The sequence below is a fragment of the Trichosurus vulpecula genome, chromosome 4 (assembly GCF_011100635.1).
Source record: "Trichosurus vulpecula isolate mTriVul1 chromosome 4, mTriVul1.pri, whole genome shotgun sequence".
NCBI lineage: Eukaryota > Metazoa > Chordata > Mammalia > Diprotodontia > Phalangeridae > Trichosurus > Trichosurus vulpecula.
In genome coordinates this window covers 295,827,845-295,972,023 of record NC_050576.1, presented here as the reverse complement: position 1 = coordinate 295,972,023, position 144,179 = coordinate 295,827,845, and the positions used below count along the sequence as shown (strand labels likewise).

Here is a 144,179-nt window from a genome sequence, read left to right as displayed (position 1 = left end):
ATATCAAATATAAGCTGGCCTTCAAGGCAATGCCTGAACTACTGTATTCTTCCATCCCATTTCCCTCCTCAGAAGCTTTGACTCCAGCCCCGCTAATCTGTTTACACACAACTTGCTCATTTCTACGGCCAAGCCTTTGAACATGCCATTCCCTCCGCCTGGAATGTTCTCCCCCTCTTCTTTTCAATCCACATCCTCACCTCCTTCAAACCCCAAATCAAATCAAGATTCCAAGAGGTCTTCCATGCCCTGAGAACAAAATAATGGCTGCTCAAAGCAGACGCTTTGATCTCCGTTCAAGAATGTGCTTCGTACCACAGTGTGGGAAAGGTGGAAAACACAAGGCAGATCCAAATCTCAAGTGCCTCTTTGGTCAAGAAAACAGGAATTGCAGTAGGATTTTCTTATTCTGAAACAAGAGCTAAAGGCATTATCTTAGAAGAAAAGTCCCTAATGGAATATTTGGTCAGAATTAGATCTAAGAAATAGATCACTGGAACTAAAATGATTTTTTGCTGGTCTTAAAAAGAAGGAGGGAAAAGGTCACTGTCCCACTTGGCTTCCCCAAATATGCTAAAATTTGTTCTAGTCGATAAGCTCCTTTTTGAATTTTCTTTAGTTAATACATATAACTAATAATAAGTCATTTTATATCACACTGTGAGGTTTGCAAAGCACGTTCCTCACAATAAATCTCTGAGGAAGTTCGGAGAAGCTAGGCAACTTCTTCATGGTCACACAGCTTGTAGCCATCTTAGGTAGGATTTGAAACCAGGTCTCTTGAATCTGAGAACTTCTTCCTTGACACCACACTGTCTCTCAGTCTGATTATAAATTCCTTAAGAACAGGAATCATGTCTTCTATATCAGTGGTATCCTGACTATAAGGCCTCTACAAATCCTCTGAACTTGGTGAGTTCAGGTAACAAAAGTCGTTGACTGACTTTCAAAGTTGGCCATTCAGGGAATTTTTGCCTAGGAATCCCAACAGTTTCTATGAAATTGTTTCCATTCCCCAACATCAGTTTGAATACTGATTAAATAGGGGTTCTGAAAATAATGATACCTACACATTAGAAAGGGAAATCAAGAAACACCTCTGTTCCTTCTCAGACTGCTCCTTTTCCTATCAAGTTGTCATTTGGGATGGGCAAAGGAAAGGAAAAAAAATTGTCTCAGAGCCACAAATGAGAAGCACGGCAGCTTAGGAGGGTTCATTACACCTGGAAATGAGATAGACAATCGGAAAGCAGGAATCACTATCTGTCTTCAGAGCAGAGGAGGGCTCACCCGGAATAACAATTCCAGGCTAAATCTCAAAGGCAGCTAAGCAGACAGTCAGTGAACTGAAGATAGCCACAGAACACACGCAAAATAAAGTCAATCGATCAACAAGCATTTATAAAGCACTGACTATGTGCCAGGCACTGTGCTAAGCACTAAGGGGATAAAAAGAAAGACCGAACAACAGCCTCTGCCCTCAAGGAGCTTATTTTAGAATAGGGCAGACCAAGGGAAGATTACTTGGCTATAAATAAGATGTATTCGGAGTAGATGAAAAGTAATCTCATAGGGGAAGGCACTAAGCAAGAAAAATGCAACTAGTTTTGAATGCAGGTTGCATTTTCATACTGATGCACAAAACTCTGAGAACAAGACAAATAAAATAAAAAGAACAGGTCTAATAGAAAAAACGTAAGAGGTAGAGCTGGTAGCTGAGCCCCTCTCTGCCTCTAACTATGTGACTTCTCCAGACCTGGAATTTCCTCATCTGTAAAATATAATTTTATTTTAAATTATAGTTCCAATTGTTCAGTCATTTTCAGTCGTGTCCAGCTCTTCCATGACCCCATTTGGGGTTTTCTTGGCAAAGATACTGGAGTGGTTTGCCATTTCCTTCTCCAACTCATTTTATAGATGAGGAAATTGAGACAAACAGGGTTAAGTGACTTGCTCAGGGTCACACAGCTAGTAAGTATCTGAGGATGGATTTGAATTCAGGAATACGAGTCTTCCTGACTCCAGACCCAATGTTCTATCTACTGAACTGCCTATTTGCCCTAAATATGGTTCCAGTAACTTACATCCAAATTGAAAAGGGTCTCCTAATAAACCCTCCATATTCCTTTTCTGCTAAGATACACAGATGACATTTTGGGAAGGTGTGGCTTACATACACACTTAAAAAATAAGAAAAAGGAAAGCCTGTGGTGTTTAATAAAATGAAGACTCATTATAAGCTTTAGGCAGACAACAGTGCCTTCTGAGTTTTACCTCCCTTCCTGTACCGTCATTTAGTCACATGGCATTTTCCCAATGTGAGAAGTGGTTGGTTTTTTGTTTTTTGTGTTTTCCCATCAGTTCAAGTGAAGCTTCTCTTGGGGCCTCCAGTTTGCAACAACTTTCATTTGGTGAAAGACCTGCATCTTGAAAAGTTACAAGATACAAGGCAAAGAAAAGACAAAAGAGCTATTAGGTAGACTTCTTGAGGAACCAATTAAAAAAAACCCTCAGAAAAATGGCTGGAAGCAGCTTCATCCTGAAAATCTGGGACTGTGAGCCTTTGAGTTGTCAAGATAATTGAGGAAAAGCAATTTCCTAAATGATAATGAGCTAAAGTGGAAGAAATGGATTTCTTTAGCACTGGAAACAGGTTGTACCGAAATATCAAATTTAGGGAGATCCCAGTGAGACAGCTTGACATGTGTAGCTCTGGGACTTTAAAAAATGGCATCCCACACAGCAAATTCTGTTACAGCAATCAGAATGAAACTGGTCTAAAAAAAGCCCTGCGTATTTATTGAGTTCCAGAAGAAGGTGTGGCCAGGAGTAATGAGGTCAGTTCAACCCCATGAAAGGATAAGGCCTTTGTTCTGACTTGAACCAAATTTCCTTGATAGACAAGGTAGCCTGGCTGGCCCATACATCTAAACCTTGAACCTTTGAAACCCTTGAACTAGGACTTTAAAAGGGAGCAGATTAGACTTGAGTCCCTGGGAGTCCATCTTCAATAAGGTTTCAAAAGATTAGCAGGTATCCAGAGCAAGGCTATTTGTCTCCATCAAGGAGACTGATCAAAGTCCCAAATGTGGTACCAATGAGAAGCCTGGCGCCCATCTAGGAGGCACAGCCCAAGTCAGAACAAAGGCCTTATCTTTAACTCGGTGAAGCCAATCAGGTTACTCCTAGTCATACCTTATGTATCCCTTTAATACTAGAAGTTCTCCCAGTGCCTGACATATTGTTGTTTGTGACCCTAGTGAACCATACTGTCTGTGGGGTTTTCTTGGCAAAGATACTGGAGTAGTTTGCCATTTTCCTTCTCCAGTGGATTAGGGCAGAGGTTAAGTGACTTGCTTGGGGTCACACAACTAGTAAGTGTCTGAGGCTATATCTGAACTCAAGTCTTCCTAACCCCAGGCCCAGCATGCTAACCACTGAGCCACCTAGCTGCCTCCTAGGCAAACAGAGGTTAAGAGACTTGCCCAAGGTTGTTATTGTTCAGTTGTTTCAGTCCTGTCCAACTCTTCATTACCCTATTTGAGATTTTCTTGGCAAGGATACTTGGAGTGGTTTGCCATTTTCTTCTGCAGCTCATTTTAAAGATGAGGAAACTGAGGCAAACAGGATTAAGCAACTTGCCCAGGGTCACACAGCTAATAAGTGTCTGAGGCCAGATTTGAGCTCAGCTCTTTCTGACTCCAGGCCCAGAGCTCTATCCACTGAGCTGCCCCACCTGACACATAGTAGCTGCCTATTAAATACTTGTTCTTTGATTCAGCCAGCTGGAACTGCCTGCTATAAACAGCTCATCATTCCTTCCAGGAGAGCTCGGAGGCAGTCCATAGGCAGGGAAGGAGACAATTCAGTTACAAAACAGGGAAACCATTTGATTAAGATTATCCCCTAGAGGATATAATGTCAAACCTGTTGGTTTTTTAATCAGTCAATGAACAAGTGTTTATTAATTGAACCAAGCACTGTGCTAGGTGGTGGAGATTCAAAGACAAAAATAAAATGATCCTTGACTTCAAGGGGCTAACATTCTAACAGGGAAGACAAAAATATACATAAATACTGCTCCTCTGGAGGGGAGCTACGATCAATGAAAGGGCTTTATCCATCCACCCAGGGAAGGCCAAGTGGATAATGAAGATCTACGGTCCATATTTAAACATGCATCTGAATGGATACCCAAAGGCAACATCATCAACAAAGGGACCATGAGCTGACCCCAGAGTTGAAAAGAAGGAAGAGAGAGTGGGCTGGTTTGCTTTGGGGAATTTGAAAAGCACTTTTACTGAGGCCAGACCTTCCACAAGAATAAAGACCCATCTTTTCTGAATTCCTCCTTCCATCAAGAAATTACTTGACAAAAAGAAAAGATGGGCTGGTTGTGGGGTGAGAGTGAAGGGTGACAGCTGGATGGCCTGATTGTTCCACTGGAATCTCAGAACTCTGCGGTGAACTTCCAGAAGGACATGGAGGAAAGTCATCTGGGATAGTTTTTAGGAAAGGGGGAAAGAAGATACTAGCATCTGGGGGGAATCAGGATGGGCTTCTTGTAAAAGGTAACCCAAGCAGAGTTCGGAAGGAAAAAAGGGGATTCTTAGAAGTGAAAGTGAGGTGGAAATGCTTTCAAGACATGAGAGACAAAGAGATGGAGGCAGAGAACGGGTTGACAAGTATAAATAATAGCAAGAAGTCCAGTTTGGTCGATCAATCGATCAGTGAACATTTATTAGGCACCTACTGCACACCAGACACTATGCTAAGTCCCGAGGATAGAAAAAGAATGTCCCTGCCTTTAAGGAACTTGCAATTTAATGGTGGCACACACAGAGTGCAAGAAAAGTTGCATAGCAGGACTGGAAAGGTAGATTGAGGTCACGTAGTGAAGGACTTTAAAAGCCAAACAGAGGAGCTTATATTTGATCCTAAGTTTGAGAACTTTTAAATTAATGGCTTCTCTTCCAGTGCTACATCTCCTGAATCTCACAAATAAAATAGGTTAGCATTCATTCCAAGCTACAGTTCCAAAGAAAGCAAAGTCCCAATTAAAAAAAGAAAAGAAATGAAAAGAAAGAAAGAAAAACAGTTTTATTTCCCCTACTATCAGGAATATCCCCTTTTATTTTCTCTGAATTAGGTGTGGTTTATGATTGGAGCCTAGGGGAAGGAAATCTGGGCAAGCAGCCAGGGAAAATCAGGCTTTGGCTCTAACTCTGACTCTGGTTCAGCCATCAAGACAACCAATGTGACCTTAAAAAGGACCCAGCCTCAATTCCCCACTCTGTAAACAAGTACAACAATGCATGTTGCAGCTGACCGCTGTTGGGGTGGGAATAAAGGAATGCTGTTTGGGGAACATATATTCACAGCTATGGGATGTGCATGCTTTTACTTTTTCTATTAAAAAAAAAGCAGGAAAGTAATAGAGGAGAGGCAGAGTGTAGAAAATGAATCAAATTTGGAAGCCATTCTTGTGCCATATCAGAAAAATCATTCCAACCCACGCAAAACACAAATATAGAAAGGAAACAAAAGCGGAAATGAGAGGTGGAGGAGAGACTTCACTTCAGAAAGTAATAAAGACTGCTATTCTCTGACTCCACCCTCCTTTTCCAATTCCTTTCCTTATCTTCCCTTGCCTCTCAGCTCTCTGTCCTGTGGATTCTATCTATAGATGGACCCTGTACCAAATGCTACAAAATAGGCTACTTTTTACTTCTAAAAGGAATTCAATAAAAATGAAATACATTAAAAGCCATGCTTATAGATTTTTTATTAAGATCTTTTCGACTAGGCTTTAAAAAGATTCTCTGATGTTGGGAAAAGTAGAGGAACCAGCGTACGCTCATTGGAGCATTTGAGATGTGAGAAAACAAAGCGGGACTGTCTACACAAATAGTCTCCCAGCCAAAAATAAGAACTCAGTCTTTTGCAGGAGGCCTGCTCATGATCATGCTTCCTTAGCAGACTCTTGTTACTGTGAGTGAGCCTTGACCAGTTTGGAAAGTGAGGAGGCATGCGTGGCCCCAAAGGTTAGAGACCTTTCAAGAATTTTTCATGAACATAATATTTTTTGGACATAACCGATGCATTAATTTGCTTTGTTCAACTATAAATATTTTTTTTAAATAAAGTTTTATTTTTCTTCCTTCCCCCTTCCCTCCCCCCACCACTGCCAGCATTAGAATGGAAACAAGAGGGTATAATGGGAAGGCCTAACCCAGGTTTGATCCAGTAGGTCTTAGTTAACAAATGGAGATTTACTTAACCTTAACTTAGAAAAGATATTTAAGAAGTATACTGTAGCTCTTAGCTTGGGTAGACATGGTCCTCATCTTCATATGGAAATACATCAGATTAGCAGAGCAAGGCATGGTAACTCGTGAGGTCGTGGGATATCTGCCAAGTTTAATGAGTCCTGATTCTATGTGACTGGGTCTTTTTATGCCCTTAGGTGATGAAGAAGTCAAGTCACTATAACCAGAGGTTACAGAAGCCAATCTGAGCCTTAGCTCCCTAGGCCAATCCAGCCCCAGGGACAGCTTTGTCACCTCTTAGGGAAAAACTAGTCTAACTAACATGGAGAAGGGTTAAATATTGCTCCCACCAGAGACAAACACACATACACACAGAAAATACATTTTTGTTAATTAAAAAGATTAAATGTTTAAAAAACAACTTCTCATCAATATACCTTTTTTTTAACCCAATAGACAAAGGAAAGTTCGTGTGGACTGATGGACTTGGTTGTCTATAGAAAATTAGATAAACGGTGATTGGGAATAGCTAAGCTTCCAACCCAAAGCCCTCAGTCATCATCCTAGAAAGCAATCCCTGTGGAGATGCAGCCTAGCCATTTACTCCTAACGGTACTAAAGCCACAGCCACTGAAGACACAGAAAAGAAAGTCTTAGCCACCAAAGTCCTTGGCCCTGACAAAAAGCTCAACATCAGATGCTGATGTGGTTTTATCAGTGGAAACGACATTAAGGAAGAGGCACTTTGCTGATGCGCCCCAGGGACCAGGGGACCTCCTAGTCTAATTTGCAGCTGAAATGTTCCGTAGGTGGGGTCTCCTCCATTACAACATGAGCTCACTTAGAGCAGGGGATGTCTTACTTTTCTATTTGTACCCCAAGCTCATGGCCAGTGCTTTGCACATAAAAAGTGTTTAATAAATGCTTCATTCATCCACTCACTCCCTCACTCATTCATTCAGAAGTTACAGAATCCTCCTGGCACTCCAAAGGGTGTTCTTGTGAAGTTACCCAACTCTCTTTGGTTCTACTAGAGATGCTGCCACTGATGGTCAGCTCTGCCTCATCCTTGGTCTTAGTCAACGTTAGTAATGGTTAGTGCACATTATCCAATCAGAATCTAAGATCTCAAGCCCCCACCCACTGGGAAAACTACCTTTTTCCTTGACTTGGTTACATTGCAACAAACCCTAATCACTTAGCCATGGTAACATGAATTAATCGCACAAGCATGGTGTTTGACAGTATGTAACTTCTTTATTCATGACCATAGAAGCCATAAAATAAATTAGAACTACTGCCTTGCTAACTAGCCCACAGCTTCTCCTAGACCTAGGCCACCCACAGTCCCTCTTTACATGCTCCAAACCCAAGCACAGGAAAGCCTCATCCACCAAGGGCGGGCAAACACCCCAAACATTAGATTTAGCTGGAAGATCAACCCTGTAAAGCCAAGGGCATAGAAACTATTATTCTCATTTTGCAGATGAGAAAATAGACTCAAGTAAAATGATTCGTCCAAGGTCACACACAACTACTAATAGGCAGAGGGGAACTGAAATTCAGTTCATCAGACCTAAGGCCATTTAGTAGTCTTTCCACTATATAACAGGCTTCCAATCCAAGGGAAAGAAATCCAGACCGGGTACACTCTCATAAACATCTGCTTGGGTTTGCACTTGGATCTTTTACCACTCTTACTAAAGCTTATGCAAAAGCAGGTGGCTTATGGAACTTGGTTGCCTCATTTCATTAGCAGGGAAGTGAAGCTTCCCAGCTTCCCATGCAGAAAGTAGTAGGTTCAGGTCGCTAACTATGGGATGAGGAAGCTGGGTTCTGAGGATCCTTGCATTCAACTACTTAAAAATCATTTGCAGTTTCACATACAATCCTCTTTGTTCTATTTTGTATGTGCAAATGCTAGCTTTATATGGTGCTTAAGTCCTGAATAAAAATAAAATTAGAAATCAACTTAGTCCAGTCCCTTTACGGAAGGGATGAAAAAACTGAGATTAAGCTCCTACAGGTAGCATCTGGGACTGTTTGGATGGAGGTAAGCATGGAGGAAAGAGAGGGTGGATAGATAGCCAAAGCACAACACAATCAGATAGTCAGTCAATTAGCATTAATTAAAATGCCTACCAGGTGCCAGGCACAGTGCTAAGTGCTGGGGAAACAAAGACAAAAAGAAGCCCCACTCTCAAGGAGCTCCTGTGGTAATGGGAGAGAGGACAGGAAAATAACTATGCACCAAGAGGATAAATTGTGAGTAGTCTCAGAGGGAAGGCACAGAGATAAAGGAGGACTGGCAAAGGCTTCTTTCAGCAGGTGGGACATCAGCTGAGACTTGAGGGGAGCCAGGGAAGGTAGGAGTTGGAGAGGAGGAGGAAGAGCATTCTAGGACTGGGGAACAGCCAGTGAAAAATGTTAGAATCAGGAAATCAAGTTCATAAGGTAGTGCCTGTAATCTACATAATAACAACTGATATAAATTTGTATTGTGATATAAAGTTTGCAAAGTATTTTAAATCTATTAGCTCACTCGGGCCTCACAAAGGCAGGTACCATGTGTATTATTCACATTTTACAGATGAGGAGACCGAGGCCCAGAGGTTAAGTGACTTCTCCACCATCACACAAACAGGAAGTGTGGAAGACAGATCGGCTTGAATCCAGCTGAGTCTAGCACTCTAACCACTATATTTTGTTGCCTCTCCATTAAAAATAATAATAATAATCCTTTGATCTTTGGAAAAACCTCCCTTGGTGGCCCACTACAATGTTGCGTGGCCCTGGCAGTTAATTTTTCTAATCCAAATCAATAGTGCACACATTCCATCTTGCGACCCAACTGGACTATTTGTGATTGCCTGAATTCAGCACAGGCTGGCCCCCTGTCTTAAACGCCCTCCTTCCTTGTGGCACTTCTAATAGTTAGCTTCCCTCAAGGCTCAACTCAGGTGCTGCATCCTCTGGGAAGCGTTTTCCAGATTCTAGTGATCTTTCCCTTCTCAAATTATCACGCATTTACTTACCTGTGCAAATGTTGAGACCTCTCCATAGAATGAAAGCTCCTTCAAGATTGGTTTTTGTTTTCTCTTTGTATACCCAGCTGCTGGCCCGGTGCTGGCACATGGTGTGTACTTAATAAACGCTTGTTGAGTTGAATTATATTTTTAGCATTATCATATCAAAACTCCATCCCAGCCAGAGTCTTCTGACATCATGATTTCAATTAAAAAACTGCATACCCTATGCTCTGAGGCAACTCTCCCAATATGTGGGGAGTGCAAGCTCCTTCAGGGCAGGAACTGGTCTTTGTCTTTGTATTGCCAATGCCTCATGCGGTGTCTAAAAAATAATGGGAATTTAATAAATGATTGTTGGGTGGGATTTAATTGGAGTGAACGCAATAGTAATCTGCAGAATAAAAAGGATGCAGAAAAGAAAGAAAAATTCCCCTGCCTACATATTTCCTAAAGCTGAATTAAAGGGTAGGGGAAGAGGAAGGGTGTTGGGGGAAGAGCCTCTTAACAATCCCATATGGTCCTGCTGCTGCTGGTGGACCTCATTGGCACCTTTTTCGGCGCATAGACATTTTCTTAGTGGGGAACATTTCTTTGCACATATTATTTACACACAGAATACTCATGGGCTTGAGTTGAAGAGAAGGTCTTAGAATCCTGTTGTGCATTGAGCTTTGCCTATTTTTCTTCATTTGAGGCATTATTGGTCTCTATGGAGCACACATCCACATATGGCTTCATAAACCCAGCTATCCCAGTCCCAACACTTGCACTAGGATTTTAAAACCTCAGTAAAGCTTCCTCTCTTCTCTCCTGGCATTTCTCCTTTCCTCCCCTCAGGGTTCTGCCTATTTTACAATTCATTTGCACAGATACATTGCATATAGCATTGGCCATGGAACCAGGAAAGCCTAGGATCAAACAGTACCTCTGATATTTAATAAGTATGAGACCACGGGCAAGTCATTTAAGTCGATTTAGTCATCCGTAAAAAGGGAATAATAAGTCTTGTAGTATCTATCTCACAGGATTGTTCTAAGGACCAGATTAGATCATATATGTAGGGTGTGATGTTCATAATCCCTACAAAGGCTTGTGGATCACTTAAACTTGGGAGTTCTGAGCTGCAGTGGCACTAAAGCTAACTAGGTATTCTTATTCGGTCTGGCACCAATATGATGAGCCCCTGGAACAACATGGGTACTTAAGAAGGGGCAAACTGATCTGGTCAGAAAAACAGTGCAGATCAAGGCTTCCATGGCAATGGACAGTGGGACTATGCACATGAATGGTGGCTGTTACCACCAGCTTAGGCATAACTATGGAGATTACTCTAAAATATATATATATGTGTAAATCACTTTGCAAAATTTAATGTCAGTTATGATGGCAGTCATGATGATAATAATAATATCCACAATACTGCTATCTTTGGCTAAAAAGGCAGAACTCTTCTAGACATTTCTCTGATGCTGGGATTCTTACTGTCCCCTACAGTTTCTCTCATCTAGCCTCGAAAGAGTAACCTAGGTCAATTTTCTTCCTCTATTTGTCCCATTAAAAACAACAACCGAAGATGTATTCTATCAGAAAGAAAACGTGTTTTCAAAAACTATAAATAAACAAATAATGCTGAGCAAACAAATATTGCCAGAGTGAGGTTGCATTGAGGGGGCATAGGTGGGGAGATCTATTTAATGTACCCAACATCTAAGACAAAACAACACAAGTTTCCAAAGTGCTTCCAAAAGGTAACTTTTTTCTTAAAATAAATCCACTGGCTAGCATGCGTCTACAGCAGCGGTATATTGCTCCTTCCAGGTATTTCAAAAGCTGAGGAAAGCCACCTTTAACCATCTGAGGAATGATGATTTTCTAATGTCCCTGCTGCGCCATCTGGTGGCCAAAAGTGAAATTATCTCATCTACGCCACATTTTAAGGAAAATGAATACTTAAGGCCTGCCAAAAACTGTCCCAAATGCAGGTTTGACCAGAAGGGAAATTGAACCAAAGGCAATAAGCATCTCTTGTTCTAAACCTACCCAGTAGAGATAGGATTAAAAGTTATCATTTGCAATCGTTAGACAATAGGCACACCTTTCAGCAACATAGAAAGGAAGGGGGAAAAAAGGAAAAAGGACAGAAATAATCATTTATTAAGCAGCGACTGTGTGCCAGGCACTGTGCTAAGCACTGTACAAATATTCTCTCTCTCTCTCTCTCTCTCAACTCTCACAACAACCTTGAGAAGTAGTATCCCTATTTTATAGTTGAGGAAACTAAAACCAAGCAGAGGCTAAGTGACTTGACTACACTCACAAAGCTAGTCAGTGAGCGAGGCTGTATTTGAACTCAGGTCTTCCTGACTCCAGGCCAAATGCTCTATCCATCGTACCACCTATCTGCCTCAATGTAGCGTATAATCCATCCATGCTGGCCCTTCTTCTGTGACTTTTGCCCACGACCTCCAATAAATCCTCCAAATCCTCCAACATGCTGAGGGCCTTCCTCTAGTTCTCTTGACATCAATAGAACACAAAGGCTATGCCTGAGCAACAATGACTCCCTTTGTGACTGGTCCGCACCTTTTCTAGGCCATACATTTCTCAGATGACATTCTTTGCTCCTCTTCTCCTGCATAATTCTTTGTTTACAGTGTGTTTCCGCCTGCTCATTGGGCCTTTCCATTTCCCTTTGGGGGACCCTCAAATTCAATTTAAATGTGGTATTCCAAGACTCACAGCCATACAACATTATCAGGAGAATAATAGCATTTTGAAAGATGGGCCTTTGTTTCAGAGAGAAGATTGGGGTCACTAAAAAAATCTCCAATTTCCCAAAGGAAGACTGCTTCCTTCCTCCTGTTCAATTCTGGGCGCATGCACACACCCACCCCCTTACCTGGACTCTGAAGCATAGAGATAACCAATCAAGAAAGAGAAAGATAATAAACATAAAATATGGACACACTTTAGTAATATGGAAACTCTATTTAATATACCCTGGCAGAAAATATCACCAACATCTAAGACAAAACAACACAAGATTCCAAAGGCTTACTGATGCTATTGAGTTCTCTATTGTTAACAAAAAGGTGAATAAGAGAAGTTTTCTTGTGATGGTAAAATTGGAAGAGGTAAAGAAGTGGAGATTGTATAAGCAGATATCAAAAACAGCGGGGTATACATGCCTCCTGTGAGGCAGCACTTTCTAGTAGAAAGAGCGCTATTAGATTTAGAATCATAAAACAGCGGTTGTAGTCCTATCTCTGCTATTTACTAGATTTTTTATTTTAAATAGGTCCCCTTCATTTCTCAAAGTCTCAATTTCCTCATCTGTAAAAACAGGGGATTGTACTAGAGGGACTTTTAGGCACTTCCAGACCTAAATCTATGATCCCGTGCTCCTCTTCTGGGAATTGGCTTTGGAAAACTTTGGAAAAGAGATGGCGGTAGCAACAGGCAAACCTAGCTGAGGAAAAGCGGATAGACGAATGAACACCACTTGAGTACAGGAGTAGCAGCAAAGGAGGCCACAGCAAATAGACTACCTTTCTAATGGCTTCATCCAAAAATGAACTAGAGCATCTGGAGCTGACTACCTTGTGACAGAAACTGGCCCATTGGTGGAAAGGTTCACCTGTAAGTGGGCGAAATGCCCCTGCTCTAACATACTCATTTTAGAGACGTCCTAAAATACACCTTGCACCACATATCCCTTTTTTATTTTAAATCCAATTTCCCGCAGGAAATTGAAGGTGGTGAAAATGAAATCCAATCCATACTACAGAGAAAAGCAATCTAAGGAGAAATATCTATAGCTAAAAACAAGACAGACAATATTAGTTTTCTTTCCAGTGTTCAAAAGAACATGTGACATCCTACAAGTTCAGGAGACTAGTGGAGTTTTTGTTGTTGTTGTGAGAATAAATATTATGTAATTAATTATAATCTTACTGATGGGATGATGGGACCTGGATCCCTAAAAGGAAAAGACTATGTCTTTGAAAGCAACCCAGTCCCTGAATTTTCCCATATATTTCAGCAGCCCAGATCACTGGTGCCTCCACCCAAAAGCAACTGGCCCAATCCAGCCCACCTAAATTTGCTTATGGGACATTCCCTTCACTGTTGCACCTGGCCCACCCCAGACTGCTTGCTACTCCTTAATCTTATCCAGATCCTTTCACTGTCCTTTTTGTATATAAGCACATTCTTACTTCCATTAAGTTGCAAGTTCACTAGAAGCCTCACCCACTACTATTGGTGTTATAATAAACCTTGTCATTAACTGGAAGAAGGTTTGTGAATTCATTCCAGGCAGACAGCCACCCTATACCCTGACATTTCAGGGTTCCCAGTAACCCCAAACCGCATCATTACCATAAACCTAAAGAAAGGGCTGAGAGATAGGGAGTACAAGATTCAGTCATAAAGCCTTCATCCTTCTTGACCTTTCTATAGGCACCTGACTTTATTTTTATTCCTGGCTCCTTCCACCCCTTAAAAGTGCATGCTCCCCCAACGTCCTCTCATTGATCTTTCTCCAGGCTCTCTCTCTCCCTTGGGAATCTCACTGTCCCCATGGTTTTAGTTATTACCTTCAATCAAATGATTTCCAATGTTTCTACCCTGAACCCTGCCCTGAACTTCTTGAGTTCCAACTGTTTGCCAGATATCTTCATCTGAATATCCAACTAACCCCTCAAATTCGACATGTCTAAAACTGAACTGCTTTCCTTCAAGACCTGTCCCTCCCTTAACTTTCCTATTGATGATCCTGATAGAATATAAGTTTCTGGAGGACAAATAAGGAACTGAGGTAAACTTTCCCAGGGTCAAACTGCTAGTTAGTGTCTGAAGCCTTATTTGAACTCAAGAAGACTTCCCTAAGAGGGTAACTCCTTCCACCTTGGCGAGGTTGACCAGAGGACAGTAAATGAAGAGGTAAGGCTAGAAGATAAAAGGGTTAATTAGCATCAGCTGATGGACAACTGCCAAGTGACTGGCTGTTTCTCAAAACAAAAGAGAGAGACACACATATAGGATTTTACACAGGCTTAGGACAACATTACAGGCTACAAAAGGAGCCTTGGAGGTCAGACTGCTCAACCACTTCCCTTATTTGGGAGGTTGAATAATAGGGACAGGATGTCAGGTAATTTGTGGAGACAACGTCTTAATCTTGGGGTTGTGACTTGTTAGCCTTGGTGTCTCCGCAGTTACCCAAGAATCAGTTTTATTCTGGTGGTGATGCTTCTTTGTAGTTAGTCCCACCAGACCATCTTGGTAGGGGAGAAAGTCTCTAGCCGATCCCGTCAGCATATTTAGGTGGAAGAGGTGGTCTTTGAGATAGAAGACAAAATCAATGAGCTTATCCTGCCATCGACTAAAATACAGACTGAGGGTCTATTTACACAGCCATGTGGCATTCTATCATTTTATTAAAAGCACTAAGGTTACTCTTAATGGGGAGAAGGTGATTCTTCCAAACTCAGCACACAGATTTCATCTGTTTCCTCCATAGAATCATTCCCCCAATGGACAAGTGGCAAAAGGACATAAACAGTCTTCCATCACATGAATTGTTTCATTAATAATGAAACAAATGCAAATCAAAACATCTCTGAAATTTCCCCTCACATCCAGGAAACCAGCAAAGGTGACAAAATATGGAAATAATCAGTGCAAGATGGGCTGAGGGAAGATAGGGCCCTAACATACTCTTGATGGAGCTATGAAATGGCCCAATTATTCTAGAAAAGCAATTTGGAATTATCCTAAAAATGTGACTAAAATGTCTACACCCTTCCAACAGCTAGATTAGTCTCTTTGAAATCCAAATATTCATAGCAGCGTTTTGAATAGTCACAAAGAACTGGAAACAAAGCAGATTCTCATCAAATGGGGAATGGGCTGGACAAACTGTGGTCCGTGGATACAATGGAACATTACCGTGCTATAAGAAACAATGGATATGATGAATACCAGGAAGACATATAAACTGATGCCAGATGGAATAAGTCAAACCAGAAAAGCAATATGTGTGATTACAACAGCATAAATGAGAAGAGGAGTAGCAACAACAAAATGAACACTGAATGCTGCAAAATTATAATTATGATGACCGAGCTTGGCCCCAAAGAAGGCCAAGACACTTTTTTTGGGAAGACACATGAGATCATGATTGTAGAAAACAAAATATAATGTCACGCTTCTCCATAGGTTGATTAGTTCTGCTGAACTTTTTGAATTTTTTTTTTATTATAAGGACTGACTCTCTGAAAGAGGGCAAGGGAAAGGATATAATGAGAAATGCAGGTGATACGAAACCAGAAGATATCAATAATGATTTCTTAAAATTACTCTGAGGTATTCTACCAAATTCCTTGTTCAAGCCCAGATAAAGTATAGTCATAGCATTGCCCACAGCAAACCTGTCAAAAAAGGAAATAAGGTGAGTCTAACATGACCTGTTCATGATGGAACCAGCCCGCCTCTTGGGAATCACCTTTCCTTTTCTAGATGTTCATTAGTCATCTGTTCTAGAAATTTTCCCAGGAATTGAAATCAGCTCACTGACCAGGAGTTTCATGCTCTTCCCTTTTTGCAGCTAGGTGGTACAGTGAACAGAACACTGGCCCTGGAGTCAGGAGGACCTGAGTTCAAATCCAGCCTCAGACACTTGACACACTTACTAACTGTGTGACCTTGGGCAAGTCACTTAACCCCAATTGCCCTGCCTTCCCCCCTGCAAAAAAGAAAAAAAGAAAAATTGGGTAATTTGACCTTCTGAGGTGCCTCTTCAGGTCTCCATGGTCTTTCAAATACCACTAACTCAGCAATCACATTTCCCAGTTATTTCACTACCTAAGGGTACAATTTATTTGGGCCAGGTCACTTGAATTCATTAAGAACAATGAGATGTTCTTGTGTGTTCTCCTAATGTATTCTGGGGATCAATCTTTATTAGGCACTACCATGTGCCAGGCACTGTGCTAAGCCCTAGAGATACAAAGAAAGGCAAAAGATAGTCCTTGCTCTCAAGGAGCTTACAGTCTAACAGGGAGACAACACACATACAACTATGTATAAACAAGATATATACAGGATACACTAGGGCAGGGGTGGGGAACCTGCCTCATGTGGCCTTCTAGGTCTTCAAGTACAACCCTTTGACTGAATCCAAATTTCACAGAACAAATTCCCCTAATAAAAAAGATTAGCTAGGTGGCACAGTGAGTAGATCACCAGCCCTGGAGTCAGGAGGACCTGAGTTCAAATCCAGCCTCAGACACTTGACACACCAGCTGTGTGACCTTGGGCAAATCACTTAACTCCAATTGTCTTGACCTTCCCCCTCCAAAAAAACCCATAAAAATAAAAATAAAAAAGATTTGTTCTGTAAAACTCAGACTCAGTCAAAGGGCTGCACTTGAGGACCTAGAAGGCCACATGTGGCCTTGAGGCCTCAGGTTCCCCACCCCTGAACTCGGGGTAATCTCAGTGGGAATACAGTAGCTTCAAGGGGGATTAAAAACAAGATCACTTCACCCAGGGGTGGCAGGGGGCAGAGCCCAGTTCTGTAACGAAATCAGTTCACAGGAACTGAGATTGAAGTGATGCTAAATGAAAGAAAACATTGACCTGCATGAAGAATTACTAGATCTAGAAATGCTCAAAAATCTATCATAGAAGGAATGAGTCCTGCCATAATAACTTCAAGCCGAGATGAAAAGGAAAAAATGGATTTTCCACAAGGATCACATTGTGCAAGCATATTTTAAAAACCTCCTTTTTGGTTTCTTTAGCAGTATGAAGAAATAACATTTTCTTCTAACACCCTTTCCAGACTCCTGGGAAAAGGACCCTGAATAGGTGGGTGATACTCAGGACAAAAGAACAAAAAGGCTTTTCTTAGGGAAACAGTTTAAAGTGGAAACAAACCTTCCAACAAAGAATAACTCCAGTCCAATTTACCCTTGAAATGCTTTGGTTTGATCCAAGTAAGTGCAGTCTCCTGAAGTGATTGGCAAGCTACTCTTTTCCATTGAGAAAGGATTAAGATGTCCATGGAAGGGAGGTGGTCCCTTGGTTTAACTCCAGAAGTAGTCCAGGAAGAATGGGACACTGATTGGGTTAATCAATTGGTTAATTAAATAATGGTGATTAACTAACTAATCAGCTCTAGTTAACCTGACTGTATTTTATGATATCTCTTCCTTATTCAAGATTCCTATAAATGTTACCTGAAATCTGCTAGAGGCAGAATCATGTTATAGGGGATGGTGGGCATGATGCAAAGTCAATTTGAGCATCTCTCTCTCCAAATTATTAATGTCTTAAAAATAGATTAGTATAAAATTAAAAATATTTCTGACAGACTTGAGCCTAAATTGCCAAGTGCAGTATTAGCATTAATATTTTTTTCTTTGACAACATGAAAACCTAGAACAAATGAAGGAAGAATTTTTTGAAAAGCTATGGAGGAAAGATACGGAAGGAGATTAAGTAGCTAAGAAGAGGTAAACCTCACCTGAGAAACAGAGTCCCTGAAAACTAGAATAGAACAAAAAGAAACTAGTGACTCCACCAGCAAGCAATGTTAGAAAGAAAAAAGATTGGAAAAATAGAGAAAAGTAAGAGGATCTAAAACAGAATCATAGCAAAAAGATAGGAAGGGGGGAGAGAAGCAGAGAAAAACCAGATGCAGAACAGGAGAGTATACTGTCAAAGGGGGTAATGGAATAAGAATAGAGTAGTATACTGTATCATATGCCACAGACAAGTCAAGAAGGATAAGGACTTGCCAAAAAAGACAAAATAATAGCTAGCATTTATGTGGTGCTTTACATATGTTATATCATTTGATCATTATAACAGCCTTGTAAGGTGCTACAGGAATACCATAGGGATATTGTAGGTTCAGTTCCAGACCACCATAATAAAGTGAATATGGCAGTAAAGTGAGTTGTATGAATTTTTTTTTGCTTCCCAGTGGCATATAAAAGTAATGTTTATACTATACTGCAAGTGTAAAATAGGATTACATCTAAAAATTATGTTGCAAAAGTATTATGTCTAAAAAATGTACATAACTTAATTAAAAAATACTTTATTGCTAAAAAAAATAGTAACCATCATCTGAGCCTTCAGTAAGTCGTAATCTTTTTGCTGATGAAGTGTCTTGCCTCCATGTTGACAGCTGCTGACTAATCAGGTGGTTGCTGAAGGTTGGGATGGCTGTGACAATTTCTTAAAATAAGACAACAATCAAATTTCCCACATTGATTGACTCTTCCTTTCACTTGAACACACAGAGGCCATGGTAGGGTTGGTTATTCATTGGCCTGATTTCAATGTTGTTGTGTCTCAGAGAACAGAGAGGCCAGAGGAGAAGCAGAGAGACTGGGGTGTTTGGTCAGCGGAGCAGTCAGAGCACACACAACATTTTTTGATTAAGTTTGCCATCTTACACGGGCATGGTTCAAGGCATCCCAAAACAATTACAAAAGTGACACAAAAGACCACTGATCACAGATCGCTATAGCAGATATAATAACAATGAAAATGTTTGAAATGTTGCAAGAATTACCAAAATGTGACAAGGAGACACAATGTGTGCACATGCTGTTGGAAAAATGGCACCAACAGACTTGTTCAATGCAAGGTTACGACAAACCTTCAATTTGTAGAAACACAATATCTATGAAATACAATAGAGCAAAGGGCAATAAAACAAGGCATTCCTGTATATTTTCCCCATTTTATAGATGAGGGAACTGAAACTGAGAAAGGCTAAGTGACTTGCCTAGGGTCACACAGCTAGTGAGTGTCTGAGGTGAGATTTGAGCTCAGGTCTTCCTAATTCCAAATCCAGCACTCTGTCCACCCAGATACCTAACTCATATTGGGTTTGGTGATAAAAAGCCCATTAATGGTCTCATAAAGAATTGTTACAGCAGAGTGTTGAGAAGAGAAACCAGATTTCAAAGGGTGGAGGAGTGATGTGGTGGTGGGACCTAGACCCCTAAAAGAAAAATATCATGTCTTCGAAAGCAGCCCAGCCCCTGAACTTTCCCACACAGCCCAGATGAATGGCATTTCACCCAAGGCATCTGGCCTCTCCCAGCCCACCTAGATACTCAATAATCCTTTTAACTGCCCTTCCACTGTGGCTCTCTGACCACTTAACTCCATTCATTGTCTGCACCTGGCCCACCCCAGGCTACTTATCACTCCTTAATCCCCACCCCATCCAGATCTTCTCACTGACCCTTTCCCCCTTTTATGTATATAAGTATCAATCCTATTCTCATCAAATTCACAGGTTGCCCAAGAATCTTGCCTGCTTCCATTAGTGTTGCAATAAACTGATCTTTGACTGAAAGAAGGCTTGAGTGGTTGAATTCTTTCCAAGCAGACCCCCATGCCCTTACATTTTGGGGTTCCCAGCACCCTAAACCGCATCATGAGTAGATGTAGATGAAGTGGGAAGAAGGAAAAGGCAGCAGTAAAAGAGTGCTTTATACTCTTCCCAAAAAAAAGGGCCTTACATATGAAAGATATTATTTTTTAAATTCCCACTACTTAAGAATTTGGCCATAATAACCCTGGGAAGATCAAGGAGTCAGTTGTGGGAAGATGGACAAGTGACTGCTTCCCACCCCCCATCTCCTTCTTTATATGCCTAGATGAATTAAAAAATGTAGGATAGAAAGAGTGAGGGAATGCCTGGTCACACTGGCTGTCTGGCCACTGAGAGACATCAGAATGACTCTGCTATCTATAGAAAGCAGAGAAAACAGCTGTGGTTGGGGCAGATGTTTGCGTCATTCTTCCTTCTCCAAGGTACACATGCTGAGTCAGCACTGTGAACTGTCCAAGGTCCTAGGAAGTACTGGTCATAATGGATATTTGGGGGGAGGAATCAAGAGGTGGGAACTGAAGGACCAGAGAGAGAATGATGGGGTGGGGGGAGGAAGAGGGACACTGAGATAACACAAGAAAGAAGGAAGTAAATAATATATGGGAATGATATTTAAGTATGAGGATCACAGAAAAGAGAAAAATGATGAGTGAATATTAGGAAGCCATGTTCTTAAAAGTTTGAGTGAAAAGAGAATTGAAAAACAAAAGCAATTTAAAATCCTTAACTCAAAGGGAGACTATGGAGAAAGGAAGAGGACAAAAATTTAAAATTACAATAATCATTAGCAATATATTCTCAAATTTCGGTTTTAATATAGATGGGAAAGAGATGAAGCTGAAAAAGTCTAGACTTGGCACCTACTAGATCTCTGAACCTGGCCAGGATGTCTTCTCAGAACGTCAATTTCCTTATCTATAGAATAAGGACAATAGAAGCAGGTATATGATACAGTGAGTGGATAGAGTACTAGACTCATAATCAGGAAGATCTGCTTTCAAATCCAACCTTAGATAATTACTGGCTGTGTATCCTTGGGCAAATCACTTGACCTCTCTGTGCCTTAGCTTCTTCATCTGTAAAATGGTGTTACTAGTAGCTACTCCTCCCTCCCCTCCATGATAGTGTTGTGAGGATAAAATGAAATATATTTTTAAAGCACTTTGTAAACTCTGAAGTGCCATATGAACACTAGCTATTATCATAATTTCATAAGGATTAGTATAAGGAAGTGTTTGTTCTTAAAACTCAGTAGAAATGTGAGTTAATCTAATGATGCTGATGATGTATAAAAATGATAAAAATAAGAATACATAATTGGCATGTGAAAATAAGCCTCTTTAATGCACAAATTAAATCTGAAAATAGAAAATAAAACTTGATCTTCAATCCCGAAGTTCTCTTCCATTCATAATATTTTACAATCCATGATTAAAGTAACAGCCTTAATAAGGTACTATGATTATCCCCATTTTATAGAAGAGGGAACTGAATCAGAGAAAGGATAAGGGCCTCCTTTGTATGTAATGTGAGCTCCTTGAGGGCAGGGACTTCTTTGGCTTTCTTTGTAACCCCACCACCACCACTACTCTGCTAAGCCCAGTGGCCTGGCACTGGAAGGTAGATAAATGCTTGTTGATTTACAGCTGAACACCCCGGGTTTCATTAAGGAGAACAAGAAAAGCTAACCTTTGCCCTGAAGTATACTGGGGATCATTCACATATGTCCAAGGCTTACCTCCCAGTCTACCCCCAAAGAACCTTAAGCCTATTAGAGTTTCATTGACCTTGGCTGCTAAAGTAGGAATTAACAAATACAGACATAGACTTACTTACGTATATGCACATTACACAGAGATGGATAGTAGACAGAGATGCAGATAGATGTGAGCGCTGAGGTCACATCTAGATGGGAGCTCTAAGATTCTCACCAGCTCTAGATGCAGGATCTTATGTATCTAGTTTAGGCAGTTAGGCTGTCTGGCCGCCAAGTGACATCAGAAAATTGGGCCACATAGTTCATAAGGTATGGGATCTGGAGTCAGGAATACTTGAGTTCAAATCTAGCCTCAGACAGTTAAGAGTTGGGTGACCCCGGGCAAGTTACTTAATCTTAGTTGGTGTTAGTTTCCTCAAGTGTAAAACAGGGATCATAACAGTATCCACCTCCCACAGTTCTTGTAAGGGGTGCTTCACAAACAGTGATGTGCTCCCTAAGTGCTATTACTATTATGTATATTCTATATATGATAAATGTATATTCTCTATGTTATATATAACATTATGTGTTATATATGGTATTACTGTCTTATATATGTATATGTGTATACCTACATATGTGTATATATATATATGTGTATAGTGTGTATGTATATGTATATATTAGTGTGTGTGTATATGTATATATATAAAATATGTAACTGGACCTGTGATTTCATCCAGTCAGGAACTCCAGGTGAGGAATTTCTTGTTCTAATAATGTAGGTCAACACTTTCTCTGCAACTTACAGTCCCAGAGAGTTGCCTGGGGGCACTGAATACATAGAGGAGGCTGGATTTGAATCCAGGTCTTTCTAGCTAATATAGAAGGCTTAAAACTAGATGAAGCCTTGATGAGGAGGTGGGGGCAAGGAATAAAGATAAAACATAAACTGGGAGGAGAGAAAGAGAAGGATATTTAGATTTAACCTTTCAATTACTATAAGATGGTCCCCTCATTTACCTATGGAGTTATGCAAATTTTTCTTGGGTTATACTTAGAGGAAATCTTTTGATTGAAAATTGGTATTCTTTTCATACATAAAGGGGGGAACCACCTACTTAGATGCAGGGTATAAAACCGTTAAGCTAGAATACACAGCAGGATATGCCTTATTGGGCATGAATGTGCCAATGAATGCTTTGTCCTTGTCAAGTCTTTACTGTAATTACACATCTCCTTAGTGATTTCAATGGAAATGAAGCTCTGAGGGGTTCTTAAGGAAGAGATGCAGAAACCACAGAGCAAATCTCTTTGACTCAGACTGGTAAAAGCCAGGTAACTTGGGACTCCCCTCGGCTTCATTCCTGGAGAAGAAAAAGGAAAAGTAACTAAAATAAATCTCCTCTTTAGAGAGCCCTAAAAATCTTCGAAAGCACAGAGGGCTAAATTTACATCTTCCACCTCCACAAGCTACCTTTTCTTCTTGTAACAGCCCAGCTTTGAGGTTCAATAAAAACGAACCACTCTCCTGCCTGGGGAAAATGCGGCTTACAGATAGGAGCAAGAAGATAGTTAGACCTAGGTAACTTCCTCCTCCCCCAACCCCCCAAAAAAGGACTATAATGTACCATACGGTGCCATGATGTGAAAGCTGCATTGTGAGTGCCCAGAATTTACAGTACAGCTATCGAGGGAACTGGCAGAGCAATGAGAATGGAGTGCTGCGCTTGGGGTCAGGAAGACCGGAGTGTGAATACAGCCTTAGACACTTACTAGCTATGTGGCCCTCGCCATGTCACTTCCCCTGTTTGCCTCAGTTTCCTCATCTGTAAAGTGGGCATAATACCTGCAACTTACCCAGGCCTTGAGGAGTGTTTCTCTCCCTCCCCCGTTTCCACACAACGCTATGATCTATGGAAGAAAGAACGATATATTGGAAGGAGAGGAAGACCTGGCCTTGAATCACAGTTCTACAACTATCTATGTGTTACCATGGCAAATTATTTCATGCCTCAGTTTCCTAGTGCATAAAATGAAGGGCTTGATCTAGATGTGGGGTTGTTAACCTGGGTTCCATTAATTTAAAAAAAATATGTAATTTGAAAATTCCATTTCAATATAATTTTTTTATTCCTTTCCTATGTCTTTTATCTTATGCATTTAAAAACATTCTGAGACATGGTCCATTGGCTTCACCAGACCCTGTCAAAGGGGACTATGACATAAAGAGGTTAAGGACCCCTGAAAGACATGGTCACTAAGCTTCTTCCCAGCTCTGTGAGTCAGTAAAACTCTGTAGCCTTTATTCAGATAGAGGTGTTGGAATGTAAGCCCTATGTGGAAGAATCTGCTTTGCTTTTGTCCTTGCAACCCCCTTTGCTTAAGACAATGCCTGGTATACACTAGGCACTTCATAAATGCTAGTTGATTGACTGATATTTTCTTTTTCCCATAGACTTCACCTTTAGGTCTAAAAAGTTGCATAGACAATTCAACCAACTTGACTTTTTTGGCTGAAAAAAAAAAACAGGATTAGAAAATATAGCGGAAAAAGGTGAAAACACCTTATCCTCAACTAGATTAACGGCAGAGCAGCTGCCTAAGTTTACCAATGCCATCAGAAGCTTAGAGATAAAAGATGCACAATTTACCCACAATGCAATACCCAATAAAGCCCAGTCTTCTGTGTTTGTTCCTTTTATGTAATGACACAAAAATACCCCTTGGAAAATTTCTGTCAAGAAATTACAGGAAAATGGAATAGTATTATAAGAAATGTCATTATCTCTGTTTTTAGCCAAGAAGAAAAATACACATACACAAATGAAATGAGTATTCATAACTACCATCAAACATGCATTTCCCAATTGTGTTATCAAGGAATTTAGAATAAAAATGAAATAGCGTTTTAATATTCCACATTTCTGTTTCAGTTGGAAAGGCCCATTTGGCATGTTGAAGCACGGGGACTTTGACTTTATCCTCTGCGTATATTAATCATTTTGCCATTTACATTTGTGCTTCTTATTTATATGTACATTTATTTTCCTTATGAAAACCATAAAGTATATTTTCCCTCAAAAAGCAAGAATATCCTTACATGTTGGGGTCTCCCCCAAGATTCTCAGCTCCCTTTTACAAGTTAGGAAGAAATACAGTTTTCAAGAAAAGTTGATTATTAGATTTGTTTATTTGCTGAAAAAATAATCCATTTTCCAGCTTTAAAATGAATTAGAGTATGAAGAAAGTTACTTGGAAAAACCTGACTGTCAAGTCTAGGTTTAAGTAACGTATCTCTGCTACAGTTTACTTCTACAAGAGATATGATCTATGAGATGATGCTAGATTAACTGAAAATTCTCAAAGAAAATATTTTCCACCTCTGAACCAATTTTGACATAAACATTTTTAAATACAAGAGGGCCAATGAGAATACCATCAGTTTTCTGCCTCAGGATAATAAAAATAATATCAGTGGCACAGTGGACAGAGTAGGCAAACCCTGGTTTGCCCCAATTTCCTCATCTGTAAAATGGGGGAGATCTTCCTGATTCCAAGCTCAGCAATCTATCCACTGTGCTACATAGCTCCCCTTTACAATCCCCCATAAATACACTGCATGTGTTTGCATACACATACACAGGTGGGAAAAAATTTTTATTGCTACTTTGCACCCAACCCTTAGTGAATGGGCAGAAGAGACTATTCAGTAGAAGGCAAGTCTTCATTAAGAAGTAGGGGCCCATGGTGGGAAAGTGAAAGAGAAAAAAGTCAAAGTTTTTATTTTAAGCCCTTGAGTTAATGGTTAAGCACTCAAAGAAAAGAGACAGTTAAGCCAGTGGACTTTAATTCCTGGCTATTTTCCTAGGAGCTTATATGGCCCTAGTGGAACGATATACCCAGGCTGGCGAACTATAGGCACTGAGAGAAGATTGAGTTCCACAAAACCAGCAAGTCATATGAACCAGGTTGTTGAGCCAAGGAGAGAAGGGAAATTTTGAATTTGTCATTCCGTTTAGTTCCCATGATTAGTAAAGCCTCTTTGTGCTCCAGTGTTCCTTTCTGTAAGAAAAAAGGGTGGGTGGGTGGGGAGGGAAGAGGGGAGAAAATTTGGAACTCAAAGTTTTAAAAACAGATGTTCAAAATCAAACAAAAAAAAAGTTTTTGCATGCAACTAGGAAATAAGATACACAGGCAATGGGGTGTAGAAATTTATCTTGCCCTACAAGAGAAGAAGGGAAAGGGGGATGGGAGGGGAGTGGGGTGACAGAAGGGAGGGCTGACTGGGGAACGGGGCAACCAGAATATACGCCATCTTGGCATGGGCAGGAGAGTAGAAATGGGGAGAAAATTTGTAATTCAAACTCTTGTGAAAATCAAGGCTGAAAACTAAATATATTAAATAAATTTTTAAAATGTAAAAAAAAAAAGAAAAGAAAAAAAGGGTGGGTGGGTAGATAGAGGACCTAGGCAGACAGCTAAGTGACCTAGTGGATAGACACAATGAGCCAGGAGTCAGGAGGACCTGAGGTCAAATCTGGCCTTAGATACTTTCTAGCTATGTGACCCTGGGTAAATCACTTAATCTGTTTGCTTCAGTTGCCTCATCTGTAAATGAGCTGGAGGAAATGGCAAACCACTCCAGTATCTCTGCCAAGAAAACCCCAAATGGGGTCACGAAGAGTCAGACTTAGTCTTGTTTGCCTCAGTTTCCTCATTTGTAAAATGAGCTGTGGGAGGAAATGGGAAACCACTACAGTATCTTTGCCAGTTGGTGTCACAGAGAGTTAGACACAAGTGAAATAAACTGAAGAAGGGTGAGGCTGACCCCTAAGCTAGAATTTATAGATTTGCAGGAGGAATATAACCCACAATTTGGATAAATGGGGCTATATTTCATAATATGCCAGACATTAGGAGGCATGTTATGGTATGCTGGAAAAAAAAACCCTGGGCCTTCGTTTAGTCAGGAGACCTAGATTCAGTCCTGTATCTGCAAGTAATTTTGTATGCTTGGGCTAACTGATCCACTTCTCTTGGCCTCCGTTTCATCATCTGTTTAAAAAAAAAAAAAAAAGGCTGGACCCAGATGATCTCTTAGGTCCTTTCAACACCAAAATCACTTGTTTGGCAAATAGAAGGTACTCTTCGAAGTTTGGGGGCCAGGTGTGTGTTATCCAATCCAAAGACCTTAACAGACACGGAAAATAAGACCCAGCAAGATCCTACAGAGCCACCCACAACAAATCAAGTCCCCCTTTCCCAGCAAAGACTGGAAAACACTTCCAAGAAATCATCATGTCTCACCATCCCCCACTTCTACAACCATTAAAAAAAATACTTGCCTAGCCAAATTTACAGGAGGAGGCAAAGCATATCTAATTATGTGACAGCAAAAGTCAAATACAAAACAAGAAAGCCTCTTCCCTCTCTCCCCGCTCCCAGCCCACACTGAAAGTTTTGCTCTAAGGCCTCATCTCACTGTGAACATGGGTCTGGGAACTTGTGTTGGTAAGCAAAATGGGCTCCTTAGCACTTAGTTCAACAAGTGCCCTTGAAGAGTTTGGCTTTTGTTTGCTTTGAGTAATTCAGTGTATTTCATTGAGTCTTACTAGGTGCTAAGCCCCAGGCCCAAACCCTTATTAGGTGTAAAACCTATGTGAGTGTGGATTGGCAACTAAGGTGGGGCCCAAGTTGGGGCTAACTCCAGGGAGGGCCTAGTTTACATGTCTGGGACAGCAGAGGCTCTTAGACCACGTGGGTTTAAGTCGCCTCTTTGTGACGATTTTAGGTCACATGGGTGAGTCGAATGTGTGACTCACCCCTGATGCTGAAAAAGATATAAAACCAGGGGTTGGCCTCCTCTTCCTTGGAGCTCTCACCCACAGCCGTGGTGGCGCACGTGACTCTGGGCCAGCCCTTGTTCTGAGCTCCTGGGCTGAACCTAGATGTTGGTAACTATGAATCTGTATTTGGTCTGTCTGTTGATGTTTGTAATTCGCTCTGAAGTTCAGTGTGCTGGTCTCTTCCCCTGAACTAAGTGAATGATATTTGTGTGCTGAATTAAAGTAAGCTTGTCAGCCCCTTCACCTTGCTTTCCTTAGTTAAGCAGATCAAAAGAACCTGTGCTGTTGGCAGCTTTCTGGGTGCTGGCTGTGGGTGGATCTTACACCCCCACAGAAGCTGCTAGCCGGATTGTCGAAACAGAACTCAAGGCTACAAAGTGGAACGTGGGTTTTATCTACCTGGAAGGGTGTTGAGTATGGGTTCTGTGGCAGCCTGTGCACCTGTTTTCTGAGGGTCAAGTTAATTAAGCTCCAAGACTTATCACTGATTAATTGTTTAGCCATAGCCACACACAGTCTACATCTACTAAGGCCTGTCCTGATTATTTTGAGGTACTGAAATATAAAGTCCAAGAAGCATTGATTAAGCCCCTACTACGTGCTAGACATTGCACTAAGTCTTAGGGAAATTGTGAAAAATAGCACCTGCTCTCAAGGAACTCACAGGCTAATGGGGAAAGGGGAAAGGGACTGACTGGTCGCTAGTTCAAACCCTGTTCTTTTATTATAGACATCAAAATGTGAAAAAAAAAACTGAAGGGATTTGGCTGGGTTTGACCCTCGGCATGGACTAGATCTTAAGTTTCCTTACTCCTAGGTCAGTGCTCTTGGGTGAAATGCTAGTCTTATGATATTCAGTAACATTTATGAGATTCAAGATCCTTCACTGACAGCTATTCATACTTTAAGGGGTAAGACTTTAAACAGTCAAAAGATTAGCATTAAAGTGACAGCTGTGTACATAAAGGGCACTAATGACTTTGCTAATTAGGCCCTCTGCTATACATATACAGTAATACTCCAATGGATCAGTGGTCCCATCTAATTGGGTATTTCTTCCAACAGTGCAGATCAATCCATCCATTCTCATCCATATCCTTCAACAAGTCATCCACAGAGGGTTGACTCGGTGTGGAAGGGGCCCTTCTGGTGTGCTTTTGACACTGCCTAGATAACACTGGAGGTTGATGGTGACCAGCTCTCACTCTCCCTATGTGACTTGCCCAACTTTTTCCCCTCCACTCATCCTCTTCTCAGATTCCACTCTTTACACAGCTCTTCCTGTGTCATTCCATATTGTGATGTTATATAACTTGAGCATACCCACCATGCCCTTTGTGTGACTCGCAATCTCATCATTACATAATCCATTTATTATTTCTATTGATAGGGAATGCTTGCCCATCCTCTCATTCATTCTGTTATAGCTAACTCTACTATGAGGGGATTTGATCCACAATACCTAAAATTATCATTGGAAATTTAACATGGAAGTGTCTTCCCTACAGGGCTATCCACTTTACGCACTGGTAGATAAGGCAGAAAGTGGGAAGTGGCCCAGCTAATAGATGTGAGGAATAACTGAAATATATAAATCACTTCAAAACTACTTCTCTCACAAAACCTTTTCCCAGAGCTGCTGAGAAACTAAAAACTGAAAAAGAATACTAAGTTTTATCTTCCATTACTTCCTCAGATCATTCCCAGGTCAAGGTACATAAGCAGAATGAAGTATCTAGATAGAAGACAAATAGCTAGAAAGAGAAGTAAATGATTTATATAGTTTGGAGAACAAACAGAACCAATAATTAGTCCCAAATAACTGATTAATCAGACTCCAAGGTGGTTATTTCTGCAATTGGTTAATAAAATTAATTCACAGTTTTCCCCTACCCCAACAAGTAAATAGGTATACAGGTATATTCCAATGAAAGGAAACTTACTTTACAGAAATGAACACTTAAGAAATTGGGACATGATTAAATTGAAATCGTGTTATTTTGGTCCTTTGTTTTTGAAGAGGACCGTGGCATCAGGGAAATGATGACACAACTTGTAGTATGACTTGGATTTGAGTGAGGGAGGGCTGTGCAAGGTCACCAGCCTCACTTTCTCCTCCAGAGCCATCTGGGTCCAGTGACCAGATACTCATCAGGATGACTGGAGATGGACCAGGATGCAATGGGAGACCCTGACCCTTTTAGGCTAAGGCCTTTTCAGTTACTCAAGAGGTTTATTCAAATTGAAATAACCATGGGTGAAAGAAGTGGCTGCCACAGAGAAGAGATTCCCTTTTAGACACCATAAATGAAGGCTTCCCAACCTTTTTCCTTTGAAATCATGCTTGTGAATTTCTAAATTTGATACAGTAAATTTGGAGCAGTGCTGGAAACAAAAGATGCACTATATCCAATAATGAAAAGTACTATAATATTGAAAAGATTATGAAAGAAAAGAGGAAGAATACCAGGACAGGCTGAGGGGTTTCAAATTAGGAACCAATTGTGCCCAGTTTAAGATGGTGAGAGAAGGAACACAGACAGGGCAGGGACAAAGGACACTATGGAGGTCATCCAAGGGCAGAGATGGTACAGGAAAACTTAGCATGACACAGTTGTAATGTCTGAATTTTGATTTCTAAAGACTCTTACAACTCTAACAAATGAGACAGGACTCAAGCTGAACATTGAAGGAAAAGATCAGATTCGGAGAGATGGAAAAGATGAGGAAGAACGTTTCAGACAGAGGAGAGTAAGAATAAAGATACAGGTATGGGCATAGCATTTTTAGGGCCAGCTTAGAGCTACTCAAGGTGGGAAAAAAAAAAGTGAAGATTCAGCACTGTCCTGGGTACTACGGGGGATACAGAAATGTGGTGATCCCTAGCCCTTAAGCAGTTTTTTAGCTAGTTAAGGAGAATTAGAGTAATAAGAATCAAATCCTAACATGAGTGTGTCATTATAGGACACGTATATTGTATCCCTAAGTATGATAGTGGAGATGTTACCTTATATATAGTTTTATTTCAATTCAATTTTGTTATTTGTAATTTCTAGGTCGGTAGTCCTTATTCATTAAACTTGACCTATGTAGGCAATATCAGGACTCTATTCTGTTAAATTCCTATTAGTAGTGGATTTTCCACCACAGTGCACAGTAGTATGGCTATAATATTTTGCTCCATTAAATGGTATTTTGTATTATATAATAAGATACAGAAAAAAAGGAAAAAAGAAAAAAAACCAGGCCAAATTATAATTTAAATAAATGGAATTTTAAGAACTAGATTGTTCTGAAAGACAGGGAGCTTGCTTGTTTAGGTAAGTTACCCTTTGTGATATTTCCTCTTTTATTCTCTAAAAAAATATAGACAAATGTCAAATTGCCCAACACACCACTGAGTTTCCTCATTCAGAATGCTGAGCCGCTGGGCAGCTTCTCATTCATATGGCTTTTAAGTAACTGTAGTAGAAAAGGATTGGATAAAGAGGAATTTCCCAGTGAGTCAGCTTTAAGAAGGGAACAGATTAATATTGCCTTAAGCTTCAGATCCACATATTCATGAAAGGTATAAATTAATGCAAATAGCAGGTTTCCAAATAACACAGGCTGATGTTTTTGAAAGAATTGCTGCTAAATTTCAAAAAAGCAGAGAAAGAGGGCCAAGGAGGTAGTGCTATGTTCAAGAAGAGAAGTAAAAAGAAAATATATTCTTTTCTAAACTCTAATTTTTGCTTCCACTTGTCAATCCATCCACAAAATTCCAATGCTACCCCCTTCAAAGATGTCAGCTCGACGTGGACATTAAGCTAACGAACATGTCACATAAGGGTTTTTTTTTTTAATTTTTAAAAATCTGAGTCAAGAACTAGTCTCTAAATGTCTGTACCTCGTTTTTGAAAAGCATAATACACAAAGGCAGAAAAAAATTGATCAAAAATTGGTAACTGGGGGGGCGGAGCCAAGATGGCAGCTGGTAAGCTGGGAATAGTGTGAGCTCCGTACCGAGACCCTCCAAAAACTTATAAAAAATGGCTCTGAACCAATTCTAGAACGGCAGAACCCACAAAACAGCAGAGGGAAGCAGGGCTCCAGCCCAGGACAGCCTGGATGGTCTCTGGGTGAGGACTATTCCACACGGAGCTCGGAAATGGGAGCTGGGAACGGAGTGGAGCAGAGCCCAGCCTGAGTGGCGTGGACCATCCAGACCAGAAGCCGGGCGGAGGGGGCCCTAGTGCCCTGAATATGTGAGCTGCAGCAGTTACGAGACTTCTCAACCCACAAACACCAAAGACTGCTGAGAAGGTTAGTGGGAAAAGCTGCGGGAGTGGAAGGAGTTCGCTGTTCAGCTTCCAGCCCTGGGGGCAGCGGAGGTGGGGCAGCTACAGCTGTTGTTACTTCCGGCTCCAGGCCCACCTGGTGGGAGGAATTAAGTGGCGGATCAGAGCAGAGGTGCACAGCCTGCGGAAGATCTAAGCCCAGTTAGGGTTGGGGGTTCTTGGGAAAGGAGCAGTGCTGGTGCGGCTAGCTGGCACCTCCCCCCCAAACGTGGAACATAGAACTCTGTAATCTACAAGCAGTCATACCCCACTGAAAAACTCAAGGGTCAAGTTAGTTGGCTGGGAATATGGCCAGGCAGCGAAAACGCACCCAGATTCAGTCTCAGACTTTGCATTCTTTCTTTGCTGACAAAGAAGACCAAAACATACAGACAGAAGAAATTAATAAAGTCAAAGAGCCTACAACAGAAACCTCCAAGAAAAACAGGAACTGGTCCCAGGCCATGGAAGAGCTCAAAAAGGAGTTGGAAAAGCAAGTTAGAGAAGTAGAGGAAAAATTGGGGAGAGAAATGAGAAGGATGCGAGAAAACCATGAAAAACAAGTCAATGACTTGCTAAAGGAGACCCCAAAAAATACTGAAAAATACACTGAAGAAAACAACATCTTAAAAAACAGAATAACTCAAATGACAAAAGAGCTCCAAAAAGCCAATGAGGAGAAGAATGCCTTGAAAGGCAGAATTAGCCAAATGGAAAAGGAGGTCCAAAAGACCACTGAAGAAAATACTACTTTAAAAATTAGATTGGAGCAAGTGGAAGCTAGTGACTTTATGAGAAATCAGGGTATTATAAAACAGAACCAAAGGAATGAAAAAATGGAAGACAATGTGAAATATCTCCTTGGAAAAACCACTGACCTGGAAAATAGATCCAGGAGAGATAATTTAAAAATTATTGGACTACCTGAAAGCCATGATCAAAAAAAGAGCCTAGATACCATCTTTCAAGAAATTAGCAAGGAGAACTGCCCTGATATTCTAGAGCCACAGGGCAAAATAGAAATTGAAAGAATCCATCGATCGCCTCCTCAAATAGATCCCAAAAAGAAATCTCCTAGGAATATTGTCGCCAAATTCCAGAGCTCCCAGATCAAGGAGAAAATACTTCAAGCAGCCAGAAAGAAACAATTTGAGTATTGTGGAAACCCAATCAGAATAACCCAAGATATATGTAAAAGAGAGAGAGAGCAGACACAGGGTGAGTTGAAGATGAAGGGAAGATATCTAAAAGAAATAAAATGAAATTAAGGGATGAGAGAGTAACATACTGAGAGAGGGAGATAGGGAGAGATAGAATGGGGTGGATGATCTCGCATAAAGGTGGCAAGAGGAAGCAGTTCTATGGGAGGAGGGGAGAGGGCAGGTGAGGGGGGAATGAGTGAACCTTGCTCTCATCAGATGTGGCCTGAGGGGGAATACCATACATACTCAGTTGGGTATCTTACCCCACAGGAAAGAAGAGGGAGGAAGATAAAAAAAAAAAATAAAAGGCAGGGGGATGATGGAGGGGAGGGCAGATGGGGGTGGAGGTAATCAAAACAAACACTTTGGAAAGGGGACAGGGTCAAGGGAGAAAATTCAATAAAGCGGGATGGGTTGGGAAGGAGCAAAATGTAGTTAGCCTTTCACAACATGAGTATTGTGGAAGGGTTATACATAATAATACATGTGTGGCCTAGGTTGAATTGCTCAACTTCTTAGGAAGGGTGGGTGGGAAGGGAAGAGGGAAGAGAATTTGGAACTCAAAGTTTTAAAATCAGATGTTCAAAAACAAAAAAAGTTTTTATATGCAACTAAAAAATAAGATACACAGGCAATGGGGTGTAGAAATTTATCTTGCCCTACAAGAAAGGAAGGGAAAAGGGGATGAGAAGGGAGGGGGGTGATAGAGGGGAGGGCTGACTGGGGAACAGGGCAACCAGAATATAAGCCATCTTGGAGTGGGGGGGAGGGTAGAAATGGGGAGAAAATTTGTAATTCAAAATGTTGTGAAAATCAATGCTGAAAACCAAATATGTTAAATAAATAAATTGCATTTAGAAAAAAAAAAAAGAATAACCCAAGATCTGGCAGCTTCTACATTAAGAGATCGAAGGGCTTGGAATGCGATATTCCAGAGGTCAATGGAGCTAGGATTAAAACCTAGAATCACCTACCCAGCAAAACTGAGTATCATGCTCCAAGGCAAAATATTGACTTTCAATAAAATAGAGGACTTTCAAGCTTTCTCAGTGAAAAGACCAGAACTGAATAGAAAATTTGACTTTCAAACACAAGAATCAAGAGAAGCATGAAAAGGTAATCAAGAAACGGAAATTGCAAGGGACTTACTAAAGTTGAACTGTTTTGTTTACATTCCTACATGGAAAGATGATGTGTATGATTCATGAGACCTCAGTATTAGGGTAGTTGAAGGGAATATGCATATATATATATATATATATATATATATATATATATATATATATATATATATATGTTTAGGTATATATATAGGTGAATGTGTATGTATGTATCTATGTGTATGCATGTGTATGTATGTATATATATATATGTGTGTGTGTGTGTTTTTATATGTGTATATATATACATATATAGGTATGTGTATATATATATATATATGTAAAAGAGAGAGAGCAGACACAGGGTGAGTTGAAGATGAAGGGAAGATATCTAAAAGAAATAAAATGAAATTAAGGGATGAGAGAGCAACATACTGAGAGAGGGAGATAGGGAGAGATAGAATGGGGTGGATTATCTCGCATAAAGGTGGCAAGAGGAAGCAGTTCTGTGGGAGGAGGGGAGAGGGCAGGTGAGGGGGGAATGAGTGAACCTTGCTCTCATCAGATTTGGCCTGAGGAGGGAATACCATACATACTCAGTTGGGTATCTTACCCCACAGGAAAGAAGAAGGAGGAAGATAAAAAAAAAATAAAAGGGGGGGGGGATGATGGAGGGGAGGGCAGATGGGGGTGGAGGTAATCAAAACAAACACTTTGGAAAGGGGACAGGGTCAAGGGAGAAAATTCAATAAAGCGGGATGGGTTGGGAAGGAGCAAAATGTAGTTAGCCTTTCACAACATGAGTATTGTGGAAGGGTTATACATAATGATACATGCGTGGCCTAGGTTGAAGTGCTCGACTTCTTAGGGAGAGTAGGTGGGAAGGGAAGAGGGGAGAGAATTTGGAACTCAAAGTTTTAAAATCAGATGTTCAAAAACAAAAAAAAGTTTTTGCATGCAACTAAAAAATAAGATACACAGGCAATGGGGCGTAGAAATTTATCTTGCCCTACAAGAAAGGAAGGGAAAAGGGGATGAGAGGGGAGGGGGTGATAGAGGGGAGGGCTGACTGGGGAACAGGGCAACCAGAATATATGCCATCTTGGAGTGGGGGGGAGGGTAGAAATGGGGAGAAAATTTGTAATTCAAACTCTTGTGAAAATCAATGCTAAAAACCAAATATGTTAAATAAATAAATTTAAATTAAAAAAAATTGGTAACTCCACCTCTGCATGAAAGAGTAGGACTGAGTTGATCATAAGATCATAAATTTAGAGCTAAAAGCGACCTTAGAAGCTATCCCCCTCCCTTTGTAGATGAGAAATCTGAGGCTCAGAGAAATTCCCACATTTACAGAGCAAGGATTTGACTCCAGGTTTTCTTTATTGCAAGTTCAGGACTTGGTGATGCCGATGGTGCCTCATCACTATCAAGTACCCTCCCCATATACCATAAGTTTTAAAAGGAGAAAATTGGAATGAATGAAACTCTAGCATCAATGGGCCATTGGTTTGGTTTGCTACACCAATACACATGTCTCTGGACTCATATGTCAAGCTCTCGTGTACAAGAGATTACGGCAGTCCTATGGCATGCATCTTGCAGTCTATTAAAGCTATAAGGACAATACCAAATGGGCAGAATGCCTGCTGCTCCTATATACATGCATGTACTTGTGCATACACAAATACAAATGAGAGCCTATTACCAGGATCTTGCCAAATGAGGATTGCTAATGCTACTTTATAAATCTGGTCTTAGTCTATTTCCAGAGATCCGTGATTTAATTAGTATGGGAAGAAGCAAATATAACCCATCTCTAAGTAGATGGCATTTGCTATTGTACATACAAAAAAAATTATCATGTGTGGTCAATCTTTCAGTAATGAGACTCTCCATACATAGGCAGTCCTTAGACCAGAGACGTACAGTTGCCATCCCTAGGGCCATATACCTGAAACCTTTCCAGTTTGATAGGAACTGCTGTCATGTCTTGAAAAAAACAGCTTTCAAGGATCCAGGGTCACCTCTATGCCATGATGAAATGTATGAGTAAGACTTAGCTGACTTCAGATACTTAAAAGACAAGTCACTTGGAAGAGGGATTAGACATGATTCCACTTGGCTGCAGAACCAGGAACACTGGGGTGGCAGTGGGGAAGAAGAAAGCTTAGGCTTTAAGTAAGGAAAAACTTGCTTGCCATGTGAGCTATCCCAAAATGTACTGGGCCACGTTGGGAAGAAGTTGGTTTCCTCTCCCTTAAGGTTTCTGAACACAGTTTGAATGTTCACCTGTTGGGAATGTCACAAAGAGGGCTCTTGCTCAAGTGCCAGATGTACTGGGTAAGGTCTCTTCCAACTCTGACACTCTGGGACTCTTATCGAGGCTTAACCTTCATATGCTTTTTTTTTAAATGTACACAAAAGCTTCCCACACAGACATAGTGCAGAGAAATTTTCCAATCAATAAACACTTACACTTATAAATAGATGTAAGGCAAGCTCTTTTGCATCATTCCTGAATAAAGAGGTTGCATTTTGAGAGAAAAAATAATTTCTGTCTTTGGCCATGCAGCTTTTACAGTCAATCTTGTACCTGTGGAAATCCTGTGAAAATCCAGGAGGTGTGGTTTTCTGATGAAGTTAACTTTGGGGATATTTATGTCAAGTAATGATACCTTAAAATAGTTTTGGGAAGGAACAGTAACTTATTTCAGATTTCAAGGTTAGAAACAATAGAGAAAAGTGTTGCTTTAAGTTGGTCATCAACTACTAAATAAATTAATCTGTTAGTTCAATCATGGAGGCATGAAAAGACCAGACAAGCTTATTTAAAAAAAATGAAGGTTGTTCAGATAACAAAGAATAAAAATGCAGTAAATATCAACTTACATTAAATCCCCAGTAATAGAAACTATGCTAAAGTAAAACGAGACTATTTCACAGCAAGATTTATTAATACATCCAAAAGAAAGAAAGAAAAATCATTTTGTCACACTATATACAGATAATACATACAGTGTTTTATACACATATTACATCAGTTTTTACACAAGAAAAATATACATAAAAATGTAAACTTTTGTATACAAAAACCCTTAAACAAATTAAACAAGGACCAGATAACAAAAGGAGACCAATCCATTATTATTTCATCAAATTTTTTTAAATGGTCATACAGTACATTCATTGAGATATATATGGAAAATGTGAGCCAAGTCTTCCTGTTTAAAGGGAAAATACAAACCAGAAGCCTACCTGATCCTAACATGTGGTCCTCCAGCACACCTGCTTTAAAAGCCATTGGTGCGAATTTTGATCAGAACTAGGGGCTCTGGCCAAAAACCATTTCTCTCCTCATCTTGCTCCCACACATTGTTTAAAAGCGATCTCTGTAGAAACAAATGGCATCAGGCTTTTGTGCATACTAACTAAGCTTTCAGCCACTACTAAGACAGAAGAGAATGGAAGTTTGTATGTTCCCTTTAAGCAATTATTGTTTTCCTTTTATTGTGAGCATTTTCAATGTATGGCATGTTAGCAAACTTTGTGTGCCAAGGTGAGAGGGGACAATGAAAAAGGACCGAGGGAAAGGACTGCTAGTCCTTGCTACCGTGCAGCTACTTAAAAAAAAAAAGAAAGAAAATGAAAGTGTGCAAGCTGTCGTTCACTGTTCCATAATGCTGCCTCCTCTTGGCATCCCCACCACAACTGGTTCATATTCTATGGCATTCTAGCAGCTACACAACTACCACAAGGCTTTCTGTTCTAAGGCTGCTTCTGCTATCTGGCTGTGGCTAGGCTAACTTTCCAAATGACAGAAACACGAACCTCTCTAGGGCAGTCTGAAGAGGTGTGTACTCTTAGTTAAGTCCACTGTATTCTGTAACATCTTGAAATGTACGATTGTCCATCTACCTTGTTTCGCTATTATGTGTTGAGGAGGTAATCTGTTCTGCCATTCAATCACAAAATCAAATGGCAATGAAGTTTTCTTAATGTTCTTGCAATCAGCATGATAAATCACTGAAAAACACTTGAGGCTGTGGGTCTAACGAAGAGTTAGGCCTATGTCCAGTATGAACAGTCCCAAAATTCCTTTAACAGAATTCTTAGTGAAGATACTTTTAATTAAATAAATGACAGGCTCGCTTCAGACAGCTTCATGAGAAATCCACACTCTCTAAGGTGTATCTTGAGCAAGGCTAGGTAACAATGAGGCGATATTTTCTCCCTGCAGCAGGAGGAGAATATTTAACTCTCCTCAGTCAAATCAATTTTAGTTATCATTATATATTAATGAAATAAACAGGCAACCAATGGTGGACCACTATTGATCTAGGGGATAGTAGACAAAGTGTACTAAAGGAAAGGTTAGGGTGTCTTTGTAGTTGAAATGACCAGACTGGTTGGAGCACATCTCTGTTTCAGAGACAGGAAAAACCACACAAGTTCTTCAAGTGCACCTCCAGCTCTCTCTCACTCCCTTTGAACAGATGACAACTTTTAGGACCGCTTCCCTTGTGATTTAATTTATAACAACAACAATAAGGAAACAAATAAAAATAATAAATAAATAATTTCCCGATGACTTTAGGTAATTTAAAATTTTTAAATGTTTTTTAAATAATTTTTTATAATGTTACATTTTTTGACAATTTGTTACATATACCTGCCACTGCAGGGACAATATTCCAGTAGGGGCAGCATTTTGCTAAATGTAAAAGATTGCCATCCAAAACTCATACATATACATGTGTATATACAGTATATCCACACTACTTATATACATATATTAATATACATATGCATGAGTATATATCAGGAGAACAATTATTTATTGTCTCTGAATATCTATATATTCACTCACATAATATATATTAAAGACATACTGTGTGAGTATATATGCTAGTATATGTACACATGTTCCAACATGTATATATACACTTTGTTTCGTGTGTGCATAAGAGTTTAGAAGGCACAATTATAAATGGATGTAAGTTTTCTATAAAACTGCAGCAAAGTTAAAACTCAATGTCACTATTGTGAGAATATCAAAGGCCATATTGCCAAGAATTTATCAGATAAGAATGAGATTTCACTAGAAGAGATGAGAATTTAAAGAGTAATTATAACATGAATTAAAGTATGGGTTGGCCACAGATTTTAAGAGGCTTACATGTGGTTGAGAAGGCTTTTAACTGTCACTGAAAAAAGAAAGTGAAAATGGCAAGCTAACTATAACATGAATCAAAACTTTCAAATGCCAAATTAACAAGAGAATAAAGGAAGGAATAAATATGTTTTCTCTACAGACACAAGTTTAACTTATAAAAAGCTTTAACTGTTACAATTCTTACTCTTTTAGCAACAACTTTATAAAATTTTCTAGATAAAATTCCTAAATTGGTGGGACATTTTTTTCAGATAGACAGAATTTAAACCCACCTTTCCAAATCTGTGCAGTGTATACTATTGAGACCTAAGTTTTCTAGGAAACCTCTAAAATAAAGGCCTTTTAAAGGAACAAACAACAATGACATCAGTGAAAGAGAGGGTGTTAAAACCAAATGCTTTGATTAAAGTGAGAGGGGCATTGAAATTTGGCTTTTAAATGAAGAAAGTGAACAATAGTTGGTGGTGATGGTAATAAGGATCAGGGGAAATGGACAATAGAAATAATTTTCATAGAGCATCGACTGATTATAAACAGAAACAAGACTATAATCCAAGGGACTTCTATCCTAGGGAGTTATGGTGATGTGCCCTAGAGAGTCTTTTTGTCTGGTTTGAAGTTTCATCTAGAACCCCACTGCTGACGTATTAATCTTGTTAACAAAGGCTATTTATCTATTATACACACACTTTTGCGGAAATATATGTATATAGCTCTATCTATATACACACATATACATACGTGTATATATAGATTTAGATTATACAAATGTATAAACATAATACTTTTTAATCTTTCCATTGACAAGGGCAAGTTTACATTCAGCAAAGTGCCGCCACATCTGATATACACATCTCTGTACAAATATACATTAAAAGGGTCTTTTTCCCTCCATTGATGAATGGGGAATTTATTTTGGTAAATCCCATTACAAACAACTGAAGGGAGAATGGCACCAGTACAAACTCTCCTCTTTCATTTGCATGCTTATGTACAAGAAATATGCAGGAAACAAATTTTTAAAAATCCACAGAGAGAGTGAACTTGGGAGATGCTGGAAAAGTACAACTGTAAAAAGAACCACATACAGAGCTTTCCTAGGTTTTGACTGCATTTAAGTAAATGTGGCTTCAAAATCAAATGACAAATATCTGGGTATTATGAGAATCTGTTTTAAAAGATTTTAAAAATACATGATTTTCATTATTAAAAATATGAATGAAAAATTCAGTAACATCTATGGTTTTAGTTACTTCAGACTGCTGGATATTACAATGAAGTATAACAGAACAATCACTTTAAAAACCAAAATAAATAGGAATGTCTCTTCTGAAGTTAACTCTTAGATAAAGAAAGGTCTAAGAGAAAGCATCATCATCCCCTTGGACAAAATATGGGAAATAAAATTGTCCTAAATTCAAAATGGATAGCCCAGTTGAGATAAAGATATGTTTAAAATAATTTAAACTCTCCCTAGTTTTGAAACATAGTGAAATGATCCCACCAACTCCTCAGCAAAACAAAGCAGTCACCTACAAAAATGGCATTCTTTAAAAGAAAAATGCCTACCACAATATTTGTCAAATCAAAATAAGGATGATGGGCAATATTTTAAAGTCAGAGTATAATTTACTATTAACTTAAAAATTTACAACGGATATCTGGTCCCATTACCCCACAATAAAATACAGATAACACCTCATTTCCTCTCTCTCATTTTAAAACCAAAAAAAAAGGAAAAAAAAGAGGGGACAGAAGGGTGTTTTAGAGCCTGGTATTTCTCATGCCATTTTTTACAAAATGGAGCACAATGCAAGTCAATCAAAAGGTTTAAAATAAAATGCACATGATATCAGAGCTAGCCTTTTAACATAACATAATAAAGAATTTGGTGTATTTATACAATAGTGACAATGAGAAAATAAGTCCAATCCCCTCAACTAAATAAATCATATTTCTACAATACATTCCATCACCTTGTGTTGCTACTTTTCTCTATTTTACCCTACACACACATTCATCACACACACACACACACTCCCCCAATGCATATTTTTGCATGTGTGTAAAACACAAATACATACATGCACACAAGTAATTTAATTCTATTTTTAAGTCACAGTGGGAATTCCTTAGTGAGGAGGGGTAAAAAGTTCCTGAATAAGACACTGAGAACATCTAGATTTGACTTTTTCTCTCTTTTTGATTTCCCAACTTACAGAATGAACTGTAAATTAAAGAATAAATCCATAGGAAAAAAAAGAGGTCTTACAAACTTAGTTCACAATTCCAGCTACAGTAGTTGGAGTTTTTATTTGATCTATGTATTTCTATTTACCCTGTAACTAAGCTTCTAGCCATCTTAAGTGTAAACCACGATCATTTACTAAAGAATGAAATACTCAAGAATGCTATGAGCAGTAATAAATGGGCTAAAAGATGTTCTACATTTTGAGGCTGCAGGATACCATTTTATTTTATATATCTGCAAGGTAGCAAAGAATAGCTATACACCTTGACACGGCAGAGATCCAGTGTAAAAAGGTGCTTCACTAGTTTGTTTTTCACCAAAAAAAAGCTTGTATATAATTTTATAGCTATTAAAACACATAGGAAACATAATTCATTACACTCAATACAGCTTTAGTATAAAACTTATAATTTATGAGGTGATGTTAATAGCATAAATTAATATACCTTTTTCTCTTAAAATCTACAATAAGTATTCTGAAAGCTCATTGGGGAAGGGAACTTTTAAATAAAACTTTTAAAGCTGAGCGTGATGGAAAAATATTCTGTATGCTGAAATTGAGATGAGAGCCCCAAGGAGAAAGAAAGAGTCCCTAGGCAAGACACTGTGGACTACAAAACTCAATGTGTTTTCTTTCTTGCGCTCTCTTTGATGATATTCTACCTTTATTTTCTTTTAAAACTATTTAGTTTTTTGTTTTTTATTAAATTGCCCTTATTTCCACAAGGAATCCCTGAGACATACTCAAACTGTACAGTGAAAATAATCATCACTGTTCAGAGGAACTGGTTCAACCCATCCAAGCAGATGAAGATACTATCAACAAGTATCAAACTTTCCATCATTGCAGCATTGATCCATTGGAACCAACTGTACCTTAATGCTGAAGACTGGAGTCATTTCAGGGCAAATCAGTCTACTCCCAAAGTAAAAGCAATGGTGTGGCATTTAGCTGCATTGAAGCCTTCTGCACTGCATGTTGAAAATTTTCCATGGGGAACTCTGGGTGCATATAGAGCTTACTTCAGTGGTCCCCAGCTTTAAAAAAAAAAGTGAAAGATGTTTCTATTACTCAGACCAGAATAAGGTATAGCTCATACACTATGTGTATGTGTTTCATTACTGAGAAGTGGGCAGAGGCAAGTAGGCAGAAGAGAAAGAAAAGAACTGTGCTGTCTTAAATAGATTATATATAGATTTCTAAGTTTTTCTCGTATAGATTTTTCTGTAGACTAAACTCTAGAAGGTCAAAAAAAAATGTGTTAGACAAACTAGCCAACATCCCCCAGTGAAAGGAAATAACAGATAAAAAGGAAATGATGTCATATTCTCCCTCCAAACTGCCACATAGAATATATTTCCTTATATCAAATACAAGACACATAACACCTTATCATTAACACCAAGGTACTGAGAGATCTAAAGCAGGTGATACCACAAAAAGTAAAAGCGGTGAGGAAAGCCAACAACCAAACCAGAATAAAAATGTTTGCTGATTAGAAAAACGCTCCCTGAAGTTGATTCATATTCAGCATTTACTGACATAGCAATTGGCAAGAAGGAGAAGAAGCCATATTGCCATGTATTTCTGGTCTTTTTTCCTAAGTAAATGTTTGGAGGAAAAACAACAGAGCTACATGAACAAACTCAGCTCCTTTCTAGTATGCCAGTAAAAATCATCCATTGAGAGCTATTCTTTCTAAAATAGTTATTTTTAACACGGATTTCCTCTTGGTCATGTTTTAAATCTTGGGTGTGAATCTTATAAAATGTTACCCTATTAAGAAGAAATGGTTAAATGGTTCTACTTCTATGTAGACTGACAGAGAGAAGGATAATTGCTTCCAAAATGAAATAAAACATCTACTCTATTTCTGAGCTGTCACTTATACATAGTGTATGTGTATATATATATATACACATCTGCATATATGTATGTATATACACACCTACACCTTCATACATATGAATGAAAACATTTAATGTGATAGCTTTTCTTTCAGTCAGGAGAAAATTACTCCAAAAAAGAATATACTGTCGGTCAGACATTCAATATAAGTGTTTGATATAGGAAGCCTTTTTACATAATCACAACTACTTATAAATTTTGAGGTGATTACAAAAGAATCTATCTGCATCATTCTGACTATCCTAAAACCCCAACCTTTGGTGTAGTCTGAGGGGCTGTAAAGAAGGGGCAGACGCACATGAAACTTGTTGAATGTGACTTTCTTTTAAGGTATCCTTAGAAATGTTCCACAAAACCCTAGGGTTCTGTAAGCCACATTTAGAAAAGGACTGCATTTAAGGCCTTAAAATACACCAGATTCAAAACTTTTGGCATACTTCATTCACAAAGGAAGGGGCAAGAGCTAGAGAGGAACAGGAGGAAGAAAACAGATTACAGACATTAACATTTAAAAGAAAAAAACAATTTAAATGGATTGCAAAATTATTGAACAATTAGTGTTGTCAATCTTCCTACCTGTCCTTTTTGCAAGCACTTTACACACATTTTACTCAAAACTGGTAGAAACAGCTACTGTTTTATTCTTGGCATCACTAATATTCCCCCTTAAATGCTGTTCAAGATCTCAGAAAGGATGAGAGAGAAGTTTCTAATAATAAACTATCTATGATTTCAAAATTACTATGACTATAATTTCTTATACACATGTGCCCAGAGTTTATAGTTCCAATTTATACAGCTGGTTGGTCCAAGTCACTAGTAAGAAAAATTCTTTGATATAAGCAATTATTCAAGAGGGAAACTGAACTGAAGGGGCATCAATATGCAGCAAATATTCAATTTTCTTACCTTTTAATGAATAAAACTTCCCTCTATGGATTAACGTAATCGTAGGCTGAAAATGAGCTCGAGTTTAGTGTCATTAAAGAAAACAATACTGATCATTCTGAAATTTCTAGTTTGAGACTCACTGAGCTTTTAAGTATGCAGTCAACCACATAAACATTTCTTCAGAAGAAATAAAATTCCCTACAGAATTACTGGGTGAAGAAAAAAGCTGTTAGCTTTCTTTAGACTTAAACTACAAGCTATACCACCACCACCAAAAACAAAACAAAATGAAACAAACAAAAAACACACACAACACTTCTTACTTGATCTCCATATTTACTACTCTTTTTTGTCAATAAATTATAATTTTCTCATGGAGGGGCATTTTATACATATGCCACATTGCTTGCCAATATGAAATTGCTTAGAAAAGTTATTTACAAGCAATTTTCCCACATATGGTAGGTTACTCAAGAAAACAATCCTTCACTATATAACCTACAGAACAAATATTAGAAAATCCTTCCATTGCATAGTCTGTTACTTGGTGGGTTAAGTGTAACCGCCATTCATTATTGTGAATAACTGTATACTAGCTACATAACCTACCCAGATGTGCAAAATGCTAAGCCAATTCCACACAGGAAATGAAATAGTATTTTAACTCAAATAATAATAATAATAATTATTGTGTGAGGGTAATAAAGGAGAGAAAATATAACTTTTCTTCAGATGTTAAATTAGATTAGTAATCTAATACACAAGCAGAAGATAGCATACATTGAAATGGTGATTCTGACTCCTACAGCATAGGATACTTCCATTAACTGCAGCAACTATGTAAACGAAATCAGTATTAACTGTACCTAACTGGCCTTTACAAATGGTCCCAAACCACTGCAGAAACAAAGTGACTCTTCTTGTGTCATGGTATTATTTTACTATGCATTGTGTACCTCGGTCTAAAATACCAGCAATTTTCCACCCAAAGAGGACCATATTCCTAATGTACGATTTGCTTTTGATGCCAGTACCTCTAAACATTCCATAGAAGTAGCTGATTTTTAGATTTTCAGAATGAAATAAAAAGCTTTACTCCATTGTTTTCATATAAATAAATATATCTACCAAGAGATTAAAATTGCTACACTGACTCTTTGGCAAGAGAGTAATTGTCCTAACCTCTTGGTATTATAGAAATGTACTTCTCTTTTCAACCAAGGAAACAATCCAGGCAAACGGCAAGAGCAAAGCAAACCAAAAGCTACGCGATTTTTCACTGGGTGAGAAGAGGGGAAAAGGAGTCCTTGCACTATCTCCAACCCTGCTGCAGTGCTCTCTAAAGGTGCTCCTCCCTCTGGCCTCAGCACAGGGGATCACATGAACACTAATTGACTCAAAGTTTTTGGTGTGAAGCTATAACTGGCAACATTCCTGATCATTGCGTGCCTCCTTACTAGAAAGCAGAAAAGGGCTTTTCAATGCACACAAAACAGAAAACTGCAAACAACATAATGTGCAACTTACTACAAGTTTTGTTAAATGAAGAATTTTAAGCAGCCAATGCACAGGACAAAGAGCCAGGATAGATAAAATTCCAATCTATAATTAAAATGATTATGAGTTTCCCTTTGCTCAAAAAGGAGAGGTGATGAGGAAGACACGCAATTTTGCAATAAGCTTTAATTAGTACACAACAGGAACTAAGTTAAATCTATGGGAATGGATGACAATTATCCAATGATACTTAAATTTGTACTAAAAATTGGAAAATAGTCCAGAAAACTAAATGACAGTTTCTGAGCCAAGGTTAACTACTCATAATCATCCCAATACATACATTAAGGAGAGCCCCCTAACATAAGGTTCACTGATGAAAAGCTGTCAAATTATCTGTCTTCCTCACCACCATTGCAGAATAAATTTATGGTGAGAAACCTTGTTTCATAACATAATTTATAATTTAGGAATTTCTCAATCTGAAGAAAAGACAAAGCTATTTGAAAAATAAATCTTCCAACCAACTTTTCATGATTCAAAAAATTAAATACATTACAAACATTTTTTTGGCCCATACATAAAAGTAAAAGAGTTTAATAAATACTTGCTTTAAAAGTAGGGCATATAAGGATTAAAGACAGTCATGACATTTCCCCTCCATAAGCTCAGGCACATGGTTTCAGCATAGTACATGCTGATCACTGCCATTCCTTTAAAAAGCAAAGAAAAGAAGCTTTCAAAAGAAGGGAGTGGCTAAAACTAGCATGGCATAAAGAGATACATACAGGAAGTAGGAAAATATATCCAAAACTTCACTCATTTGGAAGGAATTAAATTCAAATATTCCCTGACTCAAAGGAACCTATTGTCCCACCTCACTAAAGGTTATATTCTACCTGGTTTTTTTTTTAAATATATAAATTAGACTAGATTCAGTAATAAACAGCCAATAACCTATCTCATGGGATGGTGAAACCTCTCTGCAAAAAAGGGGAAGCAGATTGCTTTTTAAATCTTTTTCATCACACATCTAAAAGACACAAAAGCAGGCAATAGGGAACCTTCATATGTAATTTTATAGTCACTAAATTACTAAATCACCCAGTAGTTTAATCCTACTAATCATGAATAAACCTATAATTTTGAAAAATTTCCCAAAACCAATTTTGAACTTCCTTTGCAAAGAGAACACCACGCAGGTCCAATTCTACTTACACTAAAAAATCCAAATTTACTTGCACCTAAGTATTTAAATTATTTTAATAAAATTAGGAGGTAGGTGAATTTAAGAATAAGTTCTAATTTCCAGGTTTGTTTTAACAAAAACTATCAGTGTACCCTTCAGGTTTTACAATTATTTCATAATTGGAACATTGATTTCATAAGTGTCTTCAACATTTTACAACTCCTACTAAAAAGACACTACTAAGAAATTGAAAAAATTCTAAAGCAATAGATGGCTTAAGGGATTCTTAGATTCCCAATTTTTGAAATCCATTTTGACTAATCCTGCTTTACACACCAAAATAATTTGTTCAATTACTTCTGGCAAATAGATTTCATGAAAAGGATTTAAAAACGAATGCTAGCCTGATAAACGCTGCTACGAGGCCACAGGAACCTTACAATAATTCTGGTCACTTTTTCCTGAGACTGTTAAGTCTCTCATTCTGTTTACCAATCAAATTTTTCCTTTGACATTTTCCCCCTTGGGCTGCTAACCTTCAGAAGAAAAGGCTGCTGATTACAAAAGTGCAACTCATATGACCAGGTCACTTCCCTCACTAATCAATAAATTCAAGTTAGCACATAGGAGGAAAGAAGGATGGATTTCAGTAAGGTTGGAAATTGGGGAGAAGGAGGAAAGTAAGCAAAAACAACCTTTTTTCCTTATTAGAAAAATATGGGACTGTTGCTTCCTGCCTGTACATTCACACACACAAGCACACATAGACAAACATACATAGAGGAGGTCAAAAGACATTTTCTTCTTCTTAAGCACTGTCCTACTTAAGAATGGAACTCTAGCCTCAATGCAGTGTTTGAGCAGACTAGTGCTAAGTTAGAGGCCTCATCCACCTCTCCACACCATTAGCTATTTTCTTAAATGGGGACTCAGTAAATTAGCAATCTATCCAGAACCGCCTCTTATAAAATCTGGCAATGGGATGGAAAGTATTGATCTGAACCCTAGGAAGTAGTAAAGGGCACTGGTTATCTGAGGTATCTTCTCATTTCTCAGTCTCACTGCTAAAAATCAATGGCATCCAGTCACTGTGCTGAACCGCTAAGGAAAATGTGAGGGTAACGTGAACCTGTCAAGAGGAAAGGAGCACCGGTGGACAGAGCACACGTCAACACTGAAGCAAGTTCACTTCTGGGGAACCCGCCCAACTGTGAAGCCAGGCTTCCCGCTGGCCCCGACCTTATTTTTTAAAATGCTGAAGAAGGGGAAGCGGAAAGGGATGCCTAAAGAGGAAACTAAAGACAGAAAACACACGGTCCCCACCTGCCTGCAAACACACAGACACGCCGCTCAGTTAGGGGCAGTGAAGGGAGAAGATGAATTATTGGTACTTGTAGCAGTGGCACCTGTTACTGTGAAGCCTGTCGGAGGGGCTATCGAGCTGTGGCTGGGCTGCAGGTCCTTCGGAATGCCACTGTGAGAACTCAGCTGGTGGCCAAAGGCCGCGCTGAACTGAGGGAGCTGCTGCTTAGGAGAGGTGGAGGCCATCAGGTCAGCAGAAGAAGGCCCCATGCCACTGAAGCTGGTCTGTGGTAACCCCGGAAGTACGCTAGAGCTGTTTGGGGTCACAGTGGCGAAGGCAGGCTGTGTGGTCTCTGAGTTCGAGGTGGTAGGCGGTGTGGACAGGGAAGTGGAAAGGAGATGTCCATCTGCACCAAGAAGGTTGCTAAACGGAGAAGGATCACCAAGATTGACAGGGAGATTGCCCCAGTGAGTTCTGGGGTTCACCACTCCACCAAGGGGCACCTCGAGTTGGGTTGGGAGCAAGTGCTGTGCCATGATGGGCATTTCTGCTGAGAAGGTAGCTGCCATGTTGTCACCAGAGAAGGTTGTGGCATGGGGAGAGGTGATATGATCACTGTAGGGAGACGGCACATGCTCGCTGTCATAATGGCTTCCGTGGGGCGAGGAGTGTGAATGATCACTGCTATATTGCTGTCGTGAGGTGATTAGGTCATCTGCCTTGCTCAGCAGCTGGGCAGGATGTGGCCTCTGGGAGGCATGGCTGCCATCGTGAAGTCCATGAAACTGTCCTGGGAAGGCTCTCTCCCCAAGCGCACTCTGGCTTATCAGAGTAGCAGAAGTAAGGCCAACATTGGCTGGGGAAGAGAATTGCCCCTGGATCTGCCCTGCCAGGGGTGTAGGTGGGTTAGACAAGGTAGCAGAACGGAGCAAGTTCTCATCCAGCTCTAGACTAGAGAAATTATCGTGCACTATGCGCCCATTCAACAGCTCCCCTAGGTCTGTGTTAACTTCTCGGCTCAAGGACTGTATGCCTGAAGCTCCAGTACCTGTGGAGAACACCCCTATGCCTCTCTCTGAAAGCTCCTGAACTGGCACACCGTCTGACTGGGTAAGTACTCCAATAGTACTCAGGCACTCAAGGGAAGTGACAGCCTGCAAAGCCCGTTCGAGTTCCTCCGCCTCTTCTGTGGTAGGAAGGAGGTCTCCATTCTTACCTAAGGAAACAAAAGTCACCAAAGGGATCAACCCTGTCACCAGACATCGATGCAATACATTTAAACTGTTTTAAAACAGTACTCTATTCAAAGAATTGAATGAAATAGTATTTCGATGAACTGGACTGGAAAGAGCAAAATAAATACTGGATTGTGGAATACAACTCAAATTTCACACTGTCATAGCAACTGAATCACCAACATATGTCTCCAACTCACAAAACTAAGCAATCAAATTACTCAATATCAGGTCAAAACTCTTAACTATTTACTTGCTCATGGGCTTTGCATAGACCTAGATTATATTAACACTATAAAACATAGTAAACATATCATATAAGTTGAGCTTTGAGACAAAAAGTTCAGAAGGGGAGGTCCACTCTTAGCTCTTCCATGCTGAGGCTCCTCCAGCTGGAGTGGTAGCTGTGAAAAACTAGAACAAAGATTTATATTTCACGTCAAGACTTAAGTGTTTGGCTCATTTCATAGATTATCTTTTAAAATTCTTTTTTTAACTCTCCAACTCTGTCCTCTACTCTCAAAGTTTTCATAAAACTGAAGTCCATGAAACTATTTTGCTTTGCTTTCTGATGACATTACAAGGAATCTGCCTGATCCCAAGGTGGGGAAAGCTCCACTCCAAAAGGCTGACAGAAACATTCAAAAGGGCATGAAAACAATAACTGAAGTTAAGTTTTGCAATGTCCAGGAACGTTCCTAAAATGAACAAAATTTTAATGGGATAAGTAAACATAATTTTTGAAATGTATACTTCAGCTGAGGTTGGGATAATAAAGTTAGGACAGGTATTCATTTCTTTGAAGATCTATAATAAACTATTTTTTTTAACATTTAAAATGACTAATTCCAAACGACACAAGGCTGGCTATCAAACAATGAATCTACTAAAACAACACTACAGTCATGCAGATAACACATACCATAACTTTTTGGCATTTGGGTGGGTGGGGTAGGGCAATTGGGGTTAAGTGACTTGCCCAAGGTCACACAGCTAGTACATGTGTCAAGTGTCTGAGGCTGGATTTGAACTCAGGTCCTCCAGACTCCAGGGCCAGTGTTCTACTCACTGTGCCACCTAGCTGCCCCCATACCATAACTTTTAAAGAAAGTGAAAGCAGCTTTTAGCATTTTGTAACCTCTACCTACTACCTCTAACTACTACTATTAGTTGATAAAAATGTCTTAACTACATCTCAAAAAGAAAAATCTGCTTCCTTCCTTTTCAACTCATTTTTTAAGCTTGCTTCCTGAAAAATAAATAATCAAAACAAAGAATTAAAAATACCTTCAAAAAAATCAAAATCTTGTAAGTCATCGGGTAGCCGTGGCAGGACATCTGAAAAGTCCTCCTGATTTAATTCCAAGTCATGTGGAATGTCAGTGATCTCATTGGCAATGTCATCAGGCAGCTCGTCAGTACTCAGCTCCGGTGTGGAAGGGCTCCTGCAAAAACAGAGGAAACCGAATCTTTAATTAGTTTCCCTCAACTTCTTATGTTTGTTACTAAAAACAGATTCATTCATCCTTAGAAAGTTTTTTTTAATTCACAAAAGTGGAAAACAATAATCTATGAATAAGTTTCACACTTTCCTATATGAATAAAAAACATACGTTGAAAGTAGATAATTCCTACAAGTAGGAAGACTGACTTGATAGAAATTACCGTAACACTGTCCTAAAATGAGCAATTCCATAAAACAAGCTTGATGCTTATAAGCACTTGGTGTATAGATAAAAGGTGACCTTTCCCAGGTATTAATGACATATATTAAAAAGCATATTAAATATGCACATATGAAAATTTTACTGGCTATCATTTCAATTACTATTATTATTAAATTTGCATAAATACAAGAATAACAAAAGTCAGAAAAATTTGGCCAGGAGGATTTCTTATATATAGAATAGGGATGTAAAAAGGGGGGATTTCCACCTGGCTCCCCCCATTTAAATATTTTGCAAAAGAATAGAAAAAAAAGGAAAAGCAAAAACTTTACTTTCTCCTTCAGTCACTGAAAAAATGCATCTCACAGAGCAGTTTGTGAATTCAGGAATCATGCTGACTCTGGTATCTTTTTAATCACTTCTACACAAATTAATAACATCAGATTATATTATTTACTTACTCAGTGCCATACCAATCAAACTACCAAAGAATTAATAGATCGAGAACAAAAATAACAAAATTCATCTGAAAGAACTAAAGGTTAAGACTATCAAGTGAATCAATGAAAAATATGTGAAGCAAGGAGGCCTAGCAGTATCAAATCATATTGCAAATGATAATCATCAAAACAATTTGGCACTGGATAAGAAATAGAGTGGTCAATCAGTGAGATAGATTAGTTACATGATGTACACAAGTAAATGAACACAGTGGCCCGGTGTTAGATAAATCCAAAGATCCCAGCTAGTGGGGTAAAAACTCACTATTTGACAAAAACTGCTGGGAAAACTAGAAAGCAGCCTAGCAGAAACTAGGCATAGACCAACATTCACACCATATACCAAGACAAGGTCAAAATGGGTACACAATTCATATATATAAAGGATGATAACATAAGCAAATTAGGGGAGCATAGAAAAAATTACCCATCAGATCTATGGATAGGGGAAGAGTTCATGACCGAACAAGAGATAAAGAGGTTCATGGAAGGCAAAATGGATAATTTTGATTATATAAAATTTAAAAGTTTTTGCACAAATAAAACCAATGCAGCCAAAATTAGAAGAAAAACAGGAAACTGGGCGGAGGGGAGAGAAATTTGCAGCAAGTTTCTCTGATAAAGGCCTCATTTCTCAAATATATAGAAAACTGGACCAAATTTATAAAAAGTAAGAATTACTTCCCAACTTATAAATGGTCAAAGAATGTGAAGAATGTGTAGTTTTCAGAGAAAGAAATCAAAAGCTATCAATGTGAAAAAATGCTCTAAATCACTAATAGTTAAAACAACTCTGAGGTATCACCTCACATTTATCAGACTGGCTAAGATGCCAGAAAAGAAAAATGACAAATGCTGGAGGGGATGTGGGAAAATAGGTACACTAATGCACTGTCAGAGTAGTGAAACTAGTTCAACCATTCTGTAGAACAATTTGAAATTATGCCCAAAGGGCTATCAAACTTCATACCCTTTGATCCAGCGATACTACTACATCTATACTCCAAGGAGATCAAAGAAAAAGGAAAAGGACCCACATATAAAAAAATATTTATAGCAGCTCTATTTGTGGTGATAAAGAATTTGAAACTAAGGGGATGCCCATCAACTGTGGAATGGTTGAACAAGTTATGGTATATGAATGTAATGGAATATTATTGTTCTAGAAGAAATGATGAAGCGGATGGTTTCAGTAAAACCTGGGAAGACTTGTATGAACTGATGCAAAGTGAAGTGAGCAGAACCAAGAGAACAATCTACACAGTAACAGCAATATCATAAAGATAATCAACTGTGAAAGAATCAGCAACTCTGATCAATACAATGATTCACCACAACTTCAAAGGACCCATGACGTAACATGCTATCCACCTCCAAACAGAGAACCGATGGACTCAGGGTACAGATTGAAGCATTTTTCTTTCTTCATTTTCCTTACTTCTCACCCCAAAAAACATGGTTAATATGGAAATATTAGGCATGACTTCATATTATAATGCATATCATATTTCTTGCCTTTTCAATGAGTGGGGAAGAGGTTAGAGAAGAGAGAATTTGGAACTAAAAAATAATTTTTAAAATAAATATTTAATATACATATTTTAAAGAATATATATGATTTTCATCATATACCTAGCTTATGATAATAATAGTTTATTCCCAAGTGCTTTTTATAAATAATCTCATCTGCTCCTAAAAACAACACTGTGAAGTGAGCAGGGAAAGAATTGTACTTCTCATTTTATATGGAAGAACAGGTCCATTGAACTTATTCTGAACTTAAGATAAAACAAGCATTTTTATAACAGTAGACTAGAAAGAAAAAAGATGATTGCACATGAAACTGCAAATCTATTATGTACAATTTACTATTCCTTTTAAATATATGTTAAAATGTAACTTTTTTTCCATTCCTCCACCCCTGCCCTAGAGATGGCTACCATTAGACACAAATATGTATATGTATATGTGTGTATACACACACACACACACACATATACATATATATATATATATACATATATATATATGTAAAATTATTGTATACATACTTCTAGTTATCACTTCTTTCTCTGGATGCAGATACATCTTTACTCATAGGTCCTTTGTAGTTAATTTGGGTATTTATAACAGTCAAAGTGATTTAATCACTCAAAGTTGTTCTTAGAACAATATTGCTGTTACTGTATACAACATTCTCTTGGTTCAGCTCATTTTGCTCTTCATTATTTTGTGCAAGTCTATCCATGTTTTTCTAAGATCACCAAGCTCATCATTTCTTATATCACTGTAGTATTCCATCACAATCATGCAGTACAACTCATTCAGCCATTCCCCAATTGACAGGAATCCCTGCAATTTCCAGCTCTTTGCCACTACTAAAAGAGCTACTATAAATATTTTGGAACATGTAGGTTCTTTTCCTTTTCCCCTAATCATCTTTGGAAACAGACATAATAGTGGTACTGCTGGATCAAAGAGAATAGGCAGTTTAATAATTCTTTGGGAATAATTCCAGATTGTTCTCTAAAATGGGTTGGATCAGTTCAGAACTCTACCAATAATGAATCAGTGTCCCAGTTTTTCCACATCCCCTCCAACATTTGTTGCTCTCCCCTTTAATCATTTTAGCCAATCTGATAAGTGTGAGATATCTCAAAGTGGTTTTAATTTGTATTTCTCTAATCAATAATAATTTAAAATATTTTTATATGACTACAAATCATTTTGATTTTTTTCATCAGAAAACTGCCTGTCCATTATCTTTGATCATTTATCAATTGGGGAATGACTCATCATCTGACAGATTTGACAAAGTTCTTTATATATTTAAGATATGTAACCTTTATCTGAGCAACTTTCTATAATATTGTCTTCCCCAATTTTTGGTTTTTGGCTACATTTGTTTTATTTGCACAAAGCCTTTTTAATTTAATATAATCAAAAGAGTTCTTGGAAGAATTTAAAAAGGACTTCAAAAATCAAATAAAAGAGACTGAAGAAAATTTAGGAAAAAAAAATAAAAGCAACCCAAGAAAATCATGAAAATTATGAAAGAAAGTAATTGAGATTTAAGTAGCTGCAAAAACAAAAAGTGACCAGCTTTTCTCTTCCAGAATGGACTGCTCCAAAGGTACAGGTATTAGAAAGATTTGGACATTATGTTCAGACCTAATTTCCTCCATCTCATCTAACCACATTCTTCCTCCTGCAAAGAAAAGTAAACACTCTAATAATGTAGGTAACTGACCGAATCTGGGAGATTTCCACTGGCAGTGAGACGCTGGTGGGCATGCTGAGGTTTCCTTGGGGCACTGCAGGGGGAATGGGTTTCTGCGGCCGACGTGGTCCACGCCTTCTTTTCTTCTTATGTTTTTTGGTAAGTGCAGGTGGCTTTGTTTTTTTCCTGGGTTTCCTCTGCTGCTGGTGCTGAACTTTACGGGAGCTATCTCCTCTCAAAAAATTATCCTTTTGCAAAGAGTATGATATGGAAACAGTAAATATCATGGTTTCAGTTGGGCTGTTTACTTTTTTTTTAATGTAATTCACCATAAAAAAAGCAAAACCCTAAAATTTAAAAATCCTCCCTAAAAAAGAAAACACTTATCTTGTTATACAAGTTGATTTTAGTAATGATTTCAATAGAATTGATTATTAACAATTTATACAAAAGACAATTATGAGGGGAACAAAGGAATCACTAAAAGTAAGTCCTGCAGTATCTCATCTAAATTTTCTACCTCCTATAGCACCAAGCCTAAGGCTCTGCAACACAGAAGTGAATTAGACTACAAATGGATTTCTCCAAACCAATTAAAAACCTGAGATCATTTATTCTAACCTTCACAAACACTTATTCTAGCCTTCATAAACACTTTGGAGCACAGAAACCAAATTAACTGTATCTCCCTAATAAATACAAGGTCAGGACAAAAAATATATTAGTGGTGGCAGTTCTAGGAAATGCTTTGAGACACATGCCTAGCACATAAAGTCAGGTTCAAGAAGTATGTCACTATGGAAAATGTTTGTAGAGAGAGAAAAGAACCTTATTCCAGTTCAAAAGTGCAGTGCACATGTCGGCACTCATAATGAAGTCCCATAACCAATATTATGGGAATGCAAACCAACAGAGTTTAAATTTTCATTGTATGTACAAAAAAAGCCAATGCAACAAGAATTAGGAGGGAAGCAGAAAATTGGGAGAAAATCTTTGCAACTAGTATCTCTGATAAAGGCCTCACCTCTAAAATATACAGGGAGCTGAGCCAAATATATAGGAATACAAGCCATTCCCCAATTGAGAAATGGTCAAAGGATATGAACAGGCAGTTTTCAGAGGAAGAAATTAAAGCTGTCTACAGGCATATGGAAAAATGCTCTGGATCGCTGCTGATTAGAGAAATGCAAATCAAAACAACTCTTAGATACCACATCTCTCCTGTCAGATTGGCTAAAATAACAAATCAGGAGAATGATAAATGCTGGAAAGGATGTGGGGAAATTGGAACATTGTTGCATTGCTGGTGGAGTTGTGAGCTGATCCAGCCATTTTGGAGGGCGGTGTGGAACTATGCCCAAAGGGCTATAGAAATGTTCATACCCTTTGACCCAGCAATACCACTTCTAGGGTTGTATCCCAAAGAAATCACGCAAGCGGGAAAAGGACCCATATGTACAAGAATATTTATAGCAGCTCTCTTTGTGGTAGCCAAGAATTGGAAAGCAAAGGGATGCCCACCAATTGGGGAATGGCTGAACAAGCTGTGGTATATGAAGGTGATGGAATACTATTGTGCCATAAGAAATGGGGATGATGCAGACTTCATAACAACCTGGAAAAACCTACACGACATAATGCTGAGTGAGCGGAGCAGAGCCAGGAGAACATTGTGCACAGCCACAGATATGTGGATTCCGTGAGGACCAACCCTGACATACTGCGCTTTTCTCAGCAACCTAAGGGGCAAGGACAACTCCAGGGGACTCACGATGGAGAATGCTATCTTCATCCAGACAAAGAACTGCGAAGTTTGAATACAGACTGAGGCACACTACATGCTCGCCTTTTCTGCTTCTCTTTTGTTTTTGTTTTTGGGTTTTTTTTTTTGGTTCTGTTTCTTCTTTCTCATGATTCATTTCATTGGTCAAAATTCTTCTCCATGACTTGACTAGTGCATAAATTAATTCAATGCAAAGTCATTCATGACAGTTATATGAGACTCCATGCTGTCTTGGGGAGGGAGGGGGGAGGGAGGGGAGAAAATCTGGAACTCAAAACCATGGAGAACCGTGTGTGGTAAACCAAAAATAAATAAAGAAATTAAAAAAAAAATTTTCATTGTAGCTTAAAAAGCCAGAAATTCATGTCACTATAATGGCACCATAGGTAGACAGATGCTTACATACGAAGAACGTACATGGGACAAAGTAATTGAAACAAATTATGGAAACTCTCAACATCTAGAAGAAATGAAAAGATAAATGTAAGTAGACTGACAGGTTTCCTAGAGACCAGAAAGAGTGTCTCTCATCATCATTGATTTCTTTTGGATGTTTTATGTTAAATCCAACTATGTAGGAGTGAAGAAATACTTTTGGTAAGATGAATGTAGAAGGGGCTCTGAACTAGGAAGAGTTAGGACCCCTGAGTCTCATCTCTTCAATTATTGAACTATGTAACCTTGGGCATATCTCAACCTTTCTGGACTTCTATTTCCCCATCTAGAAAAACGGTGGGGGATTGTAGAACATGATGATGGCAAGACTTCTTGCTCTAAAGTGCCAACCTTCTCCTCTTCGATTCTATCAATAACAAACAGGGAGCAGTAGCAAAATGAGCCCCCAGGGGACTTCCTTACCTCCAGTTTTGAGCACTTCTAAAAGGTACCCTGCCCAGCCACACTTTCATCCCCCTTTCTTCATTCCTTGCACAGGACTGACTGTGCTTGGGGTCTCCCACTTTTACCTTCAATAGACTGGTGTTCTATGAGACTACTCTGGTCAAGATGCATCAGCAGCTATTTCCCCAAAGTGGGTATTGGAATTGTAAGGGAGGAGGAAGGACTGAGAAAATAGGGAAAAGTTTATGGTGGAAGAGCTCAAACAGCACTCAGAAAACACCACATTACAGGCCTGTCAGAACACATCCTCCTTGGTCAATTATAGTTTCTTTTCTTGTTCCCCACAGAAAGATTTCATCTCATGATGGAGCTTTTTTGGTCCCCTTTTTTAAGGGTACATGAAACCTAAAGCTGATTCTCCTTACTTGGCACATGCCTCAAGGCCCAATATTCAAAGAATTTTGTACTCTGAAGAATCCCAGAAACAGCTGCCCATGCATGAGAACCATAACCTGTATAATTTTACTACTGCATAAAAATGAACAGCAAGATAAATGACTGCCTTTAAACCCCTTTTAGGAGCACTCATTTCCCCAGAAAATTGATGCTATTTACAAATCATCCTTATCAATACAAAGCAGGTTCTGAAACACTGCACTTTATTTGAAAATATTTTGTTAGCCTAGTTGGTGTTAACGTATTTATTCAAAAATATTTAACAGGTATTTATGAAGTGTTTACTAAATGCAAGACACTGTCAGTATCAAATCACAGAAGGTTAGAGCTGAAGGGAATATTAAAGAATATCGTCTAGCCTAAAACCCTTGAAATAATACATGATGAAAATGAAAGCTAGGATTGAGGCTGCTGGTGACACACTGATAGAGCACTGGGCCTGGATTCAGGTAGATCTGAATTCAAATCCAGCATCAAACACTTACTGGCTGTGTGACCCTGGGCAAGTCATTTTATTTCTGTTTGGCTGAGTTTCCTCAACTATAAAACAGGGATAATAAAAGCACTGGTCACCCAGGGTTTTTGTGAGGATTAAATGAGATAATATTTGTGAAGTACTTAGCATAGAGCCTGGCACGGAGTTGGCATTACTACATAAATGTTAGCTATTATTTATTATTATGACCCTGGTCTTCCCTTAGTTGAGAGATCTCTTTATCTTTAAAACATTACAACAATATTTCTTTAAAAAAAATTTTAAATTTGGATACTTGACAAAATAATATTGGTTTCCTTTCTCCTACTCCTCCCAACCCTCAATTGTTCTGAATTAGGGCTTACTATATTAGCATGGGTCAAAGCCATAATTAAGTCCATTTTTCAGAATTCTACAAAAGCAAATATGCAAGAAACTGTGAATATAAAAAATTCTGGAATATACTAGGTTTGATACTGTAATGGTTCAAGTTAAGAAAGCATACACACACACACACATATATGTATACATATATATATATGTATACATATATATACATATATACGTTTTAGGGATATTAGAGGAATGGGGGAGGGGCAGGGAGCAGAATTATTGATAAACAAAGAAGAGAATGCTCATTTTTTCATCTGTAAAATAAGGGAGTTGGACATGATAACCTCTAAGTTCTTTTTCAGCTATAAATTTGGTGATCCTATCACCCAAAAAGGAGTTTTATTTCTTCTGGGTTTTTTTGAGGGGCCTGAACCTGTGAATTCATTAATCTAGCGAACTCTCTTTAGCAATGCCGAAATGCAAATTTCTGGAACTTAAAGACCTGCCTAAGTAAGATGAAGGGGTAAAGTGATTTGCCCTTGGTCACAGAGACAAGATATGTCAGAAGCAACACTGGAACCCACGGTGAGCTGGTTTCTATAAAAATAAAACCTGAACTTACCATTTTTTTGGCATGTTCTTCACACAGAGGTGTCTGGTGCGTAATGTCAAAAACTGGCACACAACACTGCTGTCCATCTGCAAATTTAGCTGTGCAACTTGAGAAGAGCTGCTGAGAGCGGTTCAAGAGGATATCTGTGTTTTTCAATGTCAGGAACAAGACACAGCAAGCAATGATGTAAAATTCCATTTAATTTTTCTAATAACAATAATAATTGTGTACTATATAAAATATATTTTAAATAAATATATAATATATAAATAAAACACATAAAATATAAAAGAAAATGCACCTCTTTTCATTACAGAGGTGAGAGGCTATTAGTCTGGAATGTTGCATGTGCTATCAGATATTGTTTGGTTTTGCTGCATTTTAAAAAACCCTGTTACAGAGAGAAGATATATTGGGAAAGGAAAGGAATATATTCAGAAAGGAATGGAAATTTTAAAAGGGATCAATAAAATTTCTTTTTAAAGGAAACATTTTTTAAAGTACCTCACAATGCTTGTGAAATACAATTTTCTGAATTTTATCATTAAGACAAAAACTAAGACAGGAGCCCAACTACAAATGTAGGGGAAATGGTAAAGCTGAATGGCCAGCCATTTATTAGGATATGTTTCTGGAAGTAGTCCATTTTGCTGTCTTCCAAGAATCGCTTCCCTTCACAGCATACTTTTTAATCAATTTTGTCATTTTAGAAAAATGTGGCCAATATGTACATTTCCTTAGAAATTCACTAGCTTATAAAAGCCTATGACAGTAAGAAGAATCTTTATTCCTAAAATGAAAATATTTTCACAAGCAATCTAGCTCAGGGGTAAAATTTTATATACAAATAACAGATCCAAATCACTGAATGCCAATCAGCATAGAATTGAATTTTGTATTTCACATTTCCAAAGAAAAACCCAAATTTAAAGATCTAACATGAAATTTTTATGCCAAAATATTGCTTTAAATTATAATTATTCAACAATTGTCTCCCCAGAACTAAGTTAATATCCTACACTAAGATTTTAAATACTACCCAAAGCAATGTGGGTAACAAAATAAGTTGAAAAATAAAACTACCATAGTGAAACAGCCAATACTAAATTTGGAAAGTCAATATCCTTCTCAGGGTTAGATTTATACCCAAAGAAGTACCTTTCCATTTTTCACATGTGAACTACCAATGATTTTTTTCTTTTTTACTTTAGGGTAAATGCCAAAGAAGCTGTAAAAAAGGAGAACTCAAAATTGTGAGTAAGAAAAAAGCAGGCAAGAAGTAATGAATTTTTTAAAAAATTTGTTTCTACCACCAAAAGAATCAAAATAAAAAGCTTGTTAATAAAGAATATAAGACTCCTATAATAGCTAGAGGTGGAAGCATCCAAATCTAAATGTCCTTCAGTTAACACCCAATGGAAGATATCTCACTTCCTAGACAGTTATATGAGACTTTTGCCTTTCATTCATTCCAAACTACCTCTACACTCACCACATCAAACAACTGCTTACACAACTTAATCTCATAGCAAAAGGCACATTATAGAATTATATAGTAATTCTACAGGATCTATAAGCAGTTGTTGAAACTGTTGAAATATAATCTATAGCTTTTCTTCAGTGAGTAGAATTATCATCTCTGTAAAGCTACTTGTATCACTAATAATTACAGAAATGCAAATTAAAGTAACTCTGAGGTTCCATCTCACATCCATTAGATTGTCAAAAGTGAAAAAAAAAAAGAAAAATGACAAATGTTGGAGGGGCTATGGGAAAACAGGTATATTAATGCACTATCAGTAGAGCTGTGAATGTGTATAGCAATTCTAGGGTGCATTTTGGAACTATGGCCCCAAAATTATTAAACTATTTATACTCTTTTCCCAATGACACTATTACTGGGTCTAAACTCCAAAGAGATCAAAGAAAGAGGAATAGGGTATAGATATTAGATATCTATACAGATATTTGCTAAAGCTCTATTTATAGTGGCAGAGAATTGGAAACTAAGAGAGTTCTCATCAATTGGCAAATGGCTAAAACAATTATGGCATATGAACTCAATGAAATTTTATTGTGCCATAAAATGTGAGGAAAAGGATGGGTTCAATGAAAACTGGAAAGACTTGTATGAACTGATGCAGAGTGGTGTGAGCAGTATCAGGAGAAAAACGTATACAACAATATTGTAAAGACAAACAACTTCGAAAGATTTAAGAACTCTAATCAATGAAATGATCAACCATGATTCCAGAATGCCAGGATGAAGTATGTGAATCATCACTTGACAGACAAGGTGATGGATTCAGGAAGCAGAATGAGACATATTTATAGACATGGACAATATGGGAATTGTTTTTGCTTGACTGTGCATAATCGTTATAGAGTTTTTGGTTTTTCTTTTCAATGGGAGAGGGGTCATAGGAAGAGAAAGCAAATGCTTCTTCTGCTGCTACTATTGAATTTGTTTATTCTGAAATGACTATTCAATATAGTACTGCAGTGATTTCCTTAAAAGTAGGAAAGAGTTGTCAATTAATTCTTATGGCTATCACAAGAAAATAAGAATGAATAATATTTATGCTAAACCCATTGCAGTTTTGCAAACTATAATTTTAAACACTAAATAATCCTGATCCCAAGTTCACTTTCACCGACTAAAGAACAAAAAACGTAGTACAAATAGGTTGCTGCTTCCAGCACACACTGAATTCTAATAAGAGGATACGCTGAAAACAATGACTGGTGAATGGAAGGGCTTTATTAGTGCATGGTTCCCCCTTCACCATTCCACTACATGGTGCTGGTTCCACCTCCCTCAACTGAGCCCGATTTGTGCTGGGGGAGAAAAAAGAGAGAAAGAGATTTCATGAAAAAATACATTAAGCATCTCTAGGTATAGCATTTCAATATAATGTTACTTAACTATGTAACATAATTAATACATATATTGCTATTACATGTAATTCATTAATGTTGGTTATATCAGGTTATATCAGTTATAAGCTACCATTTAGATTTTGTGCCAAAACATGTAAATGATTTCACCTGAATTATTTGTTAAATGTATTTATTAATAAATAAGAGATAGATGAAGCAAGAGTATCTTAACATCAATCAACTTATAATCACATACCTTATTTAAATGGATTGGTAAGGATCAGTAAGACAGTGAACAAGGTGCTAGAGAAGTCAGGAAGATCTTTCCAATGCTGCCTCTTGCATTTACTAGCTATGTGTCCATGAACAACTTACTTAGCCTCAAGTTTTAGATAGCTCTATAAGACTAGATAGTCTGCAAAACGAAATATAATGTTCTATTCCAGCTGTAATAGTTCTACGATTTAAAAAGCAATATCTTGGTCTGCATACTTCTTAATTGTTAACTTAAGGAGGCTGGTTGCCTACAACTACAATACAAGATTAAGGCAATATGTCACATATACAAAGTGCCAGCAAAATGATGACTATTTTTTTTCATTACCTAGTAATAAAACAGCATTGACAAACCATTAATTTTTCTCAAGTAAGCTGGCCATATTAAGTGAAGAACTATACTGGGGTTTACTGTTTATTACGAGCTTTATTAATTAATGCTATAATTAATTGTTTATTAAGATTCCATGCATATTAAAACAACAACAATAACAACTATTGCTAAAGATAGTTTTGTATAAATTTCCATATGGTAGAAGTAACTTCTGCCTAATATATCTTCTTCATTTAATGTTTATGGGCAAAAAGTAACTTTCCACCGATACCAAACTGTTTCTAAGTTACAGCATAACTGCATTGGCAAGGTCCAAAGAAACAAAATATACTAGGACCAAAGTATACAACTTGCCAAAGATTCAGTTCATGCTAGAAGAATAACAAATGCAATCTTAACCTCATGGTTCTACCATGAACAATTCCAAACTAAGCTGGGCTAATTGTATTTTGGGGACTTAAATCAGTTCATTTACTGAATACAGACATGATATTGGTTTACCTAGCTCTGGATGGCATATTCCCTTCACAGGCCTTGAGAGCTGTGAGAAGCAAAGAACAGAGCACTAAAGGCTGTCTTTGTTCTGTCCTGGCCCATCATATTCATATGAGTACTGAACAATGATGCATGCCAAGAATTACAGTACTCTCAGGGGGTATACTATGTGAAATGCACAATTAAAAATTAAGATACTTAGTTTGCATATACTGAAAGAGCTGACAGGAAAACCAAAATAGATCACTTAGTGAATGATTATACAGCAGGAAGTATGATCAAAAATTACATGGCTGAGATTTTATTCAAAGCATAAAAATGTAGGACTATCTACTTGTAACTATAAGCTACATTAGGGAAACAAGTGTTCTAGTTCTAGAACTCCAATTTCTGGCTCAAATTGGGGAAAATATTGGGAATTCTAAAAAGCATTCAAATTAGTATGTTAAAAGCACATAGTGGCCTATACAAGGAGGCAGTGGAAATACATGATCAAATAGCTCTGTCATGTATGTGTGTGTGTGTGTGTGTGTGTGTGTATCACAAAATTCTACAAAGCAAAGCAATTTATACAAAATAGTTTCAAAGTTTTCTGTATCTGTAGTTATATTTAAATGAGCAGTTTATTTATATTCTTTAAAATGTCCTTATAACTATGCTACAAAAGCTAGTAAGCAGAACAATAATTTTATTATGAGTCAAAAAAAAACCCCAATGTTTTTGATGAATTTTCAAAGATTTGCTTTATATAAAATTTTACCTTAAGAGAGTTTTGTAGAGACTAAACAGTTACCTAGCTGTAAGAAAATAAATTTGCAATAGACATTACTATATCTACATGTCGCCAAGGCTAAAATTGATTTTTTTTTAGTATTCTGGATTTTTTAAATTGAATAACTAATTACAAATGATCAAACTGTTTAGTAAGAAGTACATAGCAAAATGACAGTGAAATTTCAAATTGTGTCAGATTTATTTTTTATTTTGCTTAATGGAAAAACTACCTTAAAAAAATACATACACACACACACACACACACACACACACACATCTCATTAAAGTGCTACCTCCAGGAAAAATAAAATTATGCATTAATTTACTAGCATAATTTATTACACCGAAATGTGATCAGGCTTATTTTGGTTCCTGTGTAGAATACTATTTCAGCCACAAAGATAAAGAGCTACCCTTTTTATTAGGGTGCTCATCTTCTTCTGAGTCTCACAGTAACAGAAACACACAACTAAAACGAAGCTGGAGACTACAATGCTCCTACGTGGCATCTTTGCTCTAACCTGGTTCGAGTGCATGCAGCTTTTCGGAGTTCTTGTATCAATTGCCCAGCACATTCTGGTTCTCTACTGGCCGCCTGCAGCAAGGCTTTCCGAAATGTATGCCGGCATTTCTTTTGACGAGATTCTGCCCGCTCCAGGCGGCAGAGGTGCTTATATTTCTGCTGAAAGTAAGTGCAAAGTTGGGTCACCCTGGAGCTCCTGCTATCTGTATCATCATCATCTGACCTGGAAAGATAAGGAAATGGAAAGGAAAATAAAGTAACTCTATTAAGCTTTCAACTCATTTTACAGAAGTAAAATTAGGGAAATAGAGAAACAAATTTCATAATTTATACAATGTACATTAACACCTATCTATCAAAGCAAGGCTTAAAAGAACTCCACTAAATAGGAACAAACCCAGTTTTTCATAAAAGAACCAGACAGGGAAGACACTTTAATATGCCTTCTGAATTTTAAGATGCTTAACCTTCTTAGCACATCATAATTAGAGACTGAACCAATATATCATAATGTCTTTGACATATTTAATTGTCAAGAGACTTCTGGAAAAGAAATCCATATCTTTACCTTTACTTACTGTAAATGTCTCAGTAAAAGACATGCCTTTAAATCAAGCAACAGTTATGAGGAAGCACTCAGCATAATTTCGTAAAAGAAAGGTCACGACAGAAACATTGCTTTGAATTTTAGCAACAGAATATCAAAAAGTTGACCTTTTTCAGATGTCTGACACTTTTTTTTTTGGTGCTATGTTCAACTCCTCCCCTCCTCAATACAAAAGTAGCAATCTATGAGCTGGTTTTTACTGCTCTAAGTCTGACAAACATTTAAGTCTTTGTGGATTATCAATTGACCTCTGCTGTGAAGAAAGACACAGCAAGACTATAGGAACAATTTCAGTTTCTAAGTCTTACTGGATTTATGGAAGACACGGTCAACAAGCTAAGAAGCCATGGGGGAGTTTTGCTTTGCGTCATTGAAGGGGACTGTCTTTTTTGTGACATGTGACACTAACTACAGGTAGGATTCTGAAGACTCATATAGTCCTGTGCAATTATAATTCATTTTTCTCTTCCCATCTAGAACAAAAAGTAGCATATTTTCTTTCTTTTGTGAAACCACAGTGCCCAGAATTGTGCAACAAACAGTATACTACTACTAACTTTTTGATTCAAGTGGGATGGCAAAGCTTTCAAAGGTTTCTCTTTCATAGTCACTTAGTACGGATAATTAAATTAAAGAATCCACTTCATTCTTTCATTCATTCAATAAATGTGTATTGAATGCCTATTTTGCTATTTGTGATAGCGCCAATAAAGAAGTATAGAACAAGGTTCCTTCCCTCAAGTAACTTACAATATAGCCAGGTATTTTTGGATGTATGCAGATGGGTATACCTACATACATTTTTAAAACCTACATAGGTTTTAAAAATGTATGTAGGTATACCCATCTGCATACTTACATATGTGCATATGCACACACACATATGAAAACACATAGCATAATGTTGAGGAGCAAGAGCGGCACAACTGGTAAGTGTTACAGGAAGTCAAAGATAGGACCTATTGCTGCAGTCTGAAGTGATCTTAATGGTTTCCTGAAGAATGAGTAGTACGGCATGAAGTGGAGGAGAAGGGCATTACTAGAGGAAGAACAGCACAGTCCAGAGGAAGACCACTGGATGGGTGGCCCATGGTCAGTTCCACTTCTGCCACTGATTAAGTTGGTGACCTGGATAAGTCACTTACTTTTCTGGTATTTAGCTTCTTCTCCTACAAAATGACACAACTGGACAGATATCTCTTCTAGCTCTAGATGCTATAAGCAATATTGGTTCAAAGGACAGAGAGAAGAATAACCTTCCAGGAACAGAGTTGATGGTGAGGGATAATGGAAAATCTGCCTAAGAAAAAGAAGGCTAGAGGCAAAGGTCTTGGGTGCGAGAGCTAAGAGTTATCTTGAAGACAATGGAAAGTTGTTGACGTGTTTTGAACAAGAGAGCAACAAGATTAAAGTAATCTACGAGGAACATTCATATAGCAGCACTAAAGAGGGAAGCAATTGTAGTAAATCTAGGTATAACATTATGAGAGCATGGATTTGGTGCTAGCAGAGAATGGAAATGAAGAAATACACGTGAGAAATAGTAGGAAAGGAAAATGGTCAGAATTTAATAGTTGTCTAGATATGGAAGATGACGAAGCCAAGAAGAAGGTTTTGACTGTGAACCAGGAAAACTCAGAGAATGGTGATATGAACTGATGGCTAAGGAAGTTGAAAGGAAAAGTCAGATTTCCAGGAGGGAGACGAAGACTTTGTTTTTAAGGTGATGATGGAAAAATAAGAGGCTGGAACGTGGGTAAGAGGTCAAGGCCAGAGCTGGTCATTTGGGAGGCATTAGCAGCAATAGATATTTTGTAAACGGCATACTAGTAAAGTCAAGTACAGTAAAGGGATACAGTTTACTGAGCTGAGAGAGGATTATGAGCATAGTTCTGGAAGATTTACTAAGTAGGGAGTAGGTTATCTGAAAAGCAAAGTGAAAAAAATTGGCTGGAGAGGGTATTTACAGAGTTGGCGAAAGAGCAGAGATATAGATACTATTCTAAAAACAAACTGTGTAAGACACATGATAATGAAAACTATCCCTGTTATATTCCCTTTGAATGATTTAGAAACTCCAGGGTAAGAAACATTATGAAAATGCAAAGCATCACTTAATATTAATAAAGTAGAAAAAATAAAAGTAATTAGTACTGCAAAATGGTAATGAACTTACGACAGGAAAATTATTTCCTTGTTTCTGTAAGTACACAACTCACTTTTAAGTAAACCTCAGTTTAGGGGGGGCTGAGCCAAGATGGCGGCTGGAAAGCAGGGACTTTCACGAGCTTCCCACCAGGTACCTCCAAAAACCTATAAAAAATGGCTCTGAACAAATTCTAGACCTGCAGAACTGACAAAATAGCAGAGGGAAGCAGGGCTCCAGCCCAGGACAGCCTGGATGGTCACTGGGTGAGGTCTATCACGCACAGAGCTGGGACCAGAGGGGAGTGGAGCTCAGTGCAGGCTGCGCAGACCAACCAGACCAGGAGCCAGGCAGAATAGGCCCTAGCGCCCTGAATCAGTGAGCTGTGGCAGTTACCAGACTTCTCAACCCACAAACACCAAAGACAACAGAGAAGGTTAATGGGAAAAGCTGCAGGGGACAGAGTGATAGGAGTTCACCCCGGGGGCAGCGGAGGTGGTGTAGCTACAGAACTACAGCTGCAGTTGCTTCCTGCCCCAGGCCCACCTGACGGGAGAAGTGGCAGATCACAGCAGGAGTGCAGAGCCTGCTTAAGATCTGAGTCAGGTCCAGGTTGGTGGTTCTTGGGGAAGCAGGAGTACTGGTGTGCAAAGCTGGCTGTACAGAAATAGCTCTGAAAACGACAGCGCATCCCCTCAAGCTTGGAACAAAGTACCCTTTACTCTACAAGCAGTCATACCCCAATGAAAAACTCAAGTCAAGTAAGTTGGCTGGGAACATAGCTGGGCAGCAAAAACAGACTCAGATTCACTCTCAGACTTTGGAATCTTTCTTTGGTGACAAAGAAGACCAAAACATACAGACAGAAGAAGTCAACAAAGTCAAAGAGCCTACATCAAAAGCCTCCAAGAAAAACATGAACTGGTCTCAGGCCATGGAAAAGCTCAAAAAGGATTTGGAAAAGCAAGTTAGAGAAGTAGAGGAAAAATTGGGAAAAGAAATGAGAATGATGCAAGAAAACCATGAAAAACAAGTCAATGACTTGCTAAAGGAGACCCAAAAAAATACTGAAGAAAATAACACCTTAAAAAATAGACTAACTCAGATGGCAAAAGAGCTCCAAAAAGCCAATGAGGAGAAGAATGCCCTGAAAGGCAGAATTACCCAAATGGCAAAGGAGGTCCAAAAGACCACTGAAGAAAATACTACCTTAAAAATTAGATTGGAGCAAGTGGAAGCTAGTGACTTTATGAGAAATCAAGATATTATAAAACAGAACCAAAGGAATGAAAAAGTGGAAGACAATGTGAAATATCTCATTGGAAAAACCACTGACCTGGAAAATAGATCCAGGAGAGATAATTTAAAAATTATTGCGCTACCTGAAAGCCATGATCAAAAAAAGAGCCTAGATATCATCTTTCAAGATAAAAAAGGGGGGATGATAGAAGGGAGAGCAGATAGGGGGAGGAGGTAATCAAAAATAAACACTTTTGAAAAGGGACAGGGTCAAGGGAGAAAATTCAATAAAGGGGGATAGGTTAGGAAGGAGCAAAATATAGTTAGTCTTTCACAACATGAGTATCGTGGAAGGGTTTTACATAATGATACACATGTGGCCTGTGTTGAATTGCTTGCCTTCTTAGGGAGGATGGGTGGGGGAGGGAAGAGGGGAGAGAATTTGGAACTCAAAGTTTTAAAAACAGATGTTCAAAAACAACAAAAAAAAGTTTTTGCATGCAACTAGGAAATAAGATACACAGGCAATAGGGTGTAGAAATTTATCTTGCCCTACAAGAAAGGAAGGGAAAAGGAGATGGGAGGGGAGTGGGGTGACAGAAGGGCGGGCTGACTGGGGAACAGGGCAACCAGAATATACGCCATCTTGGAGTGGGCAGGAGGGTGGAAATGGGGAGAAAATTTGTAATTCAAACTCTTGTGAAAATCAATGCTGAAAACTGAATATATGAAATAAATTAAATAAATTTATTAGAAAAAGAAAAAAAGAAAAAATGACACTAAAATGTAGCTACGTTCTGGTTGTTGTAATAACCAAATCTCCAGAACAGTTGATTAGAAATACTTCCCCCTCCTCTTGGTATAGAGGTAGGGGACTTTGGAATGGGGTAGATCATCAACTGTGGTAGGGTAGAAAGGGATGGGGAGAGGCAGGAAAGGGAGAGAATAAATGACTGTGGAGTAGAAACCAAAAGATTATCAAGAATACTTAATAATTTTTTAAAAATAAAATTCATGTTATTAAAAAAAGACACCTGACTGTAATAAGCAAGCGACAAGAGCATTAAAAAAAAAAGTAAACCTCAGTTTACATTTGATCCCCTAAACAAATCATACCACAATCTGATATCTCCCCATCAACAAATAAACCTTAGGTATATGATCCACTAGATTCAGCCATTTAATATTTCTGGGTTACCTCTAGAAGGTGGCAGACCAGGGCATATTTGCATACAGGTGAAATCAAGTTAAAGTTAACAACAAAAGCAAAACTGATGCAGTCAAGAGGACTTCCTTGAGTTCCTTGAGTATGCTTGTAGTATAGGAGGGGGATGTGGCAGATCAGAAGTATTTACATAGGGGCTGGGGAAAATGGAAGAGACAAAGTGTTTCAGAGGGGCCCCAAGGTGATTAACTAACTGTAACTAACGCCTAGGGTCTTTCCAATTCTGCCACAAGTTATTTCAATGAGTGGGGGTTAACCAAGTCAGCAGTAATGTAAAATTGTAGAGAACTGATTGGGGCACTGAGAGATTTGTGACTGGTCCCTCAGATGGGGGAGGGTCCCCAAGGTGGACTCAGCTCAGATCCTTGGCACTTGGAGATTTTGCCATAAGATCCCAGAATCTAGCATTTGAAAGCTTCTTCATAATTCACTGGTCCTAATCTCTGCTTTACAGATAAGGAAACAGGCCAGGAGGGAGCCTGGAGGTGACATCAGATAGTGAATAGCCTGGGTGTGACCCAAGTCTGCCACAGTATAACAGGGAATAATGAAAAGAACTCAGATTTGGGGTCTGGAGGGCCAATGCCAATTCAGATCCTAGCTGACACTTCTCGAGCAAGTTGCTTTCCCTCTCTGGATTTCAGTGTCCTTACCTGTAAAAATGAGAGGAAGCAACAGGGTTAGGAAGGGGAGACAAGAAGACGCCAGGGTCCCTTCCAGCTCTAGAGCTATTATCAGTATGTAAACCATAAGTACTAGATAGGGATGTTTTCTCCATGAAAGTACTGACTCTCAAGCTTTTCAGTGGTGCTGAGACAGCCTTGGGATCTCTAAGGCTCTGTCAGTGAAACAAGCTGTGACAGGTTCTACTCAACTGGAAAAGATTTGAGTAGGATCTCAGGGGCAGATCTTGTTAACTGTCCATCCTTGATAAGTAAAAGTTCACTAGGAGAGCCAGGATATCTACCCTTTTGGAGGATTTATAGAAACAAAGACAGAGTTTCATAAGAAGAGAAGGCATGAATGGGCTGTATTTTACATGGATTGAGGAAATAACAACATGGATGAGATCAGAGATACATCAAAGTGTCAAAATAAGGATGGATGGATACATGTGAGACATCTTGCAATCGTGCTTCAGAAGAAGCTTTTTATAACAGATTTCTTTTTATCTTTTTAATACAATTCAAAATGAAATATGCTATTCCTCCATAGTAAGGTTGCAATATTCCCAAAACTGAGATTGAAAAAAAAAGTTGATAAAATGCTGACTGCCCAATGAGTGCTTCCTCATCCAGACATACCCTTCAAATGAATAAACAAATAAACAAAAAAAAAATCAGCTTAGGAAAAATCCCTTAGAAAACCTAATATCTGATGAAAACTGCAAGTACAAATTTCTATAGAGGTTGAAGGTCTACTGTAAGATTAATTTTCTATAGGTAACACCATACACACAAAGGTAATATTCCCATACAAAACAGGAAAAAAAATAAGATTGCAACAATTAGATTTACCATAAGAAATCCGTTAGGTTTTAGAACTACCTCATGCTTTCCTATTCTCAACAGGAGGGATCATATTGTAGTCTGACCACAAGCACATTCTCCTGAGAAATCTTTCACAAACCACATTTTTTCAGTGTTAATATCCACATACTCAGACAGTCAAATTTCACTTTTACATATTGACTAATTTAGCTAAGAAATTAACTGTAAGGGAATCAGCTGTCTACATCAAGCTGAATGCATTATTGCTAACTGAACTGGGAATATAGTATTTTTTATACAGTAGATAGTTTTTTAGGCCACTGACCCTATTCCAATTTAACTATCTAAAGAAAACAAGATGACTTTTAAAACTATTCATCCATATCTTCACTCATTGTTTCTCTTATCTCAAGAAAGTTAAAAAAATATACCTTAAAGATGGGACTTATATTGCCTGCAACACAATAAAAGATATTCAGTATACTGATCTAAGTAAAAATATCCATGAGGAGGTGGGTGTGTTCTATTAGAGCAGATGCCACTAAAATAATTACAGCTTAGTGTGTGAAAACTACAGGATCAAGAAAGAATTTTAGGAATGTACTTTTTATACCCCCATCCTAAAAAGTCTAGCTATCAAGAAGAGCTTTGCTTTGATGTAAACACCTGTTTATGTAAATTCTTTAACTAGGAATAGGGAAAGAAAGTAGGAAGACATGTAGGAGAAAGATGGAGATCTCTTTCATAGCTCTATGTAGGAGAGTTCTTTTTTGGGGTTGGGGAGGGGGGAAGGCAGGGCAATTGGGGTGAAGTGACCTGCCCAAGGTCACACAACTAGTAAGTGTGTCAAGAGTCTGAGGCCAGATTAGAGCTGAGGTCCTCCTGACTCTAGGGCCGGTACTCTACTCACTGAGCCACCTAGCTGCCCCACTCTATATAGGAGAATTCTTAAACAAAAAAAATCCAAAAGATAAAGGACAATTTCAGTTATAGATATTTAAAAGCTTTTACGTGAACATAATCAGTGCAAATAGGATAATATGGGAAACTGTCAAACTGGGGTGGGGAATCTTTGCATCAAATATCTCTACTTAAGGTCTGACATTTTAGATATGTATATTAGGAAGAGTCAGATTCCCCAAATTCCCAGGTAGAATATTGGTGGGGTGAAGAATTGGTCCAACCATTCTGGAAAATAATTTAGAATTATGTGAATTTTTTTTTAAAAACTAAAATGTTCATACTCTTTGACTCAGAGATCTCATTACTAGTCAATGTCAAAAAACAGAAAAGTTCCATACATACCTACTATTGAAGAAAGACCAGTTCACAAGAATAGGTTTTTGTTAATGTCCTAAAATATCCATTGTGGCACTTTTGGGGACAGCTAAGGACTAAAAACAAAGTAGGTGTCCATTGACTGAGAAATGGCCAAAGTGTGGTATATGAATATAACAGAATACTACACAGTTATAAGAAGTGATGAACACAATGAAAAGAGAAAAGTATGCAAAGATTTAAGTGAACTAATGCAAAGTAAAGTAAAACAGAACCAGAAAATAATATTATGATATAAATGGAAAGAACTGGCAGGGGGGAAGGATATTGCCACAAAATTATAAAGACAGAAGCTTGGTACAGATATCAGAGGACTCCCATTCCTGGCAGAGATGGGAGACATTGAAGATGTAGAATACTGCAGATAACATCCAGATTTCATCTCCTGGCTATCTCTATACCATGACATCATCTCCACATCCTCCACACCTGAACCTTGAAACCAAGGAACCACATGATGCTCTGCTAAGCCACCTTTGACTCCATCTTGCCAGGATCTGGGGTTCCAACACCCTTTCAGGACATCTCCATACCTGCCATTGTTGTACACACAAAATTTTCTCTCTTTTAGTATTGTTGCCCTCCATTGGAATATAAGCTTTTTGAGGGCAAAGATTGTCTTGGTTGCTTGTTTCCCTTTAACTTCTTTTTCTTTTTTTTGGAGGGGGGAAGGTCACACAGCTAGTAAGTGCATCAGGTGTCTGAGGCTGGATTTGAACTCAGGTCCTCCTGATTCCAGGGCTGATGCTCTACTCATTGTACCACCTAGCTGCCCCAGCTTGCTTGCCTTTATATACCCAGTTCCAGAATAGTAACTGGCATATAAACATCTAATAAATGTTTTATCCATCTAACATGTTACTTATGCTGAAATTTGTTTACCTCTTTATTCTTTGTTATAAGAGACAGTGGGACGAGGCACAGTGCCTTGGGATGTGTAGGTGATACAAAAGATTGATAAAAAATAAATATATTTATTGAAAAAGCAACAATAAAAAAGGAAAAATTGGTTTTTTTGGTGTACTTTAGTAGATCTGTGATCTAATCAATGTCAACATTTCTTTTAGCACAGGTATAAAACATTAGACCAAGGTTCAAATCCTGCCTCAGATATATACCAGCTGTGTGACCTCAGGGAAAGTCACAAAGCTTTCTTAGCCCCAGTTATCTAGTTTACACAGTGGGAATAATAACAGCACCTACTTCACAGGGTACATGAGGTCCAATAAGGTGATATCTATGTGTGCACACAGACACACACATTCAAAACAGATAATATGCATGTGTACATGTGTGCATGTAACACTAAACAGATCACTTCACTCTTTTAAGTTAGCACTATAAAAGAAATAAATAAAATCAAATATATATAAATGCAAGCCTCCTGTCCTAATGGCAGGGTACATTTGGGATAGTAGAAGCCTATTTTATATATTTTTCTATCCCTTGAAGCTTGGTGTGCTGTAAGCAAGTGTCTCACTTATAGCTCATATTCGATTTTAAAACTTGATGTGATTTTACCCGTATCTCAGTTGCCTGACCTTATTACACTTCTGTTCTAAACGTTTTTCCAAGGTTATTCTTTATTAGTGACAGAGCCATGATGAAAACCTGGGTCACTTAACTTATACATTTTTCACTACACCATGGACTTATGGGGAAGTTTATTATCCAGAGGTATGAAATGCACAAGACTAGAATCAAGCAAATATGACAATTTTTCATCATAAACAAAATTAGAAAAGATGCTGAGTTGAAGAATGAGTGAGATTGATTAGAGTGCAAAGGCATGTAAGTGTCATTTAAGAATTGATCAATCACAGGTTTGCAAAAATGGTGATTAATTGAAGTGCACAAAGTATCAAATTTACACACTTACATTTCTACTTTGTTTTTTTTTTAATTTAGTCGTTTGGGGGGGGGGGCAGGGCAATTGGGGTTAAGTAACTTGCCCAAGGTCACACAGCTAGTGAATGTGTCAAGTGTCTGATACCACATTTGAACTCAGGTCTTCCTGACTCCAGGGCCGGTACTCTACTCACTGTGCCACCTAGCTGCCCCTACGTTTCTACTTTGAATCAACATACAAAAGGAAATCAGGAGAATTAAATGTAAAATGAAATAAGAAATGTTGGCAAGGAATGCAGATTTTTTTTTTTTAGAAATAATCAACTCAGCCGAGGGCTATAAAAATGTGCATACCCTTTGACCCAGCAATACAACTTCTAGGGCTGTATCCCAAAGAGATCATAAAATGGGAAAAGGATCCACATGTACAAAAAATATTTACAGCAGCTCTTTTTGTGGTGGCCAAGAATTGGAAATTGAGGGGATGCTCATCAATTAGGGAATGGCTGAACAAATTGTAGTATATGAATGTAATGGAATACTATTGTGCTATAAGAAATGATGAGCAAGCAGACTTTAGCAAAACCTGGAAAGACTTACATGAACTGATGCTGAGTGAGGGGAACAGAACCAAGAGAACATCGTACACAATTACAGCCACATTGTGCAATGACTGACTTCGATAGACTTAACTCTTTTCAGATGCTATGCAAGGATCTAAGAAAATTCCAAAAGACTCATGATGCAAAATGCTATCCACATCCAGAGAAAGAACTCTGGAATCTGAATGCAGATGGAAGCAGACTATTTGCTCTCTTTTTTGTTTTTTTTCTTCTTCCTCGTAGTTCATTCCATTGGTTATAATTCTTTGCAACAGGACTAATGAGAAAATATGTTTAATGTGAATATATATGTAGAGCATATATCAGATTACATGCTGTCTTGGGAAGGAGAGGAGAGGAGAGGGGGAGAAAATCTGAAACTCAAAAGCTTGTGGAACCACACTGTGAACTAAATATAAATAAATGAAAAAAAAAAAAGAAATTGTCCATTTTATCTCCTGTGAGCCTCTCTTCCTTTATCCATAGATCTAAAAGGTAGCTTCTTCCTTACTCCTCTAATTTGTTTACAATTCCTTACTTTATGTATAAGTTATGTACCCATTTATCTTAATAGCTAGCATTTATTTATATAGCACTTAAAGTTTGCAAAGCACTTTACATGGTGTCTCATTTGATACCCACAACAACCTTGTGAGGTAGGTGCTATAATCCATTTTACAGAAGAGGAAACTGAGGTTGAGTGAGTTTAAGTGCCTTGCCCAGATCACAAAGCTAATAAGAATCTGAGGCAAGATTGAAACTCAGATTTTCCTGACTCTGGTCTATCCCCTATTCACTGAACTCCCAGCTGTTTGGTACCTTGTTCTATTATGTGAGATGTTTGGTCTATGTCTAATTTTTGCCAGAAAGACTACTTTCAACAAGCATTATTTGTAATGGCAATAAGCTAGCTGCATTTCCAATAAGATCGGGGTGAAACAAGGATGTCCATTATCACCCCTACTATTCAATTTGGCACTAGAAACGTTAACTGTAGCAATAAGAGAAGAAAAAGAAATTGAAGGAATTAGAATAGGCAAGGAAGAAGCTAAATTATCACTTTTTGCAGATGATATGATGATTTACTTAGAGAATCCTAGAGAATCAAGTAAAAAACTACTCGAAATAATAAACAACTTTAGCAAAGTTGCAGGATATAAAATAAACCCACATAAATCCTCAGCATTCCTATACATTACTAACAAAGCCCAGCAGCAAGAGATAGAAAGAGAAATTCCATTCAAAGTTACTGTAGACACTATAAAATATTTGGGAGTCTATCTGCCAAGACAAACCCAGAGCCTGTATGAACATAATTATGAAACACTTTTCACACAAATAAAGTCAGATCTAAATAAATGGAAAAGTATCAGTTACTCATGGTTAGGCCGAGCTAATACAATAAAAATGACAATTTTGCCTAAATTAATCTATCTGTTCAGTGCCATAACAATTGAACTACCAAAATATTATTTTACAGAGCTGGATAAAATAATAACAAAATTCATCTGGAAGAACAAAAGGTCTAGAATATCTAGGGTATTAATGAAAAGAAATGCCAGAGAAGGTGGCCTAGCCATACCAGATATTAAACTGTACTATAGAGCAGCAGTCATCAAAACTACCTGGTACTGGCTAAGAAACAGAGTTGTGGATCAGTGGAATAGGACAGGTACACAAGATGGAGAAGTCAACGACTGTAGCAATCTACTCTTTGATAAACCCAAAGAGGCCAGCTTCTGGACTAAGAATTCACTATTTCACAAAAACTGCTGGGAAAATTGGAAAATGGTAGGGCAGAAACTGGGCATAGACCAATATCTTACACCATATACCAAAATAAAGTCAAAATGGGTTCATGACTTAGGAATAAAGGCTGATACTATAAGTAATTTGGGAGAGCAAAGAATAGCTTACCTATCAGATTTATGGAAAAGAAAAGAATTCATGACACAACAAGAGATAGAGAGCATTACAAAATGCAAAATGGATAATTTTGATTATGTTGAATTGAAATGTTTTTGTACAAAAAAAGCCAATGCAACAAAGATTAGGAGGGAAGGAGAAAATTGGGAGAAAATCTTTACAACTAGTGTTGCTGATAAAGGCCTCATTTCTAAAATATATAGGGAACTGAGTCAAATACATAGGAATACAAGTCATTCCCCAATTGAGAAATGGTCAAAGAATATGAACAGACAGTTTTCAAAGGAAGAAATTAAAGATATCTATAGGCATATGAAAAAATGCTCTAAATCACTACTGATTAGAGAAATGCAAATCAAAACAACTCTTAGATACCACATCTCTCCTGTCAGATTGGCTAAAATAACAAAACAGGAAAATGATAAATGCTGGAGAGGATGTGGGAAAATTGGAACATTGTTCCATTGCTAGTGGAGTTGTGAACTGACCCAGCCATTTGGAGAGCAATTTGGAACTATGCCCAAAGGACTATAAAAATGTTCATAACCTTTGACCCAGCAATACCCCTTCTAGGGTTGTAACCCAAAGAGATCACACAAGTGGGAAAAGGACCCAAATGTACAAAAATATTTATAGCAGCGCTTTTTGTGGTAGCTAAGAATTGGAAATCAAAGGGATGCCCATCAATTGGGGAATGGCTGAACAAGCTGTGGTATATGAAGGTAATGGAATACTATTGTGCTATAAGAAATGGGGATAACACAGACTTCATAACAACCTGGAAAAACCTACACGACATAATGCTGAGCGAGTGGAGCAGAGCCAGGAGAACATTATACACAACCACAGATATATGGATTCTGTGAGGACTAACCCTGACAGACTTAGCTCTTCTCAGCAACACAAAGCGCAAAGACAACTCCAAAGGACTCATGATGGAGAGAGCTATCTACATCCAAAGAAAGAAATATGGAGTGTGAATGCAGACTGAGGCACACTGTATGCTTTCTACATCCAGAGAAAGAACTATAAAGTATGAATGCAGATTGAGGCACACTTCATGCTCGCCTTCCCCCCCTCCTTTTTTATTCTCCCTTTGTTTTTATTTTTGGGTTGTTGTTTTTTTTTTTTGTTCTATTTCTTCTTTCTCATGATTCATTCCATTGGTCACGATTCTTCTCCACAACTTGACTAGTGTGTAAATTAATTCAACTCGAAGTTATACATGAAAGTTATATGGGATTCCATGCTGTCTTGGGGAGGGAGAGGGGGAGGGAGGGAGGAAAATCTGGAATTCAAAATTACATAGAACCGAGTATTGTAAACTAAAAATAAAAAAAAAATTTAAAAAAAGGGAAAAAGAAAAAAAAAAAGACTACTTTCTGGTTTTCACAGCAGTCTTTGTTATTTAGTGAGTTCTTACTCCAGTACTTGTGGTCTCTGGGTTTACTGCTATGCTTCTGTATTTTGTGTGTTCACTCTTTTCTAATGACCAACCTCTTGATTTTTTAACTAGTACCAAGTTATTTTGATGATTATTGCTTCACAGGACAATTGGAGATTTGGTGCTATCAGGCCCTCTTCCCAAAATTCTTTTAATCTAATGACATTTTCTCAATCTTCTTCCTCTTTGACCATCCTGCAGTATTTATCACTGTAGATCCACCTCTTCTCCTGGATAGTCAACAAGAATTTATTAAGCACCTACTATGTGCCAGGCAATGTACTAAGTACTGGGGCTATAAAATAGAAAGACAAAAGCAGTACCTGCCCCTAGAGAGCTCACAATCTAAAGAGGGAGACAACAGGCAAACACACATGAACAAGCTACATAGAGGATAAACTGGGGATAATCTCAGAGAGAAAGACACTAGCAGCAAGGGGGATATCTCATGATTGCTCCTTCCAATGTCCTCCTATCTAAGTGGGCCTTCTCCTTTGCTGGCTCATCATCCACGTCACTAACCACAGGTGTCATAGGATCATACATTTAGAACTAGAAGTGCCCTCAAGAGGCCATCTAGTCCAACACTCTCATTTTTCAGATGAGGAAACTAAGTCCTGGGGAAGTTAAATGACTTTCCCTCGGTTGCATAGGTAGTCAGCATTAAAGATGGGTTTTTAAGTCAAGTCCTCCAACCTCTCCAACCAACCCCCACCCCAAACCTGACTCCCACCCCCAGTCTCTGGCATAGGCCCCCTTCTCTTCTCACTCTATACAAACTCCCTTAGTGGGATCACTAATTCCAATTCATTAAATTATCATTTCTCTGCATGTGATTCCCAGATTGGACTACAGTCTCAAATCACCAACTACCCTTTGGAGATTGTTGCATAGTCACCTCAAACTCAACATATCATTGTTCTTTACCAGCATCTCCTCCCTCTTAACTGTTCTATTACTTGTCCAGCGTGCTGCTATTCTCCAAGACACTGAGGCTCACAATAGCCTGGATATGTCATCTCTCCAGTTGCTAGTGCCTATGCCCCTGGGATTGTCTCCCATCTGCTCTGTGTATATATAGCTCATGTGTAACCTAGTTACTTAGATGTTTTCACCCCTTTTAGAATGTGAGCTTCTTGAAGGTAGGAATTTTTTTTTTTTACCTTTCTTTGTATCCCTAGCACTTGGCCTAGTGCCTGACACATAATATATGGTTAATAAATGCTCTTTTGGTTGAATCAAATGCATATAATATATTTAAAGCCCTTTTTACAACCATAAATTACTATATAAATATGAGTTGTTTTTCTGTTAAAGATTAGTAATCTTGGGGCAGTTAGGTGGTGCAGTGAGTAGAGCACCATCCCTGTAGTTAGGAGGACCTGAGTTCAAATCCAGCCTCAGACACTTGACATATTTCCTAGCTGTGTGACCTTGGACAAGTCACTTAACCCCAACTGCCCTGCCCAAAAAAAAAACTGATTAGTAATCTTGCTGAGGGAGGCCTATCTCTATAGTCCGACTGCCATGCTTAGGGCCTCATGTTTAGGTATCTTACCTGCTAGGTATATTTGTCGTCCAACCCAAAAGTTTCCCAGTAAAAAAAAAAAAACGATCTTACCTGCTAGACATCTTGCCTGATCTGCCCTGGCTTCTTGGTACTTTAGAGTCAATGAATCCACAAGTGTATTTGAAAGTCAAAGGGATATAGTAGCTAAAATACTGACTTCAAGTCAGAAGCCTTGTGTTCAAATACCATCTATGACAAATCAAAGATTTGTGACTATGGACAAGTCATTTAATCTCTCTCATCTCTACTTCCTTACCTGTAAAAAGAGAGTGTTAGACTAGGTGATCTCTTTACAATCCTAGATTTAGGACCCTACAGACCTAGATGTGTGATCAATAGTCTCCATCCAAAACTTGCTCCTCCTTGCAACTTCCCCATTTATATCAGTGATGCTACCACATTTATACTTTTACTACCTTCTCTCACCCACAATCCAGTCAATCACCAAGCTGCTAAGTCAATTTGTTTAACAGTTACCTCTATTACTTTCTTTGCATTTTCTCTGTAACTACTTTAATTCAAGGCCTCATTACTTCTCATCTTGACAACTGCAAAGTCCTCCTAAAAAATCTCTCTGATTCCACTCTCAACCCTTCTAAGTATATATATCTCGTCCAGATTAATCAGGCAGCTAGGTGGCACAGTGGATAGGGCACTGGCCCTAGAGTCAGGAAGACCAAGTCTCAGATGCTTACTAGCTGTTATGTCCTTAGGTGAGTCACTTAACTTCAGTTTCCTCATTTGTAAAATGGAGATACAATAGCACCTATTTCCCAGGGTTGTTGTAAGGATCAAATGAGATATCTGTAAAGCATTTAGCATAGGGCCTGGCACATAGTAAGTGCTATATAAATGCTAGCCAGGCCTAGAGTGAGGAAGACCCGAGATCAAATCCAGCCTCAGACATTTACTAGACATGCTTAACCTGTTTGTCTCAGTTTTCTCTCCTATACAAAGGGGATAATAACAGCATCTCCCTCCCAGGGTTGTTGTGAGGATCAAACGAGATTCTAATTGTAAAGCTACTTAGCACAGCACCTGGCTCATGTGAGCACTACATAAATGCTAACCATTGTTGTTACTACTGACATCAGGATTTACCATCTGCATGAACAGACAGCTAGAAGAGTGTAGACAACTTCCCAGGTCATTTCTTTTTACCATCCTTTCACATCTAATTCCACAAGGCAGCAGTGAGAAAAGAGAATCCTCACGAGCCTCCCGAAGGAACTGGTGGAATCTTCAGAGACTGACATTATTAGAATTCTTTTTTCCTTTTGAATATTTACTTGCTCTGTTTGGACAAATTAGGCAAAATTTTTTAGAACTTAATCTCAGTAAAAAAGAGTATTGCAGAGGGAGGCCTTCCAAAAATGAAGACTGATTCCTTTACCTTAGCTAAATGTCTTATAAACATGTGCTACTGTTCACAATGAGAGGGAAAGAAAGCAACTCTGGTTTATACCATTAGTACTACTGGTAAAACAAATATTTCAAAGCACATTCTCTGCTGATGGATCAATAAGCATCCACCTCTGCACAAGGAGGGCAATACTGTGACCTCTCAATAACTCTTGATTTTTAATGCATAATTTCTCTTGACCCATTCTTTTTTTTTAAAATTAAGTTTATAGACATCAGGCTAAGAATTATTGCAATAAAGGTCCATTTTTCCCCTGTAGGGGTATACTCAGCTTTGCAGGGTAAATTATTCTTAGTTCTAAATGTCTATCTTTTGCCTTTTGGAATAATGTATTCTAAGATCTCCTCTCATTTTAAGTAGAAGCTATGAGGATCTTATGTGATCCTGAAAGTTCCCTGGAACTTTAAACTGTTTATTTCTGGATGCTTGCAGAATATTTTCTTCTATGTGGAAGCTCTGGATTTTGGCTTTAACATTCCTGGGAATTTTCCTTTTTGGATGGATTCTTTCTATTTTCATTTTGTCCTCTGGTTCTAATAGATTCAAACAGTTTTCATTTACGATTTCTTGAAATGTAGTATCCAGACTTTTAAAAGTCATGGTTTTCAAGGAATCTCATCTTCTTTCCTTGAGCTATCCCAAGTAAATTGTTTTTAACACAGATACCTTACATTTTCTTCTCTTTTTTTAATCTTTAGCCTACACAAGGGTATTAACTGTGGGAATTCAATGTAATAAGTATTAATGCACTTATATTGTATTTATTCTAGAAGAAAGGCATTGTACAAGATGCTAGGAATACAAGAACAAAACAGTCCCTTCCCACAAGGAGTTAGCATTTTCCTGAGACAAGTTATCCATGAATAAGTAAATACTAAATAGATACACAAAATAAACAAAATAATGGGGAGGGCGTTGAGTAGAATACTCACAAGAGAGAAAGATCAGGCAAGAATTTATACATAAGGTAGCAGTTGAAGAGAATCTTGAAAGGAGCCAGAGAATCCAAGAGGCAGAGGTGAAAAGAGAAAGCATGTACATGGGCACAGATTTGGGACAGAAAACATACCCTGAAAGTATGGAGGGTCCTTAAGGGCAGGGACTGCTAGGCAGTTAATAACTAGTGGTTGTTTGATTTAGAGAAGTCATGCAGTAGAAGAACAGCAAGGCCTGTTTGTATCAATCACCATATTTTATATAATTATAAATTCAAATAGAATGAATTCAAAAACATGTAACTACTTTGTGGAATTCCTAATCTGCACTAATTGGAACCTAGCCATAATATGAAATGTCTAAAAAAAAATAGATTGGGCCAGACTGTGAAGGTCCAAAAAAAGAATTTTATCATGGTAGCAATTAGGAGTCAGTGAGTCAGGAGAGAGACATGATGCAACCTATGCTTCAATTTGACGGCTATGGAGGAGATGGAATGAAGAAGGGAAAGGAAACGAACCATTATTACAATAGTCCTGGTGAGAGGTAATGAAGGTCTGAAATTAGGATAGTGGCCAAGTGAATGAAGAGAGTGAAGAGAAGAACAGACTTTCTGAAAAGACTTAGTAACTAAATGAATATGAGCAGGTGGTTGGTTAGGAAGTGAGAAGAGTTAAAGGTAACTCCCCAGATTTTCAACTTAGGAGAATGGAAAGATGGTGGGATGCTCAACAGAAACAGGAAAGATGAGAAGAGGAGTGGATTTAGGGAAAAAAAATAAGGACTTCTGCTTTGGACATAATGTGTTTGAGATGAATATGAGTCATCCAGATGGAGATATCTAGCAGAAGTTGGTGATGCAGAACTAGTGCAAAGGAGAAAAACAAGGACTAGATATGTAGATTTAAGAGCCATCCTCATAGAAATGATAAATGAATCCCTAGGAGCTGAGATGCATAGAGAAAAGAGGACCCAGGATAGATACCCAGGATATATTCATGCACAGAGAACAAGATATAGAAGATGAGGTAGCAAAAAGGATAAACTAAAATCAGTAAAGAGTGGTGTGGCAAAAACCCAGAGAAGGGAGTGATCAACACTGTTGAAAACTGTAGAGATATTCAAAGATGAGGACTGCTAGATTTAGCAATTAAGAGAAGACTGGTAACCTTGAAGAGAGCAGTTTCAGTCTGGTGGTGATGGGAAGATGACTGCAAGGAGTTAGAAAGTGAGTGAGTAATTTGAGGCAAGAAGCCTAGTTGGTATTTTCTAGGAGTTTGGCTATAAAAGAGAAAGGAAATAGAGAACTATAATTTGAGGGGTTGGCATGGTCAAGTGAAGTTGGTCAGGAGGATTTTTTTTTAAGTATGGAAAAGGTCTTGTGTTTGTACACAGTAGAGGAGGCAGTGACTAGAGATTGAAAATTAGAGAGATTGCATAATCAAAGGGAATTGGGGGACACAAGGGGCACAAATATGGACCATTTCAAAAGTCTTTGTGAACTCTTAATCTACTAAACTTAAAGCTGCACAAAGCTTTTTGGGACACCTTGAACAAGGGCTGACTCAACAAGGACAATGACCACCTCTTCTTTTAGACTAGAGCAAAGGAGAAGAAAATGTAGATGATGAAGGAACTGCAGGTACGACAATGAGAAAAGGGAGTTCATAAAGGATGTAAGGTACTTTGCAGAGAGGGATAGGGAAAGGGACATAGAAGCAGCTTGAGAAGAGCAGGTTTATAGCAGGTTTCGAGAGGAGTGCAATAGTCATTCAAAGAGGGAAGAGTAAAAGGACTGCCATGCACTAGTGACTGCCCATTTGACATCAGAAAACATATCAGTGTTGTGTGACTTCTTTCAGGAGCACTCATGTAGAAGGGAGGAGGCAAAGGATATGAGTAACCCAGAGCTGAGGTTTGGAATGGGATGAACAGTCATATGATGACAGGACAAAGGACTTGAGAATTTAAGATATCATTAAGTTGAACTGGGTCCACTAGAAATTTATTACCTAATCTCAACTGGCTCCTTACTGCATCAAGGCAATCATTCTACTCCTCTTTAACTAGTTTGGCTGTCCCACTCTCCAAGGCCACAGTGTTCCACACATTCCTATCTCTCTGTGAGGCCTTCCCTAACCCTAGCCTCTCACTAAGGACTTTGATCAAGTATAGAGACTCTATTTGGCATTTAACCTGGTCCCTTCCAACCTCTGCAGTTTTCTTATACTCTATTCTCCTCCACATACTCTACAATCCAATTATGCTGGCCCACCTGCTATTTCTCAAACAGGACATCCAGCTAACCCCATGCCTGGAATATTCTGCTTCCTCACCTCCACTTCTAAGCTTTCTTGGCTTCTTTCAAAACTCAGCTCCAGTCCCACCTGGTGCAGGAGGTTTTCCCCTCCCCCCAGTGCTCTTCCATCTGTTCTGTATATCTCTCTCATGTACCTACTCATTTAGATGTTGTCTCCCCCATGAGAATGAAAACTCCGTGAAGACAGGGGCTCTTTGTATCCCCAGCACTTAGCACAGTGCTTGGCAAGATTAAATGATTAAGAAATCCTTGTTGACTCACTGTTAACTAAGAAACAAGACTTCAGAGAATAAAGTAAGAGCAGAGTAGGGGTAATAGACTAGAAAAGCAGGGAGGGATGAAGTGATTAAAGGTGCTAATGAGGATAGAGAACAGATTTAGAAGAAGTGAGGCAGAAGGAGAGATGAACGTATTAAGAGATACAAGAAAGGTATTTCAGCTTTTTAGATCATGGAGGTCTAATAATTATGGGTGATGGTAAGTTCAAACACGTGACTAAGTATGTTTTAAGCTAGTTTCAGCATATTTGGAAAATGACTGATGAGTATACCCCTTTCAATGAATTCTTTTTAAAAAACAAACTGACAGCATTCATTCACAAAGCTAAAGTATTCTTTTTGTACTTACTGAACCCTATAATTTCTTCTACTTAAAAAATTAAGATGCATATGTAATCTCTTTTAAATGCTTTCTAACTAGAACAGGCTAGTTACAATGATAGGCAACTGTTATTTTTTTGAAAAAATAAGCTCTATTTCATGGGATGGAATGTTAGCTAGTTATGTGGACTGGTGGCATGCTAACATTGACACATCATCATATGCAATACTATACTGACTCTAGCCATTTTAATTCATACCCACTATGAGGTTTTTTTTTTTAAATAATCTACTTTAAAGTGGTACATATTTTATTTTCATTTAATTGTCTAGTTCCCAAGCTAGATTTACAAGCTCCATCAGGGCAACAACTACATTGCCATTTTTGTATGTAGCAAACCACTCAGGATAGTGCTTTGTATATATTATGTAAATGTCATCTTCCTCAATTCCAGAAACTGTTTCATTTTGGTCTTTTTATCCCCAGCACCTAGCACAGTGAGTGCCTAACACATGGTAGGTGCTTAATAAATGTTTAGCAGTTAACTGGGTAAGGTAGGATAAAGGTGCAAATCACTGAAGCTGAGGAGGCTGATGAACTGGGAGGCCAAGGTGTATTAGAGGGAACAAAAGTACCCAAGTATGATAACAGGGCTTGAGGTAGAGAGGGAGACCATGAGCCAGTTACTGAACTCTACTAGAAATAAGGGAGAATGACCTAAGGGCAGATAGGTAACAACCAGTATCTGCATAAGCTGATTAGTCTGAATAACATGAACCTTAAAGGAGGAGAGGCTGTTAAAAAATGGTTGGGAGATATGGAAGAGATTGATCTAGAAGCGTCTCAGAGGAACAAGGACTATACCTACTTCTCATACCCTAGGAGTGGGGTAGGATGAGAGAAGTACATCCAGTACTGGAAAGAGGGGCCAGGGATGCACTATCTTCCTGAAAAGGTCAGGTTTCCATTTGTGCAAGGAGTTTGTTAGAAAAGAAGACTAATGTTAAGGGAAGTTTGTTAACAAAAGAATGGGGTAGGGAACAATGGAAAGGGAAAGCAAAATAGGATAGTGACATGATAGCAAAGGAGGGGAGTTTTCATTTAGCTTTTGACAATGAATCACAGAGATTCAGAGGATGAAATAAAGAGACAGAGCTTCAAGAAATATTTTAAGGAAAAATTAATGATGGGACTTGGAGATAAAAAAAAACCCAAAACTCAAAAATGATACTGAAGTTTTCAATCTAGCACCAGTGAGAAAAACAAAAAAGGTTAGAAGTAGATGATTTAGGAAGGGAAGGTGATAAAGTAGAAAATGTTAACTTTTAAGAAACAGTAAGACACCCAGGTGGGGGTGTGATAAAGCACTTAAAGACATGAGAATGATACTCATATCTGAAGTCAAAGCTAGAGAAGAACAGGCAGCAAAGTACAATTATCCCTTCAACATCACAACTTTCCCCATCACAATTTCGATATATCATGGGTCAGCATAAGAAATTAAATGAGAATTTTTCGGGAGTTTTGCGAAAGCTACAGACAACACACAAAGTGCAGCAGACAACATAGAAAAAGTTTAGAAACTCAGAAATGCATAAAATATATGTATAGTATTGTATAATAACATCAACCCAAATTTTACAATAAGGTACTGTAAATATCCCATAAAAGAAAAGAAAAAAACCAGACTTCTTTTCTGGTACGAAGCAAGAACCAAAAAATTTTATGTGGATTTTCCAGATTGTGGAGGCACTGTGTCCCTAACCCCCGCAATGCAGAAGAGATAACTGTAGGTGTCCCCTAATGGAGAATGGCTAAAACAACTGTGGCACATGAATGTAATAAAACAACACCACACTGAAAGAAACAACTATGAAGAATTCAGAAAAGCACAGAAAAATGTAAACTGATTAAAGTAAGCAAAACCAGGAGAATAATATACACAATAACTATATAATGCAAATAGAAAGAAAAACAAAAGAAAACTTAATTTTCTGTAATTATAATAACCAAGCTCGGTCACAGAGAAAAACTGAAAAAAAAAATGCAACCTTCTTTTTGTTACAGAAGTAGGGGACTGTTGGGTATGGAATACCCCATATACTGTCAGACATGGTAGATATGTTGTTTGGTCTTGCTGAACTTTTTTTTTCTTTTTTGTATATAATTAATTTATTTTTAGATTTCAACATTCACTTCCACATGATCTTGAGTTTTAAATTTTCTCCCTCCTTTCCTCCCCTCTCCCCAACACGGCATGCAATCTGATATAGGCTCTACTTATATGTGTTAAACATATTTTCACATTTGTCATCATGTAAAGAAGAATTAGAACTAATAAAAAGAACCACAAGAAAGAAGAAACAAAACAAAACAACAAAAGAAAAGGAGGGCAAATAGTATGCTTCCATCTGCATTCAGACTCCATAGTTCTTTCTCTGGATGTAGATAGCATTTTCCATCATGAGCCTTTGCAGTTGCCTTAGGTCCTTGCATTGCTGAGAAGAGTTAAGTCTATCAAAGTCATGAACTTTTTTTTTCTTTCTTTTAAAATCTTTTTTACAAGGCATACCTCACTGGAGGAGGATGGAGTGAATGAAGGTGATAAGAAAATAAAAGATGTTGAAAAAGAATTCAACGCTTGACAATTAGCAGTAAAAAAAAAAAAAAAAAAAAAAAGTGATGGTGAACTGAGACTATCTTAGAGCTTCAATTAAAGGAAAGACCATAGAGAAAGAAGAGATGATTGCCAAGTAAAAGCTAATTGCCTTAAGGAAGCTTACAGTTAGTGAATGAAATGGACAGCCAATAAAACAAAGAAGGACTTGCCAGAAAAGAGGAAAAGGAAAAAGATGATGTTTCATGAAAGAAAAGATAGGATAATTAAGTTGGGCAAAATATTAAAAAGATCAAGAAGACTGAGAACCATACTGGGGTAGAGCTGAACAAATCGTGATATATGAATGTAATGGAATATTATTACATTAAGAAATGAATGAGAAATTCAAAAAAACATAGGAGGACCTCTATCAACTGATAAAAAACAAAGAAAGCAGAACAAAGAGAACTACATAATGACAACAACAAAAAAATAATACCAAAAGGCTGCAGTGACCAATCCTGGCTCAGGAGAACAGATAGTGAAATATGCTTCCCTTATCTCAGCAGAGAGGTGAGCAGCTAAGGCTGTGGAATGTTACAAATCATGCGGGATGCATTTGTTCTGTTGGGTCAGTCTTGCTTAATTGCTTTTCTTTCAGAGGGGAGATATACTAGGAAATAAATGTGATGTAAAAAACAAAAGACATAATAAATAAAACATTTTTTCTACAAAAGAACTGAGAAAAGGTCATCTGTCCTAAAACAAGTATGCTGAACCAACTGGAGTAAACAAATATAGTAGAATGTTATTACACCATAATGGAACGATAAATATGAAGGATTCAAGAGATACTCAGGCAGACATGTATGAAATGACAGAGTGGAAAAAGCTAAGTGAACAAATAATAATACACATAATGATACAATATTAATAAAAGCCACAAAACTCTAGCCAAATATAATGGTCAAAGTTAAGGACACATGTTAAAAACTGAGAAATTATTTTAGGGAACATATTTTGAAGGCAGATTTGTTTAGGTTTTGGTTGGGAAACGACTGCTATGTCAAAACAAATTACATCAATACTTTTTTGAAGGTAAACAAGAGAAGAAAGGGCTTTTGCTTTTTTTAAGCAATTGAAGAGCTTTGAATTTGTTCTGTATGCAGTGGAGAATCCTTGAAATTTTTTTTAAAGAAACAGAATGATATGATGAAAATGGTGTTTACTTATGAAATAATTGTTGGATGAATAAATACATGTGAATCAATTTGCCAACAAGCATTTATCAATTATTTCTGTGCCAAGAATTATACTTGGTGCTAAGGATACAATAATAAAAAAATAACAGTTCATGCCCTCAAGGAATTTACATTCTAGAGAGGCAGAAGTCAGCAAATAAGAACATGCAATGTTCACCATCTTCCTACAAAAGCAGAGAAATGGAACTGGGTTTTTCTAGTCATCATGGTGCCTGTCCCAATATAGCTCAATAGTTAAATGCACCCAATATTTCCAGGCCATACAAGCAAGAGAACTACTATGGCACCAAAGCATCCCTCCAATATTAAACAAAAAGCAAGACTGTCTCTCAAAACTATATGGGGTAAAAAAGCAGTAATCCTACATAAACGAAAGGACACTGCCTTCCAAGTTCCCGTTTGGAAGTCAGAACTAGAAAAGAAAGGTCAAAGTACATCTCAATGTTTTTTTGGTAAGGCTGAAAAAAAAAATAACACTATCGTAACTATCTGGTACAATACTAAGCACAGTAACTCAACAAATGTTAATTAAATGATGATGGGTCTAAACTTGCCAAAGATAAGGAAAATTCAAATATATTGGTCTTTCTGTTTCCTGGGGACAGAAAAAAAGATGACACGAAGACTATTCATGATACAGTGGAAATAACACTGAACTGAGAGTTTGAAAACCAAGGCCGAAGTTCCTGCTCTTCCACTAAAGAGCTGAATTATTTTGTGTGTGGGTAGCCCTTCTGGATTTCAATTTTCTCATCCATAAAAGAAGGGATTGGGCTTGATCATCTTTAAAGTCTCTTTCAGTACCAGCATTCTATAAAGCCAGTGTCTGCTCCAACTGGGTTGTAGGGGAGAGACAAAGAAATGGGTTTACCAGGAAGTAATTTCTACCAGATGAAGTTAATTTCCTAGGAGAAACATATTTGACTATAGCTTCCTCTACCATAAGAACAAATCCAATGTGACGATCAAAGAAATTTAATGTCAATATATAAAACTGGTGTGTTACATCATTAATTTATTTTTAAAAGGAAAAAGACTTACTCTTGTCTCTCATATCTGAGGGTTTCTCGGATGGACCATGCAACCTGGTATGGTGAGGCTTGCTCTGATTCTTCCAATTCTTCTCCACTGTCTTCAGACCAGTCCAGCCCTGGGGCAGATGAGCAGATAACATACAGATAAAAAAATAAAAATTCAAAGAAAAAATTTATCTTTGAATTTAGGAAATAAAAATTGTCCAAAATGTCTAGGTCAGTAATAGCAGGTACTACTATTAAGCAAATAAATTCCACCTAATATGCCTGGGTTCAGTTCTAAGACATTACTAAAATAACTAATTAAAATTCATTTGGTATTTAAGAAAACTGATCATTAAATACAGTAACATCTCTTCCAATAACAATAAAATGTTTTCTACTCTTTGGAGATAAAAACAAGGAGTCAAAGGATGTATTCTAAGATATAAGAAAAGGAGATTTACAGTAAGAATATACTTCTATGTTTCAAGAATTTAATGTTCACTGGTTTGGATATTCCCTTTGCCAGCGCAGATCACAACCCCTCTTATGACAGTGTGAAAGAGTTGCTGTAGTTGAAACAGACATCATTGCTTGGCCAAGGTGGTAATGAGCCTGTCAGAGCTTAGCTGGGCTAGGTTAGTCTTTGGGGAACAAAAAAAATCACATCAATTATCACATAAATAGCACATCGACATGTAGTATGAAAATATCATTAATTACTAACTAAAATAACATGAAATGTGCCACAAAACAGAAACAAAAATCTGAGAGTCTCAGGGAGAGGGCCTGCGGGTTGTTAGAGGAAAGGTAGACAGATGCAACCTGTGCTGGGAAAAAGGAAAGAAGATCCACTGGGCTCCAAGTGCTCATGAAGCTTATGATAAATAAACACACTTCCCTTTTCTCAGCAATCGGAAAAATGGGTGAGTGGACAGGAATACCCTGAGTGCTTGAACTGAAGAAGAGTCACCACTTAAAGCCATGCAAAAATGTAGGTGAAAGACAAATTTTGCCAATTTCTTGATTTGGTCAGAAGTGATCCAGTTTATCTTCAACTGTTCAAATACAGATTAAAACTATGCATGGACTTATTTTTGCAATGCACAACTATTTAAGAATAATCCCACCTCAACTGATTTATGAAAGTTATATTTATTTTTTTTACATAGCCTACTTTGTTATAAAGGAGCTTCAGACCAGGAGCACTTATTAATCAAGTCTTTCTTAAGTTCTGAGTCTTTTAAGCTTAAAGAGCCTTTATTTGTGATCCAAGATAAAAAGAACTACCCCATCAATGAAAGTTAATATAACTAGCTTAAGAAGAGTAAATGAAACAAGGTAAAAGCCACTGATGGTCGAATATGGCCATCTATTTACCTTCTGACTCATAATAATATACCTATTTTAAAATGGTTTCAAAAAGACTTCCAAAGATTTTAAGATTATGGATACAGATTAAGTTTTTGGACTTCAATCAATTCCTTTAGTTAAGAACTGTAAATTTTCACCCCTCAATTTTCTAGGATCCAAATTTAGAGAAGGGGAATTAGTGGAGAAAAATATATGACATCTAATGTTATTTTAAAGAATGCTTAATTATTCTGACTGAAAATAATTACTAAATTTGCTTAAAACTAATTTCATTATGATCACTATAAATTTATATTATTTCTGCCCAAATTTTTTTATATTTTAAAAACTGGGTTTTGCATATCCACTTTTTCTCTTTTCAAAAAACCTTAATTTCTAATATCATTTTCATTTTTTGAGGGAAAGGAAAAAGCATTTTGATAGCTATGTGCCAAGCACTGTGCTATGCGCTTTACAAATATTTCATTGGAAATATCTCACCACACCCCTCAGAGATAGGTGCTGTTGTAATCCCCATGTTATAGTTGAGGAAACTGGGGCAAACGGAGGTTAAATAACTTGCCCAGAGTCATATAGCTAGTAATATCTGAGGCTGAATTTAAATTCAGGGCTTCCTGACTCTGGGTCCACTGTACCAGCTAGCTAGTGATCCAAAGTCAGTCACAACCTTAACAACATGGAAATACATTACTCAATATTTCACATAGATATGAAACTTATTGACTTTGGCAATTAGTATTACATTTGTATGTTTATTCTTAAGATGTTTACTTTAGCCAAAGGACTATCACCCAATTTAATTAGACAAGTATTTATTAAGTATCTGCTGTGTGTCAGGCCCTGTGTTGGCACTAGGGATACAAGGACAAAACCAGCCCCTGACAACAGCTGGGAGATCAGGTGGTGGAGGGAGACCAGGAAAAGCCTCTTTAAGGAGATGGCCCTTAAACTGAATCTTGAAGAGAGTTAGGGATTCCAAAAGAGTGGGATTGGGAGGAAAAACATTCCAGGCAGCCCCTTCAAAGGCAAGGAAGTAGAAGACAGAATATTATGTCTATCATGTATATCATGTCAGAATATCTTGCTATCAGCATAGCAAGCAGGCCAGTTTGGCTGGAATATAGAGTGCATGAGCAGGAATAATGGGAGACAGGTTTATAAAGATAGATCGCAGTCAGATCTGAAGGATCAAAACAGGCATTTGTATTTAATTCTAGAAGCAAACTAGATGGAACTACTGCACCTTTTTAAGCAGAAGTGTCAGGCAGGCCTGTATTTTGAGAATGTCAATTTGGCAACCATATGGGGGATGGTTTTAGAAAAGGGGAGAAAACAGAGGCTACCATAATAACCTTGTCAAGAGGGGGATGAAGACCTGAAGTAGGGAGGGTGCCAAGGGAGTGGAAGGGACAGATGAAAGAAATGTTGTGGAGGTATCAAACTACAGCAACTGGAAGATGGTGGTGCCCTTGGCAGAAATAGGTAATTATACTTAAACTGGATGCATCACAAAAAATTTGAAAAGATAGTCATTCTCTCAAAGATTATCTTATGTGGGCTTATATACACCAAGAACAATTAAGAAAAAAATTAACTGAAAAATGTATTGAGATTTAAGATTAAATAATACCTTGCCACCAACATAAAGAAATTTTTAAATCTACACTTTAAATTACTGGCAAATATAAGGTCACCTTAAAAGGCACATTACATTCCTCTGGCTAACAGAAAATTCTAATTTACCAAAAAGGATGCAGAGTTAATAATGAAATGATCACAACAGCAGCAATTTCATCCTATATATCCCAAGTATAATATGCTGTCCTTCATACACAAAGGTGATGTTTCAGATCTACCATTAGAAGCAAAATTGTAATGGGTTTATAACTAAGCCATCCAGACGCACTCACCTGGTTACTCTGTGATCAATGCCACATACCTATGAAATGCCTAGGATGAGGAATCCTGTCTGTGATCATGGGAATGGCTGTCCTAGCATGAAACTATCTGAGCCTTAAGATCAAAACTTTTTTTGACCTTGGCCTCATTCACACTAGCTCTAAAGTAACCAATTAAGCTAACCAGTAACAGATTATAGGTGGACAAAGTCCCCTAATTTGGTCTTCTAGCTTCTACAGCTTTTCCTTTTGCTCTTGGCAAAACAAATATGATTTAGATGATTATATTTGATAATGGGATTATTACTGCTATTTTTCCCCAAAATAAACCTTGCTTTTAAATATTTATTTGAGCCCTAAACATTTGGATTTCAGTTAAAGAAGACAAAACAATTTTTTCCTGTTTCCTCTACGCTTCTAACACCAAAGATTAATTCAGAAGTGCTATATTCTCATAGCTCTAGTCAGTTATTTTTTCCCCTTTAAAATTCAACGATAATATGGAAAGGGATTTTTTCAAAAGTTAAAGATTATCAGCTGTCACAGATGCAAGAAATGTTGTGGAGGTATTAAACTGTGATAACTGGAAGATAGTGGTGTCCTTGACAGAAAAAGGGTTCATCATAAAGAATGTGAAAGGATAGTTGTTCTCTCAAAGATTATTTTAAATGGGTTTAAATTTTAAGATTAAATTTTCCAAAGCCCTATGACAAACACTTAAATAGCTCTTTCCTTAGATTTTTAGTTCATATATACTAGCTGAATTTCTATTTCTACTTATGAAACTACAAATATAATTCCCATTTTAATAACTTAGCCTGTATATATTAGTGCACTGTTAGTAGAGATGTTATTTGGTTTAGTCATTCTGGAAAGCAATTTGGAACTATGCCCCCAAAATTACTAAATTGCAAATACTCTTGGAGTCAACTATACCTTCACTGAGCCTACATTTCAAGGAGATCAAAGAAAAAGGAAAAGGACCTATATGTTCAAAAACACTCATACAAGCTTTTCATATTTGCCAAAATTTGGAGACTAAAAAGTATGTATTGGGAAAAAGACAAATTATGGCATATGAATGGAATGGAAAATTTTTGTGCCATAACAAATGATGAAACGGACAGTTTCAAAGAAAAGTGAACTGATGCAGAAGGAAATAAGCAAAACTAGAAAAAAACAATCTATACAAAGATAACAAAGAAAAAACAATTGAAAAACTTTACAACTCTGGTCAATGCAATAATAAACTATAAATCAGAAACCTAATGATAAAACACACCACTCCTGACAGAGAGGATGAATTTAAAATGCAGAGACATACATTTTATGTAGGCTAATGCAGGAATTTGCCTTGTAGAACTATACATATTTGGTATGCACAGTTTATTATGAAAGTGGCTGCTTCCAGTACCTGGAATTCTCTCCCCTCTTCATCTCTGTCTTCTGACCTCCTTCAAGAACCAGATAAAATCCTACCTTCTACAATAAACCTTTTTCGATCCCACTTAATACTAGTGCCTTCCCCTTCTTGATCATCTCCAATTTATTTTGAATATGCCTTGTTTGCATATAGTTATTTTTGTATGTTATCTCCCCCATTAGATTGTATGCTTCTTGAGAGACCTGGTTTTGGTGCCAGGAAGATCTGAGTTCATATCCAGCCTTTGATACTTGCTTGTTGTGTGACCCTGGGCAAGTCACTTAACCTGTCTCTCAGTTTCTTCATCTGTAAAATGGGGATAATAATAGCACCTACCTCTCAGGGTTGTTGTGAGGACAGAATGAGGTAATATTTGTAAAATGCTTGCAACCATAAAGCAATACATAAATACTAGTTATTATGAGGAGCTAGTTGGTGCTGTGGATGGAGCTCTAAATCTATCCCTTTGATTCTGAGCAAATCATTTAACCTCTATTTTTCTCAGTTTCCTTATCTGTAAAATGAAGATAATGACAGAGTACCTATACCTCTTAGGGGCATTTCAAAGATAAGAAAATACTTGTAAAGTGCTTTTCAAACCTTAATGTATTTATAAATGCTAGCTATTACGTTTTTTGGCCTTTTTTTTAATAGTCCCAGCACTTAGTATGTAATATGATCTTAATAAACATTGAACTGACTTATTTTTCATTTTGTAGTTGCTATAGTTCAAATGGGAAAAGGGTGGGAATGGGAGGAAGAGATTATAAATGAACATAAAAATATATTTTTAAAAATTTAGCTCTCACCTGACACTTTGTAATCAGCTCATCTATACAATATTCTAACAGAATCATTTGCTTTACAAAGAAATGTATACACAAAGATGAAACAACTCCAGAGCTCAAAAGCAATCATGAGAAGACTAGACAGATCGGTTCCCAACTTTTAGATCTGTCCCTAGATCACTAGACCCTATCACTCACTGCCCCAAACAAACACTTAATATAAAAGGGCTTTAAATGGAGACATGAGATATACTGCTCTATCAAGACATTTTACCTCCATTCCATACATGGGGCAAAAGAAATAAAGGCCTCACACAATAGTGCACACTTTGTTTCTGTCATCCCCAGGGTTATGTTTTAGTATAGTTCATCAACTTACCTAAATGTGGAAACAGATCAGTGTCCAGCTGCTGCCTTCGAGTGCACAGTTTCACCAGTCTCTGCAGCCGACTCATGCAAGCTGAGTGTGGAGAGAAGGCTGTGGCTTTCATGAGGACCCGGTCAGTCCTGGGTGGGTCCACAGCAGGAGCCCTACCGGATGGCAGGAGAGGCAGAGGTCTCTTCTGGGACAACTGCCTTGCTTGTGCTATAGTGTGTGTGGTGGGTGCCACTCCCTGCATTGGTAGGCTGGTGTTCTGAGGTGGAGGGGACTTGCAGACTAAACCCTGCGGCAGCCCTGGAGGCTTTAAAGAAGTAGATAAAGGTGGCAGATGGGAGTGCTGCTGCAGAGGCTGCTGCTGCAAAGGTGCAGGAGGGGGGCTAAAGTGCTCTTGGCGGACTTTTAAAATCTCTGTCTCTCTCTGACGTTGCCGATTCTGGGCCAACTTACTCTGCAACTTCTTCCTCACAGTTGCCCCTTTCTTTAGGTCATCAACTTCCTCATTGAAAGCAAATGGATCTTCCAACTCTGTCTCCAGATAGTGGAGAGGGACCCTTGCCCCTGGTGGTGACAGGGACATTCCATCAAGTCCATTGGGCATCTTCAAGGCCAGTGTGGGCACCGTCAGGCTGAAGGCCATGGTATCCATTTGGTGCCTGGCCTTCACCTCCTCTATTGAATCATTCTTTTTCTTCCTCTCTTTTTTCGGTATAAAGCCAAGTACCTGCAAATGGCTGTTGCAGTACCTTTAAAAAAATACATACACAATAAGTTCTGGATTTCCTTTGCCTTAATGGGAAAACTACACAGTAAATATAGCTAAATTAAAGCCCCCAAATCCATGTGGCTACTTTAAAAATGGTTGTTACTTGTTAAAATCCACATTCACTAAATAATCAGGATTCTTATACTTAAAAGCTTATCATTTAATGATAATTTACTAGGCTGAAATGTTTTTTTTTTAAAGATCTAAACAACAAAAGTAGATGTCCTTTTCATTTTATTCACTGATCTCAGGCATTTCAAGGTGATAACTACACCTAGGGGCATGAAATTTTCCAAAACAGAGGAAAGTACTCTCTTCAGTTTGGAAGGGTTTCAGTCCTGCATTGCTATGAGCCCCATGATTCTTGTAGTAGTCTCCAGCTAAAGAGTCCAACGGAGCATGGCTAGCTAAGCCAAGAGCCCAGGCTTCTCTCCTACTCATTTATTATACCTCACCAGAAGAAAAATAGTTGGGTAAAGCAGATAAGCCTTTCATTCTACATAAATGATTGCACTTCTCTAAAATGTTTTACAAAGTTCTCTTTTAAAGATAGGGATAATAGTAATGCAAGTATTCCATAAACATTTTAATGGAATTCATAGGAGCCATGCTATGTCTGATAGGTCTGTACATGGAAGCAAAACAACCTATTTAGGGATGTTTGCAATTTGGTACATTACAGAGAAGGGTGTGTATATACATCACCTTATACTTCCATTGTCAACTATAAACCTATTTGTTTCAATTAATGTCTCTTTATTACTGACATTAGTGACTTTTAGTAAGAGATAATGAATTTGGGCAGATGTGATTATATAAGTAAATCCCAGCAGGGACCAGTCTCTCTCACTTTCTACAGAATAATTCCTAGCAAAGAGAGAAAAAAACATAGAAGTCTTAATACTAACTAATAGTCATCTTTCAAAGCAGAACCACAAACAAGAATCTAATTTGAATGTGCTTAGGCTTAAGAACCACTGGCATACAGCACACTAGATGAGGACCAACTAAAGAAACAAGTGCAAGGGGGATACTGCCTAAATGCACATAAATCTTCGATTCAGTAAACTGAAAATTTTAATCTCACTAATCTTAAAAGTGAATTTAAAATCATTTCATTGCTTTTACTTAGGTTTCAAATCAGCCTTCTCTCTTCACTTGAACAGGTCCCTTTTACCAACTTGCATATGAATTGTCCCAACTATAAATGACCCTACATTTTGTTTTGTACGAATATGAAAGAGTCCATGTATAGATACACCCCCATCCTCATCATAATAAATTCTTTAAAAAAAGAATACTACTAACAATTCTGGTAATCTCTCGTATAATTTTCCTATATAGTGTAACTCTAGTAAACCTCTAACACAGGAATTTTTAGCCTTTTTTGTGTTATTGATCCTTTTTGGCAGTTTGGTGAAACTATTGACCCCTTTTCAGAATGCTGTTTTTAAATTTGTAAAAGATACAGGATTACAACAGAAACAATTACATTGAAATAGTCATCAAAATATTTTTTTTTAAAGTTCATGAATGAACCCCAGATAAAGACCTCCTGCTTTAACATTATTTATAAAAATACTAATTTCTAGTCTATGTGTACAAAGCATGACAATGGATAGAGGCAGTCATGGAAATGGGAAAACCTGGATTCAAGTCCCCCCCAGGTAAGTCATTTAATTTTAATTAATTAGCGTCAGCTAATTTCGTAAATTGTTGCAGACCTGCACGGTGGGGGTTTCCTCACCCAAAGTTCTACATACTTATGAAATAAAAGTCCAGATCTCTCCCCTCCAAATGTATATACATAAGTTCTATGGGAATATAAATAGGAAATTATCAATTAAAATCTAGTTTGCATATATTGCTAATTATTTACCATTTCTGGTAATCTATGCCAATAAATTTCCACACTGCTTTGAATATTCAAGAACTGACTTTGTGACATCACTGAAAATTTAATACAAAATTAAAGCAAGTTTAAAAAAGAATGCTTGTTAACATAATTATTAAAAGTAAAAACCTTTGGCAAAAACCTCAGCTTACTGAAGGACAAATTGTTTGCCTGCTGTCTCCCTACCCCATTAGATTACAAGTTCCTTGAGAGCAGTTCCTGTTTTTTGCCTTTCTTTTTATCCTCAGTGCTCAGAGGCTCAGTGCCTGGCAGTACCATAGAAGGTCCTTAATAAAGCTCTTGATTTGATAATTCAAAATAAGGAAAAAGCCAACAAAAATAAAATTTACTCTCAAACCACCCTGGTCCTTCCATTGAGTATAATAAAATGCATTTCAGTCTGATTCAGCAAGGCAGGAGAGCCTCTTAAGGCAGAACCTGTAATGTGTTTGACCAAATTATAAGCCAAATATCAAAAAGTTTCCTAAACACAACACTCACCAAAGTGATACTGTAAACTGCTGTCCTGATTAGTCTGATTTTCAAAAAAAAAAACTATAAAACAATCTTAAAATATTTATCCTAATTATCCAAAGAGAACTTTACCATAAATACTAATGAATCTTTTTTTCTAAGTTACTTATAGAATAGGCAAACAAGTATAGTCTTGTAGCCAAGTATAATAGTTGTAAACAGGTTCAGACATGATACTAAATATTAGAGTCTAGACTTCTTCAGGTTATTTTAAAACATTAACCCTCTCCCATGTTCTGGTCTCACAAATTAGAAGTAACTGATTTAGGGTTTTTTAGGATTTGAAAAACAGCAGATTCTAATGACATGTAAGTCAATACAGAAAAAGAAAATATGAATATCAGGTTGTGAGTCCTGTCCTGTAAAGATATCTAAATTGCTATTTAATCACAGCACCTCCTAATAAATTTATAATGAATTAAGTCTATCCCTAGTCCATCTTTGCCTTTAAAAAAATCTTAAGTCTGCTTCAGAACTAAAAAGTGAAGGAAAAGTCTGTCTAGGATGCTTGTAACAGTCTGGGGGAAGTTCTGATTACCTTCTCATTTTAATTTGGGCTCTTAACTCTGGTAATAATACTAAGTCTTTAGTGTGGGCCCTTGGGAAAATACCCAAGATTGGCAAATGCGTCAATGCTGAAGTAAATTTAAAGGCAAAATTATATAGATATTAAAAAATGCTACTTAAGGCAACGAATTAATTTATGTTCATCCATCATCCTCAAATAAAGAGTAACGAGAAACTGTAATTTTCAGGCTACTTATTAATCTATAAAATCAAATTCTGATGTGCACATTAGCTAAAAAGTACAGGTCTTTTTTTTCATCTGAGATTAAACTTATTCCTTCCTTCACTAGGCAGCTCTCTGTAACTTTCAGGTATTGTAATTTAAAGCCTAAAGTGCTGATTAGTAATTCTAAGGGAGTACTCCCAAATCACTACATTATACCACATTCATTTTGGTATGATCTCATTTTATACAAATTATTTATTTCACACATTAAATGTAAATTACAGGTCTGGTTGCTCACCAGAACAATTTTTATACTTCATTCAAGCAGATAGTTACTTGAACAGAGAGAGGTGAAGGTTGAGTGTCAGTTTTTCCCCCCAGTGGAAACATAATACACAAGAAAAATGCAAAGCTAAAATTGTAATTTTAAGTTCTCTGTATAAAAACTGTATAACCAGTTTTTTAAGGGATAGCTAGAACTGTTGGAAAAATATGCAGCATTCGCTCTACTGTATAATTCTCTACATGAGTGAATACAAATAATCAATAGCGTGGACATTGCTCTTTGGAAAAGGAAACAATGAAGGGAAAGTAGCCTGTAAAAAAAAAAAAGAGTATGAATTCTCTTAAGAATATACAAAATGTGTGACCAGCAGCAGACCATCTCTTTCAATGCATATGCACATTTTATTTTAAAACATATTTCCATGACAATGTTTTCTTAGGCACCATTTTTCAGTTTTTATTGTAGATCTACCTTAGATGTAAAAGCATAGTTTTCTGTTCTATAAGTACGTTACATACATATTTTTTCTTTTTTTTTTTGTTGGGTTTTTTTTTTTTGGTTTTTTGGCAGGGCAATTGGGGCTAAGTGACTTGCCCAAGGTCACCCAGCTAGTACGTGTGTCAAGTGTCTGAGGTCGGATTTGAACTCAGGTCTTCCTGACTCCAGGGCCATTGCTCTACTCACTGCGCCACCTAGCTGCCCCCTATATACATATTTTTTACCAAACTTAATGTCACAAAAAGGCTTTAAAAAATCATTTGAAAGAACATAAAACCTGGATAGTATCTTTAAAGGGACAGATTAAGACATAATTCAATGACATTTCTGGTCCTTCCTTTTTTTAAAGAAATGTATGCCTATAACCCTACCACCTTTTAGCCAAGAATGTCAAAATCCTTGAAAAATACTTCATTTATTAATAATATTTCCTGCACCTAAATGTTTTCTATTATTTTCATTTAAATAACTGATTAACTCAAAGAAGTCAGAACCTACTTTGCAAGGCTTTAATAAGCTGTATAAATAATAATATAGACTTCTAAGTAGCAAACTTTGTGAATAAAAGTTTAATAGTAATTCTGGACTGCCTATAAAATTAAGGGGGGAAAAATAGCTCAAACATACTTTATTGGAACATTCCTTTTAAAAATAATTTCCCTTTCCCTGCAAACCTTGCCATTCACATATTTAAGTGGGAAGGAAATGGCAGTGGGGATGATAATATTTCCAATTCTTATACAGAAGTTCTCTTGCGTATCCCTAATCACCAAAGGAATAAAAATGCAATCTAAGCAAAAAAAAAAGTATCAAACACAAAAAATCCAAATCACAGTCCATCCTCACTACATTTATGTCCTCATTAACTCGTACCTGCGATCCTCAGATTTGGGGATGGGGTTGGTGCAGCGTTGGCTGTTATACTTGGCCACATATTCACATTGCTTGAAGGGGGCAGTCTTGTCCTCCAGAACGTGTCTGATACAGAATGCGTAGCCGTTGAGCCGCCGCTGCTTGCACAGTTTGGGGCTATATGAGCACAAGGGCTTATTGTCAACCTCAGAGAAGTGTATGTGTTTCCCTTCATACATCACGTGACTCTATTCCTTGTGAACATCAGCTAAAAGATAGCCAAAAAAAAGAAAAAGAATCAATATATAATAAAGATGTGTCCAAATGTGTAAAGTTTAAATTTTACATTTCACTGAAGGGTTCTGGCCACAAAGTCATACCTGATTTTAAATCTTCTGTACCATATCAATGTTAAGAAAGAGCCCCAAGGACACCACTATCCTGGAATGCTGCAGAATCAAGATGAAGCAGATTGTCTATGAAAATATAAAAAGACCTAGCTGACAACTTGAAATAAACAGAACTACATCATTTAATTAAAAAGGTGATTTCTTCAATGTAATCCAACATCTTAACCAAGTTTAACTCCCACTAAGAAACTAAAAGGCATATTACAAAACTTAGCAATTATTCCAAGGCACCAAATTTAATCACTTCAATTCAAGCTAAACCTTGCAAATACCAAAAAACAGAAGAACTTTTCCATAAATAAAGGATATTATCACTGGTTACCAGTATCACATCTTGTACCCTATTCAGATTCTAAACTCCCTTTATATGTAAAAGGAATTAGCCCCAACACTAAAAAGTGTTTATCAGAAATTCACTGTTAGGTCATTTTGTAAAATCAATGGCAGGCTGGTTAAACTGTTAAAAATAAAAGGGTGCTGTATACACATTATCTCATTTGACCCTTACAGTAGACTAAGGTAGGCAGTTACATGTCACTGATCCCATTTTGCAGGTGGGAAAAGTAAGGTACAAAGTGATTAAGTGATTTATTCAAGGAAACACCCCTCATAGATGGCAGCATCAGGTCATCTGCCTCCAGATAAAGGGTTCTTTCCCCTACACCAGGACGTTTCTCGATAGCAAAAGCTCCTTTCTTCATTAGATACCCCATCCTTCTCAGGTAATTTTGTATTTGTTTTATATTCCCATTGAAACTGTGGATTCCCAAAGGACAAAACCTAAGCTCCTATTCTTCAGTGCTTCAGGTAATACCATATTATTTAACACAGTGGGTCCTTTATTAATGTTACTACTAATAATAGTGTCATGAGTACTTCAGTAATTTTTTCCTCCCTTCTTTTCCAGAAAACTTTCCAATAGCTACTTCAACATATACTACGTCCACAGGTATTAATGATATTTCATAATGCTAGGCTACGGTATCTACAATGAATCAATCATGGGATGTTAAAGCTGAAACAGATATTAAAGATCATCTAGTAAACATTCACTTTACAGCTGAAGATACTGAAGCTGAAAGAGAAGTAAGTGACTTGCTCACAGACACTAAGTGAGCCAACAGTATAATTTAGTCTCATGGAATGAAATACTCCCTCTTATGAAACTGGATAGGAAATGCTTTGAACCACTGAATGATAATACAAGGATAAACATATTTTCCTTCATAATGCCAGCTAGCTTTGAGTGAAGAGATAAAGGAAGTGTAGAAAGGGGAAGATTTAAAGAAATATTTTTTGAATCAACCAGGTTCTCAGTGTGGTCTGAGGTTCCCTAGAGATTCCCTAGACTTTTTTCAGGGGGTTGTTGTTCAGTCATTTTTCAGCCATGTCCTACTCTTCATGACCTCATTTGGAGTTTTCTTGGCAAAAATACTGGAATAGTTTGCCATTTCTGCATCCAGCTCATTTTACAGATGAGGAAGTGAGGCAAATAGAGTTAAGTGACTTGCCCAGGGTCACAAAGCTATTAAGTGTCTGAAGCCATATTTGAACTCAAGAAAGTTAAGTTTTATTGACTCCAGGCCCTGCACTCTATTCACTGCACCACCCAGCAACCCTTTGAAGGGGTACATGAAGTCAAAACTATTTTCATAATAATAATAATAAAGCATCTTAATTTCTAAGACAGTAAATGTTGATAGATATAACCCACAGAAACAAAAGCACCTGGAAGGCCTCAATAATTTTTAAGAGCATATAGGAGTCCTAAGACCAAAAAGTTTGAGAGCTACTGAACTAGGGAATATTCAAAGATTCTTTTCAGGAGATTTCTCAAGTAAATCTTATGTGAAGAGGAAGATAAAAGTTTCATTATTTTTTCTAAGTAGATTTTTCCCTCCTAAACAATCATGACAGTTGACTAAGACTAAGCTTCTTTGCTTCTTCCAAAAAAGCATGCAGGAAACTTCAAGTTGTATCCTTAAAAAGTGGCTAGTTACCCAATTAGCTATTTCCTACTGAAGATACCTGTGCACTGCCAAAAAAAGAATTTAACTAGAAGAATCAGATTCACATCTCCACAGCTTAGTTGTTATTCCTTGGCAGATTCAGAACTTAACTGTATTTGGAAATTTAATTTTATATGAGATCTTTTTTACTTGGTACAGACTGGGGAAAGACCTGAAGTATAATCACAATTCACAAACCATCCACTGAAAACATCTCATTATATATATAAAAGACAGATTTTTTTCCCCCATTGGAACTGGACCCAGCCAGGTGAAACTTAACTAGAAAGCACATGCATGGGATCTGTTTAATTCAGCAAGCATTTATGAAGTGCTTGCTGCATAGAGATCAGTGTTGGGTGATAAATATAGACATAAGGATGCAGATGCATTTCCTGGCCTCAAATTTACAGTCTAGTGGGGGATATGACATATACACAAGAAATCCCAAAAGAAACTAGTGACTTCTTCCATTCCTGAATTACATAAAAATCCAGCCAGCGTCCCGTCCCTTCAGCAAAGCCCGTGTTCATTCAGCTAACCTTTCAGCAAGCTGAAACAGTAGAGCCTGTATAGCCTGTAAAGCTCCATGTCTAGAGGCAGCAGAAGCTGAGGGCTCCATTAAGTAAGCCCCGGGATGATTAAGAAAAAGCCCACATGTAGGGATTCTGAGGTACCTAATACTCTGTCCTGAGATACCAGAGAGGGAACAGAAAATTATCTGAACCTTCAAATAATACAAGAAGGCATATTCTAGAAGGGAGAGGTCAGTCCAGACACCCAGGTGACTCAGGGCATCCAGAAAAAAGCAGTTCAAGTTCAATTACCACCAAAATATAGTTAGGTTCACAAAAGTCCTGGCAGTTTCTGCTAAAAACCAGAGATCATAGAATACAATATTTTGAGAGGTAAAAGATAAAAGTATACAACCATTTACTTTGCAAAAACTAAGCATATAATCAGGGGGTGAGAAATGATCCTTTAATGGAATATAGCACTTTCAAGCCTTCCTGATGAAAATATCAGAGCTAAGTAGGAACTCTGAAACATAAAAACATGAGTCCAGAAAACCTAGAAAGGTAAATTTATTTGAACAAATGGAAAGAGTTCTAATGATAATGTCACACCACAACAATCTAATCAGGAGAGGGGAGAGAAGAAACAAGTGTCACCCACCTCCTGACAGAGAGGTAATGGACACAAAATATATATTTTTGGATATGGGCACTGCATGGATCTATTTTGCTTGACTATGCTCATTGTTACAAGGGGTTTTTTCCCTGTTTCTTTCTTCAGGCTAATTGGGATAAAGGATTAGGACAAAGCAGGGATGCCAAAAAAAAAAAGAGGAACAACATAACATTTTTTAAAAAATGCACAGAAGAAAACAGAAGAAATTTCAGAAGGAAACACAGACAGGCAGAGAAGTTTTGAAAGTAAGAGTAGAATTTATTATAAACTTTTTTTAAAAAAAAGCAAGGAATGTAAAATGAAAATCCACAGTTTTATACAGAATCTTCCTTTTGTTTTCCTCTTTATATATGAAAACGCTCCTTTGGGGAATGTTTTAAGTTGAAAATTTTTTTAAAAATAAAGCTATTGATTCTATAACCTCTTACCAAAAAAAAGGTGGTGGGGGTTGCGGGGGGGAGAATCTATTAGGTGTCTAGTACTTTGCTAGGGACTGGGGAGCATAAAAAGAGAAGTAAATTTCATAATTACTGCCCTCAACAATTTATAATCTAGTGAGAGAGACAAGACTTAGAAAAATGAAAGAAAGGGTAAGAAGAAAACAGGGGTGGCACAACTCACAGAAGGGAGTAGCACAGAGCTATTAGCTCTAGTTTGCCAATATCTTCCAATCAAAATGTGTTCACCAGAAGAGAAAGTCATTAAAATATTCCTGGTTTCTGTTTGTGATGTGTTTTGTGAGTAAAGAGTAATAAAATAATTTCTCATGCACAAAAATTATGAGTCTGAAGCTTCTCTCGAGGAATTCTGAAGATTGCAAAAAACTTGGAAAGTTCTTGTATAACTGTGGAATATTTGAAATTTTTCAGTAATTCATCATACCTCCATATGTGGCAGGTACCCCTGTAATTTGTATTTAGCACTTAGCATCAAAGAATCCCAACTTTACATAAATTTGTAGTTCTAACAATATCCCTACAATGTTTACTGCCCATGTATTCATTTTTCTCCCCACCCTCCCAGTATAGAAACAGATTCAGCTCTCAGGATTTCTCCATATGCTACCATGAAGAAGTCAAGAGCTAATATAAGTCAGTTCTTATCTTCCACAATCATATAAATAGTCCAGCATATAATTTATGTCCTTAATATTCCTTAAAACAACAACTCTCCATCTTTACTATCTTTAACAAACACCTTTTCTTCACCTTTAAGATTCTAGATAGCAGACTTTTGGCTAGGTCTTTTTTGCTACGTTCTCTGAATTTTTGATGCTCTTCTCTACCAGAAAAAAACATCTGTTTCACATGTTGTATTCCCATGTACTACCTTAAGATGGCCTAACTGTTCTTACTATTGCTACCTTTTGATTCTTCAGATTTTTCTTTAGCAGGGTCATTTCTCTAGAAAAGACTTAGAATCTTTACATTCATGACTTCAGCTCCTTGCTATAGTCAGTCTTATCCCATGCATTTTAGAAGAAAAGAAGGGTAAGGAATAAAGGCCGTTAATCTTTAATATTTAACTACCTTCTAAATGCATATTTTTAAAATATCTGAATTATTTCATCTATAAGACTGGAAACAAATAGCAATCATGTCTTTAGGAGTTTATATAGTATCAGTATTCAGCTTGTTTTTTAAATTACAGAAAAGGAAATGGGAGGAAGTGTCCAAGACCAAAGTAGAGCTTGGAAGACAATCCTAAATCATTTGCCTCTGATATAACCATTTATCAAGACCTGAGGTCCAAGAATCCCCGCAAAATATTTCATATAGGAATCATTTTCAGACTTTACTATGTGACATAAAGAGAGGAGAAATGAGTACATACTACAAAAAAGAAGTCTGAAATCTAGTCAGATGCTTTAAAGATTCTACCATATAGAAGTTATATTTAAATTTCCCAATGTTACCTCGGAATAAAAGTCACTTCTATCCTATGAAGAGAAATGGCTATAACTAAACTCCAGTTATTAACATATGTTGCAAGAGATTAAAATGTGAAATACTGGGGTGGGGGAACTCTATCTTTAGCTATGAAGCAGAGTCAACTAAATCATTCTTGCTTACAGAATCTAGGTTGGCTTATGTTCCTTAAAAAGAGGAAAACAGGTGATTAAACTCAGGTAATTAAGCACAAGCAAACCATTATTTAATATTAAGAAAGCCAAAAACAACTATTATGGAGAACAGACAATATGCAAGTATATCTTTTAAAAATAAAGTAATACTTTCAACATCTGTAGGTGCATTAGACATTGGAATGGTAATGTAAAAATGATACAGGCAATGCTTTATGGCAAACATAAATGAGTTGAAAAGACCTTGAAACTAGGTGTTACATTTTTTAAAGAGAAAACAATTCACTTCCATAGCTATCTTTTTAGAGAAAGCTACAGTGGAATAAGACATCATCAGTAGAAAAAGAAGTGAGAAGAGGGGAGATAAGCTTTTAACAAAAGCTGTCTGACAGCACTTTTAGGCTTCCAAAAGCAAGCATAAAACAATTTGACAAAAATATGGAGATTATACTCTTTGGGACTGCCAATGTGTCACCTCAATGTGGAATCACTGATATGTCACTTCTGTTCTTTTGACTCTCATGTTTCAGAAGTATGGTCGTTTCACTGCCACAGCATTTTTCTTTTCCATTTGTAATTTTATATCCTACTACCTTTTAAAATTTGAGAGCAACAACACGCATGATACCTTTCCTAAAATGGATGTGAATCCAGGTTCTCAGAATGAAAGTATAACAACAATGATAATAACAGTATTTCTGTAGCACTATGTTCCAGGCACAGCGCTAAGCAGTTTACAATTATGATCTCATTTGATCCTTACAATAACTCGGGAAGGTAGGTACTGTTATATCCATTTTACACTTGAGGAAACTGAGGTAAAAATAGGTTAAGTGACTTGCCCAGTTACCCAGCTAGAGTGTCTATGGTAAAATTTGAACTCAAGTCTTCCTGACTCCAGACCCAGTACTCTGTACACGGTACACTTAAGATGCCTGACATGCAAGTGAAAAGAATCTTATTGAAGAGATAACTAAGGTCAAGATTAAATTAGATTAGCTAACATGAATTTTTAGGTATTAACAATGTTTGCTATCTTTGCATGCCATTTTAATCCTTAAATAAATCAGGATATTAACGAATATAATGTTAACCAGCATTTTTGAAATACATTAACTTTTAATAGTTAATAACAAATAGAAGAATCCGAAAACTGGCAAGCCTATCTGGCTTACAACAGAACTCATTCATTTGTTCTGTATTAACTTGTGAAATAAAGTCTAAATTCTCTGTTCTAAAGGCTATCAACCTAGTATGAATCAGACCGCAGACAAGATCTATTGTGTGGAGCAGGGAAGAAAATCTTATACATATTGCCCCAAATCATGAGCAATATTTAGTATGCACTTAAATATCATTCAAACTGGGATAAAAGAATTCAAGTAGCAATAGCACTTAAAGACCTAAACAAAATTATGTATTAAATCATTAAATGGTCTCATTTGCTAGTTCTCTCTTATTTGTCATATTGTCTTAATTCTAGCTTCTATAAGCCTGGAGAGTAGTTTGCAAGTAAGTAGTTTTCTGGATACTGTCAGGGCAGTACAGTTCCTTACTGCTATCAGCCATATATCCTCTCTGTATTTATGTCTTAGGGTCCTACCTCCTTTAACACTAATTCCCAGTTTGTGGTTCCACTCAGAAACGGTCATTTGGGACTTTGTGATTATTAACCTGGTAAATCCACTACGAAGAACTACCTTCTCGGGGAAGCCCCTGACACACAGGTTAAATTATATTATAACAAATATAATAAAGTGTTCTGTATTATAATGTTGTTTACACGAACTATGCTTGAAGATGATCAATATTAAGAACAGTATTTTGATGATCTGTTAATAACAAATTCTCTACAATGAATAACTCTGTATAACAAATACTATCTCAGTTCCTTATCAATGTTAACTCCCTCTCTCCTATAAAAGTATCTACGTTAGTAAAGAGAAGTCAAGAACTAGGTTATAGTTGAGCTCTTTTGTTCTGCTAACAATGCCCATTTCTCACATCTCAAATATCATTGTCCACCTAAATCTCCAAATCACCAATCAAAATAAAAACAATTAGGAAAAAAAGGTACTCCTGGAGCTTTAAGGAAGAAGAGACTGAGTAAAAATGCAAACGTAAAATGTCCCTCTTTGCCCATATGCACCTAGAACACTCTATTCACTACATGGAGGTGGGGCATCTGTTTCTTCTCCAGCTTCCAAAAATCTCAAAAATATTACATTCGTTTAAAAATTTTACTGCAACAAAAATATTTAAATTGTTCATGGAATTTGTTATAATGGAATTTTATCTAGGATCATAAAGTTTTAAAGCTGGAAGGGTCCTCTGATACCATCTGGTCCAACCCCCCTCATGTTAGAGATAGGAAAACTGAAGTCAAGAGAAGGTAGGTTTCTTATCCAAGGTCACATAGCAAGTTAACAGAGCAAGTCTTTCCAGTCTACCAAACTGTCTCTGAAGCTGCTTTAGTACAGGCTCCTTTGCTGCCTATACATGACACTGAGTTAATTCATGAAGACCCAATCCACCTAGACCAGTTATTTCATTCTCCCAGCGAGGAACCCAAAGGTCAGATAAGTTAAGAGTCTTGCCAAAAGTTATGAAGCTAGTCAGTAGCAGGACTGAAGGGCTACAAGTCTCATCAACCTTCTTTATCTATGACACACTGTCTTTCCTGTACTTAAGAAGTTCAATAACTGCCAAATAACATCAAATTATCTAAAGAAAACATTCAAAATATAAATCATAAATAGAAATTAGTAACTTTGAGGATAAAATCTCTATATCTGTCATTTCTCTGCAGATGACTCATAGGTACATATCCAGCCCCAATCCCTCCCCTGAGCTCCCACATCACCAATTACCTACTAGACATTTCAAACTGGATGTCCCAGAGACATCTCAGATTCACTCTGTTCACAAACCTCCAATGCCTGCCCTCTTCCAAATTCTCCTATATCTGTCAAACACATGGCCATCCTCCTAGCCTCTCAAGTTCATAACGTGTAAATCATTCTCCCTTCTCACTGTCCCTCCCTTCACAGACCCAATCAATCCCCAAGCCTTGTCATTTCTCCCTTTACAAAATCTTTTATATCCAACCCCTTCTGTCTACTCCCGTGACTATCATCACTTTAGATCAGGTCCACATCTTCTCTCTCCCCTCCATTACTGCAACAGCCTCCTACTTGCTCTCCCCATCTTATCTCTTCCTAATCCAATCCATCCTCCACTCTGCTGCCAAATTTTCCCTAAGAGCAAATCCAAATTTGTGACTCTCTCAAGGATCAAATATAAACTCTGTTTAGCTTACAAAGCCCTATATAAGCTGGCCTCAACCTATCTTTTCAGCTTTACTGGATATTACTACTCCTTCCACACTGAGTCCGGTCAAACTCTCATTTCTCACACACAATATTTCATTTCTTTTCTGTATACCTTCATGTCCCATATGCCTGGAATGAACTACCTCCTTACCTTTCCCTCCTAGTGTTCAACATTCCTTTCTTCCCTTAAGATGGAGCTCAAACATAGTCTTCTGCATTAAGCCTTTCCTAAGCCTCCCCAAATTGTTCCTGCCCTACCTCTCACACTACCCTGCATTTGACGACTTACTATTTACTTACTTTATATTTAGCCTGTATATACTAATATATGTCTACTTGTCTCTCCCATTAGAATATAATTCTTTTGAGGATGGATTGTTTTATTCATTTTACTTGTATCCCCAGTGCCTAGAAGAATGCCTGTCACATAACATTAATAAATATTTGTTGGTTAACTGAATACTAGAGCCAGAGTCTGTAGTATCTGGCTTAGCTGTGCAACCAAAGGCAAGTCACTGAACTCCTCTGAATCTGAGTTTCCTCATCGGCAAAATGGGAATGATAATACCTGAGGTACCTCCCTCACAGAATTGTTGTGAGGCCCAAATGACAATGGATATAATGTCTTTTGCAAATTTTTAGGTTATACACACAGACACACATATACACATATATGTGTATCAGTTATTATAACTAAGAGTAAAGATAAAGTAGATGACAACATACCATGGTAAAAAAAAAAAAAAGAGAATCATATGATCATAGATCTAGGACTGGAAGAGATTTTAAAAGTCATAGAGCCCAACCCCTTCATTTTAAAGATGAAGATACTGAAGCCCAGAGTTAAGTGACTTGCCCAAGGAAGTTAACAGAGCTGGTAATCAAACTCAGGTCCTGTGACTTTTCTGTGACTGATATGAATAACCATTTTTCCAGAAACACAACTTTGTCTGGAAAAATGGTTTTAGGTTATTACATTAAAATTATCTAAGTTTTCAACCTAGCATGAGGGACAATAATCACCTTTCAATTATCCCCAAATGAACTAACCTGATGCCTCCTCCTCTTTACCACCTACTAAGTTATGAGTTAAAAGTCTGAAAAGAGTCATGAATGGGAAAAAGTCTAAGGGCCTATGGATAAATATGACTCTCTTATTTCATTCATAATGACTTTTTAAAAATTATACAGACCTCTGTTTCATTCCATGAGCAGAGATTTGAAAAGAAGACTGTCTCAGCTAAAAACACAAAAAAATGCTTTGAAAGATTTTGCTTCATAGGAATAGGATTCAAAATTTTAAATTCTACCTTACCAAAAAAAAAAAAATTAGTGTTTTATATACATATGTGAGAAAGGGAAAAATACGAGAATTTTCAGTAATTGTCCTAGTCTTTAAATGGCATAAAAGTTTGATTATTTAAAGCTTTTATAATAGAACAAAACATTCTATTCTTAAGAATTGAACCAGATAATCTCTAATCTTCTAGCTCGGACAATCTGTGATATTCCGTGACCTACATATCAAACTAAAATATCAATGATGAAAAAAGAATATAACTTTACTAATCTAAAATCAATCCAATGCTTATTCCTCCTGTGCTATTTTGCGCTTTCATTAGTTTCAAGTACAAACAACTTTCTTTTCTAAGTGAAACCTACCATTTCTCTCGGAAGAACAAAATATTGCTAACTTTCCCAAAAGCCATATGAAATCACATACATCTGTTGTTGTTCAGTCATGTCTGACTCTTCATGACCCCATTTGAGGTTTTCTTGTCAAAGATACTGGAGTGGTTTGCCATTTCCTTCTCCAGTTTATTTTACAGATGAGGAAACTGAGGCAAAAAGGGTGAAGTGACTTGCACACTGTTACACAGCTAGTATGTATCTGAGGCTAGATTGGAACTCAGGTCTTCCAGACTCCCAGCTCAGTTCTCTATCCACTGCTGCCCTGCCCCATTTACCTGCCCATATATCTATAAATCAATTAACTGGAAAGGAAAACATATGCTTTTAAAATCTTAAAGTATCAAGTTTAAAAAAACTAATCTTGGGGCAGCTAGGTGGCGCAATGAGTAGAGTATGGACCCTGAGTCAGGAGGACTTAAGTTCAAATCCAGCCTCAGACACTTGACACATTTAATAGCTGTGTGACCTTGGGCGAGTCACTTAACCCCAATTGCCCAGCTTCCCCCTTCAAAAAAAAAAACAAACCTAATCTCTCCATTAGTTAACTAAAATAAAACTCTGCTCTTTTCTTTTTGTAATGACACCAAACAATTTTAGCAAATTGTAAAACTATGAATTTGGAGGCTGCAAGCATATGACCCAAATCAAAATGTAAACAAACTACTTTTGGTACCTGTTTAACTCCTTTTAGAGGCTGAGTAGTAGTGGGAAAGCACTGGACCTGGAGTCAGGAGAACCTGAGTTCGAATCTGTAGAAAACAAGATCATAAATTTAGATTTGGAAGGGACTTGAAAGTGATCAGAGACTTAGAGCAAAAATGACTCTTAGACCTAATCTAATTCAATCACCTCATTTTGCAGAAAGGAAACTGAAGTCCAGAGTTTTTAAGCAATTTGCCCAAGGCCACACTAATAGAAAGAACTCTAAAATCTAGATTCATACCCAGGCCCTCCAACTCCACATCCAATTTTTTTTAATTACTCCATGCTACTTTCTTTGACCAAATCAGCCTCAGTTTTCTTATCTGTAAAATTTTAATATCTTGTGTAAGATGATGTATATAAAGCACTTTGCAAAATTTAAAATGCTGTCAGTCATTTTTATTTCAAGGCAAAATTGGAATTGCTAAAAGACACCAACCTTTGTGTACACTGAAGTCACAAGATACAGTAACAGTTTAGTAAACAAAAAAACCCTCAAGTCTATTTAAAGAAGTTAAATAGGTATCAGTTGCATTTGCTATTGTAATTTGTATCAAGTCCAGGCAATCTTTGCATTCAAGATCTTCAGGACTGTGCTTAAAAAAAAAAAGTTTTGGCGTCACTCAGGTTAAGTTATATTACCTTTGTTTTGTTTTTAAGAAAGAAATATTTAATAAAAGTCACCTAAAGGGTCTCACTTAGAAGTTAGACATAAAAGAGCAATGGGGGAAAAAATCAGTTTCTCTACTGTTTTCCAAGTGGCGGATTTTCACCACTTAATAGTATTCTGGAGGTCAAATTGTCAGGAAGTGAAATACTCTGCCAGCAAAATCCCAGCATGAAGCACTGGTACAGGATAGGAGGAGTGTCTGTGGAGACATACTGCCCTAAATTTACAAAAATAGCAACAAGAACAAATTGGGGGTGTGTGGGGGCAACACTGAAGAAGCAACTTGGCTAAAGCATAAACATTTTAACACTAAGTAACAAAATCGAAGGTAACTGTAGCTCCAGGAAAGCACACCCTGAAAAATAGGAAACCTGGGTTTCAAATTAAAACAACATATTTATCTTCTATAGCTCTTTCAAGGATCACAGACCCCCAATACGAGAAAAAATCATTTAAACGTATATTATAAAAAAGTAAGCAAGATCACATTCAGCAAACACAGTGTATCCTTCAGGTTCCCTTCTTCTGACCCTACTACAGGCAGTACCATCCATTATATCTGACGTCAAACAAGTTTCCTTAAAATTCTCATTTTCCTATTCTGATGCCACGGCTAGGAATATTACATAAACCCAAAAGACTGTCTACTAAGGTTAATTTCCACAAATGGAAAGAACCTTGATTCATGAGTTGCTATACCTAAGAATTAATCAATCGAGAAGCATTTTTAAATGCATTAAGCATACCTTTCTCCTACTCCTCCTCCTCCTTGTCCCACCCTCAGCTATTTCTAACCCTTCATAGTGTCTCAGAACCTGGCATCTCCTTAACTTGTACCAGACACGGACTAAATAGGAACGAGAACCCTTGGATGTGGGGGCTGGATCCAGAAATCCCTGCCCACTATAAGTGACAATCTCCTCACTGCTCCCGATTCACATCCCTAAACCCAAGAACTACCCAGACCGGTGCATTGCCTTCCCCTCAACACCACGGCTCCCCCAAGAAACAGCAAGGGCTTGGGATAGGGGGATTTTGGTGTGAAGAGCCACCCCGAGTCCCAGGTTGGGTGGAGGTCCTGGGTCCCCTCTCTTCCAGCCCCCCCACACCAAAGCAAGCCCACAGGGGTGAATGGGCAAACTTTTCCCTAAGGAAGGAGGTTCTCCCTCTGGGAGCTCGGGGGTTCTATGGGGGAGGTGGAGGCAAGGCTGGGTAGGGGGTCCTGGTCTGGGAAGGGCCCTCCGGGGAGCGGGGTGGGGCAAGGGTAAGGTGGGGGACGCCGGGGAGGGATTACCCTTAGAAGCCCGGAGCCGGCAAGAGTTTCTAAAAACCCCACCCCGCGCGCTCCCTACCCGCACCCCTGCCAGAGACAGGGGGGCTGGGGCGCAAATTCCGGGGTCCCCGCGGGGAGACCAGAACCCCAACGCGGGCCTGAAAGGAAACTTTCGGGGCCGCGGCTGCACCTGCCTCCCCACGCCCGCCCCACCCACCCACCCACGGCGGCCACCCCGGGTCACGGCTCCGAGCTGGAGGGGGCGATGATGAGGGGAGAAACCTGAGGGTGGGCCGCTTGCCCCCCACTACCGCCCCTGCCAGGCCCCGCCGCCCCACGGGGGCCGCTCCCGGGCCGGAGCGTGGGGTCTGGCCCTGGGCCGGGGCGCCCCGGTGCCAGCCCCAGGACAGGGTGGGCCCACTCCCCTTGGGTGTATGTGTGGGGGGGTGTCCTGGAAGTTCAACTGGGGGTCCCGGGGTGCCAGGGGTCCCGCGGTCACGGGGGTCCCGCCGGCCTGAGGCCTAAGAGGCGCCTCCCCCTCCCCTCCCCCACGCACTTTCACCCCCACCCCCACCCCCACGGCCCGGCTCCCCAGCCCGCGGCCCTCCCTCCCCTCCCGCGGCGGAGGCCTGTATGCGGTGAGCTGGGGGTCCCGGGACCCCCTCCCCAGCCCCTGGGCTGCCGCAGCCCCAGCCCCAGGCCCCCTTACCCCGGCATTCCCGGCCCCGGGCCTGCGGCGGCCCGGCGCCTCCCCGGCCTCACGTGAGCACGTCGGGCGCCCGCCCTGCCTCCCCGGCCCGGCCCCGCACCCTACGGGAGCCCGGGGATGGGGGCCGGGCCTGGGGCCGCCTCCGCTTACCTTGGAGCTGCTTTTTTTCCCCTCCTCTTCCCCCCTTTCCCCTCGGCTGGGGCTGACAGACGAGAGGCGCGGAGAGAGGCGCTGGCCGAGGGCGAGGAGCCGCCGCCGCCGCCGCCGCCGCTGCTCCCCCCCGGGCTCCCCGAGAGCCTCTCCCGCTCAGGCCGGGGCGCCGAGCATCATCTTTTTATTGGGGAAACTCCGGAGTGCTCCCGGGGTCGGTGATTATTGAGGGGAAATCCCTGAATCTAGGCTCCAGCCAAGAAGGCAGGGCTGCTGGGGCTGCACCACAAGAGGAGCCAGCAGCCTCCTACAGCACCACTACCGGCACTGAGAGGACATAACACCAGACAGCCGCTCCTCGGCCCTGAGAAACGACAACTTTCCTACCATCTTGGAGCTGCAGAGAGGGGGGCAGGGGCACTGAGGGCACCGCGCCGCTGCCCAGGTACGGGACGGGGGCGGCGGCCCGCGACCCCCCGAGCCCCAGGACGAGTGCCCGGCGGGGCGGGGGCGGCGGCCCCTGCACGCCAGGCCCAGCGGGGCCGCCGGGGCCAAAAGATTCCTGCTCTCCTGGGGGAATCACTTTTTTTTTTTTGCAAGAAACAGGTGCTTCTCTCTTCTCCCCCCCACCCCCTTTCTGTCCTGATTTCCCCTTCTACCTCAATTTCAGGGGGTGAGTTTAATTTTTTTTAAGATAATAATGATATTTTTCTTCCCCCTCCTTTACAGGTCTAACTTAAAGGGCTGGTGGCTGGTTATTATTCCTACTTCACTAGCCACTTTTATCATCCCATCCTTCCTCCCTCTTCATCCTCCCTCCTCATCCTCATCCTCCTCATTCTCGTCCTCTCATTTTTATCCTCTCCCCTCATCTTTATGCTCATCCTTATCCCCTCTCTTCTTATCTTCGTGCTCCTCATCCTCTGTGCTCCTTATGATCATTCTCAGCCTGATCGCCCCTTCTCTTCCTCATCTTCATCCTCCCTCCTCATTCTCATCTCTCTCCTCCCCCTTAAGCTTACTCTCCCTTCTCATCCTCATCCTCTTTTCTTATCCTTCATGTTCCTCATCCTTAGGCTCATCCATCCCTCTTCATCCTTATACTCCTCCTCTCTGCTCATCATTATGCTTATCCTCTCTCTTCATCCTCCCTCTTCATCCTCTTCCTCCATACCCTCAAAACTGAGATTCCTGTAAAAGCAGGGTAAAGAAAAGGATGCTCCCGGCTTCTTTTTTCTCCAGGCTGTATAAATAGAACTTTGGACTGTCCAGAAGGAAGACGCAAGGTTCCTAGTTTTTTGTTTGTTTTCTTTTGTTTGCCTCCCCCCTCCCCCCATTTCTCCCTACCTTTAGTGCAAAGAGATGTAGAGTCTTAAGAACTGTCCCTTATCAAAGTAAGTATAACCAATTACCTTTCTGGAAAACTGTCCTCAATCTGGTGTGTTCTCTGACCATGAAGGTAGGGAAGACTTGGACACTGATAGTTTCAAGATAGCAGGTGGGATTTTTGATCGTTTGGTTTTTTGTTTGGCTGTTTTTTTATGATGGAAAAGTTGTTTCAGAACCTGTCCCCTGGAAAACATTTGTTTGGGTTCCAACTGATCGGACTCATTTTCCTCCTGGTAACTATGAATACCTATGTCACAGAAGGGAAAGAGCCTTACAAATTACTTTTTGGGGTTGTATAAATACTATCTTTTATAAATAATAACATTTAGTCTGTTGCAAATAGACGTGGTTAATTAATTTTAATTTTTTAAATAGTAAAGCTGCCTTAAGTTGGACCAAAAGTACACCCATGCTAAAAAGTATCTAGAGGCGAAAAACCAAGAGTTTGCACACTAGTGACTACAAGCAGTAGTTTTCCAGCAGAATTCTTCTGGGGAGGTGAGGGATTGGGCATAGAACTTTCTGGTTTTGTATAAGAGGAATGTGCACTTAGAAAACTACAATCTTCTTTTTGTAGCTTATGGAGATAAATATTAATTAAAGCACATGCTAAAGTTACTTGATACAGTTTGGCTAATGTGGAGGAAATTTAAAAGTGAAATTAATGTTTTTTGCAGAAGTGGTGGTTTTGAGATGGCATGGCATATAGTTTCACTCAACTTAGGTTTCACTTAATTTAATATAGACTGTATCAGCGATTTTGGGATGACTTCACTCATAATGTTTATTTTCCAAACCTATGAAAATGTGTTTATCTGCAACTTTAAGCTGGGCTCTAAAAAAAAAAAAATTAACATAGGCATGTCAGATATATATGTGTATATCTATCTATATATATGTATATCTATATATATAGTGTTATATATTATGTAGTATATACACACACTTCATCACCTAAGGTTGGGCTTTTCAGTAATGTTCCTTTTTTTGTGAGAATAGGGTAAAAGACAGATTACCTGTCCTCTTTATCATTAGAAAATTCATAATTTGACTTTGTCTTCTGTGTGTTCCTAAGGCATAATAAGCTGGAGCACAGAGCTTGGCAGTAGTGAGTGTTTAATAAACAAATGTCTGTTTGAGTAAAATAAACTGATGGACCTCTACTTTTAAAAAAAAAGCATAATAAGCACATCATTTTAAAAGACCACATTCTAATAAGATTAAACAGGGAATTTAGACCTAAGAGGTCATTTCTTCCCAACCTACCTTTTGTAGAGTTCCACTTTAATTGAAAAAGCATTATATTCTCCTCCACTAGATTGCACACTCCTTGGAGGGTATGGACTGCATGTGTTCATCTTTATAGCCCCTTAGCACCAAGTGTTCTCCAGTGCGTATAGCGTGCATTTAATAAATGTTTAAATGAATTCTAGAAGAGAACTCACTGAAAGATAATAGCATGTAGTGGTTTGTATGTGACTATACTGATTCACCATCATGAAGGACACATACTTTGAGTTTGTCTGGTAGTGGTGATGGGCTTTTTTGTTAAACTCCTCACACATTTATTTCAGTTCCCTTTATGGTCACAAAGATCCAAATTTGCAAGGTTTATGTCTAAGGCAGCAGTTCTCAGAGCATGGTCCAGGAAACCAGAACCCTTTCAGGTTTGTTTTCACAATAAGAAAACATTTAATTTCTAATACCGTAACTATCAATAGATGTAACCCACATACAGAAAAGTTCTTTGTGGAGTTCTCTGTCATTTTTAGTAGTGTAAAGGGGTCCTGAGACCAAAAAGTGTGAAAACCACTGGACTAAGGAAAGCATGCAATTTCTGGTCATGGGTTAGATATTTTTCTTTTCATAAACCTTTATAGGGGCCTCTCCCATGACTGTGACTGCATTAGCACCTGGCTCCAGCCAGCTTAACTAAACAACAAAGATCAAAAGGGCTGAAAGGAATGCCATTGAATTTGAAGTATCAGAAAAACCAAAATAAGTGATGTCCCAACCACCTCATTTGTAGGTCAATCATTCTTTGCCCTTTACCTTCACCTGAGCACTATGGGATACCATAGAATGTGACATAGCTTGAGAAATAGTAGACTGCTTTTGCAGAGTAGGGCTCCAACAAGCTTGCCAACAGGTTTTCAGTACCAGGGTTGATTATCTTTAGTCCAGAAACATTTCTTGATTGCCCTCTATGTAGGCAGCCAATGCCATGGGGAGTTCTACTCTGTTCCTGCAGTCCAGGGGAGCATATCAAGGCTTTATGTCATAAAATACTAAGTTTCCCTAATTATGGTAGAATACTAACACAACTGTGTTCCACAAACAGGATTTGGGCAGTTAGTAACTGAACTCAAGTGAGGCCAAGACAAGTTCAGAAGGACCATGACACCTCTGTGAAACCTGGTGCTTAGCCTCTGTTGTGGCAAATTTCTGATCTTGGAGAGAGATTGAAAATTTTAACCAATTCTAATACTCTTTATTTAGGAAAAGAAAATTCCTTTGTGATTTCTGCAGTGATCAGTTTATATTCTGGAGCATGAAAATAGATTGCCTTTGATTGATTGAGCTTATGTAATTATAAAGGTTCTTTAGGATTGTAAAGTAACATAATCATTTTTAACATCTAGCCTAGCTTTGAAGAATGCTCCATGCCAAACATAGAACTTTATGTCTGATTCTGGAGGTAATTGGAAGCCATTGGCATTTATTGGGGGTAGTAACATGGTCATACATACACTTTAGAAAGATCAATCTTGCAGATTAATGGAGAATGGAATGGAATAGGAATAGGATAACATGTAAAGCATTTTGTAAACTTTAAAATACCATATAGATACTAGGTATTGTTATAAATTTAGTCGGTCAGCTGACTGTGGAAAAAATGTAGTTAATTGGTCATTATCTTCTGTATTCTTTACTTATATTCCTTGTAATTCTTAATTATATTCCTCTATTATATAATTCTTTTTAATGTAATTCCTCAATATTTAAAAGTACTTGTGATTTTGTACCTGTGGGGAGCTACTTTTTTCTAAAATGGAGATTGTAATCCCTCCATATCTTAGTAAACAGTTTCATGAGTTTCTGTGTCTTAAGAAAAATCTTATCATTTGATTATAATCCTACTGGTAATGAACATTTCCAAATTTAGTTAGATCTCTGGCTGTTGCCAAATCTGTATTCAAAGCCTTTCCAGAGTGGACTCTTATGTTCAGCTTATAGTTAGCTTATGTTCCATTGGCATAGAATTGGAGAACCTAGGGTCATCCTACGTCATGATGAGGTATTAGAATAGGAATTTAGTGCACAGTTCTTATACAACAAATTCATAAACTCCAAGACCCAGGCTGATGTTCTGTCTACTGCACAACTTCAATTTTTAGAGATTTAAATATACTGATCCATGGTGCCAGATTTTTAGAAATAACTGGACAAATTGATAGAATTTTACATTTTAATTATGGCATATAGCAAAGATAGTTATAATCTCTTTTCAAATTTCTAGTCAATTCATTCATTCCATAAGGACTTACTAAACTTTTTTGTGTGGATACAATATTCATCTATGTAGGTACTGAAAAAAGCAAAAGATAACCTGTACCTCTGAAGAGCTTGGGTAACTGAGGAGACAAAAGCCATGACATTATAGGATTTAGAGCTCAGAAGCAAGTAACTTGAAATCAAATAGTAGCTCATAATGGCTCACATTTATATCACTTTTAAGGGTTGAAAAGTGCTTGACATCTAATTCAGCCTGTTCATTTCCCTGAGAAGACTGAAGCCCAGAGAAGTAGAGTCTTGCCCTAAGTCATATAGAGCTGACAAACCCAGGTCTTCTGCCTCCAGATTCATTTCTCTTTCCACAGTATCAGAGCTGCGTCTCATGTGCATACATAGAACAACCAGAGAACAATTCAAAGTTAAGGAAAATATTTTCATGGACTAGGAGGCTTCCTGAAAGACAAGGTAGATCATGGTTAGGACCATGTTGTGTAGGAAGTGAATTATCAGAGAGGAGAATGGCATTTGAGGAACTGGTATAAAAGCATGGAGACCAAGGAGCCCCATTTCTGTGAAAAATACTAAAAACTAGGCCAACTAAGCTGAACAGATAATGGAAGGTAAGACTGGATGATTAAAGTACTTAGCTTTTTAGCTTTAAAAAGGTGATATTCACAATATTCTGTTTCCTTCTGTCTACATCATTCTCTTCTGACCTTGCCTTTTTTTTAAAAATAAAACCAAAAAATTGTCTTATGCTTAGTTACATATAAGCCATAAAAATGACTATACAAAAAAGTTAGGTGAAAGTTACAACAGTCAAAATAAAGTGGTTTCCTAACTTCCACATGCTTAACGTATGACAACATTATTGTTAAAAGTCTTTACCTTTCCAATTCTTGCCTTTTAGTTATCTTGCTTCATATTGCACTAGCACCAGCTTTTTCATTTTATATATTTGATGGGCTTCCTTATCATAACATACTTCATGGTCCCATGATTTCATTACTGTGGGTGTTCCCTTTGTTGATACAGATCTTGACCCCTTCATGCTTTAGCAGACTCAACATCAAAGCACCCTATAAAAATTGAATCAGTAAATATATGAATTGTTTAATATTGTTTCCTTTAATCCTTTAGAAAATTACTTCTATGTAGATCAAGAGATGCTAATTTTTCCACTCTCAAAGTTCAGATTGGAAATCTATAATAAAAACCATATATCAAGGATGTTACAAGTATAGGAAGTACTGAATTTACAAATGGGTTATCTTCTTAAAATCTGTTAATGAATTATTTGTCTCTCAGTCAATAGTCAATAAACATTTATTAAGTACCAACCATGTGCCAGGCACTGTGCTACACACTGGGGATACAAAGAAAGGAAAAATATAGTCCCTGCCCTTGAGGAGCTCAAAATCTGATGGAGTAGACAACATACATACAACTATATACCAAAAAGCTATGTGCAGGATAAACTGGGAATAATTAACAGAGGGAAATAAGAGCAATTGGAAAGGCTTCCTGTAGAATCTGGTAGGACTTAAGGTGAGACTTGAAGAAACCCAGGAGGCACAGAAAGAAGAGCATTCTAGACACAGAGTACTGCTAGCCAAAATGGCCTAAGTGAAGAGATGAGTGGTTTGTGTGAGGAAAAGCAAGAAGGCCAGTGTCACTGGATTGAACAGTACATGGTGACCTATAAAGGATAAGATGACTGAAAGAGTAGGGGGTGGGAGTGGAAGCAGGACATGTTATGCCAAACAGAAGATTTTACACTTGATCCTACAAGTGACAGGGAGCCATTGGAGTTTATTGAGGTGGGGAGGTGGGTGTGACATGATTGCACTTGTGCTTTTAAAAAAAAAATGAGTGGAGTATGAATTGAAATAGGAAGAGATTTGTGGCAGGCAGACCAACCAAGAGGCTATTAGAATAGTCCAGTGAGAGGAGATGAGGGCCTGCACCAGAGTGGTGGCAGTATAAGAAGTGCCAATAGATTGGATGTGGCAGGTGAGAGATAGTGAGTGAAGGATAACACCTGGGTTGTGAGCCTGGGGGACTGGAAGGATGGTGGTAGCCTTAACAGTAATAGGAAAGTTTGGAAAGTGAGAGAATTTGACGGGAACCCGGAATACGTTTTCCCATAGAAACAATGTTATAAATATTGGTTAGATTCCTAGGTTATCAACAGAAGCCTCTTTAAACACAGTATACCTGAAATTAACTTACATTTCCCCTTCTACTTGAGTCACACACTATGAGTCATCTGCTGCTCTATGAGGTCTATTTCCTTCATCCAGAATCTCTCAACTACATTATGAGTAAATAAAACCTTTGTTTTAGGTAGAAACACTGCCAACAAACGTTTCCAAAATAGAAATGTTTGAGGTGAAACAAACATTTGTCTTTGGTTTTTATAAACAGTTCCATAATTTGAATGCCACTCATCCCAACTGCCCCTTCTCGGTTAGTCTACTGACCTAGGAAATTTTAATAAATCAATCTGTGCCCTTAGGAAGTTCTATATGAAAACAATAAAATAAACCACATTCAATTCAATAAACATTTGTTAAGTGCCTACTGTGTGCAAAGGAATTGGAGGGGAAAAAGTGAATGACAGTTCTTGCTCTTAAGGAACTTAGATGGGGAAGAGGTAGAGAGGAAAACCAAGTCATATATAAATAACAGGAAGAAAAATGGTCCAAGTTACCATAAGAATTCATAGCAAGTAGGCATCACTTCTGAGTTGGCAGGGACCATCAGGCAAGGCTGCATAGAGGTGACCACATTTGAGTTAAGCCTTGCAGAATGAGTAGGATTTCACAGAACTGGAACTAGCACTGGGCAAATTGGACTTTGATATTTTTAGGCATAGGGTGAGGGAAGGCCACAGCTTCCTCTCCATGGCAACCTTGAGCTACATTTCCGTTCAGATTCTGCTGCAACACAATGCCACAGGCTATCCCACAAGGGTGCCACCACTAGGGTACCTTCTCAGGGTCATACTATATTATAGTATGACCTTTTTCCACAGAGCTGCCAAAATGATCTGACTAATTTTCTCCAGGTGAAAATATCCTAGTTGTGTCTCTAGGATTTCAACTATAAGAGATGAAATGGTGGACATTGCTATGATCAAGGGATATGTAGCTAAAAAGGACCATCTAGTTCAAAGATCTCATTGACAGATGAGGAAACTGAAGCTCAGGGAGATTGTGACTTTCAAGCACAGGGAACAAAAAGGCATATGGTTGGGAAATGGTAACTAAACTGGTTTAGCTAAAACATAGAACATTTACAAAGGAAGAACAATGTGAGATAAGGTCAGGCAGGTTGATGTTAACAGAGGGTCTTGCAATGCCAGGCTAATGACTAAATCTTTGGCAACTTCACCTACTCAAGTTCAATTATCATCCCTACACGAGTGATTCCCAAATCTATATTTGTTCACTTTTTTCATTCATACCTGACTCTTTGTGACCCCATTTGCAATTTTCTTGGCAAAGGTACTCGGGTGGTTTGCCATTTCCTTCTCCAGCTCATTTTATAGATGAAGAAACTGAAGCAAAGAGGGTAAAGTGACTTGCCCAGGGTCATACAGCTAGTAAGAGTCTGAGGCCAAATTTGAACTCAGGAAGGCGAGTCTTCCTGACTCCAAGATTGACATTCCACTACACCACCTATCTGCCCCCACAGTTATATATCCAACTATAAAATTCCCCTTAAACTCCATTCTTCATTACCTGTTGCTTGCTGGACATTCTAGCCCCTATATCCCATCTGCATCTCTAATTCAACAAGTCCAAAATGCAACTCATCTTTTCCCCTAAACTTGTCACTCCTCCCTGCTATCCCATTTCTGGTAAAATATTGGTGCTGTTGTTAGCCCATTTTCTAAATTTGGGATCATTCTTGACTTCTCTCTTCTTCTAAACAACTGCTACATTTTGACCGATCTACCTCTGCAACATTTGTGATAGCTATTTCTCTTCTCTCACAGGGTCACTTCCCAAGCTCAGGTTCTCCTCACCTATCACTCCTTAAACCATTGTAATAGGACCAGCTGATCTCCCTTCTTAAATTTTTTTCCCTCCCTTGTCTATTTTCCACAGAGCTACCAAATGATCTTTTCAAGGCACAGGTCTGACTATATGAGCTTCTCTACTTATCCCCCTCCCACCACCACTACCCCTCAAATACTCTTCAGTGGCTGCCTGTTGCTTCTAAGGTAAAAATACTCAACCTGTCATCTGAAGCCCTCACCATTCCAGTCCAATTTCAATCAAGTATTTAGGTCTTTACTATGTATGTGCCAGCCACTGTGCTGCAGGCTGGTGATATAAAGACAGACATGAAATAATATTTCGTACTATTTTCCTTCATATACTCTCTGTTCTGTCCAAACTGGGTTGTTAATTCGCTCTAAAACTTGACATTCCATCTTCTGCTTCTATGTTTTTGCACACGTTTTGCCCTATGCCTAGAATATACTATACGATCTCTTTACCTTGGTCTCTCATAATTCTTATCTTCAAAGTTTGGCTTAGGTTCTTCCTAAGAGAAGCCTTCTGTGATTTCCCTAGTTGTTGATACTGTATCCTTCATCAAATTACCTTTTATTCACTTATCTGTGTACAAGTTGCCTTCCCTCAGTAGGATGTATTCTCCTTGAGGATATAGGCAGTATGTTTTGTCTTTGTATCTCTAGCACAATACTTTGAACACAATGGGGGGGGGGGGCAGCTTAAAAAATACTTATGGAATTGAATTATTCCATTGGCATGGAGGAATCACAACACATTTTGTTTATAAACATGATAATAGGCAATATGAAATAATGTACATACTTTAGAAAATTTGGGTGCCTTTCCCTTAACAAACAAGTACCAGCATATACACTGCTCAAGTGTTTCTAAAAGTATACCCTTCAAATGGAACATTCACAATTGCTCATTTTACTTTAACACAAAGATTAAAACAATCTATGAGTCGAAGCTTTTTTAAGGCTTAGGTTATAATAATAAAATAGCTGACATTTATGTAGCACTCTTAAGTTTGCCAAAATACTTTTCATACATCATCTCATTGAATTCTCACAATCCTATGAAGTAAGTACTACTCTTGATAGCTTTAGTGCAGTATTCAAACTAGGATGCTAAAGAATGCTGTCAATTTTTACAAAAGCTAAAATCATTAAAATTAGAAGGTAGATCAATTGACAGCAAATTCAAAAACAAGGGAGTAGTGGAAATTATCAGATAATCCTCTTTAAATGAAAGAGAAAAGAGCCTGTGAAGTTGGTCATTGGTAACAAGTAAAATACTATTTTAGATAAAAAATAGTTGGATTGTGAAATTCACACCTGAAGGAGGCAACTAAATGGGCAGAGACTTGAAACAGGGAGTCCAGATAGAATGCTGTTGCAATAATCCAGACATTGATAAGGTCCTGAAGTAAGGTGATGGCTATGTGACAGGAGGGAAGGGGATCTATAAGAGAGACATTGTCAAGGAAAATTAGAGTTAGCAACTGATTAGACATATAGGGTGGCCTAGAGAAAGGAATCAAGGATGACGCCAAAGTTATGAACTTGGGTGACTAGAAAGATGGCATTGCCTTTGATAGTAATAGGAAAGCAGATGAGCAGTGACTTTGGGGAAAAAGATGAATTCTGTTTTGGACAGATTGAAGTGGAGATGCTCAGCTAGTTGGTGATGTGGGATTTAACAAGTTCAAGAGAGAGTCCAGGGCTGGATAAATAGATCTGGGAATCATTTGTATAGAGATGATAATTGAATCCCTGTTAGCTAATGATTAGCTAATTACCAAGTAATTGAGTATAGCAGGAGCGGGCCCTGAAACAGAGCTTTAAGGGACACCTATAATTAATGTGTATGTACAAGTATAGTATAATATGGATGAAGATCAAGAAAAGAGACTGAGAGGAGCCAGGAGGAGAACCAAGAGAACAGTCTTATAAAAAGCAAAGAGAAGTTTTGAGAAATAAATAATTGCGATATTGTTGATATTTCCTAAACTATTATTATTATTATAAGAGGACCTTCTTGATTAAACTTAACAGTATCTATGAGTAAAAAAGATTTCATTTTCAGAAAATTTTACTTCTATAAAGATTGGATCATTACTATTACTGTTCAAAGTCCAAGGGCCACTCTGGGGCCCAGTCCTCCCCCTGGGCTAGTTCATCTCCATACTCCTTCCACCCACCTCTATAGATCGTCATATTAATGCTGAACTTAACTCAGGTGAGATCTTCCAGTCTGGGTTTACAGGCATGTGCCACAATGCCCTGAAGAAATGGTGAAATTCCAAACAACTTCCCCAACAATGACAGATTCACACAATACAAAATGCTATTTTGTACTATGACTCTGTACCTGAGATATCATGTGTACTTCTGATCACCACACCTCAAAAGAAATATGATGGTACTAGAGAAGGCCTGGTGAATGGAAAAGGGAAAGGTCTAACAAATGGAGGCATTGCTTATATGGACAGATTGAAGTCATTAGGATGAATCCAGGAAATGATTAAAACATGAAAATGAGAAGAATATGAATCAGGTGAACAGACATTCACCAAATCCTGCAATGACCCTTTGAATTTCACAGGGACAAAAGGAAGTAAGACTTTGTTTATCTGTTACTTGGAATTAACACTTATCTGAAATTGTCTCAAAGGTTAACTTAACAACTCAAGATAATGACAATAATAATAGCAAACATTTATTGTTTTAAGGTGTGCAAAGTGTTTACATATATTATCTCATTTGATAGTAGAAACTTTGTACTTTTTTCCTTTTAATCAATATGTTAAATATGTAAAAAGCATTGTGCTAATTGCTGTGGAAAATACAAAAGGGGCATAGAATATTATACTTAACTTAAAAGAATTTATCGTCTAGCTGCCCAACATATGGTCTACCTTTGCATGCAGTCACTAGGCCTTTCATTCCTAGGATCTTTTCTAGGACCAGGTTCCTCAGATACCAAGCTTAATCAGGACACAAATATTATAATATATGCAGTGTATTTGTAGGTTATGCAGCTTTTTTTTCTTTTAAACAAAGTTGGCTGTTTAAGAGAGTGTGAATTACAAGCAACTTGAGTGTTTAAGAGGGTGTGTTTAATAGGCATGGTGAATTTAGAGATCTTAAGCAAATTTTACCCCATAGGTATCACTGTGATTTGGTAGAGTGAGACTTATTTTGCTCTGAAAGGGGCAAAAGGAATAGGATGACTAAAACTTTAGATAACAGAATCAGGATCTTCAAATGATCTTGATAGGCCAGAACATTGCCTGACTCTAAGATAATATTTAGTAAGAATAAATATAAGGTTTTACACTTGTATTCAAAAAATCAACTGTATAAATATAAGATGAGGGTTGTATGGCTAGACAGGTTTGTTTAAAAAAGACCTGGGGATTTTAGTGAATCACCAAGTCAATATAAGTCAACAGCATGATACAGCAGCCAAAAAGGCTATTGTAATTTTGTACCATATTAGAAATAGCCTAGTGTAGATTACTAGGGAAGTGACAATTCTACTGTACTATGCTCTTATCAGACCACATTTTGAGTATTGTATTCAGTTCTGGGTATCACATTTTAGAATGCTTTCTAGAAGCGAGCAACCAAGATGGGGAAATGCCTTGAGATTATGGCAGAGGAAGCTTGGTCGAAAAAACAAAGGACATTTAGCCTGGAATAAGAGAAGGCTCAAGTGGAATGTGCCAGGAAGATTGTTTAGACTTGTTCTACTTTGGCCTTAGAACACAAAACTAGTAGCAAAGGGTAGAAGTTGCAGTGAAGCAAGTTTAGATTTGATAGGAAAGACTTCCTAGCAATCAGTCATCCAGAAGTAGAATAGTCTGCACCAGGAAGTGGTGGGCTCCCCCTCATTGGAACTCTTTCAGGAGACTGGACGACCATTTCTTATGTATGTTTTAGAAAGGATTCTTGTTCACGTATGGGTTGGACTAGATGGTCTCTGAAATCTCTTCCAACTTGGAAATTCTTTGATTCTTCCTGAACTCTAAGAAATCTGACCACACTAAAGACAAAAAGTGTGTCTGATTATCCTCTGCAATACTAGCTGCTCTTTTCAAGCCCGTGACATACCAGTACAGGAGGAGAAATAGGTATCCATCTCTCTCTCTTTATCTCTGATTTTTTTAAATAAACAAGCATTAATTTTCTTTCACCTCCTCTTGAATGAAGAAAGGAAAATCAAAACCATTGTCACAAATATCCATAATCAAACAAAACAAATTCCCAGAATGAGTCTCTGTCAGGAGGTGAGTAGCATGCTTCATCAAGTCCTCTGGAATCATGGTTGATCATTACATTGATTAGACTTCTCAAGTAGTATGCATATTTCTTCTTCCTCACTGCCATTTCCAAATCTTCCCTCTACTACTATACACTTAGCTATTTCTCCTCCTCTGGAATTCACTTAACCAAATTCTGGTGGCAGCCATTTACCAGCCTTCAAGTCTTTATCCAAGATATTGAATACCTAGCTCAGAGTCTTCATTTGCACCCTGATCCCTATGTTTGTACTCAGGGATTTCAGTATAGTGAAATGCCATGCAGTATCCTGGCCTTTCAATGACATAAGGACATATCCTGAATGTTCATTTCATCTCTAATGTGGAAGGTCATATCTTAGATTTTACTATCACTCAAAATCTTCTCTATTGGTTTTAATATTCTATCTCTGATCATAATGTCTTATCCTTCGGCCTCCTTTATTTATCTTTATCCTACCAATTTGTCTGATTGCTTGGGTGGAAACAAAACTGGCATACATGTTGAACATACTGCCTCCAGGAAGTTCATTATTGGGATGACCTCATTATCTTGCAAAACCTTGGTACTCCACTTTATCACTACTCTCTGCCTCTCTGATTGGAAGGTGGGGCAATGAACTCCAAATTTCCATTTAAAAAGAGTCTAGCTCAGACTTGTCTATTTCTGGTGAGTCTGCTTTCTTAGAACTTCTCTGACTTCTCCACCATTCTCTCCACCCTTCCTGTGCCTCGGGCCTTCTCTGAGGCTCCCTGCCCCCTACCTTTTCAGCTTCTTTTTGTGTTTTGTGTTTCATTAGATTGTAAGCTCCTCAAGAGCAGGAATAGTCTTTCTTTTACCTATTAGTACAGTGCTTGACTCATACTAGGCACTTAATATTAGATGATTGATTGACTAGTTGGGGCTAGACCTGTGATTTCATTAGTATAGGAAACTCCTTGATGGAAAAATATCATTTATCAGTGCAGGTCAGCATCTTCTCTGCAACATATAGTCTTAGAGAATTGCCTCGAGCCCAGAGAAGATAAGTGACTTGGTCAGGGTCCTCCAGTCAGTAGGTGTCATTGGCAGGACTTGAATCTACATTTTCCTGGCATGGAAGCTGGTGGCTCTTTACCTGCCATGCTCTGCTGCCTCTCTTTTTTATAACAATGATAAATAGGAATTCAGAGAATTTGAATACAATAAACATTAAGGGCTTACAATGTGCAAGACAAACTGTTAAACACTGAGAATACAAAGATAAAAATGACAGTGTTTTCCTTAAGGAATTTATCTTCTGGGGCTGACACAAAATGTGCACAGATAAATAGAAGGTGGGGAATTATGGAGGCAAATGAGAGAGACAGGTGAAATACTCAAGGAATATTAACAAAAGAGCAAGTATGGCATAGTGGGTAGAGCACTGGCCTTGGAATAAGAGAGATCGCATGTTGAATCCTTTCTTAGACATTTTTGAGATATGTGAACCCAGGGCAAGTTACTTAATCTCTCCCAGTCTCAGCCTCCTCTCCTGTGTCATGATGACACCTACCCCACAGAGTGGTTGTGAGGAACAAATAAGACAATGTTTGTAAAGCACTTTGCCCACTTTATTTCTTTCTTTTTTAGTATTTCGAGGATTTATTTAACACAAATAAAAATGTGCAAAGCTTTCTACTCATTTTCTTCACTCCTCAGTCTAGCATTTGGATTGGTGATCTTATGGCTAGCTGAACTGCTCTCTCAGCAATAACTTTCTGATTCTTAGAGGAGACGTTGTGAGCAATCTCAGCACAGTAAAATTTGTTACACATCAGGAGGACCTTGAGCTCTTTGATGTTGTGCACCAAAAACTTCCTGAATCCACTTGGTAGCCTCTGTTTTGTCTTCTTATTGCTTCCATAATCAATATTGGGCATCAAGATCTGGCCCTTGAATCATCTTCGCACCCTGTTGTCAATGCCCCTTGGTTTACGCCAGTTTCTCTTGATCTTGACGTATCTGTTGGACTGGTGCCGGATGAACTTCTTGGTCCTCTTCTTGATGATTTTAAGCATCACGATGGGGGTGAGGGCAGGCATGGTGCCGGCGAAGAGATAGCGGCCCTTCCACCAGTTTGCACACTTTCAAGCATTAAATACATGTGCTCTGATTATATTTGAGGAGGAATTCCCTTTAGCTCAGAGCAGGACCGGCCAAAACTGCAGTCCGGAGTGCAATTTATACGGCCAGCCTACCAGCATAGAAATTTACATAAATACTTTAATAAATGAAGCTGAGCCACCACAGAGCTCTCACTAAAATGGCAAATCAAAATATATTGTTTCAACAAAAAACTAAGGTTGAACAGCCCTGGTTTAGAGCATCAGGGAAGGGTATGCAGAACAGGTAGCACTTGAACTGAGCCTTGAAAGGAAAGATGAGGAGAAGATATGTTCCAGGAAGTGGGGTCAACATATTCCCCAGAGATAGGAGATAGAACATCAAGTTTGGGGAACAGTTGCTAGTCTGGTTCAGCTGAAAATTATGGGGTCTAGGCTCTGAGAGCCCCCTTGACCTCTCCTTGAATTGATAAGGCATTTACCTGAGGCCATAACCCTTTCATTATAGGTAGGCCCAAATCTCTGTTAACTCTTGATCTAGCCTAGCACTCCATTGTCTGTCATCTCCAGGTAGCCTTCAGTTATTTCCTACCCTTACTCCCATTCCTGCAGTCTGACCTCTAGTTACCCCTGTCCTATCAAGATCCCCCTTAGACTCCTCCTCAAGGCCTTCCCTAAACCCCTCCTCCCATCACCCCAGAAACACCCCTAGATCCCTCCCACAGTCTCTGTATAAGATCCATCTTGCCTCCGTGAAGGTGCTTGATTTCAGTCTCCTTCAGATTCAATGTGGCCCACAAGCATCACAAACTCTTTAGAGTCTGCCCAATATGGTGAATCTTTAATAAACTTTGTTTTTCTTTGGCTGTAAGAAGGCTTGGGTCAAATTCATTTGGCAGGACCCAGCATGTTGGCATTTTGGGATCTTGAGCACTCCTGAATCCCAAAACCTCAACAGAATGGGTAAAGGGAAGTAATTTGAAATAAACCTGTGAAAGTTAGTTGGAGTCTGCTTATGGGGGGCCTTACATGCCTTGCCAATAAGTTTGAATTTTATCTTAGAGACAATAGGCAGCCACTGAAGGGTGCTTTGTACAGGGGAGTGACATGATCAGACTTTGGCCTTAGGAAAATTATTTTGTAAGCAGTGTGGAGACTGAATTGAAAAATGAAAGAAATTGAAGGCAAAGAGGTCACTTAAGATGCTTGTATAGTAGTCCAGGTAAGTAGTGATTGGAGGCTCAATTAGAACATGGTAGAAGTGTGATTGGAGAAAAGAAACTGAACATGAGAGGTGTTGAGTTAGAATTGACAGGACTTGACAACTGATTGGGTGTGGGAGCAGAGGAAGAGGAAAGAATCAAAGATAATTTAAGCACCTCAATAGCTATAAGGATGATGAAAGAAAGAAACTAGAGGAAAGTGTGTTCAGTTTTAGACATTGAGTTTGAGATGCTAGAGGAACATTCAGGTGCAAATATCCAGAAAACAATTAGAAACCCACAACCAGAGTGTGGTAGGTTAGTTGAAAGTGGAGATACAGAAGTGATAATTGACAAAACCTAAAGTAACATCTTTGTGAAAGAATCGAGAGGAAGATGAGCCTATGTATGAAACACAGCAGGACCAGTCTTAGAGAATTAAAGAGAACCTTGAGATTGTAAAGAAAAAGAAAGGGTATCAAGAGGGTGATCTGTACTATTAAATACTGCAGAGAGGTCAAGAAGGATGACCTCTAGATATGGTGATAATGTAGTCATTAGCGACCTTAGAGAGAGCTATTTGATCCGAATGATGGGGATCAGATTGCTGTTAGTTGAGGAATGATTGACTATCAGGGAAATGAAGTGAGGATCATCTTCTCTTCTAGAAATGTGGTGACCAAGTACAAGAAAGAGAGGATGGTAGTGAGATTAAGGGATGCTTTTAGGACTGGGGAGATCTGAATATGTTTCTACACAGAATGATAGCATGTAGAGAAACAAAAAAGGGAGGTTCGATGGAGCAGTGTTAGAAGATACTCGAAGAAATAGGTGACAAAATTAACCTCATTAACAAGGATACCTCTTTTTCTGAAACTGAAGGGAAGAAAATGGATGAGGATTTTGAGAAATTTAGAGGTAGAAAGTTAAGGGGATTGACAGAGGTTGGCTTTGTTCTCAGTCAAGTAGGAAAAGTCATCTGCTGATGGTAGGTGGGGAGAGTTCCAAAGAATAGATGTATAGCATAATATAGCAGAAAGAGTTTTGGATGTAGAGTAGAAGATCCAAGTTTGAATCTTTGCTCTGCTTCATCACTTTCCTATGCAATCTTGGGAAAATTCCTTAACCCTCCGGGTGTGTTTTTTCTTCTACAAACTGAGGGGATAGGACTGAACCCAAACTCAAATCTCTTGATATTTAGAACTCAAAGGGATCTTAGGTTCTGAAGCTCAACCACTTCATTTTACAAATGATCTCTAAATTCCCCTCCACCTCTTAAATCCCATGAGCCTATGAACTTCTGGGAATGTGATACAGTCAATAAGAAGTGAATGAAAGAATTGTTATATAGCAGTGAGGGCCCAGTTGAAATTGTATAGCATATATTTGTGGTGAACACAGCATATTTTATGTGAAAATACGTAAGTGCAATCTCTTTATGACTACTGTTGCTTAATTAAGAGATGGCTTTTAATTAGATTTAAATGAAAGTTGCTCTGAGAAAATGAACATAAATTTTCTGTTTATGATCCTCTCTAAAGAAGACCAGGCTGATTAGAAGCATATCTGCAAAATTCTGATTATTGCAATAACCCTTGAGTATAATATTCCAATTAAAACATTCAAGAGTAGCAGTTAAACATTGCACTCTTTATTTTGTATATTTCTGTTGTGAGTCATGTTGCTAAAGATAACTCAGATATGTGTTTGTACTGATATGTATTTAATGGTCAGAATGTAATATTAGAAACCTATAGATCCAAAGGTTTATGTAAGAAGAGGAAGGAGCAGTCTTAACAGGTCTGGGAATATAAAATAATTTCCTCGAGTAAGAAGGCATGCATAGTGTCTATTGTGGATAGAAAAGTATTTTGTTTTGTTTTGTTTTGTTTTTCAGATAGTCTGGTTCACAGGAACTCTGAATTATATTTGATAGTGATACCTTCAAGTATTCCCTTTTCCTAATATGTTGGACATGATGAACTAGAGTATTTGTTAGTCCTGGTAACCTTAGCTGGTAGCTGTTACTTGACAAATATTATTCCCTGAATTTTGCTGACATTATGAATGACATTAGAGCACTAGTACCCAAAAGCTTTTACGGCCGCACCAGTTTTGATCAAATCATAGGAAAAAAGAGATTACCACATGGAAAGAACTAAACAAAATGATATACACAAGATATTTCAGTCTTCTCAGAGTATTCCCAATGATTAATCTGACTAATTGTACCGTAGAAGCTAGTGCTGCTTGCCTCCATGCCGTTTCCTGCACAAGACATCCATCTCTATTTTCACCGACTATCCCCCATCCCAGGAATTGTATACTTCTTCACCTCTGTCTCCTGGCTCCCTTCAAGTGTCAGCTAAAATCCCATCTTCTGCAAGAAACCTTTCCTTGTCCTTCTTAATGTTAGTGCCTTGTCTCTGAGAATATTCCCAATCTATCCTTTATATATCATTTGTGTATAGTTGTTTGGATGTCTGTAAGCTCCATGAAGGCAGGAACTGGCTTTTTTATTTATCTTATTTTATTTTTTAACTTTTCTTTGGATCCTCAGTTCTTAGCACAATTCCTGGCCCATGGTAGGTATTTAATAAATGCTTCTTGACTTGACAGCTTGCTCTTTAAAAAAAAATACGTATATTGATTTTTAAAACTTTAAAAACCTTGAGCAACTAAGTGATTTTGCAATTCAACAGAAGTTTCTGTTTCAAATGGGAAAGAATTGACCATCCTATTTTGCCAGCAACTTTGTGGTGTGATACACAGATGCTTCCTGTTGCCCTATTGAAAATGATTAACCTCAGAGGAGATCCGTTAAGCCACCCTATAGTTAGGTAAGGAATACTGTTTTCCTCTATAAATATAAAAAAAAATATTTCAGGGGTGGGGAACCTGCGGCCTCGAAGCCCCACATGTGGCTCTTTGATTGAATACAAACTTCACAGAACAAATCCCCTTAATGATATTGCCCCTATAGGTAATAGTACCTGGTGTCTGAGTAAAAAATTCTTAGTCCCTAGAGAAATACATGTAGATACAAGGATATAGTTCTTTTAGAAAACTCATGCAAATATGTTACAAAGGCTAATATTATCTTTCATTTGTTAAGATTTGAAAGGAGTTTCTGTGTACTCTATGTCTAACACAGATGGACTGGTGTCATTAAAGTTCTTGGAGATTTGTCTTTTTTTTCTTGCATCCAGGACAATGTGAAAAAAAAATTCTTGGAGCTATAAAATTTTACAAATGACTTGTCATATTTCAAAGTAAAACATAATTTGATTTTTAAATGCCCCCCCCAAAAGTTACCGCTCCCCAGTAAATCAAAGTGTTCAAAATGCTGTTATCAAGTTGAAAGCACTGGTACATAACAATTATTTTCATTAACATATAATGTATGCATCAAAATGTCAAGGCTTAATAAGTAAATCCTATAAGGGATGTCAAATCTCACCAAATTTTGACATCCTGAAGATCAATGAAAGTACTTAGGTTGAAATCAATACCAACATTTAGCTCTAAATTTCATCCAAGCACAACTCAGTAGCCTTTTCTTGACAGTGGAAAATAATGAGGCATTAATAAGTGATTTGCCCATCATCATTTATACTATTGTTGTTTGGTCATTTCAGTCATGTCCAACTCTTGGTGACCTCATTCGGGGTTTTCTTGGCAAAGATACTGGAGAGGTGTGCCATTTCCTTCTTCATATCATTTTACAGATGAGAAAACTTAGGCAAATAAGGTGAAGTGACTTTCCCAGGATCACACAGCTAGTAAGAGTAAATGTCTGAGGTCAAATTTGAATTCAGGTCTTCCTGACTCCAGGTCCAGCACTCTATCCACTATTCCACCTAGCTGTCTCATTTAAACTAACTCTGTTCTAAAAAAAAAAAGTATGAATTCAAGAGTCATGGAATTCTGTCATTTTTAAAAATAAGGTTTTATTTATATATTTTGTTTTTACATCACCTAGATTTTCCCTTATATACCTTCTCCTCCCTCCCTTATCATAAATCCATCACTTATGATAAAGAATTTTTTAAAGAAAAAGGTGGGGGGGGGGGGCAGAACCAGCAACACCAATCAATATCATTTGGAAATCTAATGTTATATCCATTGTTCCACAGCCATGGACTCTCCCACCTCTGCAAAAGACCAGGGAGAGTTGTCTTCTCCTATCTCTTCTTTGAGATCAAGTCTATTCTTTATGATTTCACAACATTAATCTCCATTTACTCTGTGGTGGTTATTCTTTTCATTTACATGATGTCATTGTGTATATTGTTTTCCTCAATCTAGTTCAATATATATCAGTTCATGTAAATCTTTACAGGCTTCTCTGTATCCATTGAAATCCTTATTTCATTGATATTCACATGCTATATAATTTATTTAACCATTCTCCAATCAATGGGAGTTTACTTGTATTCAGTTTTTGCTGCCAAAAAAAGTGGTGCTATAAACATTTTGGCATGTGTAAGGCCTTTATTTTTGTCTTTGGCCTTTCTGGGGCTTATACCCAAGTGATCCTGGAGTCAATGAGTTTGGCCATTTTAGCCACTTTATTTTCATAATCCCAAATTGCTTTCCATGATGGTGTACTAATTTACAATTCCACCAACAATGCATTAGTAGGTCCATCTTTCCACACCACCTCCTTCATGAATTATTCTTGTCTTTTGTTATCTTAGCCAATTAGTTGTGTATGAGGTAAAACCTCAGAGTTTTAATATGCATTTCTCTTATATTTAATGATTTGGATTATTCTTTCTTATGTGAGGTGGTTTGTTTTTTGTTGTTTGTTTGTTTGTTTGTAGGCAATCAGGGTTAACTGACTTTCCCAGGGTCACACAGCTAGTAAGTTTGTGAGGTCACATTTGAATTCAGGGCCTCCTGACTCCAGGGCCAGTACTCTAAATGCTGTGCCAACTAACTGCCTGTTTTATGGTTGTTAATAGTTTGCATTTGTTGTTTTAAGAACTTGTTGTTCATATCTTTTAACTACATTTTGGGGGGTGACTTTTGGCCTTAAATATTTCTGTTGGTTGTATATATTTGTCTATATCTATTTCTTTGTATACTTGTATATGTATGTGTGTGTATATGTACTGGGATAACAAACTCTTACTAGAGATATTTGATAGAAACATTCCCGCCCCCCACCCCTACCCCCGTTGAGTACTTCTTTTCTTACCAAGGCATTAATTTTATTTGTGCACAAGCTTTACAATTTCATATAATCAAAATTTTCGATCTTATCCTTTGTATTTACCATATCCTTTCTTTGTTTAAGAATTCATCTCTTACCCATATCTCTGAAAAGTATATAATCTACTTCTAATTTCTTAAATGCTAAGATTGTTGATATTCAGGTTACACATCCATTTTTAATTTATTGCAAAATATGGTGTAAGGAGTTGACCTAAGCCTAATTTCCACCAGATTGTTTTCCAGTTTTCCTAGCAGTTTTTATCAAATAAAGAGTTCTTTTCTAGGGAATTTATGTTTTTGAGTTTAGATATCTTTTTTCCTCCAAAAGAATGTTGTTATTTTATGTAGCTCTAGGAATTATCTTTTTGCTAGTTTGATTAGCATATCTTTAATCTTCAAATTAACTTTGGTAGTATTTTAATTTTTATCATATTGAGAAGGCCCAGCCATGAGTACTGACTATTTTCCAGCTATTTAAACTATCATTTATTTTTTAAGCTCTATTTTATAATTGTACCTTTGAAAATATTAAATCTGCTTTGGTAAATTGGTTCTCAAATATTTTGTCCAAATCTGCAGTTATTTTGAATGGGATTTGCCTTTCTATGATTACCTTTTGGATCTCATTGTCATCATATAGATATGATGTTGATTTTGTGGGTTTATTTTGTTGTCTGCAACTTTACTGAAGCTATTGTCTGAATTGGTTTTTGTTGGTGTTGCTACTGATTCACTAAGATTTTCTAAGTAAAGCATCAAGTTACCAGTGAATAGCATGGTTGAAGAGGTTGGCCACAGCAGTGTAAATGGAAAGAACAACTACCACAAAACAATTGAAAAAATATAATGTTTCAAGATTAAAAGAATAAGCGTGGCCCAGAGGAAGAGCTATGAGAAGACACCTCCTTTACAGAGGTGAGAGGTCCTTGGATGTGAAACATGAATATGTTTTCAATTTTTTGATTTTGCTAATTTCTTTTATCTTTTTCTTTAAAATATTGTTATATGAGGTGGCTCTTTGAGGAGAGGGGAAGGGAAAGGAAAAAGTGAAAAATCTCAATGATATGAAAGCAAAGGATATCAATAAAATTTATTTTTAAGAACTAATTTGCCCCAAATCATATAAACTGGATCTATTTTAAAGAAGTGTTAATTTAAGAGATTTGGAAGTCCAACTTAATTCTATTTGAGTATATGATATACAGTGACCATATGAATTACATGCAAAATTACCCAATATATTTTGGATGTTGGAATTGCTGATTCAAGTCATACATGCCTGGGTAGAATCTTCTTAAGACAATTACATACTACCCATTGTCACTTTTCCTTTGTAAACCATAGCTGTAAATATTTTTGGACATTACATGTTTGTCCATATATAAATATTATCCTTTGAGTATAAAGACAAAACTACCACTGCAGCAAGTATATTGATTTTGTTTTGTTTTTCCAGGAATAGTGATGAGTTCGTGCTGCTCAGTCATCTCCCCTCCCCACCCCCATTTCTTTATTTCCCTTAATCGATCGCCTTTGTGTCCAAAGCACCAATTACTTCCAGTTATGGTAAACATGACAAGCTAGTTATGATTTTCCAAAATACATTATTATTTTTCCTATGAAAAGAATCGAATCCCCATGCTCCTGAGTTACAACTGTTTGTTTAAACTGCTTCCTGAGAATGACAGGGCCAGAACCAAATGAAACAGACTGGATACTCTCTAACAACCTTTTCTCTCTTAGATACAAATTAATGCTAGCTAGCCCCTCGTATTCTCTGAAGGTATCCTGGTAATAAAAGTTAATATCATTAAGGTATTCAAATGTTTCCATGTAATCAATGTTACTTCTCATCAGTTGTCTGAAAGATAGTTTCTATAATCAAATGAGTTTACTACACTTGTAACTTTCAAATAGCTAGACAGAAAATTTTTGGTCAAGTACTCTACCTCCCTTTTATTTTCTGTATTCCAATGCTAAAGATTAGCTTCTACTAATCCACTGACTTTTTTGAAAACTTGGGAAAATAGCATCATCCTGTAAGTATTGATGAAGGTGACTGACTATAGTAATTTTATCAATAAACTAGATCATTTCCCATTCATGGATTGCAACTAAAAAAACCTCCACTATGTTCTTGATAGATGGAGAAATCAGACTTGATATTCCCTTAAACATAATAAATGGAACCAGTACATTATCAACCAAAGTATGTTACACTAAGTTCCACAATGTTGCTGTTGGTGAAAGTTGTCTCTTTAAAACAATGACTTAGGGACCAGTAATGTTTCTTGATGAATAATGAAAAAAATAATTTTTTTATTGTGATGAAAGGAAATTTGTTAACCATTGAATGCTGTTCCAGAGGGCATAATGAAATGGGAGGGAAACTTCTAGGTAGGACATTAGGAGAAGAAGGAGTATGACAAGGAGTAGATGAGGGGGAGAGAATGGAAAGTGGTAGCAAGGGAAGTGATGGTTCTTGCTTAGTCAGCCACAGATTCTATATCCTTGGGATTAGGAGAAGTAGGAATTGGTTAGCCACAAGGAAGGGATATGATATGTTGTGACTGGGACTTCTGCCTTTATGAATCTTGTGAATGGCAGAAGTTGATGGTACTTTTACAAGCACTGAAAGTTGGTATGTTGGCTCATGTTAGCAGTCCTTCTTGTAGATGACATCCCCACAGCAAAAGGTCTGATATCTGGGACGTCGGTCTTCCAAGCAGCAGCCTAGTGTTAGAGGCTCTACTTCTACATGCGAGACACCTGAAATCTGAGACTCTGATCTGGAGTGGGTTGTGAAATGAGAGGCACAGAGTATGAGAATGGGACCAATCTAGAAACCAGCTGGGACCCAGTCATAGCTCAGTGCTAGTTGAAAACCAATACAATTGCCAAACCTATTCACATGGCTTTTACATGGGTTTATAAGAACTTCCTTTTATCCCATGGAATAGAGAATACTATTAATCCCATAATATGTATTCCTTACTAAGTACAATTGCATAAAATTAAGATGTTGTAATAAAATTAATAGCAATAATAAAGACATGATTTTTCCCCCACAGAGAAGTGGCTGGTACAGTATTTTTTTCCAGCCAAAAAATAGTATATGAGAGTACAATTATCAATGAACAGAAAGGGCCATTTCTATCAAATGAGTGAGATAAGAATGTAATTACCTAATGTCATGTTAATCAACCAGTAAACACTTATTAAACACCTACTATGTTCCAGGCTCTGTCCTAAGTGGCAAAAAGAGGCAAAGACAGTGCCTGCCCTCAAGGATCTTACAATCTAATGGAGGATTTAATATAATGGATCTAATGCTATGGACAATATACTTTGTGTATATATGACAGCTGCTTTGGAGGGCAAGATATTTTTCTAATGTCCCCATGCACAAAACATTTTGGATCTGTGAAACCTCAGAAGCTAGCACCTCTTTTTTTCTTTTATTAATGAGCATGAAGAAAAGAGGTTAAGAAAAACAATTGTCCAAGGAAGGCATTAAGAGCTTTCTTTGGACTTTTAAGACCATATCCCTTTCTGTATAACTGCTATCCTTGACAATAAGTTGTCACTTAGGTACTGTATCACAGTCTGTGCTGAGTCAAAGACTGTATAAACTCTACTTTCTGGAAGTATGTCTCCCAAAGGAAAGGGAATATGTTCTTTCAGGACAGCAGGGTCCTACTTAGAAAATTACCTCTCCTAGCATATTAATTGGTGTCCTGGTGCCCTGGAAAAACTCCCATCCCCAGGGTAAGCAGGTTGCTTGCCCTACTCAACACAGACTCAGGCAAAATAATTGGAATTAGTAGCATAAAGATATTAACATTTAAGGACATGTTACTGCACAGGGTATAAAATTTAGGCACAGTCTCTACCCAATGGACTGAACTATAGAAATATTAGTAGTAATAACATTATGTTTGAAGCAATAGAGCCCCTAATGTTCTCTTTCATGGCTTTTCTAATCCAAAAGAATTCTGTTCCCTTTTAGATGGTCTTCTATTCCTCCCCTCCCCCATTGATGTACTTTCCTGGCACACTTTATTCATTTACACCACAAGGAATAAACGAAGTAATCTTGCTAAAAAAAATTTTATAGAAAAATAAAATATGGATATTCAAGACACGAGTATAAAATTTAAATAACTGAATGTGTATCTTCTGGCAACATGTCAAGCCCTACACTAAGTATACCAGTTCCTAAACCTTCTCTTTGAAGAAATACTGGTGCCAATACCCACTTTTTTTATAAGAATTTTTTCCACATTTAAATATGTAAATGTGTACTATGCCAAGTTACTATGAAGTATTTTATTTGTGCAATGGGAAGAGACGACAGGCATGTAGCACTTTTAAAATTCAATGTACAATTTTTTTTAAAATCTGAAGAAAATACATAGTGAATTAGAATATGATTCTTTAGCATTCACACAAGCCCAAGAGTGATATGCAGGACATACAATAAAGTGAACTGAGGCAGACCACTCAAGACAAGTGCATGAAAAATATATTGTGTTTCTTGCAGATAGAGGGTACAGAAACAATGAGGAAAACACAAGGGAAAGTAAAAGATGGATATGGTGAAAAACACTGCTCACAAACATAGTTAATACAAGAGGAATTAAGCCTTAAACCCAATGACTTTATGAAACATGTAAATTTTCCTCTTCTGCCTATTCTTCTCTCCATAATGACTTGCTAAGGTTTGTTTTCCCCTCCATCTGTTCCCCTTGGACCTTGTAAATATAAAATACAAGCAACATACTATAAAGGGATGTGACTGTTTAGGAATCAGTTAACACTGGACTTGGAGTCAGAAAACCTGGATTCAATTTTTTTTATCTTTACCACTCAACGTATTACCTTGAAAAAGTCACTCGGTCTTTTTGATCTTTAGTATCCTCATCTGTAAAATTAAAACATTGGACTAGATCTTCAAGGTTTCTCCTACTTCTACCAAGTGTATATGATTATGTAACTAGTCAAAAAAAAAGTAGACATTGTAGTTTTATCTTTGTGCTTGACACAGATTAAGACTTTTGTTCTAGTCTTAGTTAACCTTGCTTAAGCATTCACTTAGCTATGATAAAGGCGGCATGCTATGTAGCTGGCCTTGGTTTCCGAAAGACCTGGATTTAAGTCTTTCTTCTGACACATATTGACTGTGTAACCCTGGGCAAATTACTTAACCTGTAAATGTCTCAGGTAACTCTTTTAATATTGTTAGTTGCAGAACAGTGACTGGTCCAATCTGATTGAGATGATTTCTTATTTGAGATTGAGATAATTTCTTAGGTCAGGAAGGACTATATATATATATGTGTGTGTGTGTATGTGTGTGTGTGTGTGTGTGTGTGTGTGTGTGTGTGTGTGTGTGAAATTTCAGGTCTAACCTCTTCCTCAAAAAAAAAAAAATCCAAAATAGAATCCAAGGCATTTCCATCTTAAAAAGAAATAAGAGTGATGAACAAGAATGTAGATATCCCTAAAAGAAATTTTGGATTTCATCTGTAGCACAGTCACTTGTACATAAATTGAATTAAATTTCATTTGACAATGATGAACAGGTCTGCATCTGTAGAAAACACCCACACTGAATTAATCATGGGTTCATCGAAGTACTGTATTACGGCATTTGCCTCTGGGATCTGAAACCAATGGAATGAAGTTTTGACCCACTGTTCTTCTTTGACTCTCTTCCCAAATACCACAGTGGTCTCCCCTGGCAGCAAAGGGGGCTCCTTTCTCAGAGCAAGACAGAAAAGGAAGGTTCCTAATCCCAGAGTGGGGAAAATCTCAAGGACTTGGAAGTATGTCCAATCCCAAAATAATCTGAACTCAATCCCAAGTTTGTATTAGTTTATTCTTCTTTCCATCATTTTCCATTCTCTTTTTATTCTAGATAAAGATTTGATTCCTAATATGTTGTCTGATATAGAGAACATTTTCATTGTTGCTGAAGCACATAATAGGTACAGCAGATTTCTGCCCTGATGAAAAATGTGTTATAAGGATATTGGTTTACCACAGCTTACAGCCAGGCACTGTGCTAGGCACTTTTTACCAGGACTATCCCATTTGATCCTTACCTCTACCTCTTGAGATAGGTGCTATTATAATTCTAATTTTATAATTCTGGAAACTAAGGTAAATAGAGATTAAGTGACTTGCCCAATGTCACACAGCTAGTCGGTATCTGAGACCAGTTTTGAACTCTGGTCTTCCTAACTCCAGGTCCAGGCTTTTATCCATTCCACAACCAGCTGCCTCCGAAGGGAGCATAATATAGTAGAAAAGACTCTGAAATGTTAAATATGAAGTTCGAAGCTCTAGCACCATATCTGTTACCAGGCCCTTGATCCAGACACCTTACACCACGAGGCCCAGGTTAGTAAAAGTCAGAAAGAAAAGTCCCGCATATATAAAAATATTCAAAAATTGAAAAGTAGACACTCACTGATTGTTGTGTTTGTCTCTCATTTTCGAAGAGGACCAGGACATCAGGAAAATAATGACATGACTTGCAGTGGACTTTGATTTGAGTGAGGGAGAGCCCTCAAGGTCACCAGCCTCACTTTCTCCTCCAGAGCCATCAGGGTCCACTGACCAGATATTCATCAGAATGATTAGAGATGACCCAGGATGCATTGGGAGACCCTGGTCCT

General features: G+C 38.0%; 1 protein-coding gene and 1 pseudogene across 1 annotated transcript; both read right to left on the bottom strand.

The window, feature by feature from the left end:
- Positions 1-48,052: 48,052 nt before the first annotated feature.
- Positions 48,053-112,992, bottom strand: INO80D (INO80 complex subunit D). The gene is made up of 11 exons (XM_036754318.1): positions 112,920-112,992; positions 101,910-102,005; positions 101,551-101,797; positions 95,967-96,712; positions 90,130-90,238; positions 64,512-64,736; positions 61,960-62,069; positions 59,241-59,374; positions 54,762-54,979; positions 50,632-50,789; positions 48,053-49,325 (listed from the first exon to the last, which is right to left on the bottom strand). Exons 3-11 carry the CDS (start codon positions 101,766-101,768, stop codon positions 48,157-48,159), a joined length of 3,087 nt encoding a protein of 1,028 aa, XP_036610213.1. The 5' UTR covers positions 101,769-101,797; positions 101,910-102,005; positions 112,920-112,992; the 3' UTR covers positions 48,053-48,156.
- Positions 112,993-130,646: 17,654 nt separating this feature from the next.
- On the bottom strand, positions 130,647-131,053 carry LOC118848599 (annotated as a pseudogene).
- Positions 131,054-144,179: the final 13,126 nt, after the last annotated feature.

Excerpts from the sequence above, each read along its gene's own strand:
- INO80D (XM_036754318.1), bottom strand. The coding sequence starts at position 101,768 with ATGTATGAAGGGAAACACATACACTTCTCTGAGGTTGACAATAAGCCC. Across the intron at positions 59,375-61,959 it reads CACCAGTCATTGTTTTCAGC|ATATCCTCTTGAACCGCTCT; the intron begins GTATCCTCTTAT and ends TGAAAAACACAG. Across the intron at positions 50,790-54,761 it reads GTGGAAATCTCCCAGATTCG|GAGCCCTTCCACACCGGAGC; the intron begins GTCAGTTACCTA and ends CTGTTTTTGCAG.